At 35.1% G+C, this 144,179-nt stretch overlaps 3 protein-coding genes and 1 long non-coding RNA gene across 27 annotated transcripts in view; 2 read left to right on the top strand and 2 right to left on the bottom strand.

The window, feature by feature from the left end:
* The window catches only part of pomgnt1 (protein O-linked mannose N-acetylglucosaminyltransferase 1 (beta 1,2-)), a 140,908-nt gene extending 108,062 nt beyond the window's left edge, over nt 1–32,846 (bottom strand). For all 23 annotated transcript variants that reach the window (XM_087256029.1, XM_087256031.1, XM_087256016.1 and 20 more), the window contains exon 1: nt 32,762–32,846. The gene's annotated coding sequence lies outside the window, so the exon portion shown is untranslated. The remainder of the gene's footprint in view (nt 1–32,761) is intronic.
* adcyap1r1b (ADCYAP receptor type Ib) overlaps nt 1–36,695 on the top strand; it is a 54,797-nt gene extending 18,102 nt beyond the window's left edge. Inside the window, exons 2-14 of the mRNA XM_087257582.1 lie at nt 4,862–5,044; nt 13,549–13,645; nt 25,148–25,258; nt 28,180–28,280; nt 28,623–28,720; nt 30,565–30,697; nt 31,597–31,750; nt 33,074–33,134; nt 33,220–33,289; nt 33,379–33,470; nt 33,562–33,691; nt 33,939–33,980; nt 35,687–36,695. Coding sequence (XP_087113708.1) covers nt 4,985–5,044; nt 13,549–13,645; nt 25,148–25,258; nt 28,180–28,280; nt 28,623–28,720; nt 30,565–30,697; nt 31,597–31,750; nt 33,074–33,134; nt 33,220–33,289; nt 33,379–33,470; nt 33,562–33,691; nt 33,939–33,980; nt 35,687–35,875 — 1,338 coding nt within the window. The 5' untranslated portion in view covers nt 4,862–4,984 and the 3' untranslated portion in view covers nt 35,876–36,695. The remainder of the gene's footprint in view (nt 1–4,861; nt 5,045–13,548; nt 13,646–25,147; nt 25,259–28,179; nt 28,281–28,622; nt 28,721–30,564; nt 30,698–31,596; nt 31,751–33,073; nt 33,135–33,219; nt 33,290–33,378; nt 33,471–33,561; nt 33,692–33,938; nt 33,981–35,686) is intronic.
* A 3,747-nt stretch (nt 36,696–40,442) lies between these two features.
* Nucleotides 40,443–120,135, bottom strand: ghrhrb (growth hormone releasing hormone receptor b). 2 transcript variants are annotated; one of them, XM_087257580.1, is made up of 13 exons: nt 119,800–120,135; nt 100,248–100,356; nt 77,763–77,867; nt 61,175–61,275; nt 54,792–54,889; nt 54,552–54,684; nt 49,411–49,564; nt 47,733–47,793; nt 47,504–47,573; nt 46,901–46,992; nt 46,464–46,593; nt 43,139–43,180; nt 40,443–43,051 (listed from the first exon to the last, which is right to left on the bottom strand). In XM_087257580.1, the coding sequence occupies exons 1-13, from the start codon at nt 119,881–119,883 to the stop codon at nt 42,869–42,871; spliced, it is 1,362 nt and encodes a 453-aa protein (XP_087113706.1). In that variant the 5' UTR covers nt 119,884–120,135; the 3' UTR covers nt 40,443–42,868. The 2 variants fall into 2 exon arrangements, with proteins under 2 accessions (XP_087113706.1, XP_087113707.1); XM_087257581.1 differs by having other exon boundaries at nt 40,984–43,051; nt 77,763–77,912; nt 100,219–100,356.
* Nucleotides 120,136–136,572: 16,437 nt separating this feature from the next.
* Nucleotides 136,573–142,908, top strand: LOC147843553 (uncharacterized). The gene is made up of 2 exons (XR_015493858.1): nt 136,573–138,181; nt 138,572–142,908. It is a non-coding gene; the product is annotated as an uncharacterized LOC147843553 (long non-coding RNA).
* The last annotated feature ends 1,271 nt before the right edge of the window (nt 142,909–144,179 follow it).

The raw sequence follows: 144,179 nt of genomic DNA, 5'->3' as shown, positions 1-144,179 counted from the left end.
TTTCTCCTTTCTGATTGGTTAACACAGACTCATTCTAAGGCTTTAATAAATGATACTGCCAAACCACCAGGAGACACCCTTGCTCTTAAATGTGAAACGTTAAACGTATGACATTTTTAAATAAATATAAATATGCCAAAATTTGCTTTCATTTCATAACAGGTGTCTTTGCCCTTCCTATGCAATTCTCAAAACAGTCAGTTCATGTAGCGGTGCGTGACTGTCAAATGCGCTCCCAAGTGATAAATGGATGCTGTTTCCCAAGCGGATTCTGTACACGATTTGAAACATACACTCTAGGTTTTTGGGTGCGTGTTTGAACATGATAATAATAATAATAATAATAATAATAATAATAATAATAATAATAATAATAATCTAAACATGTCAGTCTTGGTGGGTTTTCTTTTCAACGCAACAAATTTTGTCTTCCATGAGCATAAAAACTTAGAAAAGCAATGCAATGCTTTCATTATAGATCTGTGCATTTTTAAAGTTACACCTCTGTTATTTATTGTAATCAAACAAAAATCTAATTGAGATATTCATTTGCTGCTCTTTAATCAGAATGATTAAGTTATACAGTGATGAAAAGGTTAATGAAATTTGATCATTTGATTCAATTTCTTTATAATAGCTATTCATTTTAATAAGCTAAACTCTTTGCATTTATTCTATCCTTAGTAAATAATAATAAGGGGTGAGTGGGGGTATGGGGTTATCCCTTGTTTTCACATCCCAATGTTGGCAGGCATGCTTTAAGCAGACTATGAATAACCACGAAAACTTATTGACATTAATATTGCTGTATTGTAGAAAACACAACGAGGAAACAATATGGGGTACAGGTCTGCAGTCGCGGGGCCCGACCAGATTTCTTGCAGCGCAAGAATAATTTTTTATATAAAACGAGGTAGTGGTCGGTAACTCTAGTGTAATTTGAACGGAAGCGATCAGTCTAACAACCTAGCGATTCTGAGAGATAGAAAGAGAAAGCGCAAGAGAGAGTACGCGCATCCGCCATGGAGATGTATTTTGCTTGTTATAGGCTGTCTGGACTGTTTTTTTGACTGTTTTTTGGGAGACATATCTAATCACTATACATTTTATATTTTTCCTTAGCCCGACATGTACCTGCTATGTGTATAGAAATTCTGATTATATGATATATGAAACACAATCAGTTGTTGGCAAATATATCAGGTGGATATGTCTGAAAATCTGACTTTGAACGAGTCAGTGCCTCACCAGCCACAAACCTCACCGCACGTCCCTGTTTAAGGCAGCATTTGTGTCTTATCACAGAGGGGCAAATAAAACTAACATTTCACCTTCAATCCTTGAACAACCTACACTTTTATCTGTTACCCAATTTAAACGTGAGATTTTGGAAACCAGACCTAAATTTATTGGGAATGGTCGGGTCAGGTCGGGTAGAAAATGGGGTGGGTTGGACAGCGGGTGAACAAATGAATATGCAGTGGGAGCAGAATAAAACCTGGAGGTCATTTCAAAAGCACTTTGACCACAGATTTGTTTGTAAAACTAATGTCACATTAAAATCCCAAGAGTAGCATCACTTCCACAATGAATATAAAATAAAGCAGAAAGCCAAACAGATATCTAACTCAGTTTTCATCATGGATTATTCTTATGCCACGTTATTATGTGAAGTGATTTATTCGAATACAAGTTCACCAAACCGGAAGTGCAACCAATAGTCTGAAACGTAGTAATCCCGCATAGTAAAAGGTGCCTAAATGTCACTGTTTTGAGCAAGAGTGCGTGTTTGTTTTCATGAACATCCTTGTCTAGCATGTCTCGGTGTGATCTGGAGGCATCGCTCAGGGACTTCTCAGCCAGTCAGCTTCATTATACCCACTAATTACAGCAAGAGCGCTTTCCAGAGCAGCTGTTCCACTCGTTCCTCCCTCCAGCCCTTCGTTCTGCTACGTTTCCATCCATCCATCACACTTATGTGCTCTTTATCTCTTTCATTCTCCCATCTGAGTGAACCAAAGTCCCCCCTACAGCTCCTTTCTCCCCCTGCCTTCATGAGATTGGTGCTTGTGCTGAACAGAATTGAATCAGCAATTATCCCTGAGCAATACCTCGTCAGTTGCGTCATAAGGCTATGCTTTATGATACAGGCCTTTTGGATAAACAGCTTAACAACAGTAATAGGCCATATCTTCTCTGCTAAACACGTGTACACTGTGTGTGGTCAGTGTTCTTGGTCATATTGCGCCGTGTAATATTATGTGCTGAAACCTAATCTAATGTCATGAGGAAATGTTGTTTATAGAGATTTTATTTTTTAATTTGCATTATATGATTAATTGAATAAGCTTATTTTAAGAAAGGTCCATCACTAGCATCATAGATGTGAAATCATTGAATTTGCCTCCAGAATGTCAAAGTATCAAACTGTTTACTATTAATAATATTTTAGTTTTTGTCTGTTTCAAATTAAATGTACAAACGTAGCTGTATATGTATAATTTGTGGTAATGCATGTTATAAAGTAGTTATAAACAAATGTATAGCCATTATTGGCAATTAAATGACATTTATGTAAAATAAACACTTACTAACACTTATAATACTTTATAAAAGCATATTTATGTACAAACATGTAAGCTGTATTATACTATGTTTGATGCTTAAAAAATTTGGCTCGAATGGTTTGACCCACCTGTACAAAGGGGGTATTGTGTCCTTTTATTTTTTTATTTTATTTTTTTTTAACAAAAACAATTACACTGTATATCTGTCATTGATTGTTATTTTGTTTATTTATTTAACATCTTTTTGATAAAAAAAAATGTTAGAATAGTATCTGTGTATTTTACAATGCATAAAAGGCAAGGTAATACATGAGCAGTATCATACTCATAGCAGTACGATATGGCTGTTTATCGGCACTGGTGGGAGCCGTGCGTTGTTTTGTTTCAGTGACAATGTACAGCCATATCGCACTGCTATGAGTGTGATATTGCGTTTATACAACAGTTTGATGGAATAATTGTGTGTATAAATACGAAATTCAAAAACAGAGGGTGTTAAAATCATTTTGTATGAGGAACTACTTTTTTTTTATCATTCATTTACATCTGCTGCTGACGTCAAAACAGCAGAAGCCGTTGCTACTTCACCAACATCACTTTAGAACTAGAATTTGAATGATTCTCTAGCGTAATGTCTAAAAGTGATGATAAAATGGGTGACTTTGCTCATATTTTAAGATTATAAGGCTGAACGGCATGAAATGCCATCAGTCTACTGACAATAATTAACCCTGAAAAAGTCAAAGCAGCGCCAACAGTACCAGATTACTATTGTGTATGCGATAAGGAAAAACGCTAAACATATGCAGGAATTTCTTCTTTTTTTCTTTTTACTGGACTAGTCTGCAAACTAATAACTAGTAATGAAAACAGGAGACTCAATGAGAGGTGTCTGCAGACTTGGTGCAGTGCAATCTGAGCTGCATCCAATGCTTTTTAATATGCTCACCTAGCCCCACCCCTATCCCTACCCGTCACAGTGAGGTCATTCACTCCATTGAATGCATTGTGTCTGACATTGCATCGCTGAGTGATGCAATCTCAGCTTGCATCATAAAGGCTGACCAAAAAGGCCAACCAAAAAGTAACTTTTTTACAAAGAGTGGCCAACACAATATACATACATTCCTAATATGTGAGTCCTATGTCACACTCAATACACTACACTTACTATGGTATAAATACAGCACTGCAACATAAAAAAGAGAGAGATCAACTCATAAGGTCACTCACCAATTTTATAGTGTTTTAATTAGCTGTAGTTTGAAAATACACCAGTCTTTTCTCCTCTAAGGGATTATTATGTAGTCTCTGTCGCAAACCTGTGGATGGACAACGTCAAACATCTTTGCTCTGCTCAAAGACAGGCTAATGACCACTGACATGCTGTATCTCAGAAATTATAAATATTTAAAATAGACACTATCCTTATAAATAAACTGCATAGATACAATCTAAACAACTACATCCTCGACTAAAAAGCCTCACAAGTACATTATGCTGTCCAACAGCCGCTGTCAAACTGTAGTGAGTTTATTGATCTGCTGTCTCTCGATGTTGGGGAGTAAAATAGAAGGGCGAGGAGGCTGTACGAGTGCTGCTATTGCATAATATTGCACGGCTATCAGTCAATCAGTTCCAGACAAAACTGTTGTATGAATATCTACAGTATATACTGTCTAAGGAAGGTATCTGCTGTTTTATAAAAGACTTGTATTTGTTTTATAATGAACTTATGTGACCTTTTGAAATTCTGTGCTAGACATACAGTTAATGTGAAAAACTTAAATTGAATAAACTAAACTGGCCATAGTGTATGTGTGTGTTGAGTGTGTATGGATGTTTCTCAGTACTGGGTTGCAGCTGGAAGGGCATCTGCTGTGTAAAACATATGCTGGATAAGTTGGCGGTTCATTCCGCTGTGGCAACCCCTGATGAATAAAAGGAGAAAGCCGAGGGAAAGTAATGAATGAATACTAGCAATCAATTTATAATTGTAGGTCATTAAACATCCATTTAAAGCTCTTCTTATTTTTTAACTTGACAGCATTACTTCACTTGTGTATTCTGTGTTTTTTCAGCAGATTAGTTAAAGTTTGTTTGAGGCTCTGAGCTCAATTTCACTAATGAGAAAACCGCAAAAGTAAACTGTTATCTATTGGTCTCACTGGGTTGCAAATATATGACTTTTGTGGTTTGGCATTGACACAATTGAATGCCCCATTAACTCAACTAGATTGCACAGCAGCTAAAATCTCAATTCTCATCTTAAACTATATTTTTATTATTTTCAGATCCGATAAGAATCCGAAGAACTGCAGCAGTTTTCCAGTGTACCTGTTTACCATCCTGCAGTTTGTTGTTCCTCTCTGCTGCTGCTCATCGGTGGATATAATCGCTTCAGTGCTCCAGACAAAATGGCTTCCACAGTGAGAAAATGTCAGCACCTGTTTTTAGCACTCATCCTTCTTCCTATGGTAAGCATTTTTTAAAATCATTTATAAACAATGCAGATCAATTGAATTAATGAGCCTGAAGTACCACTAGTTTAAACATGATGGACTTGAAAAGCACAATACATCCCCTAATAAATGGAGACAGGTTAGCCAATATAATGGTTCAGAGAAAACTACTGGGAACAGTGGAATAAAAGGCTTGAAGGAGAGCAAGATCACATAGTGGAGGAAACGAGAGAGTGAGCGTGAGAGAAATTTACTGCAAGGTGGGGTCTGGGGAGAAAAAAGACCCCCTCACAGGCTTTTTTTCATCTTCTTCCTCTAGCTATTGCTTTCCATTAATAAACCACATACAATCTGTCAAATGTAGCGACATTTATTGTTTCCTAGATGACTGCTGGTTTCATACACATGGTGTCCTCTTGTAGCTGAGGGGAGAAGTGCCATCTTTGTTTACATGAAGAACCCTTCTCTCTTTAGTCTACTGTTTGTGGCCCCCAGCTGAGGAGAAACAAATGTCCAAGAGCAATTTACGTCACATACACACTGGCACTTAGAAGGTTCCTGGCATCCAATGATCACTGGCAACAGACAGGCCAAATGTAAACTGCCCAAGGGCCAACACATTTATGGTACAGTGAGTACTTCAAGGCACAAAGGCCATGCTGTTTTATTTCACTTTATGTTAACACTAAAAGCTGGCAGTGACGTTGCAATGGAACATTTACAAAAGGTTATAGTCCTGTTCTGTTTCAGTTAGCAGTTTTAATTATGACTATCAGAGCAGTAGATCTACGACTCTTTTGGTCATTTAAAAGTCTTAAAACTTTATACATGATTGCTCAGTTGTTAACACTGTCACCTCACAGCAAGAAGGTCGCTGGTTCGAATCCCAGCCCAGTCGGTTGGCATTTCTGTGTGGAATTGTTCTCCCTGTGTTTGCATGGGTTTCCTCTGGGTGCTCCAGTTTCCCCCACAGTCCATAGATATGTGGTATAGGTGAATTGCATGGCTGTTTCCCAGTACTGGGTTGCAGCTGGAAGAACATATGCAGGAATAGTTTGTGGTTCATTCCGCTGTGGCGACCCCTGATAAATAAAGGACTAGGCAAAAGGAAAATGAATGAATAAATGATCAAAGCCATTTGAATCCATTTATGGAATGAATCAATGGTAATGTTGGTGCCGTGACCCGTATGTGAATGAGCTGTAGGGGCTTTGATAAAAGCCAAATTTATTAACCATACCACAAGGGGCACGTTAGAAAGTGTATCTTTGTTAGCTTGCACACCTTACACAATTTGAATCCTACTCAGAACAGGGATAGTAGAACCTGAGGGGTTATACTGATGCGGTAGTCCCATGTACTTGATCAGAGTGAGATTTGGATAAGCTAGATAAAGCCAGTGTGCAAGTAAACATCACTAGGTGGTGCAGTAGTGCTTGATTATTGACTGCATCCTTGTCAGTGTGTCCACCTCCCATTAATCCAGCTAAGAGCAAGGCTAGTAGAATACCTGGTCACATTGGTGCTGTGATCCAATGAGAGGGGTCTGGATGCAGACCTGGTGCAGTGCAATCTGAGCTGCATTCAATGCTTTTTTATGGGCTCACCAAACCCCACCTCTAACCCTACCCATCACAGTTACGTATAGCTCCATTTGAGGGCATTGTGTCTGACATTGCATTACTGAGTGATGCAATCTCAGCCTGCATCATAAAGGCTGTATCCAAATACTATTGGATCCAGGGGCAATCTGTATTCATTACTCAAGAACTCATTACCTTCATCTCAAGAAGAACAGTAACTGATCCCAGAGACATCATCCTTGTTAGAACCCCACACAATGCAGTAGAACTGAAAGGGGTTATATTGGTGGCAGTGACGCATAGGGGGTAAGTGTAATGAAGACCAGGTATTAGGAGATTTTTCAAGAGGTTGAACATTCTAGATTGATGCTAGAGATCACATGATTGTCAACATGAACAATTCCCATGCTGGAAATGAAGTTTAAATCCCACTTAGAGAGGGGCTAGAATGACTAAGAGTAAGAGTCATACTAGTGACTGACGCAAGAGGTTGCTGTTTTTGAGTTTTTTTTTTTTTTTTTAACCCACCTGCCTACCAAATTGCAGTTCAAATATTAAAGAAAGATTTAGAAGAATTGGTGTTTGATGCTATTTTATTAAATCAAACCATCATTTGTTGCCAAGACTGTTTCTTTCTTTTATTTTGTTTCTGCTGATCTCTTGTTGCTACCCTGCAGTATACCTGTGCTCCACATTTTGAGAACCACTGCATTAGATGATGACCAATGTTACCTCTGTTGACAAAACAAAACTTTTTAACCGTTAATTACAAATGAGATACAAGATTAAATTAGATGTAATGAAACAACAATTGAGTTGTTCAGTAAGCACAATATGGATCTCCAACACATTAAAATGCAATATAATAGCCTAGATTTTGCAATTTATTCCTGCCTTTGATCTGAGCTCATTTTATAATTTATATGCACAGTAAAAGGAATCAAAATAAATTTGGGGGGAAATAAAATTAATTGGGAGTTGTTTTCATATGATGTGTTATAAATTTACACATTACCTTAACATGTAAATGTTAATTAAGTTACTAAAAACCTACTGTAAAATACTGTTCTCTTCAATAATTTGGATCTAAAGTGATTTTCTTCAGAAGTGATTAATATTATTTTTTTCCTTTGAACTTAGAAGATTCTGTCATGTTAATGTGGAATTATTTAATCTTTTGTGCTGTATATGGTTTAGGTTTGATTCTCTTGTTTATGGTAATACTTGTGGTAATCTAAGATTAAATGAAAAGAGTTTCCCTACAGAAATCATCTAATCCCAACTGCGGAGTTCATTTCCCCCCTTCCATTTTCAGTTGATCTGGGAATTACAGACGTGAAATTGTATTGGATTACTGATACCCAAAGGGAAAAAAAGAAAACTTAGATTGAGCATCTTCTTCTTTCATATTTCTATCTGTTTCCAGCATGAAATGACATGTAAAATATCTATTTATTAATCTAAATATGCAGAAATAACTAAAAACAACTGATTATATATATATATATATATATATATATATATATATATATATATATATATATATATATATATATATATATATATATACATAATTTTTTTATTTTTTGGCATCTACCTGATTGCAAATTCCATTTTACATTCCCAAGATTTAAGACAAAGAGAAATTGATTAATTATAATTTTTCTAAAAACCAAGCACAGAATGGTTTAAATACATTATAATTAAATAGGGATTTTTTTCCCCCAGGGCTCAAGAAAGATGAAATGGGCAAAGAGAAATACAAAAAAAAGAGAGAAAGAAAACAAAAAACAAAATTGACAGCAATAGAGCAGGGAAAAAAAAGGAAATGAACTAGTTTTTATGGATTTGCTTGTTTGTGTGGATTTTTGTCTTGCTGTCATGATGTAGGAGTGAATTGCGTAGTCTCTTTATGATGGAAATCAGCTCTGTGATGAAGCCAGGGTGAGAGGAGAGCATACACAGCCCTCATGAATATTAACGCGGGTGCTCATGTTTATTAAATTTTGCTCATGTTTTCAACTCAGCGCACAAGGAGCACAGTGCTTTGAGACCAGTTATGACACTAACCACGATCTCAGGGGTCTCAAATCAGCAGTATTAAGGAAGGTTTCAACACTCATTAGTTTGATTATATGCCATAACTCGATTTCATATTCTGTTAAATCCTCTGTGCATTGTTGGCATTTCTGTTGATGAAAGGTTTTTCATTTATTATCTTATTTTGAAGGCTGCGATCATGAGGATTTTTGGCTGGTTTGGTTAAGAAAATATAAATAAATTTGAAATAATACATTCTAAAAAGGTTTATGAATGCATTATGATTTTTTAAATATTATGTTTACACCATTTTTAGATTTTATTGAAAATGATACTTAGGTTATTTCTCATCATGCAACCAAATGGTTCTCAGGGAAGTGTTAATATTTTATGTAGGACGGTCAAAAATACACTCAAAAAATGTTTATGCTGCTTGCTCAAATTACCCAAATAAAATGAGCTGAAACAACACAATTCTTGAGTATTTTTGTGGACAACTTTTCCCTGTTTTTACTTGTATGTTTTAGTTTTAAAATGGCGTTTTAGACTGAAAACGATCTGCGTCTACAGTATTCACCCAGCGTTTCTAAACAGCTCTCTGTCTGCACCACACCACTGAAAACGCATCACGTGACCACACACACTCATTCTGCAGCATATCTACCCAGATGAGAGTGTGCTTATCAGACTGTTCATCAAGGACCTACCACTGGATCTAATCTCACTATATTTGTTAAATGTGATATTTATTTCATCTTGTTGTCTATATCTAATGACATATTCCCCGACTTTGGTCTTTTGAATCTATTACTGTTCTCAGGTATTGTGTTTTGGCTGAGCGCAAAGATAAGTTAATTTTTAATGTAACCAAGTACATTCTGTGTATTGACTGATTGCTTGCCTTCATTTCCTATAATGTATAAATTTTACGTTATGCTTTTATAATGGCCATTATTGATTATTAAAATTGACATTCAGCAAAAGAGAGGGTGTGTTTCGTTTTTTCAATGAAAATAAAAGGAGGCAGGAATGTTATAGGCTCCGTTTTGTTGTAAATATGCTATAGTGAAGATGGCCATCATATAAATATGTAGCTACACAATGCCCCAACATGTTTGCTGTCTGTTAAGTTGCTAATATCAAAATGAAAATAGCAGTTCCTTAAAGCATGCTTTCATTTTATTGTTAAGGTAGCCAGGATAATGTGAATTATAAAGTACACTGTTCCTTTGAAGATTTACCCAATGTGTCCTCTGGAGTCTGAACTTACAGGGAAAGGATGCGAGACTAAACTGTGTGTAGGCTACTTAATATTGAGGAAAAAGCCCCATGTCTGCAGGCCTGCCTCTGTTTTCAGATGTATCCGTTTAAGCCCATCCACACTGAGACAGAGCAGCAGCATTTTAGAATGAAAACGGCCTCTCCAGTATTTTCAAAACACTCCGTTTTTCGTGCTCGAAAACTCCAGCATAGTGTGGACGGATGGCGTAACCGCAGCAAAATGTATGCGTTTTAAAACTAAAATGTATTAGTGTAAACAGGGCCTTAGTTGTTTTGTGTTCAATCAACTTAAAATTGTAAAACACAATAAGTTAACTTAATTGATTTGCAATGAGATGACATGAAGGGATTGTCTTGAACTTAACATTTTTTACAGTGTACAGTATAAATGTTTATTAATTGATACATTGTCTACACTGTCAACACAACGCAGCAAACAGGAAATGTTCATTTTAATAGAGATGTCATTAGATTTAACATGAATAACATAAAACCATAGGCATTGTGAAATCAAAATGCCTTTTGATTATTGTGTAATGCTGAATGCCAGTAATCACTTGTTCATGAAAAAATCCATGTCAATAAATACCATATATTCCGAATTTGAATGTTGTGTTTAAATAAACATGATTCATTATTTCAAAAATAATAATAATAAATCAGATCGATTTCCCCTCGCATTATTTTATACAACCATCAACATTATCTCAAAGCTTTCTTAAAGGTTGTCAAACATTAGCTCTAAAGCATAAACATTTCTCAACGTGGTTTATTATTCCTTAACAACGACTGCACACGAACAACTCAAACCAAGTTGTCAACAACAAACCAGCCTCTGCTCAAATCCATCAACAAAGTTTGGATACGTGTGTGTCAAGATGTGATCTAACAGACAATAACATTCATTTATTTTATTTTCAGTCCCTTTATCCATCAAGGGTCACCACAGCGGAATGAACCACCAACTTATCCACAAACCCATCACTGGGAAACACCCATACACTCTTATTCACACAGATACAATACAGCCAATTTAGCTCTCCCAATTCACCTATAGCGCATGTCATTGGACTTGTGGGGAAAACCGGAGCACTTGGAGGAAACCCATGCAAACCCATGGAAAACAAGCACTCTTCACACAGAAATTCCAATTGACCCAGCTAAGGTTCACACCGGCAACCTGCTTGCTGTGAGGTGACAGCGATACCCACTGCACCACCGCGCCACCCCAGATAATAATAGTATAGACGAAAATCATCTGTATTTGTTGCAACTGTTCACCTGAGAACACTGGCTTTCGAGTAAAGGAAGGAATGTAGAACATTACTCAGTTTTGTTTTTCCTAAAGATAGCTGTAAGATGAATGTCCTGGAAACGAATGAAGAAGGAAAGAGTGATTTCTTAAGGCATACACTGAGTGGGAGAGATAAGACGGTGCACACATTTGGATTGGCTCGGAATGTCATTTGACCCTGGGCTGAAGATGTTTAATGATCCTGTGTGCGGAGCGTGGGGGTGCATAATTTTGTCCTAATTCGAACACTGTCTTAAGTTAAAGATGTGCAATATTTGCTAGAAGTGTGCAGCTGTTTATATTACACTTTTTTTGTGTATGCAATAATAAAGAATGTGGAAGATGCTAATGTAGAAACTGCTTATTTTACAGCCCAGTGTCAATGGAAAATGTACATTTTTGCGAAATATAAAATAAGTTGCTTCAGGTAATTTTCATTGCATGTTTCTGATTATGGAGCCAGATCAGTGTCAAAAATATAGTAATATATTTACTAAATAAAATTCATACACAATTCACATTTACAAAATTTCAATCACGAATTCAAAACACAATTAGTTAATACACAAATCCAATTCGTAATCCAGTTCTCAGTCGTGGAGTTAAAATAAAGAGTGGGGGGGTTGATGAAAAACAGATGAAAGTGAAGAGGGCGGATGTTCTGATGGGCTCCTAAAAGTATCTCTTGGGGCCCCAAAAGAGTGTGAACCATTAGAAAATAAAATACTGAACTATTTTAATATTATTTATTCATTTTCCTTCAACCCTTATTCATCAAGGGGTCCCACAGTGTAATGAACCACCAACTATCTCAGCATATGTCTGGATAGATAGATAGATAGATAGATAGATAGATAGATAGATAGATAGATAGATAGATAGATAGATAGATAGATAGATAGATAGATAGATAGATAGATAGATAGATAGATAGATAGATAGATAGATAGATAGATAGATAGATAGATAGGTAAGTAGAACTAAAGTAGACTTGAATTGAAATGCATATACATTTCTATAATTTTAATATATTTTATTAACAAAAACACCCAAAAACTCGATACTCTGCCTGTGACTGTGAAAAAATAAAAAAAATAAAATAAAAACAATCATTTTATGAGTCACAGTTCTCTCATGATATAATGGAGGTGAATTTTGTTGAAATGCCTCTATACATGGCTGACAAGTCTGATTTTTATCCAGAGCAACAAGTCAATGATGAGCTCATCAAACTACAATCCCACACTGTCAGAATCCTTAGGCTTTGTCTGATCATTTGACAAGGAAAAATGAACAACTGTCAGGTGAAATTACCATTTAAATGTGGATTTAATGGCTTTTGAATAACACCGCAACTCTTTAGGATGTCAAAGTTTCACATCATCCCCTGTACAATTTAGTCTATAATATATTTGTAAAATGCCTAAACTCTGGCCACATATAAACACAGCAGCTTCCTAATATGGTTTTCTTACCAGTTTTGAGCACTTTGCCCTAATAAAAGGAGTTAGTTAAAGTTTACCTCAGTTACTGAGTTAGTTTTTGAATCACATACTAAATTGATAAAAGCAACTAATTTACCTATTGTGTTTATAATGAGATGGACATTAATATGAACTATTACAATAAAACAATGTACACTATTTCATACTAATATATATTATTGCAGTGGTTGAAACACTTATTCAGCGATTGCTGTCAAACTGTCATTAAAGACCACATACTTTCCATCTATGTCCTAACTCAGGACAAGTGTTGCATGTCATGAGTTACAATAGAACTACTTACTCTATGTAAATTACTGGTCACAATTTACAATAAGGTTTCATTAGTTAATGCATGAACTAACAATGAGCAACTGTATTTTCATTAACTAATGTTAACTAGCATGAAAAGATACAGCAATAAATATTGGTCATGGTTGTTCATGTTAGTAAATCCATTATCAAACATTAAATAATAAAACCTTATTTTAAAGTGTTAATTAACTATCCACGGAAATTATTTTTGTTTTTAATTAATTTAATAAGAGTTACAAACAATAAACTAAAAAATGTAAATTTAATCACTATTTATGAGTTAAGATATTTTGAAAAATGTTAGAATTGTGTAACTGGCTAGAAACCATTGACTTGCAGTACATAGTAGGAAAAACAAAAACTATGGAAGTCAATGGCTACAGGTTTTAAAATTTTTTTTATTATTATTATTTTCCTTCATAAATATGATTGCACATGCTTCAAAAAAAGAATGAAATCAGTTGTATTTAATATATGATTACTTGTTGTGTCTTTAACATTTTACTCTACATTTCGTTTTAGATCTACTGCATGCATCCAGACTGTGTCATTCAGTTAGAGAAGGAGAAGTGTATTGAAAGGATGTTCCTGGATGATCCCAACAGTGAACCGGAATTAGGTAAGAAATCCATATTTATGTATGAGATTTTTTTTTTCCGGCAATGGAATACGATATTAAAAAGGTAATCACAACTTTAGAATCTTACAGTTAAATTGGTTTTGCACTCACAATTGTAATTTAATAAGTCACCAGACGTCTCAGAATTGCAACTAGACTCAAAAAAAATGTAATGAGTTTTTTTTTTCCTTTATTTAGAGTCTATCCTGTAAAAAATGCTGGGTTCCACACAATTAATTTTTTGTTGCATGCCAGGGTGGGTAATTTGGATGAACCACCCCCCACAAATGCCATGATGCGCATAAATTTAGAAAATGCGCATAACTGAGTAGGATAAACATATTATTTGATAAAACAAAATTGTGCATAAACTATGGAAATAGTTTTACCGCACAAATTGCAGTATGCACATTAAAAAAAGTCATGTGATTTTGTGATAAGAGATCATGTGATGATGAAAATGTGTGTAAATGGACAAACCAGCAGGTTGAGCACACTGTAAACCATCTGAACTGTTGTTTTGGTCATTCTAAAACACCTTACCATTAAAGTATTAGTGTTATTATACTATTAAAGACCACCAGAATCATGAGTGTCTGTGCTCAGCGTATAGGGCCCTTCAAACGCCACTGCACGTTCAATACGCTCAGTGGCATGTGCCAGTGGCATCTGTACGTCAGATGTCGTGTCACTTCATGTTAAAACTGCTGCTGGACGATTGCCTTTTGAGGCGCAAGTCATTTATTAGATGAAGAAAAGATTTACACTTCTCCTACCACAGTAAATTCAGTTTTTCTTGTTAATATTTGGCGCCTGTTAATCAAGAAGTGGCGATTTTGTTCCTTTTGACTCGTTGGATGGAAACACTGCTTTATTCGCACGTCTTTTATGCGATAATACAATTTTACGCATAAAGTTCATTCGCTTTTATGGAAACATAGCTATTGTCACAAAGTATTGAATATGTTCAAAAAGACTGCCAAACAGGGTAATGCTAACAGTACTTACTTCCTAACAGATGAGAATCTGTTGCTACCATGAGGAGTCTAGACTAACTGGCCACATTAGCAGGGATGTCTTGTATATTGGGCAGTATTAATTTGTCCCGTTCACAATTTTTGCCAAATAAATGTCCAATGGAAGCTTTATTACCAAGCGGAGTCCTCAGCCGTCAACTGTCACTTTACAGCAAAAGGTGCTAATCCCGTCAAATCTGTTTTTTTTTTTCAGGCTGTTTACACCTAGACACTTTACTTTTTTTATTCCGATCGAATATAAGTCCGATAGCTCAGACAACTTCAGAAGGTGGCCTGGGACACATTCTAGACGAAACTGGACGGTTCTAATTATTTGTTGAAAAAAACTATGACCTAAAGAAAATCTGACCAGCGATCTGTAGGTGCGCTTTTACAGCCAAGCACACCTAAAGTACGAAATTATATTAAAACACAGTTTGTATAAGCATACAACACATGCCAGTTTTGCAAATGCATTTTTGCATGCCATATTAAAGTATAAGAAAATGTTTTAAAAATAATCTCTGTTTAAATATAAATCACCTATTGAATATTCAAGCATGTGGTGCTGTGATGAATAAACACTAATACAATCTGTATATTTTGAAAAAGCATTGTAAAGTTAAAATGATTGTTATCAATATTGTGCGTATTGATTATCACAACATATTGCATTATTGAATTCCACCTTATGTCCCAATAAAAATGAAAAAATCACATATAGTGTGTGTTTGTACTAAAAACATATGCACATAATCTTAGTAAGCAACTTGACAAAATAGTCATAATTTTGGTACTGCAAAAAGCATACACATGATTTCAGTAGACAAGCTAATCCAGTACAAAATATTTCATAAAATGTCACCAAAATGCTGTATTTAAACTTCGTAATCAAATACAAAATGTGGGGAATTTTTTTTTTTTTTTTTTTACAAGTTTAAGCAGACTGAACAAAAAACAATTAGGTTGTCCCCCAAAAAACTCAGGAATTGAGTTGATTCAGCTCATTTTAAATCAGTAGTTCGAACAAACAGCAGACATCATTTGAGTGAAAAATGTGATAAAAAATGTTAGAATCAGAATTACTCTTATTCTTTTTTTGGAAATACGTGTGTGAACGTGTGTGTGTGCATTTACTATAGTATATTTTAGATAGAAACGTCTTCCAATCACTATACAGATAAAAGGTTATCTTTTTTTATTCCATTAATGTAAAAACATCTTCCTATAGTACTAATAATAGCTGCAATTTTAGTGCCTCACATATTTCACATATCTGTTTTGCTACGCAGTGCAAAAGCTATTAGTGCTTAGCTGTAAATCAAAAATCATCAGCTAAATATAGCAGACTTGCAGTTGTTAATAGACATAATAAGAAACATTTAAATTAAGTTTTAATATGAGCTTCAGTTTAGATTATGAATTTCACCAGTGATCTAAAATAAGTAACAGAATTAAACCTAATGCTGTCAGACTAAGCTGGGAAATTTAAGACACTGTGACAGTTTTCAGGAAGTGTGGGGAAGATCATAAGCTCAGAACTGACTCTGATACCCCTCCAGTGATGTCTGCATGTGGCATTGATCATAATTCTTTGGACAGTCACAATCACAGTCAGTAATGAAATGCTGACGTTTTGATTTGACAAGGAGCTGTCCTTACCAAATGGACTCATGCATTAACATGAAGCTACAGCTGCCTGCCGTTTTAGGCTTAAGCTGAAACTTAAGAGAATAGAGGGCTGAGATGTAAATAAATGCAGAAAGCATATACTGTAACACACAGACCGAGGCTAAGGGGGAAAAAAAAGCCTAGCTGGTTCAAAGTAAAAAAAATTGTGTTAAAAAGCATGTTTTATTTTGTTAGTTCATGTATGTATATTGCAATGGTTCATAAATTACATGGTCGGTAAGAGTCACTAAAATGTTAATACTTTATTATATTTGAAAATAACATACCACTTACTCTAAATCTAACCATAAGCTAAAATAACATTACAGAGGTCACTTCTGGATCAAAGTAAGGGCTCTGGAATATCTGTTATTATATCATAGGCTAATTTTGGACACTTGCTGTTGTTTGCAACCTGTCAGTGTTTACAGTATTAACACCATTGTTTCCTAGTTCTCATGTTAATCCTGTGTAAAATCCTGTTGAAAAGGAGATCTATCAGAACAAAACACTGTAAGAATAAAAAGACTGTAACAGTCCTTGTGGTATCATTAATATACATACCCCAGGCAGCAGTTGATTGGCCACAATGTTTCCTAGTGAGATTACACATAATGCAAGATTTACAGATTCTAAATTTATTCGATGTCACCAAAATAAGCATAAGGTCTGTTTTAAGGATCACTGTTTCATAGTTATCACTAACATTATGCATTCATTCATTTCAAAACACTACTAGTTCAGAAAATCTTCAGAAAATCATGAAAACTTCTAATATTTTAAAGTGTTAAACATTAGTCTATTACTCCTTGGATTTACTAGATTATGAACTTGTTTGGTATTTTTTAGTAGAATTGTGTATATTCCATATAAAGTATAAGATGAACAGTCAGTTCTTGTCATGTGACTCGCGAACACCACGTCTACATCATTCAAAATATGCGAGCAAGAAAATAAATAACAAACTTGCCCTTGTAAAAGACGCAATGTGAACATTCCTTAGTTAATAGCCTCAGACATAGTTAATCCAGTGTGCATGCATATTAGACTCGTAAAACATTCTTGGAACTTTAAACTAGCGCACAGTTGGCATAACTTTGTTTAGTTGCAGCAGTTTTGTTCAGTGCAGAAATGCGGTGTTGAGAAGTCTTTATGATTAATTAACCGTGACAAATGAAAGTGAAATTAGTTAATCGTTGCATCCCTAGTCTATTTAAATGTATATTTTGTTATTTGAACATGTATGATGTAACATTTGTCATATGTTAGTAATGAAGCAACAAACACATTGGTAAGCTTGTAATGAGGCAAGAAATACATGTACACTACTTAATGTTTTTAATGCATGTTTATGCATTTTGTCATATTACCCAGCTCTTGATATGATTTTTCTTGAATTAGAGGATGCCAAAAACTTCAAAAACTCATCTGTTTATGCAGAGGTTGATATTAATTCCGGCCTGTGTTTTCATATACGATAAAACCACAAAATACAAGTCTAAACACATTTCTATTGGCCCCTTTTATTGAGTATAATTATAGTTTAGCCTACATCCACAAAACAACTCAAGAACAAACTAGTTTACTCCAATGGCATGAAGATTGCCCACTAACTCCATCTATCCAAATTAAACTTCTCAACCACTTCAGTTGAAAAGATTGTCATTAAATAGGGAATCTACACAATTTACTAACATATTTTGTGACAGCTGACATATGTCATTTAAAAAGGATTCTACTCAATTTGCTGAAAGAGTTTGTGACAGCACTCTAGCATGTGCATGACCTCTAAAAACGGAATCAAATCTCAAACCAAATCAGTGGATTCTGAATTATCTGAACACTTGTGAATGGCCACTGTGATCAGATATGTCTGTGATTGGCTACTTTGCTCAACACTGAAAGAAAAATTTACATCATCATCCGTGCAAACACAAATATGAACTGGGTCATTTGACACTTTTGTTCTTTTTAATAAGCTATTATTATGTCATAGTTTCAAATTTCATCTCTAAATATGAGCCAATATTGATATACTGTAAGCAGGGCAGCTGCCGGCTAAAAGGCCATTAATACTTAATGTTACTATTTTACAACCAAAAATATGTTTTCCAGATTCATGAACATAATTTAGCTGAGAGTTATGCACGCGATTCATCTTGTACTTTTTTCCTCTTCTCGGCTCCAGACTGCTGTTGCCTTTTCCTGGGCATAGAGCTGCAACTTGCATCAAATATAAGTGGATAAGTAGACCGGGCTGCCCCACGTGCACACGGCTATGCGCGTACACGGAAAAAAATTACGTCACATGTTTGTTTTTGCGTCCATCATAAAATGTTTTTTTAATGTATTTAACAACATATTATTAATTAAGATTTTATTTACACTCATTTTATGTTATTATTAGTAAATAAATATCAATATTTTTTTTGAGCAACCGAGATGGTGCCTCCCTCCGGAGTTGAGGCTCTATGCAGCCTGCGTACTCTGCGCATAGGGAGCGGCGGTACTGACTGTAAGGTGTGTGTGAGTAATATAGTGAGCTAACAACACATGCACATGGTTTTTAAATCGTTTTTTGGAGTTAATTAATGTCACAAATACCTGTAACTGACTATTACACACCTTAGTAAATCACATTGCATGATTTATTTAAATTATCTTGTCCTAAAGTTGTTGTTTTTTTCTCTTTTTTTTCTGAATGAAGTCATGGTCATATACAAAAAACCCTGTCTACACTTTTTTTGGAGCAATTATTTTAGTGTGTGTTTGGTAAATCCTGACAGTAGTTTAACAATATAAGAAAATAAATAATAAATAAACAATTCGTGTGTTATGAATGTGACCTTTGAAATAAAATCTCAAAACATAAACATAAATCATAACATAAAACATAAAATCTAAAAAAAATGCATATGTAAGTATGTTAACATTATATTGAAACATCTGTTTATATTTTCCAAAACAATTAACCACAGAGTTATAGGAGCAGACAAATTTCTATCTGTAAACATATTTTAGATTTTAACTGAGAAAATAGATATGTGTTATGGATGTGACCAAAAAAGTTAGCGGGTTTACAGTATACAACATACTTTGTAAAACTGCACAACACAAAAGAAATATTGCTCAACAAAAGGATAAGAGTTGGCTCATTTTAGAACAAAAACGATTGATTTTATTTTATTTGACATTTTTTGCATTTATGAGGAAAAGCCCTGTTATGGATGTGACAGATCGGCACTTTTGTGTCTGAAAACATTAACAGAGAAATTTTTGAATATTTTTAAAGCACTGTAAAATTCTTGCTCACACAAAAAATGTGATATTTTGGCAAAAACTTTTGAATGAAATTTATCAAATCTGCATAAAAATGAGTCATCATTAATAGATAATGAAAACTGAAAATATATTTATGCATGTGTCGTTCTAGGAATTTAGAACAAATGCTGGTAAAGACATGTTTTGGGTTGAAATGATTGAATATGTTCTACAGTATATCTTGGTTGCAGTAGCTTATTTACATTATTTATTTAGTTTCATCTTTACCCCATTATGCTGGCTCATTTCTTCATTTACTTTTGCTATTTTTAGCTGCTGAAAATGAGCACTGATTGGATCACTGGCTCTTTGAACCATTTATTTATTTCTTAAGTCATCATACTTCAGAAGTCAGGTCTCCTAGTGCTCCCAGAAGTTCTCCTTCAATTAGGAATGCCTGTGATGTGCCGCATTTCAGGCAGATTCTGGAGAACAAAGACAAACAGCGCTGTCTTTTATCTAATCACGCATCTGTGTCCAATTTACACAAGTAATTAAAGCTGGCCCCAGGAGAGGAATCATAATCTGTCATTTTGCGTGAGCGTTCCAATGTATTCCAGGAAGAAAAATGTCCTCCTTGCAAACACCAGGAAAATAAAAAAAGCAATTAGACCAAAATCTATCTTGCTTTTCATATTGTTTTTGGTCTGAGCTATAGCAGAGCAAATAGTGAAAATAGCAGACAAAAAAATTTGTTATGGTATTGTAATCAGGGACAACAATTTTAAACAATTTTCCATCAATTTCCTTTAGCAGTATTTGGTACTGCTGCAGAGAAAATGACAGACAATGATGAATGTATGACAGTTTTCTGTCTATAAGAGCTTCTAATGTCAGCTCTTGAGTGATCCACGTCAGTTTGTTTTAAACAGTTAGACGATACTTTTGGGAGCCATTAAATATTCATCTGAAACAAACTGTGGACACAATTGAGAATTGGGCTGATGCCTTATTTAAATTTTTAAATAAGTTAATTCTCTTAACTTTTATTTATTCAAAAACAGACCTATAAATAATTGATGAAAAAAGCCATAAATATTAATAATAAAATATATTTACTACATAATTTTTTTTTGATTTATTAAAATAATCATTTATATTAGTAATTTAAATGAAATGTTATGGTCTAAAGTTTGATTTAAATTATCTAAATTAACAATAAAAAGTAATTATTTAATAATCTGAATGTCAGCATTTAGTTTTTTTTTATTAATTGCCAAAATATATTTTTTAGAAACAAACCTATAAATCACTGATGAAAGAGGCCAAAGACATTAATAATAGCATAAATAAAATATATTTATTTAATAAAAAAAAAGAAATGTTATGGTCTTGTTGTTTAAAATGTCTTCAACCCATTAGCTGAATTATCTACACTAACAATAAAAATTACTCCTAAAGCTTACCTTAATATCAACATTTACTAGTATTTCTATTAATTCATGAATTTTTATAATTTTTTTTTATAAACAGACCGATAAGATCACAGATAAATTAAATCACAAATAACATAAATTAAATACATTTATTAGATAAAAAAATGAAATGTTATGGTCTTGATGTCTAAAATTTCTTTAATTCATTAACTAACAATAAAAAGTACTTCTATTTAGTACTTTTTCTAGTACTTATTCTAGTACTTACTTATTCTAGTACTACTTTTTAGAAACAGACCTATAAATAACAGATGAAAGAAGCCAAAGACATTAATAATACAACTAATAAAATATATTTTTAAAATAAAAAATGATTTGTTATGGTCTTTTGGTCTAAAATTTGTTTAATTCATTAGCTGAACTATCTAACAATGAAAAAAGTGCTTCTAAAGCATTAAATAATCCTAATGCCAACATTTACCAGTATTTTATTAATTCCCCAAACATTTTTAATAAATAATTAATTTTAATAAAATATCTGTATTAAATAAAAAATGGGTTTATTAAAATAATTAATAATTCAATTAAAGTTTTTTTTTATTAAATATTTTGGTGTTGTTGTCTAAAATTTGTTTCATTCATTAGCTAAATTAAACGTCAATATTTACCAGTACATTATTAAAATGGAAAGTTGTCGGCAGTTGTTTTAAAGATCTCATGCAAAACCTGAACTACATTTAACATTTGTATTTTTATTAAATGGCTTCAACAAAGAATGAATGAATGAAAGAATGAATGCTCTACAAATGTTTATTGCACATTTTTAGTTAAAGAATTAAATAATATTATCATCATGAATTCATAATTGTATACATTTACATACATATGCAGATTAGTTCATTTTTTAAATGCCTTTGACAATAGGGAGTTGAAATCCACATGCTCAAAAAGGTTAAGCATTCAGTTAAAGGATGCTAAAGGCTCTGGAATAAACCGTTTCGTCTTAAACACTGTAGAATGTTTATTTTATTGGAGTACCAAAAAATATGAGTAAACCAGATTGGAATAAACTGAACATTTCCTTTAAAGTGTTCTAGCTGTTGTTGTGTGCCTTTGTTACAGACTGTTATAATTCAAGAGACAAGATGTTTGAGTGTTAGGCTTGCGATGGCGTGTATTTAAAACACCCGCTTGGCCTTTTGTTGTTATAAATGTTTGACATTTACGCCGACCACCAAGAAGCAAATGTCAGCCTAACGCTGTTTGAATTTATGTATGTAATTTAGAGTGCACACTTTGGCAGTTTATTAGGCTGCAGTGAAGACTGTTGCATGTGAGCTGTACTAATAAGAATGCAAATGGAATGGAAACAGAAAATCTTTAATATTGTAAATAACCGTAAAGTTGCTGTAAAACACACTGTTAGCTCTTCTATTTTTCCTAACAAGAATATTTGGGTAATATTTCTGAGCTATTTGAAAATGTTCTAATATTTGCACCAGAGGAAAAACACAGCTGACAGATGCTGTCCTGCACATGTAGATCAACACACACACACACAAAACACTTACACTTTTCCTCTTTACGATTTCTCTTTGCATCTTTAATCCTTGATGGAGATGATAAGATGCTTTAGTATCACATGGTTGGTTCACTATGAAAGTCTCTTTTACCCGTCAACAGATCACTAAAGGAAAATTTTGAGATGCCAAAATAAAAATAGATTAAGGAATAAACAGATAAGCTGTTCTGTCTGCTGATTTACATGTACTCAGACACACAATAGAAGAAACACAGAGCGATGCTGACAGCATGCGATTATATGTAGTGAAGGGCAAAGAGAGACACAGAATAACAAAAATAGCAAAGATCTACAAGGGTAGACATTCTAATTTTAAATTATTTAAACATTTTGAGTCAAAACAGCTAGTGAAAAGCCTCTTTTGGCATTAGAATCTACTACATGATTTACTGAAATATTAGTCTTTGTGTTAGTAAAATACTTTAGTGCAATATTAGTCAGTGAAACATTAGTGCTAAAAAGATGAGATTGCAAATGTAATGGTTTCTGCATGATTCACTAAAACAAATGAAAGACGTTTCAATACTATTATCAATTAAATTTTAGACTTATAGGAAAAAAAACTTTTTTCTAATGCCCAGTGGGAATTTTTTTTTACTTCCCTCATTAAAATTTAATCACATATTTCCCAAACACATAAACAAATTTTAGTGTAAGAAAGATAATTAAACAAAATTGATAAGTTAAATATTTAAAGTTAAATATTTTCTTTTTTATTTTTATTTTGTTGGTTGTATCAATTGAGTAGCTTTACATAGACAAAGCGTTTGCAAAAACCATCATTAGTAAACTAAGGTCACAAGTTCTGTCGTTACAAACATAGTTCATTGATTTGGCATTTCCCAAATCCATCGTTCCAACAAACATTCGCAAACGACATTGCAAAATTGTACTTTTGCAACTACACCTCTATAGCTGTAGAAGCATAGTTCCTGGTTGTGTTATATTCCCAGTTATCCCTCCAATGTTCTATTCATTTAGAACATTATAACATTTAAACTTGGAATGATTTAAAAAATCATTAAAGTAATCTCGGCGATGCAGTGGTGCAGTAGGTAGTGCAGTAGGAAGTTTGTGTGTGGAGTTTCTATGTTCTCCCTGCGTTCGCGTGGGTTTCCTCCTGTGCTCCGGTTTCCCCCACAGTCCAAAGACATGCGGTACAGGTGAATTGGGTAGAATAAAATTGTCTGTATTGTATGAGTGTAAATTAGTGTATATAGATGTTTCCCAGAGATGGGGTGCAGTTGGAAGGGCATCTGCTGCGTAAAAACATATGCTGGATAAGTTGGCGGTTCATTCCACTTTGGCGACCCCAGATTAATAAGGGGACTAAGCAGAGAAGAAATTGAATGAATGAATGAATGAATGAATGAATTAAAGTCATCTCTCTTCGATGTAATTTGCTTTTAAAGTATTTCTACAGTTCAGGTTTAGTGATTTTCATATTGACAATTGCGTTCCATTCATAATGCACTTTGAAAACATTTATGCAATTTTGCACACAAACATAGCTCATGACAAAAGCTATAAGTAATATATTATTTAAAAGTGGAATTTAGGCTATGTTAAGTCTCCAAAGCTTGTATATCATACGTTAATGCTTTTAATTTATATTAAGAAATGTATCTGTACTGTATATGACATGGGCCTGTTGGTTAGAACATTTCTGCACTGGTTCGGATGTGTCAAAGTTGTAAATGTAGACTTAAAAAAAAGAATTTAAAAAAGCAATATACTTAATAATAATTAGAATAATAATTCAACAGAGGTTGCGATATCTGCTACCAGATCTATTTTCAGTTGTCTGACACCAACATGCATATATACTAAAGTAATTTATAATAAATACTATAGTGTCTTTTAACTATGCTCACACTGGCACCTCCAATAGCTGGCACTGGCACCTCTCAGCTAAAAAGTTAAAAGTAAATGTTAGGAATTGTTTTTTTTTTATGTATGGGTGATATATATTGCATCACCAAAAATGACTGCGGTCATGTTCATGTGTTGCGCAATATATCGATATATTGATTGTTGTGACGTCCGAGTTTGGATGTCTATTAGATGTTTTTTAATCACACAAAAATGATTTCTGTGATGTAGCCCCTTTCATTTGCATTAAATTTTGAGAAAACACAAAACTGAACATTTAGCCTAATTAACCTCAAATGTGGCATTTAACATATTATGCATGCTAAAATGCTGTGCCATTGTTTTGACTGAATTCCTACAATCTGTTTCCTTGTAAGAGCAGATGGAAGCCTATTTTTGTCACTTAACACTTGCACTGATTTTCACTGAATCATAAGAATGGCTGTCAAGTAGCACGCCTAAATATATCTTAAACTAGGCTGTTCTATTCTCAGGTGCCGTAAATACCCCAATAAAAACTGGTTCACAGGCAGAGCAACCACAAACCATATCCAGCAGTTCCGTTTTTTGTAATTATCATAGTTTAATTATAATTATGTATTAATTATTTTAATTATTACTTAGAATAATTCAAGATATTCTGTCTTTTTGTTCAATTCTCTAGTCTGTCGATGGATGTGGGACAACCTTACCTGCTGGCAGCCTGCAAGACTGGGTCAAGTGGTCTGGATGCCCTGTCCTGAACTATTTGAAGTCATGAATGATGAAAATAACGGTGAGTGGATGAATGATACCACAGATTGTACAACTTATTGTAGAGAGGTGTGTTATTAATCAGGCTGCTTTGATGCCTGTTGGATAATTAAATAAACATAAAGTCATACAACAAAGCATTCATCTAGAGCAGGGGTGTCAAACTCAATTCCTGGAGGGCCGAAGCCCTGCACAGTTTAGTTCCAACCCTGCTCCAACACACTTACACTTAGGACTCAATTAGTTTGATCAGGTGTGCTTAATTAGGGTTGGAACTAAACTGTGCAGAGCTGCGGCCCTTTTGGAACTGAGTTTGACACCTGTGATCTAGAGCAAGGGTTTCAATAGTCTCCTATATAATGTTATCAGACTATTAGAATTATATTCTCCAAATTTTACCCATATCCTACAGAAAATAAAAGAAGTATTTTATAGTTACATAAAAAACAACATGCAAATAAAAAGCCATCAGCTTTCTTTTTCTTTTCCAATTCCATCACGACCCTTAAGGTTATTACGTCAAATTAACAGTACAGCAATAGTGATAGTTGCAGCAGATTGATTTTACAGCACAATGCTAAACTTTGACACCTTTATGGCACTCACATACATTAAAAACAAAGGCCACAACTTAACATGGTGGATGATCTCCAAGTGGCGGTCTCCAAAATTAAGCCAAGCGTAGTCTTGTGCTGTAAATATTGTGCCCACCATTCTCATTCAGTCAGGTTAATATTAAACAAATGATTTCTGACTATAAAAAGTATAGCTTTGTTAGACTGCTGCACTTTTTTGTGTTGTCAAAATGCTCGTATTTATATAGTTTCTACTGGTGTGTGTGTGTGTGTGTGTGTTTGCACCATTGTGTGCAATCTTTGTATGTTAACCACCTCAGAGGATAGTGAGGGATGCAAGTCACTGGGATTGTTATTTTGGGGTCGTTGATCTAGAGACCAAAACAACATAAAGAAAACAACCAAAATACATTAGCAAACCCTCAGTAGTGCACTATAGATTAGAATACTTTAGAAACTGCATATTGAAATTTTCTGAGAAAGTTTATAAAGCATCTACTCTATAGCGTTGTGATGGTGAGTTTTGGATGGACAAACAATGCATATACTATATACTTTTTAATGTCATTACAAGCTTTCATATATTCTTTCATCTGCTGAAAACTAAAGTTGTTTTGAAGAATTTTAAGAAATGTACAGTTTACGTTGATAAAAAAAAATTCAGTGTAGTTTTTGTCTGTAAACCTGAAATCAGTGGGAACTATCAGACTGTCAGTCTAAATTCTATTATTTGTGTATCTGTTTTGGAATTCGATGCACATTTTAAGGAAAAATCACTAGCCCTGTGAAATGTAAAAAATAATAATAATAATATTCAAGTGCTGTTTAATGGAGAATTTTTAAAATAATAGTTTTAAAAACTAATTTCTAACAACGTATTTATTTTGTCCTTGCCATGATGACAGTACATATATTTGAGTTATTCCGCAAAATATTAGTATTTAGCTCAATTCAATGGCTTAACTAGGTTAATTAGTTTAACTAAATTCTATTTATTAGGCAAGTTATAGAAAAAATTTGTTTGTTTCTGTAGCTAATTAAAAAAAAAAATGAGGGGTCTGATACATTGACATTTTTTGACTGCTTTTATTCAAGCCAGCAACGGAAATTAGACTTCCTCCAGATGAAAGATACTGTAAAAAATCCCTTGCTCTGTTAAACCTCACTTGGGAAATGTCTGAAAATTGCCAAAAACAACAACAGCAACAGGGTTTGCAATACAGATGTTATCTTACATCATTATAATGTGTTGCTGTTTCACTGGATTATCATGTCTTATGAGGCAGCAGCAGTAGGCTACTGTTGGCATCTGTATTCTGTGCTGCTGTCTCCACAGGTCTCTATATTCAATGAGGTGTGTAGACCAGACTGACTGGCAGTATATTGTCATTTTCCACTTGACTTCCACTTCACAGCCTTGTCTCTTTATTGAATTTCAGTGTGTTTCCTACAAATAATGTTTGAAGTTTACTATGCAAAATCAGAGTAGCTGAAACGGAAATAGATTTCCAGAAACTCTAAACTGCATAAGGATTTTAAAACACATGAATTCAAATCAAATTGTATTAGTATACATTATATTTTATCATTCTTTTTTGTCATTCACACTTCAGTTCCAATCAGATGTGCACAAAAAAAAAAAAAACAGATTTCAATGAAAAGTCTCAACAAGGTTTCACTTGTTTAATTTCTGTAAGAATGTCTCTAGCTAATGGCCCTACAAAACCAAATGACATTTCTGTGGGGAGTTTTGCTTGTTCTCCCCGTGCTCGCGTGGGTTTTCCTTAGGTTCTTCAGTTTTCTCCCACAATCCAAAAAACACACACCCTAAGTAAATTGAACACACAAAATTGATTCCATAGTCAAGCTCTTAGTAAGTACACCTCTCTTCATACATCCATATCTGTCATTTAGCTATAAATAAGGGGGGGGGGGGGGGGTTAGTTCATCAAGATCTACCTGAGCTCAAACTCCCCTCTCGCTCTGGAAACGGGAGGGAGCCCAGGGCTCCAGGATCTCATAAGCTCAGGGCTCTCTCAGGACAGCATGTCAGACAAGTTTTATTATCAATCAGCACCCGCAGGAAATCCACACCAACACGGGGAGAACATGCAAACTCCACACTGAAATGCCAACTGATCCAGGACTCAAACCAGCAACCCTCTTGCTGTGAGGCAAACGTGCTAACCACTGAGCCACCGTGTTGCCCATATTTCATTTCAGCTTTACTTAAATTACTGTAATAGCTTTAGTTTTAGTAAACAACATTTTCTGATCATGTTTATTTAAGTTATTGTACAGTAGTTTGGTCTTCTGTTACCTCTTTTCGAAATGACTTCACAATATCAACTGTGTGGTTATTTAACAGAGTTTGGAAAGGTGAGTCGTAACTGCACTGAATATGGCTGGTCGGAGATGGTCCCACACTACGTTGATGTTTGCCCTTTCAATGAAAATGGAACAAATCCAGTAAGTTCTCTTCACTTTTTTTTTTTTTTTTGCTTTATACTACTCCTAACTCCTTCTCTAAAAAACTATTGTGATATTACATTGTATTAAAGTACATTTAGTATTTCAATTCCTCTTTATTTCTATACTAGTGCTCTTACAATTTAGATTGTGCCAAAGCAGTTTAACATAGAAGTTGTAGTAAATTGAAACAGTGTCAGTTCGGTTTGCAGAGTTGAAGTTCAGTTCAGTGGATTTTAATTTTCACTGCTGAAAGTCCAAACAGTATATAGATATAGACTTATTATTTACTGTTATATGTTTGAATTATGTTTAATCTTCATTTGTTCTGTGTGTGTGCAGGATATGTACTATGTGTCAGTAAAGGCTCTGTATACTGTGGGCTACAGCACCTCTCTGGTATCTCTCACCACTGCCATGGTCATCCTCTGCAAGTTCAGGTCAGAGTTCAACCTGGCTTAAGCTTGTTGCTCACAAAGAGGACATAACAGTTCACTGCATTCTATTTATATAAGCCCAAAGTATCATATCAATTTTTACAAGGGCACTTTAATGCAGAGTCGTTTAAAGTAAATTCCATCTAATAGCATGCACAAAAACTTGAGAGTCATCTTTGTCCACCATCTACGCTTTTTTCTGTAAAATTATAACCTGGTTGTAGACAAATAAAGTAGTTACATACACACAAATTAGTACAAAAGCTGTTTAAAGTTTATGTATGAGCTGGGCCGCGTACATTTTAAGCCAGGGATCTCAAACTCAGTTTGGCGCAGGGCCATATCAGGGACTGACAATTCATAGGAGGGCTATTTTAACATATATTTCCAATGTTTAAATCGGGCCCAGAAATAATATGCTTATGCCTTACTCTTAAAATAGAAACCTAAAGTAACCCGTACATATAGTACAGTACTTAAATGTCCAGCAGGTGAGGGTTCAAAGCCACAAGTGGCTGCTATATGTTACTGCACAACAATGATAGTGATTCAAAAACATATTCATACATTTTGGTCAGGCTGAATCTCATTATATTTTGACGTCAGTTGTGTGTCAGAGGAAGGAAGGCAGCGGGCTGGCAGTTTGAGACCCCTGTTCTAAGCGTTTTTAGAAATATCGGACTGTGCGCATACAGTATGTATTCTTGTGATGAATTTTCCACCACCCTAGTGTACGAAACTACACTAAACCTACAAAATTAAGGGGTTAATCTTCAGATGATACTTGAGGTCCAAGGTCAACTTTTAGTAATATTATGACAACATGAAAGCAATTGGGAACAACAGCAACTCAGCCATGAAGTGGTTCAGCTCATGCTGAGATACACAGTGCACAGAAGTCAAGAAGAATCATTAGCTTCAGACTACCTGAAGAACAGTACACAGAGAGCTTTAAGGAATGAGTTTTCATGGCCGAGCAGCTGCATCCAAGCCTTACATCTCCATGTGCAAACCACCACTGGACATTAGAGCAGTGGAGAGGTGCACTGTGGAGTGACAAATTACACTTTGAATGAGTCTGAGGTTGAGGAAAGTGAGTGGCCTGCACAGAGTCCTGACCTCAGCCCAAAAGAACACCTTTGGGATCAATTAGAGGAAAGCCTGCAAGACTGGACTGCTTTTTCAACATCGTTGCCTGACCTCACAAATATGCTTCCAGAATTCCTATAAACACACTCCAAAACCTTGCAGAAAGGCTAGAAGAGTTGAAACCTTTATAGCAACAAAGTAACTCCTTATTAAAACCTAGATTAATATTAAGACGTCTTGTGCATGTGAAGACAGATGTCCCAAAACTATAAGCAATATAATGCGTTGCATAATAAACAAAGACCCTTTAGCTAATCAGAATCTAATTAGTATTTTTTTTTTTTAAATACCAAACTAATATACTAACATTTACAAACATGTTGCATTTGGAGTTAGTGCATGTTTATCAATGAAAGCAATAATGTTTGGTTCAGCAATCTTTTGTTTGTCATTTATAATATTACAACTTCAGTTTCTGCTCATCCTATAAAAATGTATCACATTTTTTTTTCTTCACATAAATATAAAGCAGCACTGTTTAAGCATAAACATCAATATTCCTGATGGCTGAAAAATACGGACACATTTAAAACTGTAATAAATTCATCAAATAAATGTGACCTCTGCGAACGTAACACGTTTGTTTTAAAACAAAAAAACCTTTTCATCCTCAAACTTTCACATGACACGGTACACATATGATGTGTTTTTGTTCTATTTCATCTAATATTTCTTTATTGCGATTGGCTTTCCCTCAGGAAGCTACACTGCACCCGGAATTTCATTCATATGAACCTGTTTGTGTCCTTCATCCTGAGGGCCATCTCGGTTTTCATTAAAGATGGCATTTTATATGCAGAGGAGGACAGCAACCATTGCTTTATACACACTGTGAGTCTCTCAGTCTCTTTTCCCTTCAAATAGCACACAAATAGCCGGGCAGTCATGGTGATGGGCCCATTAACATCCCGGGTTGCCCATGTCATTTCTTTGTGGAAGGAATTAGTCTCAGAATGACACGTTTGTGTTGCTGTTATGTGCTTTAATTTGCTTCGGATAATGAGGTCTCCGTAGTCACCTCACAGTCGCTTTTTGCTTGGCCAACTAGCTAAATGCGCTCTGAATGTTTCCCTGTGCAGCAAGTTGTTGGAAATAAGTTGATTTTAAAGGAATAGTTCAACTGAAAACTAAAATTGTAACATTTACTTTATGCTTGTGACATTCCAAATCTATCGTAGATGACATTGAGAGTTTATGCAGATCCCAGCAGGCACACAACATCATAAGACATTTTAATATTAGGTTAGGTTTAGGTTGTGACATCAGGTAACCAAAATTCACTTTCTAGTCAGCGTCTATAGACAATGTTATTTTGATGTCCAATAACGACGTTGTTTGAGTATTGGGTTGATTTTAGGTTGGAAAATGTTGTAAAGCCAACATCTTAAACCAATGTCATATTGATGTCAAATACTGACGTTTATTTGTCAGGAATGGCAACCAAAATCCAACTTCTGATAGACATCAAAGTGATAAAGTCTACACAATGTCAAACTGTAACATCATTATATGTTGATATTTGGTTGATTGTAAGTTGGGCATTGGACACATTGGGTTCTGACGTCAACCCGATTTTCATTTCCAAATAAAATGCAGTTCCATGACGTTGGGTTACAACATCAATCTGACCATGTTGACATCCTGTGCCTGCTGGGATTTAAATTATGATTAAATTCATCAGTATCAAACATGTAAAAATGCTATATTGATGCTGTGTTTTCTTTCTGCAGGTGGAGTGTAAAGCGGTGATGGTATTTTTTCACTATTGTGTTCTGTCAAATTACTTCTGGCTGTTCATCGAGGGCTTGTATCTCTTTACTTTGCTCGTTGAGACGTTCTTTCCAGAGAAAAGATACTTCTACTGGTATACCATTATTGGATGGGGTAAGACCTAAAATTACACCTGCACATCCTGGGCCTGAAATGAATACTTGTCAAGTTCCAAATTTTTGAATTTATGATTTTAGCAATGTCTGAGAATGCAACAGAGTTTTGTGTAAGGTGAACACATTATTAGGAACTATTGCTTTCTGTGTACAGAACTGTAACATTATGCACTATATTTTGCACAACAATGTAGTCATTATTTAATACAAATATATCTGAATCTTTAAAATATGGCAACTTCACGCATGATGCCTGTACTTTGCAATTAAAAATTAACCATTATGTCAAGAGAGCAACAAAAAGGCAATCAGAAAACTTTTCTTTGAAGAAATATCAAAATTTGATTTCGGTAGATGTCCCAATTCTACCTGAAGTTCTGAAAGTCTCACAAATTTAACGTCTCTCTTAAGTCAAATAAATCCCTAGAATCGAGCAAGTACAGTAAGAGAGGAGTCTTTTCAGTGCAATTTGGTGTGCTAAAAGTGGCAATAGCTTGGAAACCAACCAGTTAATGCAACTTACATACAAACAAGCGATTGAAAATGGAATAGGAGTACAACTGCCAATTTTGGGGCTAATGTGATTTAAATTAACAACACTTTTTATGTAGATTACTTCACAGTCATCCAAAAAGTTTATTTTAAACGTTATATATTTTTAAACTCTAGCCTACGTTAAATGAACTGTGAGTATACAGTCATTTAAACCCCCTTTGTGTTTTTATAGGCTACTTCTGGAAATGGCTCTTTGCCACAATATCCCTTAACAAACTTATTATTAGTTTGAATTAGGTTAATTTTTAAACCTTTACTTTCTAAAAATATAATAGTGAAAGTGTAAAATAAAAATATCACCCACGTACACACAGTATACTGTTCAGATGTATGTGAAAAGCATGGCTGAAGCTTTGGGAAACAAAACAATACGTTGTTCAGGTCTGATTATAAAGTAGGTACAAGCAAACAGCCCTTCACTTCAATGAAATATGAATACTAAGTATGTTATTACCTTGAAGCCGATAACGACATTTCGTGATTAGTGAAGGCAACAGCGTTCATGCTTAAGTCCACATTCAGTTCTCCTTTAATCAATCAGTATTAATGGCGTTCGTGTAAGTAATAAGTAGATTGTTTGCGACCTCTGCTGGTCAAAACAATTACTACTACCTTGCAGGCTGCAGTAATTCTTGTTTCTGCAGGGAATTTCTGCGGGATGATTTGTATTTACTTACATTCCTGATCTAAAACGTCAGGTTCCAAAAATCATATTGAAATCTGCAGTATATTTTGAAATTGATGTTGTTTGACCCTATTTTTTCAGGTACTCCAACAATATGTGTGACTATCTGGGCTGTTTTAAGAGCTCATTTTGATAACATTGGGTAAGACCAAATATTAATGTAGACTATCTTTAATTATTGTTATTTTTAATTTAATAAAATGAATAAATGTGTGGATTTGCTGCAGTTGCTGGGATATTAATGACAATGCTACCATCTGGTGGGTGATAAAGGGCCCTGTTCTTGCCTCTATTATGGTAAATATGTCATCTCGAAAGAATTTATTTGTTGCATCGATTAATTCAGAAGCAAATATTGACAACATCTCTTGTCTTTTTCATCACAGATCAACTTTATACTGTTCATTGGCATCATTATAATCTTGGTGCAGAAGCTGCAGTCTCCAGACATCGGAGGGAACGAGTCCAGCATTTATCTGTCAGTCATATACATTTTCATTTGATATATGTAGGATTGACAGTATTATGTTGATGTGGGGAGTGTGATCGGTGTGTTGTTTGATTGACAGGCGTCTGGCTCGCTCCACTCTGCTCCTCATTCCCCTGTTTGGCATCCACTACACTGTCTTTGCTTTTACTCCAGAAGATGTTAGTAAGAGAGAAAGGCTGGTGTTTGAGCTCGGTCTTGGGTCTTTTCAGGTATAAGAACTCAGTTGTAGTACTATTTCGAGGCATTTTTAAAATTTCTTTTTTTATTACATGTAGGCTATATTCTGCATAACATGTTTATAGTGTTTTAGTAAATATGGAGCCTATGTGAGCTGAAAGCTTATATATTTTTTTGGCTTTTGTTTTTCTATGCAGATATTATTCAGCTATTAAACAATATTACAATAGATGCTGCTTTTTTTACCGTTTTGAAAACCATTTTCATTTATCTTTTCAGGGTTTTGTTGTAGCTGTCCTTTACTGCTTCCTTAATGGAGAGGTAAGTCATTTACAGGTGATTTAAAAAATAAATAAATAAATAAATAAATAAATAAATAAATAAATAAATAATAAAAAAGGTTTAGGTTAAAGTGTTGTAATGTGACAAAAAAGTGAGACAGAAATGTTAATAATTTTAACAACTAACAGAAATACTTTTGAATAATTCAGTTAAATAAAATCATCAAGGAAATGTCTACATTTGTTTTTATTATTTTTAAATTACATGATATTTTATCTTTTTAAAATTACCTTGTAATTTTTTTTACTTTATTATTAAGACTTTCTGTGAGACTCTAAACACTTTCTTCTTTTAATAAAAATAAATATTAGTTTATTATAATTTCATCAATTTATCGATGATCAATTTTATAATAATTCCTCCAATAAAGTGGATTTAAAAGAAAAAAAATAAGATGAAATGAAGAGTTCATCTTGTGTTCTATTTCTGTCAGGAGGCATTTAAAATAAGATATTTAAAATTACATTTATTTGATTCTAAAATTACTATTTTGTTATTGTTGTTTTAATTATGTTAAAATTATTATTTTTATAAATTCTAATAAGAAAAAAGTTTGTGGACCGTTTGTGTAAGGAAATTAATAAATGAAAGAAAGAATTTTATTTGATTTTTTTTATATTCACAACATTTTAAATCAAATTTTTAAAATAAAATCTAATATGAAAATTTTAACCTGCATTCTTTTTAAAGAATGAATCCCTCAATTAATTTTTTTCCTACTAAATGAAATACATTTTTAATGAGATTTAATTTGTCAACATTTCTATAAAAAATCATTTTAACTTGGATTTTGTTTACAGATGTGTCTATATGCCATTTTATTATAAATTCTTTTAAAAAAATTAATAAAAAAACTCCAACTTGCATTCTATTTTATGAAGAGAAAAAGGTCTCTGGAGGCTATTTCTCCTTTCATTAAAAGAATATTAGTATAATATAATTTAATCGACTAATTGATCGATCAATTTTATAATAATTCCTCAAATTAAGTGGAATTAAAAGATGAAATAAGATGAGATGAAGAGTTTGTCTTGTGTTCTTTTTGGAGGTATTTAAAATTAAATATTTAAAATAACATTCATTTTATTCTAAAATTACTATTTTGTTATTGTTGTTTAAATTATGTTTCAAACAAATTATTATTTTTATAAAGTATAATAAAGAAAAAAAGTTAAATTGTGTACCTTATGCTTAAGGAAATGAATAAATTAAAGAATGTTTTTATATGAATTATGTCCATTTTTATATTTTTACTCGTATTTAAATAATATTTTATTAGATAAAACCTAATAAGAAAAATCTAACATGCATTCTTTTAAAAGAATGAATTCCCCTAATTTAAATTTCTTCTTATAAATTAATACATTTTAATGATAGTATTTGTCCATCAAGAAATCATTTTAACTTGCATTTTGTTTACAGATGTCTCTAGATGTCATTTTATTATAAATTATTTAAAAGAACCAAAATAAATAAATGAACCTCCAACTTGCATTCTATTTTATGAAAAGAAAAATGTCTCTGGAGGCTCATTCTCACACTGCTCATTAAACCAGCCTTCCATATAAATTATTAACCAAACCTATTTAAAATTCAGGCCTCTCCATAACCAGCATGTAAAAACATCTGCAGCTCGCCTGTAAGATCCAATAACAGCTTAACAACCCTGTGAATTTCCCCCAAAGGTGCAGTCCGAAATCAAGCGAAAGTGGCGCAGCTGGACGGTGAACCGCTACTTTGCGGTGGACATGAAGCACAGACACCCTTCTCTGGCCAGCAGTGGAGTCAACGGGGGAACACAGCTCTCCATCCTCAGCAAAAGCAGCTCGCAAATCCGCATGTCCAGCCTTCAAGCCGAAACACCGGCCACGTGAACGCTCAGACCCACAAACTGAAGGCCAAACACCTCAGAGCGACATCCCATAATCTACAGTGCGTCAACAACATACAAATCCTGTTTCATCTTCGTTTGAGGTCCGTATCATGTCGGCTGAAGTTGTAATATCTGGCAACTGTCAGCTGTATTATCTGGCAATCGCCAATAGATGGCAGGATTTCGCTGTGAGAAATCAGAGGAGGTCGCAAATGGTGTTGTATTTTGAAATGAACCGAAAGGAATTACTTACGAAGGAAACAAAAAATCCGAATCTGTAACTGTGAGGTGTTTAGGATGCAGTTTTTGTACATATAAAAGTCTGTCACGTTTTATTTTTTCTGTCTGTGAAGAATTGTGAAGATTTCGCATTAGTTCGTTGTCAAACAGAAGCGGTTGGTCTGAATGAAGACAGCATCAAGTGGAAAGAGTCATTTTTGAAAGGAGAAGAAATAACATTTTTGGCCCACAGGAGCTTAATGAACTGGTTTCCTGTTCCTAAGATGAATTTAATATTGAATGAATGTTAATGTTAATGTTAAATGTTATGAATGTAAATAGTTTATTATGTTGTAAATGTATATTGAAGAGAATGCAGAGAAAGGACAATGAAGATGTTTAGTAAATGTTGAAGTCCTGGGACTTAGGCCTATAGTATTTCCCGAACTGGCATTTGAAACCTCTTTAAAAGAATAACTTTTTTTTACTGAGTGAATTCCTCTTCTATTTCTTTTGGTTACATATTATATTTTTAAATAGCCGTTGGTACAGAAAATGTCAATTAGAATATAACAAAGCAGTAAACACGTGCCACATACCACAATGTTTGGCATATTTACTATATATATATATATATATATATATATATATATATATATATATATATATATATATATATATATATATATAAATATATAAATATATATATATATATATATATATATATATATATAAATCTCAATGTCGTATCAGTGAATTTATAGCAGTGAATTATTTATTTACCTTTCTTTACACCACTTTTTGAAAGCTCATAATTATTCATGATGTTTGACATCTTGCCCATTTTGTAACTTAATGTCGTAAAACCGTACAAATAGAGCACTTTTAAAATTCCAAAGATACATTTTTTGGATATTTGACCCCGAGACGTCATCTGCCGTACTCGTTTGCAATTTTTGCAACTGATGTCATTCCATAGCTATATGAAAATCTTTTTTTAAGTGCCTTTTTTGCACAACAGAGACAATTATTTGGGTTTTCAAAGATGAACTGCGATGCTTAACACATTACTGCATTTGTCTGTGAAAGTGCTTTTTTAACAATTGAAGTGAACCAAGAAGCCTTCAGAGAAATCAAAATAGTTTTGTTCTGTCAACAGGCCTTCAGTTTTCTGTTAGTAAAGCTAAAGTTCAAAACATGTCATGCATAATTTGGTATGAAAAAATATATGGGGAAAAATAGAAAATTTGAGAAAAAAAAAACAACAACACATTTTTTCATGATTCGTTAACATTTTTCTCCCCAGTTTAATATTGTTTACATACTGTATTCTCCCTTTGTTAAGCATAGCTATTTGTATTAAACAAATGCCTTGGTTTTCAAACGATAACTGCAAAAAGAAAATGCACACAAGGTCAGAGCTAATGTTTTATATGATTGTTATTTATTTATATGTAAAATGATGCTGTATATAGATTCTTGAACATTTGAAGTGGGAAGTTTAGTGTTCATTTACTTTCAATAAGCAAGAAGGTAAATCCTGTAATTATGATCATTTATTGTAATTGATGTATTATATATTTTCCAAGAAAACACGCTTTTTAAAAAAATTAAAATTAAAATTAAACATAATTTTAATGGCGAAAATTTTTGCAGCAACATACTAAACAATACACACAGTATAAGGACTAGGTGATATTTTATTATTTAAAAAAAAACTACAAAAGTATTTTAACTTTTACCACAGGACAAAATAAACAATTTTGAATATTCTTAATAAACTCTCAAAAAGGTCAGTTAGATTTTTTCCATTTATTAAAAGGACCAATTTGGGTTCCCTTCAGTTTTTTTTTTTTTTACAGAATATTTCGATAATACATTTTTTTTTTTCTAGCTATAAATGATGTTTCTTGCAAACAAAAGGTTATTTACATAGGTTCTTCATGAAAAAGTCAATGTCAATAATTAAAAAACAAGTGTATTTAGTAAAGTCTCTCATTAAATGACATAATCAGTGTGATTTATCATTACATTGAGTAAGCAATCTTTAGCAATACATTGTAGACACTTTAGAGCTAAATAAATAACAATAAATTATCTATGTTTATGTGTATAAATGTTAAAGTAACACAAACACTTGTGGCCATTTAACAGATTTTACACTGGGCTTTATTTAAAATACAAATTTCTATCATAATTGTTAACTAAAGAGCTAATGTTTAAACATAGTTTTTCCAACATCATTGTCTATTCATCTTAAACAATGCATGTTTTCCTGTGATTTAGTGGATGCTAAAACATACAAAGAAAGTGAGTGACTTCTTATTAATGTGCAGCAATATTGTTGTTCAAGAGAAAAGGGAAAAAAATAGGGCCAACAAGCATGTGCACTTTCTCGAAAACACATCACAACTATTTTTACTATATTCTGTTAATTATTACAGTACTTTTTGTATAGATTTAGTACATTTGAAACACCTCTCTGATACCTCTCATTGAAAGGAGTTGGATGGCAGCACATATTTGTACATACAACCACTCAAAACTAGAAAACCTGCACCTTTTATACCTCTTACAACATTCGACAGACACTATAGTGATGCTTTAGCACTTGTGCCTGCAATTTCCATTCCAATTTCCCAGTTATGATTACATATATGGCTTAGAATATACATAAAAAATGGGCTGATGATGAAATGAAGTGAGCTGTCAACGTGACACGGGTATGGAGATGACAATATGTGTTCTTTTTATATTTTATTACAGAGCAGAAATGACATATGTTTAGTTTTTTTTTTTTTTGTAAATTGAATTGTTTGAAAATGTATAACTAGTATTGTAGAACAAGATAGGGATTTTGATGTGTATATATAGCTAAATATAGAGCTAACATTGTGATGTGGATGGAGATGCAAAACACTTAATGTCACTTCATGCACACTACATGTCTTATTTTAAGCTCCAGCATACAGTATCAGAGAATACGTCTAGTATTTAGAATGTTAATATTACCGTGATTTGGGAGACTTGTAAATGACAGTAGATTTCTTTGAATGTTCTAGATGATGTTAACTACAGCTGAACTTGCTTTAGTGGAAAGTTGCTAGCTTTTTATGTATTTTTTTTTCTTTGGTATATTTTATGTAACTGATTGTAATGTACTGTACAAACTGTCCTTTTTTTCTGTTTTGATGTGTGTATGCTATATGACAGACTTCTGATTTGAAAACATCATTAAATTTTGGGGCTTTTTTTTTTGGAAAAAGAATTTGTACTTGAAATTTTCTATTTAGCAATCTTGCTCGAAAGATACCAAAAATATATAATTTACACCTGCAAAAAATGTCTTGTTGTCGATCCCGGTTGTAAGAGCAAAAAATAATAACTTCTAGTTGATTATTTGGAAAAGTGGCAGAAGGCAGATTTTTCCTAATGATCTGTTGAATTGCATACCAATCATCACAAATACAGCAGAAGACCTACTGGAACCCACATGAACCCAAGATTCTCATAGAAATCAGTCAAGTTTGGTGAGGGGAAAATCATGGTTTGGGGTTACATTCGGTATGGGGGCCTGCAAGAGATCTGTAGAGTGGACGGCAACATCAACAGCCTGAGGTATCAAGACATTTGTGCTGCCCATTACATTACAAACCACAGGAGAGGGCAAATTCTTCAGCAGAATTTGGATAGACGACAAGACTTTGTCAGGTAGTAAAAGGGGTAGATAAAATTGTAGGGAAAAAAATTATTAATATGATATATATAATCTGAATAAAAATTTCTAAAATTATCGGAGAAATAATATTCTTTCGTCATTTAGAGTAATAGATTTTTTATGTAAAAATAAAATGACAAACTTACTCTAACAAAACAAAAACAAATAAATCCTCATGTTAATTTTCATTGTATTTAATTGATAAAAAATTAAATCTTGCTGACAAACTGGTAAAACCTAATAGTTTCAGTGGCAAAATATAAAGTTTTAAAATGACAACTTAATTAAATAGTATTCATGGGCTGCACCATGATTCTATAAATCAGTGTTTCTCAACCACATTCCTGGAGGAGCACCAACACTGCATGTTTTAGATATCTGTCAAACCCATTACAGGTCTTTCAGTTTCTGCTAATGAGTTGTTGATCAGAATCAGGTGTGTTTGGTTACAAGTAAGACAAGTAAAATGTGGAGACAAGTAAAATGTGCAAAGCTGGTGGTCCTCCAGGAACATGGTTGAGAAATACTGCTACAAATAACGTGGTCTTTCAATAAGCAATCAAATTAGTTTTGTCTTCATCCAAAACTACATTCATATATACAATATTAATACAATAATAATGTCATAAAGCACAAAATAAAGGTTTTTACTCCACACGTTTAACAAAACCACACATCTGATAACTCAATACGTTAAGGCAGGTTGGTGAATGTAACAACAACGCACACAGTTAGGACAATGAGAATCTAGAATCTAGCACAAGCAAATAAGACAATACACAACACAATATTGAAAACAATCAGGGAATAAATAAATCATATACCATAACCAGATTGTCAGAAAGTTACAGATGTTCCTTTGACAGTGGAAACTGACATAAAAGCATACCGAACTGTAGCGTACCGTACCAAAACAGGCCCTAATTCCGTTTTCACATCATGTTTGGATGATTTGAATTCTTAGTCCCACATAGTCTAGACAGCATATAGTATAATAATAATAATAATAATAATAATAATAATAATATAGTGAAATAATAATAGCTTAGGAACAAATACATTTGTTTAAAAATTATTATTAATTAAAATAAATATTCATATTAATTAAACTCCATATACATTATCAAAACACCAAATAACAGAGCGGAAAACATTAGACATCAGGTCAAATCTACCACAAGCAGCAAGTATATTTACAAATACAATTAGCAACAATAAAACATGTTGAAAGCAGAAAACATTTCTACCAACAAGGAACTTTACAGTGTAGTGCTCCAGATGTGTGCACTGCAAAGCATTCCTAAATAGGGCATTTTCAAAACACTATTATTCATTATTATTATACCACCCAATTGTGTTAATAACTGTCACATATTACAGTATGTCAAATATTCGATGAGTTCTGCAAATTCATGTGTCTCAAAACATTTTCCTTTGCAATAAATATAATAAAATTTCATTTAATTATGATGAATAAAATATCTTGAAAATAACCGCTTTTTAAGAAACAAATGAATGCTTTGTGTGTCCTGTAGAAAAGTAATATTTCTTTGTACATACAGGGCTAGTGCACTGTGCAATATGGTGCCTTGAAACACATTTATAAATATATGAAGATGCTTTAATGAATAGGAAAATACCTTTAATTGTTAGCTATTATTTGTGGAAATCCAAAAATGAGGTCTCAGTTTACTGTAAGGCAGTTTGTTGTTTAACATCAAGGCAATTTCAACTAAAAGTCAAATGACAAATGAAGGAGTGATGAATATGACTTACAGAGCAACACGTCTTATAAAGTTCAGTTGTGATCATCATTTTCTACACCAAGTAATTAAGCTGCATATAATGCAAGTAGATCACGAGAATCACAAAACTGCATAATAAAAAAAAGTTCTGTAAATAGTGTCAATAATCTTTAATAAATAATATGATTTGTGCTTTTGCATTGTGAATAAGTTACAGTGCTCATATTTCAGTGATGCGTAGAAAAGAAAAGAAATGTCTTTGGATGTTTCAGTCTATATATATAAGATCTTCAATGCATGACTTTTGCATAAATAATAATATTTTTTTTCTGTATTTTCTTGCTTACAGAAGAGTTCTTTAAATTTGGTCCATGTGATTTTAGGCTTCATCTACACCATAGGTGTCCAAAGTCGGTCCTGGAGGGCCGGTGTCCTGCTGACTTTAGCTCCAACTTGCTTCAACACACCTGCCTGAAAGTTTCTAGTATACCTAGTAAGAGCTTGATTAGCTGATTCAGGTGTGTTTGATTAGGGTTGGAGTAAAATTCTCCAGAACACTGGCCCTACAGGACAGAGTGTGAAAACCTCTGATCTACACCAATCCAGATACATCTGAAAAAAAAAACTACGTTTTAAGAAGCTCTCTGTAAAGTTACAAACACACAGTGAAAAGTCCTACATGATGGTAATGGTTCGATTAAGGTGTTTACAAGTCTGTTCTGCACTTTAGTAATGCGATTAAAATCGACATACTCCACATGTCCTAATTCCATTTCTGTTTAGTTCGATTAGGTGTCGTATTTCATACAAATGTAAAACATAAGTTGTGTCAAATATTTAGTCTAATATTTAAATGTGCTTGTCACTCCTGAAAATGTGTTAATAGAGTGTACAAGGCCTATATTTTATTAAGTAAATTCCCACTATGTCCTATTCACTTCGACTTTGTGTTGCTATAGATAAATGTTGCTTTGTACAATGATCAGATTATAAGCATTCAATAGTGATAGAACATTTTAAAATTAGTATTAAGTTCGACCTGAATGAAGGTGCCATAAGATAGCACAAGAACTTTTATGTCTGCTTTCACTAAGATTTTTTAACATATCATTTATAGTAATTTCTGTGATTTCTGATGTTTTAATGTGGATGAGAAATATTTGGAAAGCAATCGACAACACTTGCAGACGGAGAGCATTTTAAAACAAACAAAATCAAAAGATGTAGTCTGAAAGTCTCTTAGTCTACTATGTTTCAGAAAGAAGAAATATCAAAAAGTAAACAAGACATGAGATGAATGTAAAGCCTGGTTTCAGACGGTGGACACACTGTTGTTGGACTCGGTTAAGGGCAGCTCCTTAGGGCTGGATTTCTCTAAAACGGAGATTTGTGTGACTGTACTGCTCTCTGTAAAGAGGGTTCGTCTTCTCTTACTGTATCTCAAATAACTTTGTGTTTGCCACTTCCACAGTCTCTTCTTCAGCTCTGCTTGTACCTGAAACAAACAAATTCACATGCATTTGGGAAACAGGATGGGAAACAGGATAGATTTTCACACAGAAAAAAAAAATGTGTGACTTACTTCGCCATTAAGAAAACAGTATAACAGAGCCACAACAAAACCCTAAAACACAAAGAAGTATAATACAAAGTCAGTGAGGCTGCAGTAACAATCACAGTACAGGAAAAGCTTAATTAACTGCAGTAACTAGCCAATATTTTTCATGTTATTTGCTACTTTATTTTATTATATTATATTATATTATATTATATTATATTATATTATATTATATTATATTATATTATATTATATTATATTATATTATATTATAAAGAAGTAAAAGACAAATGGTTCTAAATGTGGCTATGAACCACAAAATCAGTGTTATGTTGAACAGGTTAAGAAAAATTGGGACTTGTGGAGTTGCACATCGATGGATTTACTCCTCAGTGTTTAGACTTTCAGCAGTGAAATTTAAACCACACTGAACTAAACTAAACTGAACTTCAACTCTGAAAACTGAACAGACACAGGTTCAATTTACTAGAACTTCTATGTTTAGCTGCTTTGACACAATCTACATTGTAAAAGCACTATAGAAACAAACATAAATTAATTAGAATTATTGGCAATAGCCAAAAAAAAACTTTGTATGGGTCAAAATTATCTTTTTAATGCCAAATGCCAAACATCCTTACACTATTTAATAAAGATCATGTTACATGAAGGTATTTTGTAACATTCCTACTGCAAATATGTCAAAACTAGTTTTAGATTAGTATGCATATGACATTCATTGTACTTTAAAGACAATTTTATCAATATACTAATACTCAACTAGTTGTATTTCGACCAAATATTGTTCTATCTAACAAAGTATACATCAATCTAAAAAAAAATCAATAAAAAAAATGATTCTACTCTCAGGTGATCTAAAAATCTCTATTGGTTTTGTGGTCTATGGTCACAAAACATTTTTTTTTTTTTTTACAAATGAGTAAATGTAAGGCATATGATAAGTTAAGTGTGTGCACACGATTTCTTATAGAAGCTGTTAACATATTTTAGGTTAATTAATAGTTCTTTTGTGAACGAAGATCTGGAGCAAGTGAAATAATATGTCAAAATTGAAACAATGGCTGTTAAATGTTTTAAAGGTTCAAGAAACCCTCAAGTACATTTTTTGAGATTTTAACAGATTTGTGTGTGTTGAGCATCAGTTAAGACAATTTTAACACCTGTCAGCTTTAATTGAAAACGGGATAATTTTGAGCTTTTGTCAGCTAATTTTGGACCGAATGGGAGCGAAATTGGTGACGTAGTTTGAATGTGCTAGTGGAGTGATGATATGTCAGTTTCTCATTATTATTCATAGCAAAGTTTTCTTATCCTATGAGAGGACCCTGCTTATTAATTATTCATGAGAGCACGTGCTTTCTGAAGGCAAGGCAGACCTGCCAAGCTGTAAGACCTAATGACTGGATGAGACCACGTCCGTGCATAGCAAGCAGAATTTAGCCGTTCATGAAGGGGTGTATGTGTTGGTTTCCATGATCCACGGGGTTTGTCGCATGTTTTTTCGTGCAATGCTGTCAGGGCTGATACAGCAAAGTTGTTGGTTTGCAGCAAGCATTTTTGTCAAGAGATTTGTACGAGAATTGGGGAACGATGGACTTTGTCTTTATCAGTTGAGTTTGTTACAAATCAGACACATTGCCTATCCATGCTGCTGTGTTCACCATATGTTTAAAATCCTCCAGATTACTGACAGGGCTAATGGTTGGAATAGACAGGGAAAGAGAGCAATACCTGCTGCACTGCTATCCACTGTGTCTGCATTCAAACGCAGGGATTCAGGAGGAGAGAAGTCCTCCTCATTTATAGTGTTAACACGATTATCTTTATAATGATATAACAAATTATAGTTATGTGTATATGAAGTTATGAATAACATATGTAGCAGGCCATTAAATTACTGGTTATTTCTTTGCATTTTAACTTTGTGAACTATAAAATCATAGGTCTCACAGTTTGTGTCTCATTTTGTGAGCCTACTGACAACAACTGTTCACTCCCCTTTTTTCCTCCCTGCCCTGCCGGCCACGCCCACTCCTCCCTCTGCTTGCAGTGCTCCATGCCCATTATGAAGCATTTTTTAAAAAATTTTGAGGTAGACTTGAGTCGAAAGATGGGGGTTTCATGGCCCTTTAAGTTATGATTTGATTATGGTAAGCAAAGTGTAATAAGTATGTAGTTAATTATAGAAATGTGTTATGACAATACTAAGTGAACATGTGCTAAGCAATTCAGCCTTTAAGTTATATTATATTACAGTATAATTCAACATTTGCTTGTCCAATAGTACATAAATATAATATAACCGCAAAATGAAGAATAAAAAAATGTCCTGCTCAAGCTCATCTATACTTTATAAAGGTAGTGAATCGCAACCTGCATTAAGCTGGTTTCATGATAGGGTTTATTTAAAGACAAATCTAAATTCAATGTATTATTTAAAGAAAATCCTGACCTTGACCTGCTGTCTTTGAGCACAACTGCACTTTTATGAAACTTTATTGGAATGCAGTTAAATTCACTTTGACACTGGAAAAGAATACATATTCACCAGATGAACAAAACAGTGCTTAGAAATATACCGAGAAATATCCAGAGCTGAACATCTCTCAGATCAAGATCAAGATCAAAGTTACAATAACAGTTAACAGATGAACACAATACATTCTTGTTGCACCAAACACAAAATATATTAATCTCAGAGAAGACAGTCCATGGATTGTATTTTGTTTTAGATATTCATTATGGATTTCCTAAAACTTCTTACCTGCCCAATTATGGGTGATTATAAAATATGTACACACAGTAAACTGAATAATGAGTTTTATTTGTTTTGTTGTTTTTTTAAACTAAACTCTATAACACCCCCAGAACACTTCAAATATCCACATGGGACCATTCTATAACACACTTTACCCAAGATTGTGTGGAAACATGTCGTCTTAAACCACTTAAGTTTTAAAAAATGTGAAACTAAACAGCCCTAGTTGAATTAACAGAGAACTTCAGGTTCAGATTTTTAATTCAAGCATGGCTTTTCGTTTCTCTAATACAATGGCTTTCCACGTAATTATCTTGTCAAGTCAACTAGATTGGGTTAGAAAGGTGAAACCTTTTTAACAAGCATGTTTCTCATTTTGCTGTCAAAAGAGAAAGAAAAAACAAAAATACAAGTGCTATTTGAATATCATGTAATATATTATACTGTTAAGCAAACAATTTTACAAATGGTGAGCATCAGAAATCAGTGAATTTAAATGGTGCATAGTTCAGAATGAAACATTTTATAAAAGGTTTTGACTTTGTCTTTCATTAGCATGGCTGTACACACCTGAAAGGGTCCCAAGCCGAGCTCAAGGAAGTGGCGAGCATTTTCTCCTGTGTTCTCTGGGAGGAAGGCAAACACCATGTAGTGCATTCCAAACAGAGGGATCAGGAAAAGAGTAGACTTGGCCAGTCTCCTACAGGCACACATAACATTCGGCATTAACAAAGTCCTTTAAGGTGTATTCTATCTTTGGCATTAATAACAAACATCACTTATTTGTGGAGAAAGTAATAAGCAAGTACTGTAAACGATAGTAGACTTAAAAACATGGTAACATTTAAAATCTTTTTTACTCATTAATGAAGTTAATAATCAGATTTAGTATCATTTTGTTCTGATACTACAGGTCTAAACGCACCCATAATGCAAAAAGATTCTGAAAATATAATGAAGATTAAATAGCTTCAGTTTGCTTCATGATTGCATATATCAGGCCTTACATGAAGTGGTTGGTATCACCGCCACCCATTCCAGGAGACTTCAGCTTCTGTACGAGAATCCGGATCACATTTATGAAGATTAAGAAATTGATCTAGACAAAAAAGAAAAAAAAAATTAAATAAAAACTAATTTAGTATGATCACTAACTATGTTAACTCATGTTCTGACATTTTATTTTTGCAGAAGTTATTTGAAACCATATATTTTAGTAAAATTCTATTGCAGTTAGTGTTTTCCACCAAAATCAACAGTTTTACTGTAGCCTATACTGTACAGACAGAACTGTTTTTTGGCATAAGCAAACTGGGCAGTTGCCTCCCAGCAAACTAGGTAGACAGCAAACACAATTTATCAAAAGCAATTTTTGAAGGGGACACAAATTCATGCATCGCATTGTGCTACCAACAGTATAAATAAATTGCTCTAAGGTTGGGGTTATAGTTTTGGTTAGGTTTGGGTGATATTTTGGCCTCACATTACATATCGATGCTGCTAACATGATCTGATGGGTAGCATAAAATTAAGCAACTCGGGTGGGGGTAAACAATAGTAATCTCACCTTGGATGCCAAAAAATCTAGAAATGACCCTGTAAACACATACCAGAAGAGACACAGTGATTGGTCCTTTGATGATCCACCAAAAGTAAGCAACATCTGTGTCATCCCAACACCTGTAACATTCACATTAACTAATTACTTAAAAAAATCAGGTGTGTATACAAAATGTATACAAAATATACATAAGTGTGTATTTCAATATACAACACCATAAATCAAATATCAGTATCACAGTTCATAGACACAAGTATCTGTGATTCGTCTGAACTTACCCATTGTTATCAAAAAAATTCCTTGCTAGAACCCAGATAGTCAATATTAGTGTGGGTAGACCTGCAGGTTAGAGACAGCAGAACTGATTCTGAATAAACAAATAGCATGTTGTAAAATGATTAAACATACTGAAACATTAAGTTAGGTTTCATGTCATCTGTAAGAGCAACCATCATTTTAATAACAATAGTTAAAAAAATAGTTTAATTTTCAGTTTCACCTTGTGCCTACAGGTGTCACCAATGGAACACAATTCAGAAAGCCACACTACAATTAGCAAGTTAAACAACTATATGCTACACTTAGAATGAATTGAGATAACCAATCAAGTACTAATACAGTACATAGCCAATCATGAATGTACATAGTTATAGTATCTACAAATATTTAGTGTACAGTACACTGTCGGTCAAAAGTTTGGGATTGGTAGGAATTTTTTTATGTTTTAAAATAAGCTTATCCTGCTCACCAAGGCTGCACTTATTTATTCAAAAATACAGTAAAAATTGTAAAGTTGTGAAAAGTTATTGAACTATAAAATAACTTTTCAAAAGTAGTTTATAATTTAATTTAATAATTTCTTCCAATGATTTTATAGATTTTTAAGCTTCATTAATGCAGTCTTCAGAGTTACCATCCTTCAGAAATCTTTTAAAAATAATTTTTAATATTATTATTATTGGTAGTATTAAAAGCAATACTGACTGAAGTAATAATTTCATTTGAAACGACTTACAATAAGAATGCAGCTTTTTAAAATTGTAATAAATATTTAAAAATAACAATTTTTCTTACATTTAATAAATGTCGCCTTGAACAGAATAATATTCTTGTAAAAAATTTAAATAAAATTTAAAACTGACCCAGAAACTTTTGACCGGTAGTGTATATACAATATAATATAATATATTAAAATATAATAAATAATATTGAATATTTATTAACATTCTCCTACTATATTTATTTGACTAAAATATCAGTAAAACAGTAATGTTTTGAAATATTATTATAATTTAAAATGATTGTTTTATATTTATGTTTTAAAATGTCTTCTGGATTTAATTTGGCTCTGTTTTGTTTCTTCATGCCTTAACAGTTGAACTGGAGAGTTAGAGATCTCTGATCAGACATCTTGTGCATACACAATTTTAACTGATATTACAATAAATACAAAACATAATATAACAAAACATAATTATGTACAGGATTAACTTTTATTAAACCCCTTAATAATATTTTTAATGATGATTTAAAACAATTTTTTGTAGTTGCTGTAAAAATTAAAGGCCTCAAAATTTGTCACAGAACTGTATGCATGCAGCAAAACATTTATTGTTAAAAATATATATTTTTATATGGTTAAGAAATTGATAAGAACAGTTTCTTTCTAAATCAGCATATTAAAATGACTTCCGAAGGATCATGTAACATTGAAAACCGCGGTAGGCCTAATTCTGTTTTTGGAATTAAATTTGAAAACAAATAGTTTTTATTTTTTAAATAATCCTTTTTGGAATCACATCTCACAAATTACTGTCTTATTTGTATTGCTTTAGTGTACATAACATCTAATTGAAACTGTTATAAATGTTAATAAAAATTTTACTTAACCTCTAAATAAGAAATACTTAACCATTGTATATTATATAACAATAAGTTTTCAAGCACTGAACTTACCCCAGCCAATAAGTATATACCACCAGAAATACTTCTTCTGTGAGACAAAAGTCAGTGCTAGAAGAGTCTGCAGATACATCCCCTCAACCAGCAGCCAGAAGTAGTTCGCCAGAATACTGAACTGAAAGAAAGCCACTGCTGCCTTGCAAGAAGTCTGAAAAAGAGGAAGACATTCAGAATTTTCTATTAGTCAGAACAGATTCCTCAATGCTACAATTTTAGGGTTGAGAAATTGTGTAGGGCTGATAAGAAATAGCACAAAAAGACCTCACAAAGCAGGGGGAAGAACAGTGTGTAAGAAGTGTTTTTTATACTTCAAAGAAGGTGATTGTGAGCTGAAGCGGAGGCAAATCTTGAAAAGTATGCCTTTAAGGCACCAGTGAATCAGCTGATACTAACAGGGTGGAAAAATGGGTGCAGAAATGAGAAGCTAATGCTGACAGAAAATGGATTCTTGGGTTATGCTCAAAAATTGCCAATGGTAAACAGCTAATCCCCGTGTTCATTTGCTGATGTTACACTATACAATACACTGTAAATCCCTAAACCCCAGGTTAATATTTGCAATGTCACTGTCACTGACAGGATGAATCCAGCAGGCGACCTATATAAATAACAGCTCTAGCATTGTGTGCATCCTCTTTTGACATATTTCTGCCTGAACTAACAAGTTGATCCTGAACAGACTTTTCAGTCTATAAAATCAGTTTCTTTTCTTTCTTCTTTAATCAAAATGTCACCATTTGACATTTATACCTTTGAGAAATACAATTTTTATTTAACCTATTTGTGTCATCAACCTGTTTGTGTTCTTGTCCATAACATAAAAATACATGGTTTGCGATTGCAGCTAGGTTTGCATCCAGCAGTAAGATGTAGTTAACACTGCACAGTATTGCCATTTCATTAACCTGGTTGGAAAGCAATGCTAACCCTATTTCTAAATGAACTGTTTCACATGTTAGTTTTAAATTTAAAAGTCTAGTAGGCCCTCTTGCAGTTTAGTAGGAGATGGCATTTATAAAAAATGCTGACGTCAAATAGTAGATTTTTTTTTGGGGGGGGGGGTTGTTTTATTAACTATCTTTCTTCAAAAGATTATATTATGACATGTGTAAGTAAATATATTTATTATTTAGCTTGATAATGATCGTGTTTAATTTAGTTACTGTATACTATAGGTGAATTTTAGCATAAGCTGCAATTTGGAGATTAAGAGCTGTTGGATTCTGTAAATTTATCAACCTCCTAAATGACATGCATGTCTGATGAACTGGGAGAAGAGCAGAATAAACTGTTACCAACAAAATAGGGCTTGTGAGCATTTACAATATGGCTCCAGCACTGCCATCCAGTATTTTATAACTTTTTCAGCCAATACAGCAGTTCATTTTCCTGAATTAACTTTTAAAAAACTACAGGCTAGGTATGAAGCATTGAAGCATTGACAAATTGAGTGAAATTAAAAGTGGCCTTTACAACTACAATAAACATTTTGAAAACATTATTTTAAAATAAATGTCCAGTTTTCCCATCTGGGATTGTTTAGAGCCCTTCTGAGCTGCTCTTCAACCATTATTGTACCTGCTAATGTCCACTATATCCTGGACTGTTTTCCTCAAAACATGAATTTCTCTTCAGCTGAAATAAGAAAGACATGAACATCATGGATGACTTGGGATGAGTAAATTATCTTTACATTCTATTACTCTCAAGTGAACTAATTCTTTAAGCACAGTGTGAAGTCATCAAATTAAGCTTACACTGATCATTATTGCCACTTCCACAGACATCAGTGTGTACTTTACAGACTTTAAATGCTTTTTCTTGAAAAGCTGTGATTAAGCGCAAATTAGAAACATGTGTTCACTGACCATGAGGGCTTTCTTTTGATGGTTCTTTTTAGAATTCATATTCTCTATATATGTTTTTATTTAGTTTTAAAACTGGCACCTATTCACCTGGGACTTAATTGTCACATGTGAGCACAACTATTCTCTCATTAGTTAAAGTGCACATGTTTCTAGTCTTGAAAGAGGGCGCCTAGCTTTGAACATGACCCGAACTAGAGACCCTTTTCCTTTCAGTATGGGATAAAGAAAAGATGAAGAGTGAGAAGTTTAGGGTAGAGAAGGGATACAAAAATTGTACCCATTTACAGTGGGTAAAAAAATATTGAATGCATCATCATTTGTAAAAATTTGTCACTTGCTATTTCTAAAGGTGCTGCAGATTTAAAATTTTCACCAGATGGCAAAAAACAAATCTGATTAGATTAAACAATAAGATACCTGTAATAAAATGAAATGACACAAGGAAAAGGTATTGAACACATAAAGGGAGGTTTAAAAGGGCATGGAAAGCCCAGACAGCAACTTAAATTGCTCAGCAACCTTGCTCCTTATCAGTGTAAATTACTATTAGCTAATTCAGTCTTAACACCTACATTAGCAGTCTGATGAATGAAGAATGGACATTTCAACAAGACAATGATACCAACACACAGCCAGGAAATGTGGTTTGAGAAAAATAAAATAAAGCTGCTAGAATGGTCCAGCCAATTACCTGACCTGAATCCAATAGAAAATAAGCACAAAATATTTGAGTTGATAGAAGACACGGACATAACTGTCAAGAAGTGAAAACTCTTGAAGCTGTCATTAACAAAAAAGTATTTTAAGCAAATTATTAAATACATTTCAGTAGATCAGTAATTCTTTTCTTTTATTAAACACAAATACATTTCCGGGAAAAAAAAAACTCTTTTTTTTTTGTGTATGTTTGGAATTGAGTTTTTCTTCAAAATCTGGTCCAATTTCGTGTCAGCAGCTTTAGACATATAATTACCCGGAATAAAAAATTGTGACTTGTTTGATACCTATAATAGCTACTGTAAACCTGAATGAACCAAACAAAGTAAGAAAATCATAAAGGTTTCTAAAAACAACAGCAAAAAAAAAAAAAAAAGCCACACTGCAAAAAAATGTTATGGCTTAGATTTTTTTTGTCCTGTTTCTAGTCCAAACATTCTTAAATAAAGAAGCATTTTAAGAAATAATATGTCAAAATGAAGTAAGTTTTCCCTTAAAACAAGAAAAATAATCTGCCAGCGGGGTAAGAAAAATAATCTTATGTCAGAAAGAAAAACAAGATTATTTTGGTTACCCCATTGGCAGAATAGTTAGTTTGTTTTAAGGGAAAACTAAATTCATTTTGGCATATTATTTCTTAAAACAAGACTATATGTTTTGCTTGTCTAAGAAATGCTTCTTGTTTTAAGAACTTTTAGATATTTGGACTAGAAACAAGACGAAAACTCTAAGGAAGACAAGCATTTTTGCAGTGCAGGTATGGAGAAAACCTAGTATTGGTAAAGGATTAATATACTGTTAGGTTAAGGTTTACAGAATTAGTACTTTCTGTCAGGCAGACACTAAAGTAACCTAGTTTGTCAGAACCCACACCTGCTGCGTCCCAATTTGCATACTATCCATCCTAAATAGTATTTAAAAATAGAATTAGCATGTCCTAAATTGTAGTATGTTGAATACAGTATGCCAAATGTTTTACTATTTCTGGTAAAAATGTTAAGTGTAGAAGGGTCCATACTCTAAGCACTAATATGCCCAGAGTACATTGCGCTTTGGATGTGAATTCAATTAGAACTACAAACACAGGTAAATAGTGTAAATAAACTACAAACATGGATGCGCAAGACCAACCGTCAAGTAGAGAAGCTTCGGTAAAGATGTATGTATGACTGCTAATTAATATCTAGCCAACCGGAACATATTTAAATCGCGTTTTCTGTGTTATATTTCATCTGCAACAGCAATACTGAACTTATATAAAGACGTGTTTGGACATTAACGTCTGAATGCAAAATTATCCATAGACCTGAGAAGATTTCTCTGCATGAAAGACTCGCGAATGGCAATTCTGTTAATGAGGAAGTAGTATGTCCAAAAGCTTGCATACTCTTCTGTTGTACACTCAAAACTATATATTTTTCCTTCACAAAAAAGTACATACTTTTAGGGCGTAGGATAAACATACAAATTGGGACGCAGCAACCCTTTTCCCAATCACCCGATTTCTAATGATCATCACCTGCACACAGAGACACACTAGAAATAACGAGCTGTTTAACGTCTGAAAATGAATAGAGGTGAATGAGACCTGAAGTCTTAAGTCAAAAAGATTCAAATGGCCGTGCTCGCTCGTACGCAAAGATTCCGGATTCCTGCACTCTGCCTGTTCCAACGCCTCTGTGTTGTCTACATCTTCTTGGATTCCCTCTACGTGTGTTGTGTATGTCTGCAACAGATTCCTCTACTTCTTTCATGCTCAACCCTTTCAGTTAAGACCACTAATATTGTTATTCACCCTTACTCTTGTGTCAAATCTGCTGTGTGTCATGACACTTTCAAAGTACCTTTTAGTCAGTATATACAGTTGAAGTCAGAAATATATGCCCTTCATTGATTATTTTTTCTTCTGGAGAAAGTCTTATTTGTCTTATTCCGGCTATAATAAAAGCAGTTAATTTTTTACTAATATTTTAAGGTCAAAATTAATAGCCCCTTTAAGCAATTTTTTTTTCAATAGTACAAAACAAACCATCGTTGTACAATACCTTACCAAGTAACCCTAACCTGCCTAGTTAACCTAATTAACCTAGTTAAGCCTTTAAATGTCACTTTAAGATGTATATAAGTGTCCTGAAAAATATCTCGTAAAATATTATTCACTGTCATCATAGTAAAGATAAATAAGTTATTAGAAATAAGTTATTAAAACTATTATGTTTAGAAATGTGTTGGAAAAAAATTATCTCTGTTAAACAGATATTGGGGGAAGAATAAACAGGGGGCTAATAATTCTGACTTCAACTGTTTATAGAGAACCATCAAAATAAAGTTTTAACAGATTTTAAGCAGAGAGTTTACCGAAACTCTAATAAGCATTAACTGGCTGGGCAAAGCTATAAATAGTCAACAGAATGTCTAAAGGGAACATCAAAATAAAGTGTTATCAACATGAGCTTTGACATGTTTAATTTGCATTTGCCAATTCATTGGAAAGACATCTATGAAAAAAACTAATTCTCCTTGAGTGTGTGACAGCTGGTGGTTTCTCACTGTTGACATGAAGCAGTGATCCAGATTCTCATCAGCAAAGAGAACTGCATCTTTGATGAAGATTGCGCTGGCTCGCAGGATGAAGGATGCAAACAGATTGATGTGGATATAGTTTCTGGTGCAGTGGAACTTCCTGTTTTTGAATGAAATAAAACAGATTGCCAAATTAAACAACAGCTTTTTCACACTGATTAATCCTTTTCAAATAGCTGCTGAGCTTAGTGAGGAGTTTTGCATTACCTGAAGACTGTAAACACAAAGATGGCAGTGATGAGGGAAATCAGAGAGGTGGCGTAGCCTGCAGTGTACACTTGTCTGAAAGTGGCATAATATGTGGTCTGGAACAAATCCAAAAAGAATAAGAAAAATATGTGAAGTTATTTCAATCATTCCTCCAATTTCAACGAATGCATTTTTTGTAACATTTTCTGGTTATTCTTGAGACAAGCAGAACATATTGTGGATAAATCCATTTGAACATGAATGGTTTCACTGAAATTAATGTAGGAATCTGTTTTTGTGAACAATTTACATAGATATTCTGCTCAGAACTGGTTCACGACATTTGTTATGTAACACATGCATTTCAAATGAATCTCCGGGCTAATGTTTGGCTTAATCGGCTCAGGTTTAATCAAGCACATCACTTTTTCCAGCTTGACAAGTCCTACCTAACAAGAGCAGGAAGAGACAAAGTTGAACAAATGTCAGCATTAACATTCAGAATGCAGTCATTTTACAATCATTAAGCTGCAGCACACATAAAAAGGAGTGTATATTATATTATTTAAAATATAAGCTTTTATCTGCTAGACTACTGGGTTTGCTTCTTAATGATAATAGTTCTAAACCAGTAGATTTCATGAAAAAGTCTCACTGCTTGAGGTCAAAAATATTATAGATGTTATAATCGAGGTTGTAGTCAACCATTGATAGTGTGCAGAAAAATAAATTAAGAATGTATTATATAATAGTTACATTATTCTTCATTCAAGTGCAGCAAATAAGAAATATTAAAACCCCTATATGGATATTTTTGCAATATTCAAAAATTATTGCAACAAGTTCATGGAAAAATGGAAATATTTGAGATTTGGCCAAAGTTACAAAAAATCTATGTTCCTCTCAAGGTTCTTAAGAGCAAAGTTTCATCCATAATCCTTAAATGAAAGACGTTTGGGATGACTGGAACCCTTCCCAGAGCTGGCAGTCTGGCTAAACTGAGCTATTAGGGTAGAAGAGCCTTGGCGAGAAAGGTAAAGAAGAACCCATAGAAAACTGTGGCTGAGCTCCAGAGATGCAGTTGGGAGACGGGAGAAAGTTATAGAAAGTCAACTTTTTGGCCTTAATTCTAAGTGGTACTGTATATGTGTGAAGAAAACCAGGCATTGTTCATCACCTGTTTAATACAGTCCCATTAGTGAAGCATGGTGGTGGCAGCATCATGCTGTAGAGGTGTTTTTCAGCTGCATGTATAGCAGAGGCCAGCTAGTAAGTGCTGTGCAGGAAAACCTCACTCCTCTGACCTCTAAAGGTGCTCTAGCGACAGAAGCTAGAGGCCATGGTCTTTAGCCTCCTTGGTAGAGCACCCGACTCTCATGTGAAAGGTCACCAGTTCGATACCAGCTCAGAGCGGGTTGGGTGGCGTAGGACCGGCGGGGTTACACAGGACGACTGGTTTCAATTGAGGGAAAGATGAATGTGACCAAGTACAAGTATATCCTGGATGAAAACCTTCTCCAAAGTGCTCAGGACCTCAGACTGGTCCAGGGGCTTTCCTTTCACCAGACAGTGACCCTAAGCACACAGCTAAAATACAGAAGGAGTGGCTTCACAACAACTCCATGACTGTTCTTGAATGGTCTAGCTAGAGCCCTGATTAAACCCAATTTACATGATGGCTAAAATGGCTATACACCAACGTTTACCATCCAACCTGACAGAACTAGAGAGGATCTATATGGCAGAGGATACCCACATCCAGGTGTGAAAAACTTGTTGCATCTTTCCCAAAAAGACTCATGGCTGTATTGGACCAAAAGGGTGGTTCTACCAAATACTAAGCAAAGGGTCTGAATTCCTAGAACCTTGTGATATTCAGTTTTTCTTTTTTTAAAAATCTGCAAAATTGTGAACAATTCAGATTGTTTCTGTCAATATGGGGTGCTGTGTGTACATTAAAGAGGAAAAAAATATGAACTTAAATAATTTTAGCAAATGGCTGCAATATAACAAAGAGTAAAAAATTGTAGGGTGTCTGAATAATTTCTGAATATGTTCTGTACCCACTATATGAATAAATGTAATGCTCAATCAGAGGGCTCATTTTTACTCTTTCACCCCAGCTAGTAAACCACACATATAGAAGACTGTGGGATAATGAAATGTAAACATTATTGAAACATCTCTTAATGCGTTTCTCTGCATGCTGTATTTTTCAGTCATTAGCCAATATAAAAGCAGGTCATCTTATTCTAGCACTTCAGCATATGCAGCTAATTATACTTCAGGTGGACCTTTAACCCCATGCAAGCACAAGTGAACCCCATTATAAAAATAGAGTTCATGTGGTAGATATTAATTGCATCCTTCTGAAGGGAGTATTATGTTCTTGTCTTCAACTACAGTTGGTTTGTTAACATTAAGAACACTCTCATCTGCTAACCTTGAACTACTTGCTTTGTTTTGGGGTTTGTTACCTTGTATTTTTTTAAATTATGGGGACCAAATAAATTGTTTTGGTCCCCATGAGGAAAACATCTCTTAAAATACACAGAATGAAGTATTTTGAAAATGTAAAAAAGCAGATTGTTTACTCTGGGGGTTGAGTTTAGGGGAGAATTTGGGGCAGGGGAAGAGATTATACAGTCTGTACAGTATACAAATCATTAAGTCTATGGGAAGTTTCTGTAAAGATACCAGGTAGCAAAGAATTCTGGCCACGATTTAGCATAAATCTGGCATAGCAGATGATCATCTGGCACTGGCATCCAGCATGTGGGCCAAACATGGCCCTGGTTTCACAGAGGTGGCCCCATCTTTAATGCGGCACACAATACTTGGGCAAGATGAAAAATGTAGTATTAGGCCCAGATGTGATTAATTTATATGTGGGCCATATAAGTTTGGCCTATCTTGACCCACATTTAAAATGCGTTTTTATTATTTTAAAGTAAAGAAAAAAAATTCTACCAATCAGGTCGCTTCGAGAAAAAGCAAGCCGATAGCACGCCTAAAGCACAATGATTCATGGGTTTATCAATTTCACTGCAGTCGTGACACACCAACATATCTGGCCCAGTTCAGGCTCAGTTATGGGTTATTAACTTGGCTAAGACTTGGCCCAGATATGGTCCATGTTTGGCACCTTGTCTGCAAGCCAGACTTATTCCAGTCATTTGCCATAATTCACTGCAGCATGTGGGCCAAGCAAAAGCTGATTGTGTGGGCCAGAGCTGGGCCAGAGATATTTAGCTATGTGGGTTAGCTGTACCAGTGTGTGTTAAACAGAATCATATTATCTGTGAATTGTTGTTCAGAGTATTGTCTCTTTGCTATTTAACATTTAACCATGGTCTTCTGTCACAAAAAGAAAGAGATAATATAAGAAAATGACAGACAGATTATAGAATGTTTACACTAAAAGCAGTTTTTGTTGGTAAAATGTTTACAGTTTGCTCAAATCAACATGACAAAAGCAAAATGGCCTTTCAAGTTTGTAATCCTTTTAAAAGGCAAGAGACCTGTTCATAGAAAGAGCAAGCTAAGTGCTGAAGAGATCAACAAATGGGCAGCCCATACAGATGCACTGTATGTGTGCCACAAGTGAGCAGTGATTTCAATCCATTTTTTTGTATGGGAACTGTGTAAAGGATTGCATTGCAGAACTTAGGCCTGACAGCAGAGTAAATGAAACTGTGACAGTGCAAAGTCCCTTAGGGCAGCATTTAAATAGATGAGTAATGCTCAGCTTTTTATGCAAATAGAGTGAAAAGCTCAGAGTGGTGGTAGTATTAGGGAGAAGGGAGTAAGTCAGGGTTTCAGTGTGCATCCATAAAAATAGGTCTTCAATATAAATATATTTTCGACAATTTTTGACTTTTGCATTAGACCCAACTGCCTTGAAACTTGACATGATTTGTTGATTGAACATCTCTGATGCAAATTTTCTGTTTTAACAGATTTCAACAAGGTGCTCTGTTGGATTAAAAACCTAGTGACTGTGGAAGCTAGTAAAGTAGTGAACTCCTTGTCTTAATTTTGTTAAGCTTATACATATTGAGATCTCAATTTCTGTTAAGCAAAAATATGTAGCATGGGTGTGCTTTTCTGTTGCTGTTGCTTATCTGCTTCAGGGTACAGCATTCAGAAAAGCTCTTCTTTAGACCTCACTTGTAAAGCCTGCAACACTTCAAGCTGATATCAAAGAACTAGTGGCAACAAATCCAGCAGTGTCACTGTGTCTGGTCTGGAACAACACCCAAACAGACAATTGACAATAAAGCATACAATATTAACTTACTATAAAAATATCCCCAGAGTAAGGGGCAACTTGAGAAACTTTCAAAAGTTGTCCACTGAGGTCTGAAAACCATACATTAACTTCCAAAGACATCCGAAAGTCATCCACTGACATCCAATAGAAGTCCACTGACATAAAAAAAAAAGTTCACCGACATTTAAAAAATGTCCACTGACATCCAAAAGGCAACCACTGACATCCAAAAGATGTCCACTGAAGTCAAAAGCAGTCCACTGATGTCCAAAATATGTTTGAATGAAGTCCACTATTGGTCAAAACTGAGGGCTGAAAAATGTCCACTAATGTCTGAAAGCAGTCCACTTATGTCTAAAAGACGTCCACTAACATCCAAAAGACTTCCACTGATGTCTAAAAGCTGTCTGCAAGTGGTCCACTGATGTCCGAAAGACATCCAAAAGCAGACCACTGACATCTGAAAGACCTCCAAAAGCGGTCCACTAACATTTAAAAGATGTCCACTGATGTCCGAAAGTATCTCATGTGGTCTTATGACATTTGTAAGACATCCGAAGACGTCCAACAGATGTACGAAAGGCTTCCACTGACATCTGAAGGTAGTCCATTGATGTCTGGAATTTATCTGAAATATGTCCAAGTGGTCTATTGATATCTGAAATGCATGCAAAATATATTCAGAAGTGTTGCACTCACACCCAAAAGACATCCACTGATTTCCAAAAAATCAGGAAGAAGTTTAGGTCACCTAAAGTTTGAAAGTGGTCCCAACTCATCTGATATTGAGACATCGAACATGTTTTCCACTGATGACAGAAAGAGGTTCACTGGCATCCAAATAAACTCTCAATACTTGCTAACCTGATATTTATATATAGTGCACCTGTGTGAGAGGATATATCTTTCCGTACCTATAGGAGGTAGTATCTGTATTGCCATTCCACAAAGGAAAACCATAACTGGTGCTGCACACATACAAACCACTAAACAAAGCAGCATTTTCTTATTTTCATACTTCGTAAATCCCATATATTTTGCAAAATATTTAAGAAATCACACAAAATGACAGCCATATTCTTTGTGTTATTGCTTGACTTGTGTTAGTTGCTCAGTTTAGTCACTTTAGTTTTTGTTTTGTTGATTTGGTCAACTGCAAGCTGAATTAGGCAAATTCACTTCGATGTGAACCCGATGAGAGGCAACGTGTGGAACACACCAAACAAACAAATCTGACAGATGCTCACCAATGGCCTGGCGCTGCCCAGTGATCAACTGTTGGCTTGATGTATCCAGGCCTTAACAAGTGTTTAATTGAGTTACTGCCTTTTTCTTAGCTCAAAACCTTCTGGTCATTCTCTGGGATCAAGATGGCATTTTCACCCATTAAACTCCCACACATTGTACAACTCTTTTGTAAACCAAACTCTGTAAATATTGATATGGTTGTTTGTCAAAATCCAAGTACATCAAGAGCTTATAAAACACTCAGACTTAATGTCTCCTAAATCACCTTTGTTTCCTTTCTGATGCAGTCAGTCTGAACTTCAGCAGATCATTTTGGTCAGCAAGTTGTCATTGTGTGACATTTTGCCATGTAGCCTCACAAACATTAATAAACCATTGTAGATAACATAGTAACACTTTAATATAGTAACCTATGCAACCGTTAAATAGTTACTTGTTAGCTTGTAAATTGGCTTCTTATTACATAGAAAGCATTAAATAATGCCTCATTCTGCAAGACTATATTCTATCCTAAATCCCACAACAGGATATTCAATCAATAGACTCTGACCCTAGATCACAGTTCACGTGGAAATGGCTTGACCACGCAGACTGACAGTTCATAAATTGACTACTTGCCAAGAAAAGTGCTAAACATCCACTCAATACTCCATACTTGTTCTTTACAAGTTAACTATAACTTTTGAAGATTACTGTATTCTTTCCTACCACAAAAATGTATTACCACCTCCCAAAAAAACAATTTACCAAGTACAGAGTAAATACGTAGGCAAGGATCTCTACATTGAAAAATAAAATTGTGAAAAACAATTTCCACTCTAATATTGTTTGTAAATTTGACTATTACACACATGGAGAGTGGCAAATATCAGTGTTATACCTCAGTTTCCGATTCCACATCCTCTACAATCTCGCAAGCATTCTCATATGATGGGTAGACTTCAGTCCAACCATCCTTGGTGCAGTTCCTAAATATGAAACCTGTTTAAAAAAAAACATTGAACAATGATCAACTTACAAAATTGTATGGGCCAGTGTTTCTCAATCATGTTCCTGGCATACACTGCATGTTTTGGCATACCAACCCTCCCGTTTTTCCCAGGATTCTCCTGTATTTTACAGTTCTATCCAGCTATCATCCCGTGAAGGTATTTTCCCATATTTTCAATCTTTCTATGAAGGCGGCAATAATATACACAACCCATACTGCCAAACCACCAGGGGTTGCCCCCCGCAACCCCTCGTAAAGATCTCGATCATGGTAGGTTTTTCCAAACACAACTATTTTTGACCTAAATGAACACAAAAAGTTAGCTTAGCAATCAAATGCTTTCATTATAATGTTAGATGTGTGCATTTTTAAAGTGACAAAACTGTTTTTAATGTAATCAAACAAAATTTTTTCTGATGATTTTTCTGATTTGATTAAAAAACTTTCATCAAAATGTATAAGTTATACAGTAAAGAAAATATTAATGAAATATGATAACTTGATTCTATTTATTTATTTATTTATTTATTTATATAGATATAAATTTTAATAATTCAACTGTTACTAAATTTATTTGGTGATAATTTATACTACGTATTTGTTCCTTTGGAAATAATAATAATTATAATAAAACATATTACTGACATTTTAGTTTATTTACAACAAAACAGCTCCACATGAACTTATTTAGTAATCTGGGGCTATTATTTCTATTTTTAATTTTTTTGCAGTGGGGCGGGGGGTGTTACGTTGGGCATATACCTCATTGTTTTATATCCCAATGTTGACAGGTACTGTATGTTTTGGATGTCTCATTTGTCTGTCACACACATTCCAGGTCTTTCAATCGCTGCTAATGAGCTGAAGACCTGAATCAGTTTGGTTAAGGTGACATGGAAAACGTGCAGAGCTGGCTCCAAAATGGTTGAGAAACACTGCTAAAGGCCACATTTTAGTGCATCATTTGGCAAAAAGAAACTTATTAAACACCAGACACCAACATCTGCTTATTACAGTGCCTGACACACCATGCTCATCTCTGTGGAATTAGTCACAAAACAAGACAGATGTTACATTTGTCCTAGATTTAATGGACATTGAGAACAGTTCTAGGAAGTTACTGTACAATAACACAAAACCCTGAAATCTCATAAACTTAAAATACAGTAATTCAAAGTTAATTCCCCTCAATAGCATGTGACAGGAAAGGGGTTATTTTTTTATTATTGTTTATATCTTTTGTTAGATTTCATGTTAGATATGTGGCTAGAGAGCTCAGATGGAGCTATCAAAGCCATCTCGTTTTTATCAGCATGGCATGGGCTTAATGTACTGTATGTCACACAGCATAATGGCAAAATTGCCTCCCAGTCTATAGAGACAGAGAAAAATAATAGAGAGCTACTGAAAGTGTGTGAAATTGCAATACAAACCAGCCATATAGCTGTGATATTTCCAAAGCTATATGGCAGAAATTAAACGAAATGTTTTTTTTTTTTTTGTTTTTTTTTAATAAACACAATAGGCTTTCAAAGAAGAACAAGTGACACAATAAGACCAAATGAGAAAGCGGTGATTCAGACAGACTGTAAAGTTGACGCATTTAGTGTAGGGCAATTTTGTTGCAGGTTGCATTAACAAGTCTTTATGAGTAATTATTGATAATTCACTGAACTAATTTGTTCAAAACAATGATTCATCAGCCGCTTTCTCTTTTTTTTCAGAAAATCATTAACTTACCCAATTAATTAATTATTTGATTCTATTTATAGAATACACTACACAGTATCTAATGTAAGGATAGTTAAGGCCCAATCCCAATTCAACTCCAATTCAACAACATTCTGACACTCGATGACACTCAAATACCTTGTCAGAAAAGTCTAGTGGCTGGGAATAAGCTTTTTACAGTGTCTACTATATTGTTAATGTTGTTTTTATTTGTTTACATAGATGAATATGGCCACTGTGTAAATGCACAGTTACGATCTTATTGCTATATTAGATCATTATGATAGCATATTATATGCCTTTAGTGATTTCCTAAAGATAAATACCAAAAAATAATGCAACTGGATTAGCTGCATCTGTCGCCATCGTCTGATCTGATGCGGTATGAGATCGCATTGACATGATGTCGTGTGCAGGTGCTGTAGTGGTGTCCCACTTCTTAAGCCTGATTTATACTTACGCCTGGTGCCACATCGTGGACCTAGAGGAGTGGACAAGGCTTTCATACTTGACACATTCACCCTTGTGATATTTTTTAGAACAGTAGGGGGCTTAAACTTACTGTAAAATCAGACAAATAAACAGAGAAGTAGGAAGTTTTCAGAACTACGTCATATCATTAATATCGTTCAAGGTTTTTAAAAATTTTTTTTTTGAAATTATTTGAATAATTATAAAAAAATCTTTATAACTATTCAAGATTTCTTTATTCAAACTCTGATGCATCACTTGCTTTTGTTCAGTTCTACCTATAAAATTTTATTAAAAATATTAATGACAACAGAACATGGGTTACTCTATAAATATATGTTTTATTATGGCAAGAACAAAATAAAAAAAGTATGCTTACTAAAAATATAAAAACTAAAGACTTTTTTTTTTTATTTAACCCACTAAACAATTCACACATTAGTGTCTGGCTACTTTGTCCTCGACTGATATGCCAAAAAGGCAATAATAGTCCGACATTCCTGACCATTATCACCAATAAAAGCCTAGAAAAACAGAGCACTAGTGTATTGTAAACTGATTGGTTCAAATATTCCAGCCTGATCTCACGAGAAAATGTAAGTATTTTACGTTTTGCCAGTTTAGTGGCTAATTTGTACGAATTCGTACGATTTCAGTTGTACGAAATGATACAATTTTAAAAAGGAGGCGTGGCACCTAACCCTAACCCTAACCCCAACCGTCATTGGGGGATAAGCAAATCGCACTAAATTGTACGAATTATATCGTACGAATTCATATGAATTAGCCACTAAATAAAAAGGTTACGAATTGCCGTGTGATCGTGTTGAATATTCCTTTCGCTCGACTCTCAAAAAAATGTCGGCTTCGCCAGCTGAACCATGTCATGCGCACCCAAAGCGAACCTCTGCAAACACATCGATGATGTCACATTCGCGGCGCACTCAAGTGAACTAGCGGATGCGTCTAGAATAAACCAGGCTTTAGTGGTAAATTTTGAAGCCCTACCCCTTTACACTTTGTTTCCATCTTGTGGCTCTATATTCATGTTTGGTATCATTTTAAATGTCTCTGTGTGATTGGTAAAGTGTTCTCAATCGCACTGTAATATTTCACAATATCACTTCTATATGCTGATTTGGGTTTCATCTTTGATAAGATCTTTGCCAGACACTTAAGGAAAATGGTCTTCACATCAACTCATGACCAGACAAGGGTCTTTGTGATGCTTTTATTGTCTTGAATTTATGATCATTTGTTGGGATTTGAGTATTTAAAGGAAAGGTGCAAAAGTGTCGGTGGGATCCTGTAGCCAGGATTCTCCATTGCATTGTGTAAGTCTCTGAGCTCTGCATCAAGAATTATATGCTGCAATGTACTTCTACACGGTGCGGTATTAATCTCTAACTCTTGAATATCTTTGTGTAACTGATGTTTTACATTTCCTAATTGGCTTATTTTGTTTAATTATGTGAATTGACATGGAAAATCTTTGTGAAATAAATGTAAAACTCTTTTTTACATCTCCCGAAATCATTGTAAATCTAGTAAATTGTTTAGGTTTAGGTTTCCACACCATTTGACCAGGATTGCTCATACAATCAGGCTTAATGAAGTGAGCATAGACACAGCTTTAAAGACTGACAATCACTGATTAAGTATGATATAATCTAGTAGCTAAATCAAATTTTCTTCATGTATGAGCAAGCATGGGGCGACTTAATATTATTTAAAAGAAATTAGTTTACAGTTATATCCTCTATCTAAGAACCAGAATTGGCTAGGCTGTGTCCGTGAGCACATGTAACTGGACAGCATACTGATTTCGGGTAAATGATGAACTATTAAGATTAGATTAGATTAGATTAGATTAGATTCAACTTTCTTGTCATTACACATGTACAAGTACAAAGCAATGAAATGCAGTTTAGGTCTAACCAGCAGTGCAATAGCGGCAAGTGCAGGATACAGGTATAAGACATATTTAACTGAAAATGAGGAATTATTAGGTTAATCGATCTAAATTAGACCATATCACAACCTATAAGGTGATCAGCTTCAATAAGATGAGTCTTAATGTAAATTATTCTAAATCAGAATCAGATAAAAGTAAGGGTCAAAATTAGATTCATGAAATAAAAGTTTAGGATTTTTAGTAATCTGTTTTCAGCTGCCTGAGAGAAGGTTTACATGCATTTAACCTCCAACCAATCTGTTAGTTCTGTTCTGTCATAGAACTAATAAATGGACCCTTACAATAAAATATCAAAAAATCAAATAACTATAAAATAACTAGCTTGTGATGGTCAGTTCACAGGCATTTGCTCCATTATTTAATGTCCCTTTGGTTCAAACTCTGAGCCACTGACTTCAATAGTACAAAATTATTATCAAAAGTAATATTGTTCAAAATATCTTACATTTGGTTAATTGGAACAAAGAAAAGCTAACAGGTTTGAAACCACATGAATGTGTGTAAATAAAGATACAGTGAACTATCTCTTTAAAACCCTTGTGATTACTCACAACAACCTCTGTGTTCAAAAGCCCACTCAAACTGTAAAATACAGCCAGTATAAGAAGTAGATCATGTGCACCAATGACAAATTCTCTCTTCTTCTATTATTATTCTCCATGGGAAAGCATCCATTTGAGCATTGCTGTGAATGAATTGCTTTCTCTTTGACTACAACTTAAAAACTTTGGACTTTTATTATTACTCCCCATTGTTCACAATATTAAAACATGACTTGAAGTAATGAGGCCAGTTGCCTCCAAAAGACACACACTGTTAAAACTTGTTGAACTAGATAAATCTTATTTCAGAAGGTCTGCATGAACAAATAGGTTTTGTCATTGTTTAATTTGTCGACATGTCCATTCATCCATGATTCATTATGTGAACACAGAGTACAATTACAGAGGGGTTAGTGAACGAGATTAGGTGATATAGGGTTGGTCGCATGATCAGTACACTTCAGCCCCCATGAACTGATAACTGATACATGTACAGTTAAACATAATTCACTGAACATGACATGAAAAAATAAGTATGAAGTATGGATTCTGTAAGTATATAGTGTTGTAAATTATTATTATTAATTTATATATAGTGTTGTAATTTATTATCATTTATGTGTTACGTTTGCTAGGATAAGATGGAGTAATGCCCAGATAAATGCATTGCATACAATATTGATTTTCTGTTGCCTACTAGCCTAAATCAAACTTCACTTTCGTAAAAAAGAAAGAAGTAGAGAGCAAACATAATTGAAACTTCTTTTCTTTTTTTTTTTTTGCTCCTTAATTGTGAAAGTGTTTGTCTAAAAATGATGGTATTCACTGAAAATGCTGGTAGGTATTTTAATTTATATTTGGTCAATGCTTGACAAATGTATTGCTTTTTAAGGCCAGAATATACTAATAAGAAAGAAATATTTTTTTATGGTGAACCTATAGTTTAAATACAAAATGCTGTTAGAAATTATGTATTTTACTTATATTTTGTTATATGATAAAGCATTATGAGCCATGAACCAAAACAATCAGTCACAAGGTGAAGAAAAGAAACATCCGGAAATTGAATAACAAAGAATATATAAAGAGAGAAACAGAATGCGGCGACTCTGTGGCGCAGTAGGTAGTACTGTCGCCTCACAGGAGGAAGGTCACTAGGTCAGTTGGCGTTTCTGTGTGGAGTTTGGATGTTCTTCCCACGTTCACATGGGTTTCCTTTAAATGCTCCGGTTTCCCCCACAATCCAAAAACATGTGTTACAGGTGAATTAAGTTGGCTAAATTGTCTGTAGTGTATGAGTGTGATTGAGTGTGTATCAATGTTTCCCAGACATGGGTTGCAGCTGTGTAATACAAATGCTGGATAAGTTAATGGTTCATTCCGCTGTGGCAACCCCAGATTAATAAAGGGACTAAGCCAAAAAGAAAATGAATGAATGAATAAGAAACAGAATGCTTTATTTCTCTGAATTTCCAGGATATAAAATAGTAGGTAGGGGTTTGTGTGAAATGTTAATATTAGTTTTACTGCAAAAGTCTGCGTAAAAACTTGATGGATAAGTTGCCGTTCATTCCAGATTACTAAAGGGACTAAGCGGACAAGAAAATGAATGATGATGATAAATGATATATATATATATACGCATGTGATTGTAAATCAGGGTTATTTTATCAGATAATGATTCCTTAACTCTTTTAAAGTTTGGTACTGTCTCAAAACAGAAAATAACATATCTGAAACTAGGGCTGGGCGATATGGAAAAAAAAAAGTCTAGATTTTTTATAAAGTTTGACCGATTCACGATTTAGATTTTTTTTTATTGTGTAACTAGTGAATTTAAAACTTTACAACAACATGACTGAAGTATTATTCTCTTTATAAGTCATTTGAAAACCATCTGGTTAAGTATAACTACTCTAGCCTATATAATACTGAATATAATGCAAGCAGGAATCTGATAATGACAAACGTCTCATTTTATCAGCAGAAAAAAATGGTCTAATAATGTCGTCAGTGACATATTGCAAGCATAAGTCTCAAAAATAATAATTCAACATCAGAATTATAATTAGTTGTATTCTGATGTCATCGATGTCAGACCAATTTAAAGTCTGTTCAAGTCCACCATTCACAAAATTTTGCATTTTAACCATCAGTAGACCTAAACATAATATTATTATAGTGTTTTTACCATATGCTTGAGAAATAACAATAATAATAGCCCACTCATATTAACCTTTATTTTACATCAACAGAATCGTGAGAAAATTGTGATCTTTATTTTAAGTAAAAAAAAAAAAAAAAAAAAAACATGATTAAAATGCTAAATTTTGTGAATGGGGATTTGAACAGACTTTAAATAGGTCTGACATTGATGATATCAGAATACAACTGTTTATAATTCTGATGTTAAATTATTATGTTTGAGACTTATGCTTGCAATCTGTCCTTGACAACAATGTTAGACCATTTTTTTCTGCTGGTTAAATGAGACATTTCTCATTATCAAATTCCTGCTTGCATTATATTCAACATTATACAGGCTTGAGTAGTTATACTGACACTGGTAAACATTTATTCTCATGCACAACACTTTGTGTTTGCTAAGAAAGAAAAACATTAAATGCTTGTCGTAATCAGAACTCTAAAATGTGATATGATTATTTAAATGATGTGTGCGGTTTTGGTTTTCTATTCACTGCAAAGTGCTGTTCGTACTTTCCGCGCGGCTTCCAAAACGATATGCTGTGCAACAAACTGAATGTTATTCATAACTTTATCACTTGTTACTCACAGCCTATGCAGGTTCTGTTCACTGTAATAGACTTCATTCACAGACACAAGCCCACCCTCTCTGTTGTAACAGCTCATGGTCAGCTCACATCATGTGTGATTTCGCGGTCGCGAATACATCAATTACATGAACACAGAAATGACATTTTTGGGTAAATTATACCTTATAAATACAGTATGTGACTTTCAACACCATTTCAACACCATTGGTTTGTACGTTGCAGAACATTATATGTAAAATAATGTTAAGACTTGTTTTACAACTTTGCTTCTCTCCTCAATTTGAAAATATGATTGACAGAATCGTAGAAATGCTGGATTAAGATTGCAAACGTTTTTCGATTAATTGTGCAGCTCTAGTACAATGACAAAAAAAGATGCTTCAATCTCGGTTTGTGGACCTAAATCAGGTTTATTTTGTACATAACATAATGGATGCACATATAGCAGTGGATATTAATGTGAATCCTTACATTTGCTGTGTGAAATCAGTGTAAAGTTAAAAGCAAAAAGGCTTGAATTAACTCCACAACAAACATATCAAATAACAGCTGGGGACGTTCTTAGTGTGGTAAGGGAGATCTTCTTCATTCTTGTCTGTCACTGTGCTGTTTATCTAAGTGAAGGCTATGGCTCTGACATGCACGTGGGAATGGTGGGTGAGGAGAACCAGCTTTAAAGGTGCCCTTTAAATTCAAAGAAACTTAAAATTCATAAATACTGGCCTTTCGAGAGTATAAGGATCGTCTTTTGTTTTTAAAGTTAATTGAATTAATATGAACAGTATAGAACAGTGATAAAATCTTGTTCTTATAAATGGCCAATCAATCGATGCATCTCTAATAACAGTTCTTCCAAAGCATTTACACACAAGTTACACATATTGGCACTGAAAAAAAAAAAAAAAACATTTTTAAAATCATGGAGCCTGCAAAGCAGCTCTGAGGCTGTTGAGAAATCAATGGAAAGGTTGTGGAGGCTAAGAAAAAGCAAAACACTCATGACACAATCGCTATCTGCATCATGATATTCCTGCATCCCCCCACACACCTCTGTGAATACTTAAGTACACACAATAGACCTGCAGATATCTACATAGCTGTGTTCCAAATCTTGCTGAAAATGTGCCAAGGAAATAATACAAATATTAAAAATCAAAGAGGGTTAAAGGAGGCATTATGGCACTGGCTGATAGCGCTGGTTGTTCTATCTCTTCAATCCCCCTAGGCCAACGCTTGACATCTGTAGCAGAGAAAGCAGCAGCGGTCAAGTCCTCACTGCTCCGTCTTCCCCCACTGTGGCTTCAGGGAGAGACAGAGACTTACAGCGTATGAACTACACGTTATGGTAATGCTAGAAACAGCAAGTGAAAAGAACTCCCATTGGCAAACTATAGCACTAAACCACCCACTTAGCAGGCTTTCAGAATGGCCGAGATAAGTGTAGGTGAGGAGACAGAAGGTTATAGGTTAGCTGTAATGTCAAGTTTTACACATTTAACTATCAGGCTAAATGAAGTACACTATGAAAATGAACAAGAGTGTATTTTTAGGTATTTATATAATTCCTTAAGAAACATTTTGCTCAAGAATTTCTTCTTGCAAACTTTATGTTTTAATAAAAAAAATGTACAATACTAAGCAATCATGTTTGAATATATCAAACATTTTATCTATTCATTTATGGTTTGTTACTTTGTTTAGACATTTTTGGGGGCACTGAAACTGTGATGTTGTTACTATGTTACCAATTAACCATGTACATTGGTAAACTGGTAGCCATTGGCATTCATAGTGGAGAAAAAAAAAAGTCCATAAATAATCTTTTAAAATCAGTGGAGGCGCAATATATGATAGAATTGGGATATCTGAAGAGAACTGTCTTGATTTCTTTCAGGTTTACATTTTTGTCACATTGATGACTTACTACTAGCTAAATAAAGTTTAAAAATATATACAGTACAGTAGTCCTTATAAAAAGGTAATTACAACATTGTTTGTGCGTATGTACTGGTTTTGGTGGTTTACAGATTATTGTATAATGCCATGGGTAAGACATAATACTCTATTATGGTGGTTTATGAGGACATGCCTGAAGTCTTTGTAACTCAAAATGCTTCAAATTAAATTCTTTTGACATTCAAAGGTGTAGAGGTAGGGCCATATAATAGGTGTTTTTACTGTATAGAATATGTTACATCTATGGAAATCTTACATCTTTGTAAGCCACCAATACCAACATGTGTGTGTATGTGTGTGTGTGCGCACATGTTGATGTCCATTGAGCTAATTGTAAAAAATAATACAATAGTTATGTTGCTTGTAATAGTGAATTACAGAATGCAATTGTGGAAAGCTTTAATACATATAACCAATTCAAGCAAAATAAAACTGGCTGAATTTGAAGACAGTAGAACAAAACACAAAAAAACAAACAAAAATCTCCAAATAAACTTGACTGAATTAAAAAATGTGTTACACCAGTTTGTTCCTCGTGTTTGCTATAAGTACTTTGAGAGAATGCAACAAAACACTTAATCAATTAAAATGGTTACATTTATCATTGTCAAGCATTTACTATTGTGTAACATTTTTTCAAAACCACAAAAAAGTACAGTGGTATTCTCTGGCTCCTGGATAAATCAACCAAAAATTATGTGTTTTTCATTCCATTTATTTAATAGATTTGGCATTAACTTGTGGGTAGTGAATACCTGCATTTGCGCACATGACGGTAGACACCATGTGCAAGTTAAAGCAAAATTCACATTTTAACTATCGGCCCTCAACAACATTTTCAGCCCATCATCTTTCATAGGCTTACAATCACTCTCATTCGTTGGTGATTATTGTTTCGCTTGCAAAGAGCAGCGAAAATAAATAATGCAATAGTGAACTACCTAAATACTATGTGCATTTTCAAAATAGCAAAACCGCAAGTAAATCTGATAATGAGTCTGATCAAAAGAGATCTCGAGATGATGGAACTGCGTCTCTGGATCAGGGTAACAGGAGACAGAAGCAAACCAAGTCAAGTCAGCCAGAAAAACATAATAGAAGAGTTACTGTAACTGTGGGCTCTTCTTGAAGATTAGAGAGAGCGAGTTAATTATATATAAGTATATATTATTTATATCTAATATATATACTAATAATTCTGACTACAACAGTGTATATACACACACACACACACACACACACACACACACTTAAAGTCAAGAATTATTATCACCCCTGTTGTTTATTTTTTTCCCCAATTTCTGTTTAACGGAGGTTTTTTCAACACATTTCTAAACATCATAGTTTTAATAACTTCTCTAATAACTGTTTTATTTTATCTTGGCCATGATGACACGAGTACATAATATTTTACTAGATATTTTACGACACTTCTATAAAGCTTAGAGTGACATTTAAAAGCTTTTATTTAATTCAATTAGGGTAACTAGGCAGGTTAGGGTAATTAGGAAAATTATTGTATAATGATGATTTGTTCTGTACTATCGGGAAAAAATTAGCTGAAAAGGGCTGGTGATTTTGACTTTAAAATAGCCTTAAAAAAATAATAAAAACTGCTTTTATTTTAGTCTAAATAAAACAAATGAGAATTTTTCCAGAAGAAACATTTCCTTGCTCTATTAAACATTATTTGGGAAGTATTTAAAAAAGAAAAAAATTAAAAGGGGGCTAATAATTCTGACGTCAACCATATATATATATATATATCTATATATATATATATATATATATATATATATATATATATATATATATATATAATTTTCTTTTTACTTGGAAGCGAACTGAATAGTGATGTTTCATAAGATTTATGTTTGTAGCTGTTTGTTTGTTCTTATTTATGAGTGACCATGAGAGACATTATATGGCACAAAATAATAAAAGACCCTTCAGAAATTTGATGACGTCATGTTCCAGGAAATTTGAAATAGTGTGGTGGACGTCAATCTCAATAGCTTATTTTTCTGGTTTAGTTCTGGAACTTACAAATTAAGTTTCAAAACCTTACAAATTAAGCACTGCATATTACTGCAAAAAAAGACTTATTCAATAACTTTACATTCCTTTTGGTTGCTTTACTAATATAGTTGTGTATGTTTGACAATGTACTGTAAAAAAAGGTAAATCAATTCTTTGAATTACAAAGAACCAGTTCTTATAAAAAGATTCTGATTTCCACATGTGCCCCAGGATGTAGTTTAAAGTAATCATATTTTTAATATTGCTGAGTTTCTTTGCACAGACCAATCTTTTGCTTCATAAAACATATCATATCGTCAGGAGCCATGGGCATTATTTTGTGTTTCCTCATATGCTACTTTTTTTCACCCATAGTGACGAGATGGGAAAATTCTCTCACAAGACTCTAGGAACTGTACAGTATAAATATACTGTTACCAATTTCCTGAAGACAACACTTAAAGTCCATCATGAGTCCAATATGCTTGCTCACATTGCACAAATAACTTTAATAGCTACTCAACCTGTGAAAACAAATACACTCAGTTGTCCCGTGGCAACTATTAACAGAGTTTATGATATCTGGGTATTTAAAGCTGTAGCTAGGAATTTACAGAGCACTCATGATGTCTCTCTGTGTGTGTTTGCCTTGTCACATTATTGCTCTTGGTTGGAGTGTCAAGAAAGTCTGTTTGCTGCATGTGCTTGAGTGCACACAAGAGACCAACCAAAGAATATGATCTGGCAACAGAATATGCTGTAGAGGATAAATGGGAAACACTGTACAATAACAGTACATAAGCAATGATGTTCTAATAAGTAGTGTAAACTAAATGTTACTTTTTAACTAGTGATGAACTATGAACTACACTGTTTCAACTTACTATGACATTTTATGTGAAGCTGCTTTGATGCAATCTATATTGTAAAAGCGCTATACAAATAAAGGTGAATTAAATTAAATTAATGAGGAATTAACCCTTGCACTAATCAAGAACTAACGACAACATAAATGAAATGAGTTAATGTGTAAATGATGGCTTAATTACTATATAATCTTAATTACTTGTATATGTTTGTTAATTATGGCATTGATTAACACGTTACATGTTCTACTAAATGTAACCAACATGACCTGTTCATGTATCTTTATGTCATCACTTTACTTGTAGGCGAACATTGTCATGGTCTCATATTAACTACTCATGATTTCTGTGTTTAAACTGTCAATTTTGATGTAGATGTTTGTTTTGATGTGATGCTTCTATTGTTTTAATGTAAACATGCACTAGACCAAAGGTGCTCAAACTTTTTCTTATAAAAGGCCGAAATGTTAATTTTACCGTTTTATATTCAACCTATTATAGTAAAAACAAACAATCCCATTTATAACACAATGGAGCTCAATACTGAATACACTAGTCGAGCTGCTCCTACATTTGTCTTAATTTGCTCACAATGTCTTGTGCATTGTCCTCTACCTGTCAAGTGTTTACATTTTAAATGTCTGATTTATATGAAACATTTCATTGTAGTTGGCTTTTTTAAGCTCCTCAATTAAACAAAAAAATAAATGAAGAGGTCAGATGCAAAAGCCGCTAAACGCCACTTCTGCCAAAAATGAGAATGACATTGAGTGCATGCTTTAGCCACGTAGTACACCACCAGCAAATAAATTAGCTTCTAATCATCCAAATCCAAGCGTCAGCACATTCAGAAATAACAGTTTGCTAACAAAAGCCACTAAACACCACTTGCTTTTAAAAGCAAAAACCGCTATATCCTGAGAACCAATCAGAATGCGCAAATCAAATCATATGTTTTCAGTTTAGCAGTGTGCTGATACGCCGGCTTTAAGAGGAGACATATTCTGCTTTCGGCGAGGCAGTGGCGCCGTAGGTAATGCTGTCGCCTCACAGCAAGAAGGTCGCTGGGTTGCTGGTTCGAACCTCGGCTCAGTTGGCGTTTCTGTGTGGAGTTTGCATGTTCTCCCTGCCTTCACGTGGGTTTCCTCCGGGTGCTCCGGATTCCCCATCAGTCCAAAGACATGCGGTACAGGTGAATTGGGTAGGCTAAATAGTAGTATGTGTATGAGTGTGTATGAGTGTGTGTGTGGATCTTTTCCAGAGATGGGTTGCAGCTGGAAGGGCATCCGCTGCGTAAACACTTGCTGGATAAGTTGGTGGTTCATTCCACTGTGACAACCCCGGATTAATAAAGGGACTAAGCCGAAAAGAAAATGAATGAATGAATGAATGAATGAATGAATATTCCGCTTTCGATTTCAATTGTAAAAGATGGGGTTTGATGAACTGAATGAGCCTGTCCGACTGTCAGTGAATGGCAAATGAAACGGCCCTTTCCTTAAAACTCTGTGCATTATAAGAAAAAGAAACAAAATATACAGTCGGAAGTGTAGCATGCATTTATAGCAAGCTCAGATGCTGTTCTTTTATCCTACTTGACCAAGACTTCAAGTATGGTAAGAATAAATAAATGACAGCTTCTAAAATTGTCTGAGAGGCATCCCCTTTTTGCCCAGTAGACCCACCTTGTGTTTTATTTGCTAATTTAAGCTATTTTTTAAAAGATAATGTAAAAAACAACATTATTTGTATTACTTCAAAATACCTGTACATCTGATAATCTTTTAATATTAATGGACGATGCACAGATATTGATGTTTCACAATGTTTTTACACTACATTATTTGAATCTAACAAGCTTAGTTTACAATGTTACTTTAAATTAAATCTACTTACATTAAATGTAAATCTCAAATATCAGAAATGACAACAGATTGATAAGATTTAATGGCAGTTTAAATGTTATTTATTAATGCATTTACTTGACAGATTTCATTCATTCATTTTCCTTCTGCTTTGTCCCTGGTTTATCACAGCGGAATAAACCGCCACTTTATACATTTTACATTTCAGGTGGTTTGTGTAGAGTGTTTTATGTTTGGTAAATTGATTTCTATGTGCATCTTTAGTGATTTTCAACTAATTACACTGTATTGTTCCAATAGGTGTGTTTAGAGGGTTTTGCATAAAAAAGCACAAGCTGGTTTTGACACCAAAGAAAATCTACCTTGTTAAAAAAACAAACAATTGTCTAAAGTGATATTTTTGGAAAAAAAACAGGGTATTTTATTTACTAGCTAATAACCTTATCATTACACATAAAATGAAACTTCTTAACCTAATCAGAGGAGCCTGTTAGAAAATGCTCATTTACAAGAAAAGAGATCTGATGGATTTAGAGGGGTTTCCATCTGAACTCTTCGAATGTAAAACAAGAGTTCATGATGAGTTAATAATAGTGTGCCCCTCCAAGTAAAGTGATGACTTAAAGAAAGATTAACAGTTTATTTTGGTTACATTTAGCTAAAGCGTTAAATAATACATTAACAAACATGTACTAACAAGCACAATGACTCATGTTGTAAAAAGTTAATTCATAATCTGAGCATGCCTTAACTCATTATTAGTTTATAATGTAGTAATTTTAATTTACATATTAGCACAACATTCGTTCCATTTAATCTGTTATTGTAACATTAAACAATAAAGATGCATTTCTAGGTCAAAGGTCATTGTTTTCTTCCTTTCTTACTTTGCAAAAGTTTCTTTGTGGCATAAATTCTTTTGTATATTCCTCAAGTCCTCAGCATAAAAAAATCCATTCACTTCCTAAGAGTTCAGTCTTTAAAGCACCCTGATGTCTCCAATCATACCTAATCTGCAAATGTTATTAAAGACGCAATAGTGGATCTTTAGAAATCTTTAATGCAGAGGACAAAAGCAAATGGCTGTGTATTTACTTGTGCAATAAATTACAGCAGTCACTGTCTATAGCGTGTGTCTTTACACATTGTATTCCTCATGCTGTGAGGAATTAATGTCCCCAAAAGTATAGCAATACCAGTATCTTTTGACAGCGTCTTGTATGATGCCGTCTGTATGACAATGTTCTAATGCAGTGCTTCCCAAAGGCGGGGGTCGCAAGACAATCAGGGGAAGTCACTTCGTAATTTTCAAAAATAAAAATATTTTTTATTAAACTAACAATCACCACATTTTATCCATAACCTACAGAAGAAAAATAGTTTTTGCAACCTCTTGGGTGATTACGTTATATTAAAGACACAGCACATACAGTTAAAGTCAGAATTATTAGTCCCCCTGAATTATTAGCCCCCCTGTTTATTTTTCCACAATTTCAGTAAAAATAAAACAAATAAGACTTTCTCCAGAAGAAAAAATATTATCAGACATACTGTGACATTTGTTTTTGCTCTGGTAAACATCATTTGGAAAATATTTAAAAAATTAAATTAAATTCAAAGGGGGGCTAATAATTCTGACTTCAACTGTATATTTTATGGAACCAGGTTAAACTTTCTGACAGCTTTACGCCTGTCACATACATTAAAAATAAATACAGGCCACAACTGAACATAGAGGATAATCTCAGAGAGGCGTGCTTTAAAATTAAATGATAAATAAACTTGGGCCTATTGGTACAGTATGTGTGTGCCGTTGTGTACAAGATTTATATATTTATAACCATCTTAGGGCATATTGGTGGTCACAAGTCACTGGCATTGTTATTTTGAAGGTCGCAGGCTAAAACATTTGGGAACCCTCCTGTCCTAATGTGGGTTTTGTGACAATGAAAATTTGCCACAGGTTTCCTGTGAGAGTTGGGTTTAGGGGTAGGTGTGGGGTAAGGCCATATAATAAGCAGATTTTACTGTACAAAACGCATTACACTAATGGAGACTCCCTGTAAACCACCAATACCAACGTGTGTGTGTGTGAATTCAAAATAATGTTACACCAGTTTATTCTTCAATTCCGATTTAAAGTAGCTTGAGATCATCCATCAACACACCCAATCAACATCCTAAAGTTGTGCTTCTGTTGATATTTGAAAACAGACAATTAGTAATAAAAAATCTAAATACGATAGCAGTATCTTACCATGATTCACAAATAGCTGAGATACTTCAGAGCAGGAGATGTTGACCACCTGTCCAACTTCTGCCCCAGACCAGCACCAAAATTCATCCCACTCAGTGGGACACCCTGAGACACAAAAATACACAGAACTCATAAACACATTACATTTTTCTTTCTTTCTTTCTTTCTTTCTTTCTTTTTTTCTTTCTTTCTTTCTTTCTTTCTTTATTTCTTTCTTTATAAAAGGACTGATTGACTGAACAGAAGACAAAAAAAGGAGACGATGGACATTAGGATGGAAAGAGAGATTGAGGAAAGGCACAGACATAGGGCATAGGGCATAGATGCTCACAGAATTGCTAAAAAGTTTCAGATAAGCTAGGCATCTCCACTGTTCACAACTGAGCATCTGCCTGAGGAATATAACAGAACTGTGAAAACCGAAGCTGAATGAATGAGGAAGGCTTTGAGCATAATGAGAGCCACAGGGATCATATTTGGTCATGACTACAAAAATATGACTGCCATGTCTATGCCAAGGATTTCATTTCCACCGCTTGCAGGTCTATATCCTCAGACGTTTTGTTATTAATGTTTTATTATATATTGTTATTACTGTTATTACCTCTTAGTGCTTTGCAATGATGCTAGAATGATAGAAGGAGACTTTTTAGACATTATTAGAGTCATTTCAACAAAAGAACATTTTTTCTTAGAACTGCATAAACCTTTTTTTTTACTACCAAGACACATCTGTGGTTTGTCTTAAAGTTCAAACTAAAACAAGTAAAGGACATTACAAAACTGCTTTGCAAATTAGCATAAGGATGTTGACATTTAATTGTCATTGCTAATTTAATCAGCAAAAAATATCAGTGGTCATTAAAGGCAAATCATCATTAGAGTCTTAAGTATTGAGGTGTGAAAAACCAAGTTAAGTTTAAATTAAGTTTACTTAAAATTAAACTAAATTAGGCTGCAATTTTATGGTACACCAAGCAGAACATGTGGTTTCATTTGAAAATGAATGAACATGTCACAAGGCAAAATTAAAAAGTGTCATAAGTGACAGTATACAAAGCACCATATTTTCACATGCTATTTTATTAGGCAGTACAAATGAAGAATAATGTTGAGCAGATGGCCAGCAGATTATGAGTTAGTAAAAGTTTCCTTCTGCATAGTCTGCAAATTTGTCATTATGTGGACAATATCCTAAGCACATTTGAGAAGAAAATAACACTCATTATGATCATTTTATCAAATTACCATAAATCACATCTATCATTTTACAATATGGCGATTATTTCAAGTAAAAAAAACATTTTCTCTTGAGTAAGTTGGTCGTTTGAGAAGCATATTCACTTTATATCAAGTCAGTGGCTTATATGCTACTGTTAGTTAATTCCCCATGCAGTATTAAGGTTAATTGGTTGTTTTTCATTAACATTTTTTTATTTATTAAAATGACAAAAAAATCATCATAACTTTAAATGGCATCCCTTGTACACATTGAAAGAACAGATCATTTAATTAACGTACTCAAGTTTTTTGAAAATCTGTTGCTCACTTCCAGCAGTTCCATAAGGACACATGTAGAAACAGTGGCCTTATTAATGAATCAAAAAGAGCGGAATCTAAAGTAACCTAGAAACCTGTTAACCAACAGAGTAAGAACCCTGATAGAACTAAAAGCATCTTCAGCTTAAAGGGCTGCCTCATACAGCACATCCATTAGTTCATATTCTCTATAAGCTCATTTGTCTCTTACAATGACTTACCTGTTGAACACATTCTTACTTTATGCACATCACCCATTGATTATACCAAATATATCAGACTAAAGAAAAGCATTAGGTGTAAAGCAGCAGAGAAAGCAAAGTATAGTATAATTTCTATTTATGGGTAAACTATCATACTAAAAGGAAGATTGTAAAGGGAAAATATATGCATATGAAATAATATGCTTAAAATAATAATTATATTATGCTTATTTTTAGACGGATGGATGCGAGAAGAAACTCGTGTCTCTTCAGAATGTTACAGCTCAAAATACCCTATAGGCTATGTGTTATATCCTGTAAATACCCTTTCTTGAGTGAATGCAAAAAAACATGTTTTGTTCATGTGTCTCTTTAGGATGCAAATAAGCTACTCTTCACCCCATTTCCAGAAGAAAGCAAAGGCTTTACACACCATATCTCAGATAATCTCAAAACAAAATGCCTTCTGGGTTTTATCATGTCTATCTTACGCACTAGGTTTAATATCCGCCTTCAACTGAAAGACTTGTCAGTTTAAACTCCAGAAATACACTTACCGGCCACTTTATTAGGTACACCTGTCCAACTGCTCATAAACACAAATTTCTAATCAGCCAAACACATGACAGCAACTCAATGCATTTAGACGTGGTCCAGACGATCTGCTGCAGTTCAAACCAAGCATCAGAATGGAGAAGAAAGGGGATTTATTCGACTTTGAATGTGGTATGGTTGTTGGTGCCAGATGGGCTGGTCTGAGTATTTCAGAAACAACTGATCTACTGGGATTTTCACACGCAACCATGTCTAGGGTTTACAGAGAATGGTCAGAAAAGGAGAAAATACGCAGTGAGTGGCAGTGCTGTGGGCGCAAATGCCTTGCTGATGCCAGAGATCAGAGGAGAATGGCCAGACTGGTTTGAGCTGATAGAAAGGCCACAGTAACTCAAATAATCACTCGTTACAACTGAGGTATGCAGAAAAGCATCTGCTGGTGGTGGTGTAATGGTGTGGGGGATATTTTCTTGGCAGACTTTGGGTCCATTAACACCAATTGAGCATTGTGTCAACGCCACAGGCTCGCCACGAAGGATTAAAGCAGTTCTGAAGACAAAAGGCAGTCCAACCTGGTAATAGTGAGGAGTACTTTAGTGGCCGGTGAGTGTATATACAGTATAACACGGTGGCCAGTGAGTGTATATACAGTATAACACGTGCAGAGAAAGCCAGCTGTCAAATAACATGTGTGTAGTGAGTTTTAAATTTATTTTTAGTAATTTTACAGTTCACCTTAATGTCTTACAAAGCTTAAAATGTCCAAAACCATTATATCAAAAACACACAAAGTTCATATAAACACAGTCGATAATGTCTGTGAGCATAAACTCCCGGGAAAGAAACCACATGTTCATTTTAGATCTGTGTATTAAAATGACAGCAGTATAACATACAGTACACACTGCTGTCTGTTGTTAACCCTCTGAGGGTTCAGGTGTCTTAGAGAAGTTTTGACATGCGTTTTGACATCCACACTTATACGTGTAAATTTCGTAAAAATTAAAAAATGCATATTTTGCTTTCTGTTTCAGCCTTCCATTCACACTGAGACAGAGTTTTTAGGAAATTAAAATGCATCTCTCTGAATACACTGTAAAATATGGAAGAATTTGAAAACGCTGCTGTTGCAGTGTGGACTGTGAAAACAGAAGCTTTCGAAAACATGTGACACAGACATGTGACAAATCCAGTTAACATGGTGAATGACACTGTAAAGCAGATGTTTTGGATGTTGTCTGTTTTGACATATTTATTAAAGATTTATGTCAGTTCCATGTTACATGTTGTTTCTCTTCAAGAGGACATGGAATGTTTACAGCGAGCTATTGTTCAGTGGCGGGAACAGACAACAGTTGTGTTACATGCCAACATTTTGTCACAATATTTCAAAGAGACAGAAAGTAAATAAACGGCAGGTCAACATGACACAGGTAAAAGCGTCTTATGTCTGTACACATGCGCAATACATGAACGAAAGTATTTTCAGTCACTTTAGTGTGGATTACCATTTTTTTCTGAGTGTTTTTAGAGAGAAAAAAAAATTATTTCAAATTTATCTGGATTAGTTCAGATGTAGCTTTAGACATTTACGGATTTTTTTTCAATTTCTGATAACACTGTATTCAACCCAAAGTGTGCAACAATAGGTTAAAATCAACAGGTATGTACAATTTAGTTTTTATTTGAAAAAAGTATATATGTGACTAGTCAAGTAAGAAAAAAAAAGAACCAATAAGACCAATAAACAAAGTAAATATAAGCAAATATCAGATACATTTTAGATGTTTCTTCAAATGTAGTCACTGACTTCATTTACATGGACATCGATAATTGAAATATTTACCCTAATTTGAATAAGCCAATAATATGATTAAGGTGTTTATATGAGCTGCTTTCAGAATTTTTTTTTTAATTTTTTTTTTACTTCAACTACAGCTCAGCAGTTCGTCAACAAACTTTCAGCAGCTCCCGCAACAAATTTTGAGATACTGAATGAAAGTATGAAGTAAGGACAGATAGGAAAGAAATGTTTCAATAGAATTTGATACTGCACACCGATGACTTGTGTAATGATCTCTTAAGAGTTTACTGTGCGTGCACTTGTGCCCTTGGATATTCTGCTTTCTAGGGTCCTACCATACTGGAATGACTCAGTAGGTGCAAACAATACAGTGTCCAACAGCAGTGTGTGTATGTACTAGTCTGTCATATCAAGTGGAGACAAGTCCTACATGATGGTAATAGATTAATGTGTTTACGTATCTGTCCTGCACTTCAATAATGTGACTAAAATAGAAATACACAGCATCTTAATTCAATTTGTGTTTACTACAATTATGGCTTATGTAGTCACATTAAGGTCTTTAAAAATTTCTGTTTTAAAATACTCTTAATAAGAGTATTGTCTTAATCATATTAAAATAAATAAAAAAATTGGTGTCTATGTAAACATGCTGACTGTTGTTTTTAATCATACAGCACTTTGTATTCAGACATCAATGAAACAAGCAGCTCCACATTAATCTAACTTTAATTAGCCTTTGTTGTCATTAGAGATGTGTGCTGCTCAATACCACAAGCCTTTAAATTCTGTGTTAATTCAATTAGGACATTTTAGTTTAGCCTCCTGTCAACACTTAAGTGGTTTAAGGTAAAGGGTTTCCATCACCAGTCCTGAGCCGGGCTTCTGATGTCATAGTGGGGGATAATCAAATATTTTCAGACACTGCTTTTGATTGTGGAGATTATAAAAAAAATGTATGTAGGCTTTTACTATTATAGGCTGGCTATTTATACTGTGGATTTATGTATGTATTTATTTATTTTCAGAAAAGCAATTTACTTGTTTAATAATGATTTGATCAGCTGCAGTTTGAAATTACCCAGTTTTTCTCTTAGGGCTTACTATGGAGTCTCTGTCACCATCTTCTGAATGAACATTGTCAACCGTCTTTGTTCAAAGACAGGCTAATGACTGTCGATGCACTATATTATTATTTAAAATGATATTTTATTTAAAAATAGGCACTATCCTATAAATAAAACAGCATAGTTGCAATTTAACCAACTACATTCTTGACTGACTAAAAAAGCCTCAAAAGTACATTATGTTGTCCAACAGCAGCAATATTTGTCAAACTGTGGAGAGTCCTCTGCTTGCTGCTGTATGTAGGCAGGGTAATACACAAGAGTGAAGGGTTAAGAGGCTGGACTAGTGCTGTTATTGGCAGAATATTGCATGGCTATCAACCTATTAGATTCAAAAACCAGACAGAACTATTATATAAATATATATAGCCTATAGTTACATATTTTTACAGTAACATTTTTACAGTGTTTTATCACTGAAAATATTGGAGAAGAACACAAGTAATATGGAAGACCATCACAGGGAAAAGCAGGAAATGTATAGAAAAAAAAAGTAAGAAACTCCAACACAGATATTTATGGAAGCTCAGGCTGATCCCCCCCCCCAGGAATAACACTTAGGAATAAGACTTTGAACGGCTGATGCCATCTCGTTAATTAAAGTACTATCAAAGCACCACTGGAATTTATTTTTTATGGACAGGCCATCTGACTGCCTGTTTGTGTATGACATGACAAACAGAGATTTAGCAATTATGCCTGCAAAATATGAAGTTGTTTAGATTACACTGATGTTGCGGATGATATTAGGTGCCTGTACTGTATATGTGAAGCTCAAACGGATATGAATGCATATGCTCAATGTCATTAATGCCAACTGCCTTTATTGGAACTGAATCAAACTTGCAGCCGTGTAGCAGAACTGCAAATTAGCATAATATCAAAGATAGCCCAACTTAATATAATGAAAATGCTTTAGGCTTAGAACTCAGTGACTGATAATGACATTGAGTTATAAGTAGTTCTGGAATACATTGACTGTGACTACTGTGTGAAACATGCTGGAGGCTCTGATGATGGACAGCAGGATCTTATTACAAATAGTGGTTTAACCCATAAAGCAACATCTACACAATCTTGAATCAGCTTTTATACATGTGTTGACATTTTAATGACACGTTCATTCATTCATTCATTCATTCATTCATTCATTTTCTTGTCGGCTTAGTCCCTTTATTAATCCGGGGTCACCACAGCAGAATGAACCGCCAACTTATCCAGCAAGTTTTTACGCAGCGGATGCCCTTCCAGCTGCAACCCATCTCTGGGAAACATCCACACACACATTCACACACACTGCGGACAATTTAGCCCTAGCTGTACCTACCTGTACCTCATTTCTTTGGACTGTGGGGGAAACCGGAGCACCCGGAGGAAACCCACGCGAAGGCAGGGAGAACATGCAAACTCCACACAGAAACGCCAACTGAGCCGGTTTGAACCAGCGACCCAGCGACCTTCTTGTTGTGAGGCGACAGCACTACCTACTGCGCCACTGCCTCGCCCAATGACACGTTTGTATTTTAAAAAATAATGATTTTGCAGCTAATAGCCTCATATTAGTCTGATTAAATAGACTCCCTATAAAACAATTGAAAATGATAGATGAAAACAATGCAACACAATAAATGCAAAACATTTGCAATTGGTTTTTTAAAAGTTTATAGATATTTCGTTGTTTATACCATTCTGGCCAGTTCAGTTTAATATGAAGAAATTGTGACTTTTTTCTTTACTAGATTTACCAGAATGTACTTCTCAAAGTAAGTTTATTATATAGCACATTTCATACACAATGGTAATTCAAAGTGCTTTACATAAACTAGAATTAAAGAAACAAGAAAATAAAAATTATTGAAAGAATTTAAAATAATTAACTGATAAAAGCATGAACATGTTTCTTTAAATCCTTACCGGAAACAAAGCATCTAATTCTTGCAATGTTTTGAGACTGCCAACTTATCCAGCATATGTTTTACGCAGCAGATGCCCTTTCAGATGCAACCCATAACTGGGAAACAGCCATAAACTCTTATTCATACACATACACCTCAGCCTATTTGGACAATCTTTGGACTTGTGGGGGAAACCAGAGCACCCAGAGGAAACCAACGCAAACACGGGGAGAACATGAAACTCCACACAGAAATGTGTCACCCTAAATGTATTGTAATGTAATATTTATTTTAAGCTTGTTTAATTGAATATTTATTTTCATAAAATGAAGTCCAGGTAATAAAGCACAAAAAACAAAAAAATAAATAAATAAAAGATAAAAAGGAACAATACATTTTTTTATCTTAAAATAAACGGAAAAGCAGGTTATTTATTTAAATTACAATTTTCGCATCACTGACAACAACAGAGAAAAAAACAAGTATATCCAAAACCAGACGCAAAGAATCAATAGGAAAAAAACAGGGTCAACATATAAAGACAAGATCCTACCAAACAAAAATAACTTAAAAATAAATAAATAAATAAAACTGTCAGAGGAAACTAAGAATGTACAAACTCAAAATCCAAACATAACACCTGGCACATTGCACTGGATTGACAAAATATACAACCGTCACTAAGCCACTATGCTTATCTGATATGAAATATGTATTTCTTCCCTTTAACACAATTGAAAGCTATTTTTAAATCTTTTTTTTTCCAGGATTTACCGCAATAAAATCTTTTAAATCTCTTCCTCTGCCTACCTTTAACAGAATTAAACCATGTTTTCGTCTGTTTTTCATGTTGTTGTTTTCAGAAATCTGTGTCATTATAAATTACTATGAATTTAGAAATAAGCAGGTTACTAGTGAGGTATTATAAGTAAGATGTTATCAGCATGCCATAATCTTACACAAAGGGCCCTTTCACACATTTGGCACATTGAGGTGTGGTGTAAGTGGGGTTTTGCTATTTTCCACTAGACACACTTTCAATTTTCACATCCAGCACCAGCTTATTTAAATAGCAAATGCACTTACACCCATTTGTGTGCCCACGGGCATGCTGGTCTGAGGTGTGTTCAGGCACATTGTTGGCATGCTGCTGTTTTGAGGAAACTGAAAATGATTGTTGCATTGACCAACAAAAACCTGGACTAACGTTAATTGCACATTATTTAAAAAAATAATAATAATAATCAAAGTGTGCATTAGTAATATGTGCTTGTAGGTGGGTGCTTAATATTCAACACAGGTTCATTGTGAAAACGTGCCTCTGTATACATTTCTGGAGAGCGCAAAATATGCAGCCAGAATATGCATTTTATCTTTAAAATAAACACTAAGGGGTCATATGATGCTGCAGATGGCTTCTGTTTCTTTTTGAGCCTGCCAGCTGACCGCTTATCTCAGTGTGGACGGCTTATTCGCTGTTACCAGTTTGCCGGTATATAGGACAGTCGGTCAGTTAGTCAGTTGACAGCAACCTCTGGTGGATTTACACAAGAACAGCAGGCACGAATGGTACTTGCGAGAAAAATTTGAGATCTGAAAAAGCATACACAGTGGCCTCTGGTGGATTTGTGAAAACAAAAACTGCAAATGTCCAGAAATGTATATAGGGGTACGTATCAATAATGAGCCTGGGTTGACAATATTCCTACACTCAACAGAAATGTGCAGCAGCAGACAAACATGCAAAATACTAACAACACAGGCAATACAACGATTAATTATAGAAAATAAAAAGTTTGTGTTTACATAATAGACAGAATGTGTGTGAACTGTGCATGGTACACCTATTAATATGATGTGATACATTCATTCATTCATTTATTTTCTATTCAGCTTAGTCCCTTTATTAATCTGGGGTCGCCACAGTGGAACAAACCCGCTAACTTATCCAGCATATGTTTTACGCAGCGGATGCCCTTTCAGGTGCAACCTATCACTGAGAAACACCCATACACACTCATACACTACAGACAATTTTAGCTTACCCAATTCACCTGTACCGCATATCTTTGGACTTGTGGGGGAAACCGGAGCACCTGGAGAAAACCCACGCGAGCACGGGGAGAACATGCAAACTCCACACAGAAACGCCAACTGACATAGCCGAGGCTCGAACCAGCGACATTCTAGCTGTGAGGTGATCATGCTACCCACTGCGCTACCGCGTGGCCTGATGTGATACAAACAGAAATAAATAAATAAAATGTGTAAAAACCCTGAACCACAAAACTTAGATTGCAGAGCTAGCTTATTTTCGGAGCAATAACTGAAAATACATTGTGTAGGTCAAAATGATCGATTTTCTCTTTTATGCCAAAATGACTGGTAATTAAATAAATGTTCCATGAAGATTTTTATTACATTTCATACTTTAAAATCAGTTTGTCATTAGTTATGTGAAATGCTAAGCACTTTAGGCTAATTTTCTCAGCATTTTTTAAAAACCCTCAGATTCCAAAGTTTCAAATATTTATTTGAAAAATATATTTGTATCCTAATAATGTATTTCTTGAGCTTATTTAGTTGTATAAATCTCAAAATTTCAAAAAATGTTACATGTATAACTTTTTTGGTTTTTGGTCCACTGTCACTTTTTTTTCATTTTATGTATGTTTGTATTTATAATAATATTACAAATATACACAATACAAGACACACGTATAATTACAAGCTTTTGTTTTGGATGTGAGTAACCACACTTAATAGTTTTACTGCACTAATAAAAAAAAAAAATGTTGCACAGGCTTGTCATATATGATCTGCTCACATGCTTTAATCATGCATATGAACAGATGTGAAATAAATAAAGGTATGATTGAAATAGCAAATTAACCATGGTGCATTTGCAACTGCACTTTAAAGGGAATGGGAACATTTGCACATTACACCCAAAGCACCCCATTACTCATTAAGAGAACAGAGACAGCAATTTTGGACGAGATTGTTAAAATAGAATCCCAAACCTCTTCAAAGCAATATGTAAAAAACAACAACAAAACATTTGTTTCTGCTTGTTGCAGAAATATATTGCAGTTACACTTTTATTGTCATGATCGTCTTGAAATTGAAACAAACATATGCACCCACAGAAACTAAAATCAAAAAATATCCTCATGTGTGTTGAACAGCTTGACAATGATATTAGCAATAAGCATGCATTTGTAGTCACAGGTGCAAAATTCTAATAAGAACAAGAAATCAAAGAGAAGCATGAGATATCTGGGGAAATGTAAAATAGTCACATCACTGAACCCATGGCAGAAGCACAACTTTTGATATTTGATAACATACGAAAAACCCGCTATATATTCACTATACAGATGAGTAGGTGTCTTCTTGTGACAAACAAGCAAACAAAAAGAAGAAGCGAAAACTGCATTGTGTGTAATGTGGCGTGTAAAAACCAAGGGCAAGACGTAAAAGCCATCCGATCTAATTGTGAATTCAGTGACAGGCTCTTCTATCATTTCCTACAGATCTTGATAACATGCTATAAATAATCAAATTGTGGCCAGTGATGATTTTAAAACATCTGTTATAACTGCTTTATCTGTCCACAAAATGGAGGACACATCTGATATATGATAACCACAGATATTACAGTTTTACAGTTACCTGAACTGCTTTAAATGCTTGTCTTCTAAAATTTTACTAATCACAATATTTTCAAATACAGTATTTTCATTTTTTATTTTATGTCCATAAATAGTTCATAAATAATTTAAAAACCAAGCCAAAATGAAACATATTAATCTTAACATTGTCAAACATCTTAAATTTGTTCAAAAAAAAAAAAACTATACATCATAAATATATGGAATAATATATACAAAGATATAAGAAGATTCTGAGTTAGATTTGGCCAGTATGTACACAACATAACATAACTTTTTCTTCTTATTATTATTTTATTTTTTTGCAAAACACTATATCCACCTTAGATTATATTCTACTACAGTAAAACCTTTAAGAAAAGCTAGTGAATCAATGTTTTGTTTGATAAACGAGATTAAGTTAGTTATAAACGACTTGTAGCTTGTTACAGAAAGAGTCAAGTCTCTTTTTAACCGCTGCTGAAAACCAAACCTGTGTGATTAGAGTGGGCGTAGCCGCGGTGTCACAGTTCTCTGTTGCACAGAGTGCGCGACACAAGCTCATCTCACCTCGTCATATTTAATGAATTATTTCACTGTAATAATAATATCAATAGCTTATTTATTGGTTGTTGTGAAATAGAAAAAACGTTTATTTTTCACCATAACAACCTGTGCCCTTTATGTTTCCTTATAGTAAATCAACAAAAACAAGAATTAACGTGAGGTTTTAGGGTATAAAAAATAGGTGCAACCGCATAAATAATTCTTCAGATAGGTTACTCAGCTATATGTAAGAAATTATTTTAAAAATAAACTTACAAAGGACACGAGTAGCCTTACAGACAGGTATCTTGTGATGGGGAGGAGCGCAGGAAAAAAGGCGCTCTCTGGCCTTCCTCTTAATTGACAACAGCAAAGACTCGTTCCCTGCTGCATTTGTGTATTGTTGACAGACGTATTTTATTCTGGTCCACTTTTGTAGCGTTTTTGTACATTTTTGTGAAGTTGAAGGCTTCATCTTCTATCGCTAAATCATATATATACCTGTATAAGTGTGTGTATATATATATATATATGTATGTGTGTGTGTGTGTGTGTGTGTGTGTGTGTGTGTGTGTGTGTGTGTGTGTGTGTGTGTGTGTGTGTGTATATATATATATATATATATATATATTTTATTTATTTATTTTTTTAGCTAAATTTTTATTATTGAGACTTTCAATTTTAAAGGGGTCATAAACTGCTTTTTAGATTTATTTTAGGTCTAATCACCTAAAAACTGGTTTAAGTAAAACATGTTTAAAAAGTAAGTGAATTTCAAATGATTTGTAATGCAATACCAGTCAAAGCAATAGAGCACAAATTATAAAAATTTACATATTTATATCTTATATTAAGGTCCAAAATAATTAGAAAGGCATTTTTTTTTTTTTGTTTATTCTTTTGGAAAATCCAGTGTCAAACAGGAGTTCTCATTAACATGCTATATAATGTCATTATAAATAAAGTTAATCTAGTCTTTCCTTATGCTGGGATCAGAAAGAAGGTAATGCAGTGTTTTTCCACAAATTGTACTGCACCTGTTTCCTGTACAGAACTCATGTTTTGGTTTCTGCAAAAACTCTCATTTGCCTCTCGTTATTTATCTACTATGATTTGGTGGTAATGTAAAAATGGGGATCATCCGCAAAGGTGTTTTAAACACATTATAATCCACAAGTAGTTGGATTGGCTTCAGTGTAAGCTGTTGTAAGATTAACAAGCACGTTTTGAGTTCTGAAACTTACAGAATGTTTTATTTTTCAATGACCAAAGATCAAAATATCAGTTCATGTCTATGACATAATGCAGTCAACAGAGATTCAACTTAAGCTGACTGATAAAAATAGGCCCTGTTTATACCTGATATTAAGATGTATTTTGGCTGATAGGATCATAATTGGACAGGGGAGACACTTTGCCATTTTTATCAGGCATTTAACGCTTTCCTTGACTTTGTTTTAAACATGCCAGCTACCACAAGCACTTTTGATGATTTTCACCTAAATATGAAAGCCCTGAGAATATTTTCTGCTAAGGAAGTATAAGTATATATGTGTTCTTATTAATAAAGAATCCTCTACATAAAAAAGCCATTTATTTGACACACTTTATCAACACTTAATAGCCAGTGTTGGGTTAGATACTTTAAAAAGTAATAGATTACCAATTACTGACCACTACTGGAAAATTGTAATCTGATTACATTACAAATTACTTAATGTAAAAAGTAATCATTATTATTTTAAATAATAACTTTAAATTAATTTAAAAGTTACTTTTAAAACATATAAAATATACCTACACATTAAACTGTCCATTAGCTCTTTCAGTAATTTAATATTCACTGAAAAATATTACAATGGGTTGATCACAGCAGCTTGGTATATTCAGAAGACAAAGAGTTCTCTCAAATATTTATATTCTCTCATCATTTACTTGTTTCAATCCTGTTTGTCTTTTTTTTTTTACACAAAGGAAGACATTTAGAAGAAAACTGGATACCTGTAACCATTGACATCCATAGTATGAAAAAAGCATTGCAGTGTTTGGGTGTTCTGTGTTTGTCTGAGGTATTTAGTCTACTGAAATGTGCATATTTCAAAACATGAAGCCGATCAGTCAGTTCTGACTTTTGACAAGTATTGTCATAGAATGCTTTCTATTCAAGTGCTTAAACAAGTTGCTGGTCCAACAACTTTAAAAGTGCATGCTTATTAACTGTCGTTGCAGCAAAAAAAACATGATTTAAAAGAAGCAATTCCTTTTCAAAAACTATATTTGTAACGCAAGTAACATAATTACAATGACTTTAGTAACTGTAATCAAATTACTTAAATTTAAAATGTAATTCTTTACATTACTGCGTTCCTCAAAAATGTAATTAGATTACAGTAACAGGTTACTGTGGAAGGTGTTACACAACACTGTTGATAGCCTTTGTATTTATAGGCTACATTATGCATTGAGTAATAAAAATAAAAATATATTGTTTCATATTACCAAGGTTCCAAATACAGAATCTTTTCTTTAAATTGTATATAAGCCTATACATGTATTTGTCAATTTTTTAACAAATATTTAATAATTTCTAAAATATTTATAGTAAACTTAAAAAAGTGGGGGGCTCAGAGTGCATACAAATACATATGGAAGACAGAAAAAACATTTAAATTGGAAAATTAAACAAAATTATATCATCCAATATTTTGAGTGTTTAAACTGTATAAAACAAAAATGTGCATTTACATAAGTGGTTTCTAGTTTACAGCAACGATAAACGCAATAATAGTACTGTATTGTTTGACAACAAAAATAAGCAGCAACGGACGTCCTAGCTATTCACATTGGAAATAAGCTTTTATGCCTAGATGTTTTAGTGCATAGAGATTTGTAGCGTCTGCCTGAAGAAACATTTTGTGGCCTGGGTGAGAGGGGTCCTGAGTGATGTTACCTGCCCGTTTCCTCATTCTAAAGATTTAAGTCCTGAAGGTCGGGCAGGTGCACACCAATTATCCTCTTAGCTGTCCTAACAGTGTATTGCAGCCTTCTTATTTTTTATGAATTGCATTATGGTACGTTAATCTCTGCCCTGCACTTTGGATGTAGAAAATTTGCCTGCAGAATAACTAAGTGACTTTTATATCATTATATAATTTCAATTTGACAGTGGACACACTAAATACAAACAGTTCTGTCCAAACAGCTTACAAAAGTTGATTTTCATCATTGATACCCTTTAGTTTTATTAGATTTTCCCCCAATTTCTGTTTAATGCAAAGATTTTTTTCAAAACATTTCTCGACCTAATAGTTTATTCTGTAGACAATAAAAAACAATGTTTTTTAAGGGGCTAATAATATTGACCATGAAATATAATTTTAAATGTAAAAGCAGTTTTTCATTCTAGCCGAAGTAAAACAAATAAGTCTTTCTCCGGAATGAAAAAAAAATATTACAGGAAATACTGTAAACAAATGTCTTGCTCTGTTAAACATCATTTGGGAAATATTTGAAGAAAAAAAATCCACTAACTTTGACTGTATATAAAAAATTAAGTACTTACAGAAAAAGTACTGGCTGTTAGCTATGTAACAATGTAATGTAATGCAACAACACAACAATTAAGGATCAAAAATGTATCATGCAAAAAACTTGTGCAACACATCCACAGTTCTGCAGGCTGAAATTGCATAGTATATATGTATCCCATATCCTTGCATACAGTAATTTCATGCAAGAGAAAATGTCAACCCACACCTGATTGACCGACTCTTAAGAAGTGGTCAGTGGGATCCGCTCTGCCTCTTTGCTTTCCAACCGAGTGTCAAGCCCAGGCTGCTCTGTAATACATCAAACGAGGGCCGTGGCGCCTGCCCTCCTCCCCTCTATACGCTCACTGTTAATTAAAGTCTATGTGGAGCAGCAAGCAACAGCGCGATGTGGACTCTTATTCAACTCAAGGGCAGCACTTACACCTGAACTGCTTCGTTGTAAAAAGCTCTCGGTATGTCTGAACCCCAGTTCTCGAACACACTAAAGCCATTCTGTCATATTGGCCCAGCGAGGTCTAACACCTGGTAAAAGCTGTCCATTAGCTTTCTGGCTCAATTTAGCAGCCAGTTTGCTTTGAGCCAATAAATGAGGCATAAATGATTAATTACTCTGGAGCCACACTAAATTGCATCTTCACAAAGCTAATTGGCTGATGGCACCACAAGAATGCTATCTGGCGGTCCAGCAGTTCACAATAAACAGTCTACTTTGCAGTTTAAAGAGCACAATTAATTGGATATTTAAAATAAATAAACACAATAAACGAACAAATAAATAAATAAATCAAAAAAAAAAAAATAATAATAATATATATATATATATATATATATATATATATATATATATATATAAATATATATATATATATATATATATATATATATATATATATATATATATATATATAAATATATATATATATATATATATATATATATATATATACTGTATATATATATATATATATATATATATATATATATATATATATATATATATATATATATACTGTATATATATATATATATATATATATATATATATATATATATATATATATATATATATATATATATATATATATATATATATATATATATATATATATATATATATATATATATATATATATATATATATATATATATATATATAGCTTTGGTTCTGTGAACAACTGATGACATTTCCTATGAATATTGCTTAAAAATCCTTCAACTACAATAGGTAAAAATAACAAAACAAGACATTCCAGATACTTTTAATAACCCGCAACTAACAAAATAAATTTTTAAAAGGCCTCTATATAATCATTTGTTTTTTTAAGTTTCCTTTACAGAATAAGACAAATATCAACATTTTACTCAAACACACCTAAAGCCAGAGCAACTAAAATTTCTTGTATTTCTGTATATTCACATTAATTATAACAGTACTATTACTAATAAGTATTATATAATATTATTAATTAATATTAATTCTCTAAATGGCACTTAAAATGAATAAATTATATATTAATATTTCCATTTTGAAGCTCTTTAAAACAAATTGGGTATAAAATATTATTTAAAAGTACTAATATATATTATAACTATGTAAATATTATATGTATATACACTCACCACCACTTTATTTGGTACACTGCTCCTTAATGCAAATTTGTGATCAGTCAATCACATGGCAGCAACTCAATGCATTTAATCATGTAGACATGATCAAGACAATCTGCTGCAGTTTAAACCAAGCATCAGAATGGGGAAGAAAGGTGACTTAAGTGACTTTGAACATGACATGGTGGTTGGTGCCAGACAAGCTGGTCTAAGTATTTTAGAAACTGCTGATCTACTGGGATTTTCATGCACAACCATCTCTAGGGTTTAGAGAGAATGGTCTGAAAGAGAAAATATCCAGTGAGAGGCAGTTCTGTGGGCACAAATGCCTTGTTGATGCCAGAGTTCAGAGGAGAATGGCCAGACTTGTCTGAGCTGATAGAAAGGCAACAGTACCCCAAATAATCACTCAATACAACTGAAGTATGTAGAAGAGCATCTCTGAATGAACAACAGATCCAACCTTGAGGCGGATGGGCTACAGCAGCAGAAGACCACACCAGGAGCCACTCCGGTCCGCTCAGAACAGGAAACTGAAGCTACAGTTCACACAGGCTCATCAAAATTGGACAGTAGAAAATTGGAAAAAGTTAACTTATCTGATGAGTCTTGATTTTTTTGCTGCAAAATGTGGTTGGTGGGGTCAAATTAGGTATCAACAACATAAAAGCATAAATCCATCCTGCCTTATATCAACAGTTCAGGCTGGTGGTGTAATGGTGTGGGGGATATTTTCTTGGCACTTTGGGCCCATTAGTACCAATTAAGCATTGTGTCAACACCACAGCCTACCTGAGTATTGTTGCTGACCATGTTCATCCCATTATGACCACAGTGTACCCATCTTCTGATGGCAACTTCCAGCAGGATAACGTACCATGTCATAAAGCGTGAATCATCTTAGATTTTTGAAGGAGTTTTGATCATGGCAATGAGTTAACTGTACTCAAATGGCCTCCACAGTTACCCGATCTCAGTCCAATAAAGCACATTTGGGATGTGGTGCAATGGGAGATTTGCATCATGCGTGCGTGATGCTATCATGTAAATATAGACTAAAATCTCTGAAAAATATTTCCAGTACCTTGCTGAATCTATGCCACAAATAATTAAGGCAGTTCTGAAGGTAAAAGGGGGTTTTACCTAATAAAGCTAATAAAGTGGCCAGTGAGTTTACATATTATATGTATGTATGTAAACATTTAAACCATTAAACCGTTTTCCAGAGATGGGTTGCGGCTGGAAGGGCATCCGCTACATAAAAACTTGCTGGAAAAGTTGGCGGTTCATTCTGCTGTGGTGACCCCAGATTAATAAAGGGACTAAGCCAAAAAGAAAATGAATGAATGAATGAATGAATAAACCATTCAATCATAATACACACATTTTAGAAAGACTTTTACATTCTAGGATTGTAAATAGCAACATTTTAAAATGATAGTTCCCCCCAAAAATGAAAAATACTTTTCGCATTTATTGTTCCACATGTATTGTTGTTAGTTTCTTTCTTCTGTTGAACACAAAATGATACTGTATATTGACGATTGCTGGTTGCTGGCAGCCATCAACTTCCAAAGACGGGAGAAAATATTGCGAAAGGCAATGGATAACAGCATTTCAAAATTTCACCTTTTTTTGTGTTCAAGAAGGCTTCTTTTGCCACTGAAGGCTGATTACTGTAAATGATGGGAGGATTTATATTTTTGAGTGAACTATCCATTTAAAATGTATTAATGTATCAATGTATCATATAATTTATATTTTACAAGCTCGCTCATTTCAGTGTATAGAAAGCTTACTTATCTTTGGAAACATGTAAACATTTCCATTCCAATTTTTTAGATGAATACCACCAATTAAATTGTCTCATCAGCATTTGTCATGCCCTCAGAGGCTGCTTCTGTACACTTTTAAATGCAGTTACGAAACACAGCCTGAATCATGTCTTACTCCATTGAACAGTCTCTTGAGAAATTGGAAGATGCACAATTACATTTTTTTTTTATTATTTTGTTGAAAAAAAAAATAATAATAAAAAAATCACACATCATTTTATAAACAGATGTGGTCGTGAATATTACTTGAATGCCAATTCCTATGAAGGTGCATTGGGTTTTAATCCAGAAAGCCTTGTATGAGGATAAGATGTACTAAAAATGGCTTGCATGTCAACACTGACAAATGATAATGCAGGTCTCCTTGAAGTCTACACAATTACTTCAAGCATTCAGATACAGCATCCAGCTAATAAAATAATTAATATTGGTTTAACACAATAAGTTACTGTCATTTTCAGTCCACTCCACTGTTTGGAGGCACTCAGTTGGAAAGAGAATCATTTGCACATCAAAAGATATTGGGTATGATTGTGTATATTTAATTAAAAAAAATTTATTTAAACAGCAATGAATATTCAAGATATCGACCTCAGACTAAATATATGTTATATTGTTTCTTAGGGCACTAACATACACCCAGCACAATAAGGTGCAAGACATGTTTGTGCGATTTGTTGATATTTTCAGACCAATGCAACAGTAATTTTCACGTTTTGCACAATGTTGTTTAAATAGCAAATCCATTTGCACAACTTTGTGGACTCATGGGCTGGTCTAAAAAGGAGGTATGTTAAGGTGCATTGTTGGCGCGTTGCTATTTTGAAGAACAGAAATAGAATGCACCATTGACCATCTAAACGCAGATCTAAAGTCCAGCACTGAGAGCATTAGTTATGCGCCTTTGTGGGTTCAAATGTAGACACATTGTTTAATACGCACAAAATGTACAGCAATACACAAATATCTTACAAAAAAATTTAAATTAAAGGTTAAAAATATGTTACAAAATATATTCATTCATTCATTTTCTTTTCGGCTTAGTCCCTTTATTAATCATGGGTCGCCACAGCGGAATAAACCGCCACCTTATCCAGCATATATTTTATTCTTTGTGCTTAACAAACAAAATTAAATATGTAGGCAAATATGTCTTCAGTGGAGTGCGTACAACTCCGTTTCCTTATCCACCAAAGGGATAAAGAGTTAAAGTAAAGAGGTCGAATGGAGGAGGCTCATTCTTTATCGTCAAGCTGCAGATGGTCTGCTTAACTGTTTTCACACAAGTCAAGCATTCAGTTCGTCCATTCAGTCTTTCTACTTACAAAGTGCGCATGTAAATATGTAATGTAATGTGCGCATGAAATGTGCCATGGCACGACTCAACTGACTCTTAAAGGGAATGTTAGATGAGACTCTGGTTGGTTTAATGCACGTTATACTCAAAACACACTCTTAACACAATAAGAGAATAAGCACAACCCTGTTAGACCATTCACAGCGGCACAGAGTATATTTTTGGGTCCTTAAAATAGCAAAAGTGGATTCAGACAAGCCCTTAATGCTTTTGTACCATGCACTTTAGACTTTGCGCCTAGAGTAAAATAGAGCCTTTAGAGTTCCCAAGAGATCATTTGGGTGTCCAAACTAATTTCACAAGATTAGTAAGGGTGGTACAGAGGTCACTATGGAGGATACTAAAAAAAACTGAAAAACAAAACAAAAAAACTATTGGAATCAATTTTATTTAACAAAGAAAGACAAATTCATAAGGTTTTTTTATTTGTACGTTATCAGATATACTGAAACCTGGAAGGTTTGTTTTCTATTAAATAAGCAATATTTCTGCAAGAATACACTAGGATGAACCTAAATAAAACTTAAAAAAGGAAAGCTATATTCTTCTAAAAAACGATATGTTAAAATGACAACATAAATGTGTATGTTTGCCCATTCAAAGTGTCCTACAAAGCTAACTCAGCTTTTAAGGAAAAAACTAAAAAACTAAATGCCTCTGAAAAGCAGTAAACCTCTAGAAATATGTGCGATGCATCTTAAAACTGTAGTGAACAGAATCGTGGTTAAAATATTATTCATTATCCTTTGATCACTGCCAAAAGAAAATGCAATTAAATGAGTAGTATTGATCTTTTTAGATGATCCTCACCCCTCAACATTAGGCAGAATTGAACAGTTCTGCCTTTAATCTACTAAAACTCTTCATTTGATTGCATCCTATAACTACCTTGTCTAGCCATATATTTATACCTATACATATGTGTGTGGATATACAGATTTTCTGTATTCTGTTGAACACAAAAGAAGTTATTTTGAAGATAGTTCTGTAACCGTTGACTTCCATGGTAGGAAAAATAGATAGTATGGGAAGTAACAGGTCTCCAGCTTTGTTCAAAATATTTTCTTTTGTCTTTTACAGAAGACAGAAAATCATAATGGGCTGAAAAAAAGTGAAAGGTGAATAAATATTACAGAATTGTAATATTTGGGTGAATTATCCCTTTAATCTTTAGAAAAGGCAGAACGGTAGCTTATTACAGGTGCTCCAGTTTCCCCCACAGTCCAAAGACATGTGCTGTAGGTGAATTGAAAAAACTAAATTGGCCGTAGTGTATTAGAGCTTGTCAAGTCGTCAAGTTCCTCTCATCATGACCAAAATATAACAGGTATACCGCAAGTATCAATGCCAGCAAAATACATGCATGTGCAGTGAAAATATATGGTCATGTATCATGCATTTTAGTTTGTATAAAGATTACACAGACTTTTTCTGAAGCGCAATAAAAATGCAAGTGTAAACAAGGAGTTTTTTCAGTCTAAAATGTTGGTAAACTACGATATCACATTTTAAACTTTAGTTCATGTGTAATTTAGCGGTGTGAACATAATATCTCTGAATGTAAAAAGTTCAAAGTTTACATAGACTTTTACATAGTTAGCTTAACAAAACCTACAGCGAATGAAGTTTGGGGACTACAAAAAATATATCCAGGTTAGTGAGATCACAAACGCTTCAGGTTATGCGTATTTACCCTGCGCAGGGGCGTGGCTAGAGGCCAAATGCTGCTATTTCCAAAGAGTGTGTTCTGTTTCTGTATTTGGGATTGCAAAAGACATAAAATAAAGAGAGAAGTGCTTACAATTTAATCTTAATTATGCTCCAAAAAAAAAATAAATAAATAAATTATATATATATATATATATATATATATATATATATATATATATATATATATATATATATATATATATGTATAGCATTTGACAAAGAACAGCTTCCAGAATCTCTCCCAGTTCAGTCTATTGTTAACGGTATGTTGCAACAAGGACGTAAACATGGATGTAAACACAGGGAAATGCTGTTTGGCACTGTTAACAATTTAGCTACAAATTTATATTCATCAGTCAAACCCCTGTAAACAGCCACAATCTTCAGCAGTGATACAGTGTCTCTCTATACGGGTGCTTTCCCTACGTTCTACATTTCAAATACAAACTCATAAGAGATATGTGAACGTTTCATATTACTTACACATGCTTATTCTGAGGATGTAAAAGACACTTGTCTGATTTTATTTTAGAGAGCAGGTGTAAGCTGTGTCCTCTGTGTCATATTCAATCTGATTTAGGCTCAAACTGATACGCCTAAGAGCTACTCTGACAAACAGTATTTACACAGCAGAGGCAACGTGCGTGCTTGTGGAGGTATGACGCTTTTTCTGGTGACATGGAGCCAATCCGTGAATCACAGCACATTATGTCAGCTGACCAATCAGAGGTTTTGAGGGTGGGTTTTTGGAGGAACTAGTAAATATGACAGTCATTTTCATGCTAGCTAAGTAGTGCATAATCAAAGTAAGATATGAAAATACAACTTGATTTTTTTTTTACAAATGAAGCATGCACACACATTGCTTTGCAGCTTAAAAACACAGCCAAGCCTTAAAAATACACTCTGGCTCACCACTTAAAAACAAATAACCTTCTACTGTAAACACAGCGTCATTGTTTGTTCAGCAAACTTCATGCAACAAGCCACAGGGGTGTTTAAAAAGGTTGTTATTTTTGTAATCCCACTGTGTGACACTAGGACATAAAGAGGTGTAAAGTAGTAAGGAATACTGTAACATGGTACAGATGGCTCAGCTCACCAGTGACGTTGTTTCTGTTCTGGGACTCTTGTCTTTGTGTTGCATTGCATTGCTCTTGAGCCTTCATATGCGCAGCCACCAGAGCACACGCAGGATGAATCGTTTCCACCTGTGAATGATGATAAGAAAAAAAAAGTGTGAAATTACAAAATGCAGCACTTATCAAGAAAGCGCATAAACATGCTGAGCCCATTAGAGAAGCTCAGTGAAAGAGCAATTTCACAATTTCAGTCACCTGCCGTTAAGTCAAACAGACAATCAAATCAGGGAGAAAATAAAAACACTTACAAGCATTTCAAATACTATTTGCCAACAGCTTGAACATTCATTTAACTCCATTTGTGTTCCACGGCAGCTAGATAACATGGATTTTATAACAGTTATTTTGCTGTTAACAGTTCCGAAATGAATCCTACATCCACAAAAGGGATCTAAATCTTTATCAGACTGAGACTTGCAAGCATCTCGTCAATAAGCCCCAGCCACACTCCAAAATTAGTCTGCAAAATCTCATTATCTCTGAAGCAGCCATTGAACCCATTTGAGCCTCTTGCCATCATTTTCTACAAATAAATGCATTACGAAGACAACAGAGAGAAAAATAAGGAGACAATGAACATATAGCCAAATGTGTTGGGACGCTGTCTAATCCACAACATAAAAGAAAAAAGTTGCTTTGGTTTTACCTCTTTAGCTGCACAAAAAAGGACCTGTAATGGCCACCCACTTATTCCAGAGAGGAATGAGAGAGAGAGTCAGAGGTGGGTGAATGCTAATGATCCGATTAAGCCCGAGGTTATGATGGAACGAGCTGTGGAAACAAATTCAGAAGTTCCTGAAACAGGCCTACGTATCTCCAAAGGAAAACAGAGCTGGTGAATCATAACAATACCAGAAAAAGGGAGTTGTATTTATTCTAGAGGGAAGCTTCAGGCATCCATGTGTCATATCAGTGATGTGTAAATCAAATCCGTAGAATGACGTGAGCATGGAAATAAAGCTAAACATTCCAAGCAACGTTGAAAATTAGTCAGTGGGTGCTTGACGTGTGTTTATGTCCCTTTCACTTCAAGCAAACAGGTATGCGTGTTTTCAGGCCCCAAGTTGCTGCAGCGAGTGAGTGAATTTGTTTGTGGCTGTTTGTATTTAGAAAACTCTGCGTGTTTGCTCGTCTGTTTGCCTGCGAGTGCTTGTTAGTGCTTGTGTTTTCTCAAAATTCTAAACCAGAACAGATGGTTGCGCTGTTGGTTTTGGTGACCTCTGTCGCCTGCTGGCAGGTGAGATAAGAGAGGAGGGGAAGCGGATGAGTTAGAGAAGTTTTCTCAGGGTGACATACAGTACAGTGCATTTGTACAATAAAAGAAAAGACTCTCTCACAAACATGCCTTGCAGTTCTTTAAAAGAGCCGGATTCTTAAGGATGGAAAACTGCTTTCAAATATATATATACAGCTTTAAATGCACATCTTATGAAAAAGCTAAATAATTACATTTTATTATACAGCTTCTTGGGTTAGTGTGTCATTTTGTTTCTTTAGATATTAGCTTTTATTCAATACCATAGCTGTTTGTGCAAATTATTTGCAAAGCTTCAAATGTCAAACAGAGCTATTGGCTGTAAATAGAAAGAAGCGATTCAAAACATTTGTAAAAATATATATATTTGCTTCAACCAGAGTGACATAAGTGCATCTGGAAAGTATTCATAGTGCTTCACTTTTCCCACATTTTTATGTTACAGCCTTATTCCAAAATTGATTAGATGCATTTATTTCCTCAAAATTCTACACTCAATACCCCATAATGACAATGTGAAATTTTTTGAAACTGCTGCAAATTTATTAAAAATAAAAAAAAACTGAAAAAATGCATGTACATAAGTATTCACAGCCTTTGCTAAATCCTTTGTTGATGCACCTTTGGCAGCAATTAAAGCCTCGAGTCTTTTTGAATATGATGCCACAAGCTTTGCACACCTGTCTTTGGGAATTTTTGCCCATTCCAAGATCTATCAGGTTGGATGGGAAGCGACGATGTACAGCCATTATCAGATCTCTCCAGAGATGTATAATAGGATTTAGGTCTGGGCCCTGGCTGGGCCACTCAAGGATATTCACTGAGTTGTTGTGAAGCCACATCATTGATATTTTGGTGGTGTGCCTCATGTCATTGTCCTGCTGGAAGATGAACCGTCGCCCCAGTCTGAGGTCAAGAGCACTCTGAAGCAGGTTTTCATTCAGGATGTCTCTGTACATTGCTGTATTCATCTTTCCCTCTATTCTGACTAGTCTTCCAGTTCCTGCTGCTGAAAAACATCCCCACCGCATCATGCTGCCACCACCATGCTTCGCTGTAGGGACGGTATTAGCTTGGTGATTAACAGTGTCTGGTTTTCTCCAAACAAAACACCTGGCATTTACTCAAAAGAGTTCAATTTTAGTCTCATCAGAGATGAGAATTTGGTTTCTTATAGTCTGAGAGTCCTTCATATGCTTTTTAGCAAATTCCAAACAGGGAGTGGTTTCCATCTGGTCACTCTACCATACAGGCCTGATTGGTGAATTGTTGCACAGATGACTGTCCTTCTTTAAGGTTCTCCTCTCTCCACAGAAGAATGCTGGAGCTCAGACAGAGAGACTATCGGGTTATTGATCACCTCCCTGACTAAGGTCCTTCTCCCTGATCACTCAGCTTTAATGGCCGGCCAGCTCTAGGAAGAGTTCTGGTGGTTCAAAACATCTTTCCCTTATGCATGATGAAAGCTACTGTGCTTAATGGAACTTTCGGAGAAGAAGACATTTTTCTGTAACCTTCCCTGTCCTTGTGCCTCAAGACAATCCTGTCTCGGAGGTCTGCAGACAATTCCTTTGTCTTCATGCTTGGTTTGTGCTTTGACATGCACTGTCAACCCTGGGACCTTATATAGACAGGTGTATGCCTTTTCGAATCATGTCCAATCACCTGAATTTACCACAGGTGAACTCCAATTAAGCTGAAACATCTCAAGAATGATCACTAGATACAGAATGTACCTGAACTCGATTTAGAGCTTCACGGCAAAGGCTGTGAATACTTATCCACAGGTATTATTAGTTTTTTTTTTTTTTTATAATAAATTTACAACAATTTCAAAAAAAATCTTTTTTTCACATTCCCATTGTGGGGTATTTGTGTGTAGAATGTTGATGAAATAAATGAATTTTATTCATTTTGGAATAAGGCAAACTTGCACCACATTTTTGGGTAAGTAATGGTACCTTTACTTGAGTCTGATTATTCAGTACTCTTTCCTTCGCTGCCAAGTTTAAAATAAACAGCAATTTCGCCCTACTACCTTATCTTCATTTTTGAAAGAATCTTCCACCCCATCTCCTACTTTTCCTCCTTTTAGCAGGGGGAGCTCTTGAAACCTACCTGATCTCGAACTCACTTATATGCTCATTGACCAGGCGCAAGTCTGGGCTCAATGCTCTTTCCTGGGACAGCATGCCAAACCTGCTAATACTGTCAAGCAATATCTAAGTGTGAAAGACATTTAAAGAAAATTTAAATACATTTTTTTTTTAAATCACATTTAGTCACAACATGCCTGAGGTTCAATTAAATTTGATGTAATTTGCACTTAACCGGCACTAAACAAGTTTTGAGAGTAAATGAGTATGCCTGATTTCGTTAATTTTGAGTTCCCCTTCGGGGGGAACTTCAGCACTATAAGTGGATTTGATTGTAAAATCCACGCATTGGGAGGTTCGGTTCAGAAGCTACTCGTCTGAAAGAGTATTGAACGGGCCAATTAAGAATGAATTGGCAGCGCAAGCCTGCGCAGGTGAGCGGCATAAGCAATCAACTGAGTATATAAGCTCACCTGGCGCCAGCAGACGCTATCCTTTTCGCTTCAGAGACTTTCTGATCGAGTCGATGAGGGTTCCTCCTGCTGTGACCAGCGATTCTGAGCGAACGAGAGCATTCTCCCGGTCCAGAGTGTGTACACGCAGTGGCAGACGGTCGAGCTGGGTTTCTCCCTTGCCTGGCGTTCTTTGGGTCCGGTCCTCCAGAGCGGTGCGTATAAAGTTGCAAACTTCACAGAAAGAGCAACACAGTCGTGCAGCACGTCCTTATCAGGACGGCGCTCCGACTGTGCGTTTCTGGATGCGGTGGTTTCCTGTCCTCGGATGATGGGCGCGGGCACTGCGTTGCATGTCTGGGGGTCCAGCATGTTAATGCGCTGCTCGCGGGCAGTTCATGTCGTCATTGCGATGCCATGACTGTTGCGCAAGATCGCGGTTAGCCTTTGCAAAAGGGTGAACCACCCCAGTTGTCCCCTGCTCTGCAGCGGGCACTCGGGCAGATCTGAGGGTTTCAGCGAGAGATAATCCGTCGCCCACGGGCCCGTGGACCTCCCGCTCCTCTAAGCGCTCTATCCAAGCTTCGGGCGGGGGAAGCGATCCGTCTAACAGATGGTAGCCCTTACGCCCGATGACACCGGAGACCAGATGTCCACCGCGGCATCGGAGGGTGGGCTTTCATTGTCCGATGATGATCCAGACCCGCTCGCCCCCTTCGGGCTGGTGAGCGCTGTCACTACGGATCCTGAAACGGACATGTTAGCCGTGCTTTCCCGGGCTGCTTCGGCCGTGGGTTGGAGATGGTTTATCCCCCAGCTCCGCGGCCGGACCGACTAGAGGGGCGTTCCCTTCTTCCCGGAGGTGCACAGTAGGCTCACGCGGTCTTGTAAAGCACTTTTTTCTGCTCGTGCTGCGTGTTCCTCCACCCTAACCACTCTTGACGGTGAAACAGCCAGGGGGTATGTGGCGATTCCTCAGGTTGAGTGCGCGATGGCGGTAAATCCGCGCGGCGCCTCTTCTTGGCGGGGTCCGCCTCATCTCCCATCCAAAGCCTGTAAGTTATCTACCTCCCTCGGAGCTAGAGCTTACATAGCTGCGGGCCAGGCTGCTTCCGCCTTGCATGCGATAGCCACCTACCAGCGCTACCAAGCGCAGGCGCTGGCCGAGCTGCACGAGGGTGGGTCCAACCCAGGCTTACGAGCTTCGCACCGCCGCCGACTTAGCTCTTCGGACTACTGAGTCCGCTGCGTGTGCGTTGGGGAGGACGATGTCCACATTAGTGGTCCAGGAGCGCCACCCCTGGCTGATATGCGCAAAGTCGACAAAGTCCGCTTTCTTGACTTTCCCATATCCCCAGCCAGGTTCGGCGACACTGTCTGTGAATTCACCCAGGAATTCAAGGCGGTGAGAGAGCAGTTGGTGGGTGATGTCTTATCGGCGGTCCGTAGCCCGCTCCGCCCGCCGTGCCATTCATACCTGCTCCTCGCCGAAGGCGCCCGCCTACGAGAGCTGCTCCGCCCCCGCACACGCCTCCGGCGAAGCGAGCGCGTCGGGCACCTCGGAAGCAGGCAGCCCCCCTGCCCAGAACGCCGCTAAGTCCGGCAACGGACCGCGAAGCGCCCCTGGGACAGGCCATCTGGAGAAGAGGGAACTTGCTCTTTCCCCGCTGGAGGGCGGGGCCCCATTTCCAACGGCACTTTTTACTGCCATGAAAACATTATGAAAGGGCACTTTTCACTTCCCCAGATGTGACAGCCCGAAATCTGCCAGTCTGGGACGCTATGCTTTCTAGCTTGCAGATTCGGTGCGTTTCGCCAGTGGCTCACGAGCGCTGGGAGGACGGTCTCCTTTCTCCCACCCCTCGAGCCTCCCCTCCGGAGCTCGGGTTGGAGTGAGAGCAAATATCTCACCTCCAGCTTTTCCGTGGGACCCGCGAGCTTCCCGGATCAGCACACCCACTCCGCGCTGCCCCACTGCTGGTACGTCAGCGATTGTAGCGATGAGTCCATTAGCGAGAGCTCTGCCTGCCTGGTTAGCGCGGGCCAGCTCTTCGCGGTGGCTCATACGCACAATCAGACTCGGCTATGCGATTCAGTCCACGAAACGGCCCCCCAAGTCACGGGTGTGTATTCACCAGGGTCAGCCCCCTGTCCGCCCCTGTCTTGCGAGAGGAGATTGCTGTCCTCCTGGCGAAGGATGCAATCGAGCCGCTCCCTCCAGCCGAGATGGAGAGCGGGTTTTACAGCCCACGCTTCATCGTGCCCAAAAAGAGCGGTGGGTCACGGCCAATCCTAGATCTGCGCGTTTTGAACCGCTGTCTGCACAAGCTGCCGTTCAGAATGCTCACGCAGAAGCGCATCCTCCGGTGCGTTCGTCCTCTGGGTTGGTCTGCAGCATTAGACCTGATGGACGCGTATTTCCATGTCTCCACTCTTCCTCGCCACCGACAGTTTCTGCGATTTGCGTTTGAAGGTCGAGCTTGGCAATACAAAGCCCTCCCCTTCGGGCTCTCTCTGTCTCCGCGGGTCCTCACCAAGCCCGCGGAGGGTGCCTCAGCGCCCCTTCGGCTCGCGGGCATCTGCATACTCAATTTCTTTACGACTGGCTGATTTTGCCCTCTCTCGGAGCAGTTGATTATGCACAGAGACAAAGTGCTCTGGCACTTCCACCTGTGGGGGTTTCAGGTCAACCGAGAAAAGAGCAAACTCGCCCCCGTGCAGAGGATCTCTTCTCTCGGGCTGGAGCTGGACTCGGTCACCATGGCAGCGCGCCTCTCCGGAGAGCGCGCTCAGCTGATGCTGTACTGTCTGAGAGAGCTCGACAGTAAAATAGTGGTCCCACTGAAACTATTTCAGAGGCTCCTGGGGCATATGGCATCCGCAGCCGCTTCATGCCGCTCGGATTATTCTATATGAGACCACTTCAGCACTGGCTTCACGATCGAGTCCCCAGACGCGCATGGCACGCGCGCGCACACCGAGTCTCTGTTACTGCGCTGTGTCGCCGCGCCCTCAGCCCTTGGAGCGACCCCTCGTTCCTACAGGCCTGGGTGTCTCTAGAACAGGCGTCCAGTCTTGTTGTCGTTTCAGCAGACACTTCCAACACGGGCTGGGGGGCTGTGCGTTGCGGGCATGCGGCTGCGGACCTGTGGAAAGGTACCCAGTTGCATTGGCATATCGCCTGGAGCTGTTGGCAGTGTTCCTCGCTCTCCACCGTTTTTTTCCGGTGCTGGAGCGGCAACACGTGCTGGTCAGGACGGACAGTACGGCGGCGGTGGCGTATATCAGCCGTATAGGGGGTATGCGCTCTCGCCGCATGTCTCAGCTCGCCCGCCGTCTGCTCCTCTGGAGTCATCCACGGCTGAAATCGCTGCACGCCATTCATATTCAGGCAAGCTCAACCGTGCAGCCGATGCGCTCTCACGGCAGCCTTGCGTCCTGGAGAATGGAGACTCCACCCCGAGTCTGTTCAGCTGATATGGGCGCGATTCGGGGAAGCCCAGATCGATCTGTTGCTTCCCCCGAGATCGCTCATTGCCAGTTGTTCTTTCCCTGACCGAGTGCTCTCGGCACGGATGCACTGGCTTACAGCTGGCCTCTGGGCACGCGCAAATACGCGTTTCCCCCAGTGAGCCTGCTCGCGCAGTTACTGTGCAAGGTCAGGGAGGACGAGAAACAGGTTGCTGGTTGCGCCCCTCTGGCTCAACCGGACCTGGATGTCAGAGCTCTCCCTCGCGATAGCCCTCCCCTGGCAGTCCCTTCGAGAGAGCACCTACTCTCTCAGGGACAGGGCACCACCTGGCACCCTCGCCGATCTTTGAAGAGATTTTTAGACGCGAGGAAGACTTAGGTAACCTCCGATTGCGGTGGCTAATACCGTCACTCGGGCTAGAGCCCCCTCCCCGAGCGCGCCTATGCCCTGACGTGGAGTCTATTCACTGAATGGTGTGTCTCTCGCTGAGAAGACCCCCGTAATTTGCCAGATCAGCGTTGTGCTTTCTTTACGCCGAGAGAAGTTGGAGAGCAGGCTGTCGCCCTCCACACTCAAGGTTACGTGGCTGCCATCTCCGCTCTCATAACGCGGTGGCTGGCAGCACCGTGGGAACGCATAACCTCATCATCCGGTTCCTCAGGGGCGTTAAGCGAATTAATCCACCCCGCCCCCTCTCATGCCCTCTTAGGATCTCGCCCTCGCTACACAAGCCGCGTCAGATCCCTTCGATCCTCGACTCAGTATCTTTCTGTCCCTGAAGACAGCTCTGCTGGTCGCGTTGATCTCGATTAGAGGGTCGGGGACCCGGAGGCATTTTTCGGTCAGTGACTCGTGCCTGTAATTGGGCTGGCTTCTCTCACGTCCTGAGACCCCGCCCGCGATATGTGCCCAAGGTTCCTACCACTCCGTTTTAATACGAGGTAGTGAGCCTGCAAGCGCTGCCCTCGGAGGAGGCAGACCCAGCCCTTCTTTATTGTCCAGTTCGCGTTTTGCATATTATCCGGACCGCACTCAGAGTTTAGATCATCTGAGCAGCTCTTCGTCTGTTATAGCGGTCGGCAGCAGGGAAGTGCCGTACCGAAATAAGTTCCCACTAGATTGTGGATGCCTTTCTTTCACTATCAGAGCCGAGATGAGCCGCGTCCCCCGAGAGCGCGTGCGCACTCCACTCGGAGCTTCGCTTCCTCTCGAGCGCGCGCACGCGGCGCCCCTCTAACAGACATCTGTAGAGCTGCGGGCTGGGTGACACCCAACACATTTGCAAGGTTTTACAATCTGCGAGTGGAGCCGGTTTCCTCAAGGGTATTAGGTAACCCTTGGTGATTGAGGAAACAATTCGGTAGGGTGTTGAAACACGCTTGCTGCGCCATTTTCCCTAACACGGAGATACGTGCGCCTTTTTATCTGTCAGTAAAGTTCCCCGTCAGGTGAGCCCTGCAGATTCCTCCGTGGCCCCCAGCACTGACTCAGCGGAGGAGTCACTTGCTGGCCCACTACGTTGTAGGTCTGCCCGCTGGTCAGCCCGCGTTTTGGGTAAAGGTGCCTGCTATGCGTGGTCCCCACTAGGCGATCCCATATGCTTATTCAGCCACGGTTAAGTCCCCCCCCCCTGGGCGGACCCGTGTCTTCCCTCCCCGCTAACCACTCTTTTGCTATGCGTACTCCCCCTTTTTAGGGCTAGTCCATATGTAAATTCTGCCATCTATCCCCCCTTGGGTAACGGATGGCCTCCGCAGCGTCCTCCCTATCGGGATTGCACGCTTCCCAACGTACTGTCGTTTTTCCTAGAATTATCTAGATGCTCACGACTTCCCAAAAAATATATATAAATCCGTAAAACTTCTGTTGAAGTAGGATAAATTAGGGCCAGGGACACGTTGGAGGACCACGCCCCCCATGATGTGGGTGCGTCACGCTTGCTTGACTATCTCCTCATCGGGGGTGTTGGTAAGGTGCAGTCATTATGGCGCTTTCAATGGGCTCCCAATGCGTGGATTTTACAATCAAATCCACTTATAGTGCTGAAGTTCCCCCCGAAGGGGAACGTTCGAGGTTACTAAAGTAACCCTTCGTTCCCCGAGGAGGGGAACGGAAGCACTATACTCCGTCGGCATAATGACTGTCCCTTAGCTGTTGAAAGTCTCTTCAGCTTAAAAAGGATAGCGTCTGCTGGCGCCAGGTGAGCTTATATACTCAGTTGATTGCTTATGCCGCTCACCTGCGCAGGCTTGCGCTGCCAATTCATTCTTAATTGGCCCGTTCAATACTCTTTCAGACGAGTAGCTTCTGAACCGAACCTCCCAATGCGTGGATTTTACAATCAAATCCACTTATAGTGCTTCCGTTCCCCTCCTCGGGGAACGAAGGGTTACTTTAGTAACCTCGAACGTTCTTTTGTGTTCTGTGGAAGACAGACAACATGGTTTCTGCCAACATGAGGGTGAGTAAATGATAAACCCTAAAAGTTTATTCTTGGCTAATGATAAACCAAAAGAAAGTTTATCCGCATGCAAGTAAAACAATTACACTGAAATTAGTTTACTGCGGCACCAGAATAACCTTTTTAGCACGTCAAATATATTAAGTAATAATATGTATTTTGAATGATTGTTTTTGTTTTTTGACATTTAGATTCTTTAAGATATAAAATAGCAGAAAATAAATATGTTTGCTAAATAGGGGCAGTGTTGTTTAAGATCATTGATATGCTATAATAGATTTTTTTTTAACTTTGTTTGAATGGGTACGCTAAAATTGACCGCAGTGTATGTGTGTGAACGAGTGTGTATGGATGTTTCTCAGAGATGGGTTGCAGCTGGAAGGGCATCCACTGCGTTAAACATATGCTGGATAAGTTGGCGGTTCATTCCGCTGTGGCGACCTCAAATTAACAAAGGGACTAGGCCAAAAGGAAACTGAATGAATGAATTATTGAATGAACTTTGTTTGAAGTTAAAAGTCTTCACCTTGGTTGTGTTGACATTTTTATTCTTAATTTAATGTCTTAAATATCTTGAGAATGTTGAAAATGTTTCCATTAAGATATAAAAATGATTTTTTTTAGTTTACTGTAAATGTTAGCTTTAAGAAACAATAACAAAGGAAAAAAAAATATTGATTAATCTCTTTTTATGTGGCAAAATCAGTACCGTTTCTCAGAAGCTGTAAATCAATATTTCTCCAGTGTTCGTTCTGTATTCTGAATGCATGGGTCTTAATGTATCCATATGTACCCGAAACAAAAATAGTTTATATATAGGTCTGTGGCTGAAATTAATCAATAACAGAACCAAATGAAAATTACAGCCTGCGACTAAAAACTGAATTGAATCAGAAGATCTGAAAGAACACCCAGCCCTAATAATAAGCCATCTAAGGGCAAAAGATGTAGGTTTCTTGCATTGAAATCACAGTAAATTGGCACAACTGTTTAGTGCAGTCCTGAAAGTGAAAAGAATTTAAAAACGACACACCATTGCAAACTTTCCTAAGCATTTTCCTTTACATCGCATCTGTCAAATAGGTCTTGACTCTGCATTTCCCTGTGTGACCTAGTTTTCCTGTTCTGTTTCCTTCTTTTATTATAGTACTTCATGAGTTTCACCTGTCCGTGATTTTGGTTCTTATCTATCAGTCTGTCTATTTAAGCCCTGGTGTTTCCTCAGTGTTTTGTCTGGTGTTTGTTCTTCGTACGTGGATTACTCAAGTTTTAAAAATATATAAAAAAAATTGATACAATTTGCACTTTGAAATAAAAGTATAAGACTGGGGTGGTTTCTCTTAAGGGGCTCAAAGAGAACATTTATTAATATGGACTTTTTTCGTGGATCGATAGATCAGTCCTTCAAGACACACACAGCGATTTCAGATCAGTTCATTTAGACATTTTAATCTGATTAACTTGTTTGAAGAACCAAATTAGCCAGAGATCAGTTATCAAGATCAAAAGAGTTAGCATCTGTCAAATCATTTTAGATCATTTCAGCGAGGTATGAAGAAATCCTCGAAATCATGATAAATGCAACGATTGGCTGATGGCACAGCTGCGTAATGGCATCATCTGATTAATATTCAATTATCCATGTGGGCAAAATTCTATAAAATTTGCAGTAAATGATTTGTTAAATATGATATGCAATGACTTTACACCTTTATTTTGGGCTGCAGGCTTCACAATTTCATGTGTCGAGAATTTTTAGCAAGTTGTTTAGTTTTACATTTAGAGCGAATTTTCTTTATTATAGTAGTCTAGGCCTATTTTAGTTTCTTAATCGGCATAAAGAATTTACATTAATTTTGCATCAAAAAAGCATTGTGATATCGGAAAAGGTGTCTGCAAATTTTGTGAAGCATCAAATCACCGGCATATTAGCTGTCAAAAAATTTAAATAACTGCATAAATTATTATTCCTTATAAAACCAACCAACCAAACAAACAAACAAACAAAAAAACTGTCAAATAACGTGCATGTCTATTATCTAACAGAAACTGTACTAAAGCTGGATAAATACCTTAAAGTAGTAGGCATTTGTATCTAAAAAGCCCATATTAATAAATGTTCACTTTGATCCCTTTGGGGCGTATTACCCCGTTTTTGTACTTTTATTTCGAAGTGCAGAATGTTTTATTTATTTATATACATATTTTTTATTATTTAAATAAAAATAAATATGATCAATTATTTAATATATATATATATATATATATATATATATATATATATATATATATATGCTATAAACTTTTTTTCAATCTGTAGGTTACAACTGAAATAAAATAAAAAATTAATTATCAGCATTCGGTACATACTTTCAGCATTACCTTTGCTTGAAAAGACTCGACCTAATCCTGTTTATATAAAAATGAGCCTGCTCCTGAACAGGTTTGAGCTACCAGACCAGTTGCTATGGTAACAACTCTCTTATCAGTTTTGAAGAGCGAAGCAATCCTGGATCATGTCAAATCGCCAACAACTAAATCCAGCTAAATGAGTCATCCACATACGAAGAACAGACCCCTTGTATTGATTGTCTTTGTGTTCTATCACAGTCAGCTGTGGCTGACATGTACTTTTTTTTTTGTAATTAAAAGTGTGACTATATTTCCTTCTGTTTATTCTTGTAATTTCTGAAATTCATGGCAGAATCCTCATCATCTTTTTTTTTAAGAAATGTCATTCAGTGTAGTATTTAATTATATAGAGGCACAGTTTAAAAAATAATCATTTCATTACATATTGAAAGACTATTTAACAGTCACATTGGAGCCCTAATATCAACTGCATATTTAAATCTTTATACTTTTGCCAGTAATCTTTAAACCAATAGTTTTTATTAATTTGTCAGCAAGAGGAATTTTATACAATTAACAATATAATAAAATGGGCATGAATACTTACTATCTTCTGTTTATATAAATGTAATATGTACATGTCAGAATAAATGAGTGTCATTTTACATAAGTGTCTTATACCGAATGATGATGGAACATTATTACATAGTATTCCATTTCATTTTCAATACAGTTATTTGAAACGTTAATGTAGGCTCTTGGATTTAAAATGCTTTCTGTGGAAAAATCGCGTTAGTGAATTTAATTTGATAAAGACAAAAAAGGACGTCATTAAAATATTATCACCTATAAAAGACACCAGAATTGGGTGGAGAAAGCGAGCAAGAAAAAAAGCTGAACATTTTACATTTTGAATGCATAATATAACATTTCCTTCAAAGCCTTTGTTCAAGCCAAGTTCAAGGCTCATCTTGGACTAACAAAAAGATGTGTAAAGGAAAAATAACTAATGAAAGAACTCTATATGCCACTCCAGCAGATTTCATTTCAGTCTAACAACTTGCAAAACTGCAGTGCTGAGGAGGGAGACAAACAAACAAAAATGTATCCCACCAGCACTGGTGACACACGTGGGCAATAAAGTGCTTGTTTTCAATTAAACAAACTAGGACTTCTGACTGCACCCGTGTGGCACAAAAGGTCCCCAAAAGGTCAAATCTCCAATCTCACCAAAGCCAATTACAGCACATCTGCTGATAAATGGTGTTCAGGGCCGCTTCCATATGTCTACAAACAAATTTGCACTAATAAAATGCCCCAGAAAATGCAGCATCACTGTAGTAAACCTCCCTTTATGGCTGTATATCTAAATATCTCAGACATTTAAAAGGATCGTTCAGCCAAAAATGAACATTTGCTCATCTTCAAATGGTTACAAATCTTTATGAGATTCTTTATTCTGTTAAACAGTATAAAATTATAGATTTTTAAGAAAGCTGAAAGCCTGTAATTGTTGACTTTGATACAAATATCTATGGTTCCAAGTTTTCTTTAGCAAATATCCTCTTTTGTGTTTAACAAAAGAAACTCAACAGGTTTGGAACAAGTGAAGGTTGATTAAATGATGATAGAATTCTCATGCTTTAGGTGAACTATCCATTTAAGCAAACAGACACCTGTTGTCTTCGATGGCTCTAACCTCTGCACTAAAATGCAAGGGTTACCTAAAATCTGATAATAGGATAAATAAAACAGAAAAACAACTCTCCGATAAGGATCCAGTTATCAGTCAGATAGCATCCAGTCAGTGCCTCTGAGGAAGAGGCTCATGAACACATGGAATCATTATTATAGGAAATGAACCTCCACTCAGGAAACGAAAGCCATATTATTAGAGGGAGGACCAAACAACAACTACAATTAATTACGACATTGATTTGTGCCCTTCTTTGCAGCCTGTGCTCCTCAAGACACTAGAAGGATGATCAACCCGTGCATCAACTGTTTGGTAAATCTGGTAATAGTTCATTTCTAAAAGGAAACACAATGTTTTGTTTCAGCATTAAAATTGTAATATGCAAATCTGCAATAGCCACATCGCAGGCTCTGCAATGTTGAATTGGGATAGTAATAACTAAAAATCACATTTTAGAACATGATTTGTAAAGTCATCACAAAGTTTAACCAAAACAGAGTGAAATTTTTTTATTTGGATGTGTTTTTAAACCAAGAAATTCTAATGTTTATAAACTTTACAAAGACTTTTTGTAATAATTAACAATTAAAATTGTATTAATTACTTATACAATGAAGACTATACATTCACCGGCCATTTAATTAGGTACACCTTACTTGTACCAGGATGGACCCCCTTTTGACTTCAGAACTGCCTTAATCCTTCGTGGCGATTCAGCAAGGTACTGGAAATAATCCTCAGAGATTTTGATTCAAATTGACATGATAGCATCATGCTGTTGCTGCTGATTTGTTGGCTGCACATCCATGATGAGAACCTCCCGCTCAACCACATCCCAAAAGTGCTCTATTAGATTGAGATCTGGTGTCTGTGTAGGCCATTTGAGTACAGTGAACTCATTGTCATGTTCAAGAAACCAGTCTGAGATGATTCACGCTTTATGATATGGCGCGTTATTCTGCTGGAAGTAGCCATCAGAAGATGGGTAAACTGTGGTCATAAAGGAAATGGACATGTTTAGCAACAATACTCAGGTAGGCTGTGGCGTTGACACAATTTTCACTTGGTACTAATGAGCCCAAACTGTGCTATGAAAATATTCCCACACCATTACACCACCACCACCAGCCTGAACCATTGATGCAAAGCAGGATGGATCCATGCTTTCATGTTGTTGACACCAAATTCTGCCTCTACCATCTGAATGTCGTAGCAGAAACCCAGACTCATCAGACCAGGCAACGTTTTTACAATCTTCGATTGTTCATTTTTGGTGAGCCTGTGTGAATTGTAGCCTCAGTTTCCTGTTCTTAGCTGATAGGAGTGGCACCCAGTGTGGTCTTCTGCTGCAGCCCATCCGCCTTAAGGTTTGATGTGTTGTGCGTTCAGAGATGCTCTTCTGCATACCTCAGTTGTAGCGAGTGGTTATTTGAGATACTGTTGACTTTCTATCAGCTGAAACCAGTCTGACCATTCTCCTCTGACCTCTGGCATCAACAAGGCATTTGCGTCCACAGAACTACCTCTCACTGAATATTTTTTAATTTTTCGTATCATTCTCTGTAAACCCTAGATATGGTTGTGCTTGAAAATCCCAGTAGATCAATAGTTTCTAAAATACTCAGACCAGCCCATCTGGTTCTTTCAACCATGCCATGCTCAAAGTCACTTAAATCACTTTTCTTCCCCATTCTGATGCTCGGTTTGAACTGCAGCAGATCGTCTTGATCATGTCTACATGCCTAAATGCATGAAATTGCTGCCATATGATTGGCTGATTAGAAATTTGCTTTAACGAGCAGTTGGACAAATGAACCTAATAAAGTGGCCAGTAAGTGTAGAGTGTTTTTTTAGGTGTCTAATATTGAATTTCTGTTCTTCAATGCTGTCAAAACACTTCAAAAGTACCTTTTGTTCCTAACAAGTCCTTAAAAGTACATATTAATAAACTAAAAAGTTCAAATGTGTACCTCATAGTACCTTAAAGGTACAAAAATGAATTTTAAAAGGTACAAAGGTGTACCCTAAAGGTAATGTGCAGCTGTAAACTACTAAAGTGTACCTTTTGAAAAGTTAACCCTCCAGGGATAGCTTTTGTACCTTTATTTCTGAGAGCATTTTGTATTCATCTATGCTTACAAAACGTTTATTATGTTTTATACACATTCACTCCCCTACAAAATAATCCCAATCAATGTAAAATGATAAATTGATATAACAGTATATAAAATTGTAGAAAAACTAAATATGGCAATGTCAGTTTTTTCCAATATTGTGGAGCCCTACTGCAATGTTCATGACTTGGGTGTTCATAACAGTGCAAAATGATTGGAGACTTAATTGCTTTCTCCTATTAGTTTTCATTTTTGCTTGGCAATATGGCCTACTACATGCTGAAATACTGATTGAAAGTTCTTTGATAATTTATTTAAAATAGAAATAGATTTACAATGTTTTAAAGTTTGTGCGCATAATCGTGCATGCACATTGACGTTTAGCCTTAAACTGTTTTTGCACGGATACACGTTAATATCCACTGCTGTATGGACATCTATTATGTTAATATACAAAATAAACCTGATTTAAGTCAACAAACCAGGATTGAAGCATTTTTTTATAATTATACTGACACTATGTGTCTCTGGAGATGAATTATGTAGTGATTTTACTGTCATTCATTGTTTCGTTTTCTTTTCACCTTAGTCCTTTTATTAATCAGAGGTCACCACAGCGGAATGAACCGCCAACTTATCCAGCATATGTTTTACGCCCCAGATGCCTATCCAGCTGCAACCCATCATTGAGAAACACCCATATACACTCATTGACACACATACTGCAACTACACACGACACACATGACTACACACTACGGACAGTTTAGCTCACCCAATTCACCTATACCACATGTTTTTGGACTTCTGGGGGAAACTGGAGCACCCGAAAGAAACCCACGAGAACACGGGGAGAACATGCAAACTCCACTCAGAAACGCCAACTGACCCAGCGATTTTTACAATTAAAAAAGAGACTTATTGTCTTTATATCACTTTAATATAACAGTTGACACACTATACCTAGACATAGTTCTGTCCTAACAGCTTACAAAAGTTGATTTTCGTCATAGGTGCCCGTTAACAAAAAATACATTTCAGTAATAATTAAATATCAACAGCAACTGTAATATATCTGGCTTTTCTCACTGTTGATTTTAATGCATTGACTATTATTAATTTATTATTGTTAAATTATTCGTTGTAAAGAGTCCAATTTGAGCATTATAATCCTTTTGGATTTTGATTTGGTTGGAACATTTGCTTACTCTGAACACGTACATACAATAAAACAATACACTCAGTATTTTTTGGTTATCATACCAGAAAAGTAATATGTATTGCAGCTCAGCTCAATTTCATTATAAAAGCTATTAATTGCAACAACAAAAATTATATACCATCATAAGCCTACAAGTGACAATAAGTCACTTAAATAGCATGCTTAATTTTCATGACAGCAACCTAATTTAGCCTCTTGAGTTGAAATGTGTCAGTGATCCTGTACTGGAAATGGTCATCAAAACATCATTAAAAGGAGGCCAGGATCTCAGGTCAGCACGGCTAATCAAATCAACTTCTGTGACAAAGCAGCGCATTAAATATAGCACTGAATCGATCCATAGGGAATGTAGTGGCAATCAAACGGCATGGATTATACTTCAACATCTGCATGTTTAGCTCAGTATTATGCCTTTTAAAAGAAATGCACCAGTTGTATATATCTATTCATTCTCCCTCAAAGACATCTCACCTAAATCTGTAGCCACCGGTATTTTATAGATGTATTTAACTGTGACTGAATATGCCACACGTTGTCTAATTCAGTGGTGTGGTGCATTGACTTTTAAAATAAACATGCAAATCTCTCTCAAAGTGAGACCTGAACCTGAATCTTGAGGCCAATGTTATTACACTTTGATGTCAGGGCCATTATGAAACACTTTTAACTTGTATGACACATCATTGAAACAGCATACACTATACTTTGTCTACATCAATGGTGCAGCATGGTGCCTTCTAAAATAAACATGCAAATACCTCTTAAGGAAATCTCGCCTGAAAGTGGAGGCAATTGTAAGTATTTGCCAATGAATACTTTAGAAAGTAGGCATGTTACTGTAGTCTGAAATGTTATTCCATAACCTAAACTGTTTTTTATAGTTATGCATGAATGATTTATGATCTATTATTAATTATGAATATTTGCACTCACAAAAGGTGACTAAACAGTGAAAAACATGACTTACTTTGAACCTACAAGAGAGGATGATTGAGTCAATGGACATGTTACGCGACTAGCCTAACAAGATCCAACTTCAGCAGCATAATAAAACACTTTTAACATTTGTGATTTCATTTCTGACATTTGGAATGATGTTTTGTCTGTTGTAGAGTACACGACAAAAACTGTCCCTGCTGTCCAGTCAGTGTATGATCAAATTGTAATGACTTTTGATTTCAAAAGAAGAGGTGTCCCCTTTTGGTAGCTGCATCAAAACAAATGTACAAAAGTGAAAGTGTCTATTATAATGTTTCAAATAACCTTTGTGAGAAGAATATGAAAATGTAAAATGTTTCATCAGTCAGCATTCAACATGACATGCATGTGATCCACACACAGTACATACATATGTACATATGTATGTATATATATATATATATATATATATATATATATATATATATATATATATATATATATATATATATATATATATATATATACAACAAAAATCTTTCTTTTAAATTCTTTCTTTTTTTAAAGCTTTACAATATTATATTTGAGCATATACATTAGATTGGTCAGTACTGAAGCCAAATCTGGAGCTTCTCTAACAAAATAAGTAACAATAATGGTCGAAATATTAGTACACCCAAATGTATATGTTATAGAAAAATAATAAATACAAATTTTAAAAAGAGGAGAAAAAAAGAAAAATGTAGTTGAAAATTTGTAGGTTGTAATTGTTTTATTTTTTTATTTTTACAATATTTTGCTTTAATTTAATTGTATTATATTTCAATTTCTAAATATGTTTGTTGACTAAAATATTATTTCATAAAAAATTTATCAGCTTAATAAATCTGTTTTGTTTAAATGCACCAAAATACATTTGCTCTATTCACTGAGAAATGGATAAAAATATACATTTTCAAAATGGGCTGTACTTAATGCTGAGCACTGTATCATCGTGCTACATTTTATTATACGTATATAGTTTAATATCATATGATACTATTACAATAATATATAATAGTATCATATGAATCATATGAATTCAATTCTCTTGCTGAGTGCTGACAAACAGGCAAAACCTAGCAAGAGTTTTCAAGAATATTGGCAAAGAATAGAAAATAATTAAAACACTTTTACTTCAATAATATTATTATTTGTGTAGAAGAATTAAACTGCATTAAATTACTTTTAGTGTGTGTCATTTGTGAATAAAAAACATACTTAAAGTCGTTAATATTGGTTTAGAAAATATATAAATTCGTTTAAAAATTAAAGCGGAAACTGATATACGGAAAATATTAAATAACTATATAACTTTGATTGTTTTGCTGCTTGAAACAACCCTTTTGTATTTAGCTCACACATATAACACACAATAACAACATATTGCAAGATTTCATATAAATATATAAAACAGTATCACGTAGACAACTTACTGCTTTCCAGGTGCTCTTGTGAATTCCCAAGCTTAATAAAACGGTGACCAGTCTCACAGTTGACCAAGTTCTGAAGAAAATCATAATTTAGTCTCCGGTATAATAGGACGGAATGAAGTTTGTTAGTGTCTAACCAAATAACGCGGGAGTCTGTTAGATCTCTGGATGTTTTCCAGAAGTCTCGACGTCTCCAACCATACTGCGCGCAGCCGTTCAGCGCAAATGCTCAGTGCTACATAATGTCTTATGAACCTCGTAAAATCTGTAACTGAATCAAGTGTCTCTTGCTCATAACAGACCGTAAACTACCCGTCGCTGCGAGTTCCGAGCCGCACTGGGAGGAAGAGTGGCGCGCGCGTGGAGAAATGAAGGCACAGCGCGCCTCCCCTTCACGCAGAAGCTCATTAAACTGCCAGTGACTTCACTTATTAAATAGATTTAGATTTCCAGTCATTGAGCTGCATCATCTTTTCAACCGTCTGACGAAAAAACAAACAAAGGGCTTTTACCTGAAAGCCAGTCATAAATGTATCGAGGGAAAAGGACATCACGTGCAGACCACCTTTCAGGTCAGTTTTAATTAGTACTACAGGTGTCAGGTGACCAAGAATTCATGAAATTAATCTTTAAAATTGAATCTCTTGCGTTTTGTTGGTGATAATGTTGGTTGTATTAATTCAAACAGCTTCAACGTGTGGGAAAAGGAATATTTCAAATGTGACCCTCACTTATTTTCAAATAATTTAAAGTATTTTATTGACAAATAAACACAATAAGAAGGTTGCTCCTTCGAGCCCCAGCTGGGTCAGTTGGCATTTCTGTGTGGAGTTTGCATGTTCTCCTCATGTTTGCGTGGGTTTCCTCTGGATGCTCCAGTTTCCCCCACAAGTCCAAAGACATGTACTATAGGTGAGTTGGGTAAGCTAAATTGTTGCAATGTATGTGTGTATGTACTGGTCCTCCAAGTTGGGGGTTGAGCGTTGGGTTAATGGTCCACCTCGTAAAAATTGCATATTACGAAACACCAACGTAGTGCGGCTAAATATCAACTTCAATATAAATGACTCTGGGAGTAAGTAAGTAAGTATAGGCTGCGAAATATCTCAAATTATTTAGTGTATTGGGCGGTTAGCAATGTCACCTCACAGCAAGAAGGTCGTTGGTTTGAGTCCTGGCTCGGTGAGTTGGCATTTCTGCGTGGAGTTTGCATGTTTGTGTGGGTTTCTTGTTTCTCCGGTATCCCCCACAGTCCAAACACAAGTAAATTGAATAAACTAAATTGGCTGTAGTGTATGTGTGTGAATAAGTGTGTATGGATGTTTTCCTATACTGGGTTGCAGCTGGAAGAACATCCGCTGTGTAAAACTTATGCTGGAAAAGTTTGCGGTTCATTCCACTGTGTCGATTCCTGGTGAATAAAGGCACTAAGCCGAAGGAAAATGAATGAATGAATTTAATGACAAATAATAGTTCATCAGGCAATCAGAATCAAGCATTCAACAGCCCTGTATTCCTTAATCTTTGGGATGAGTAAGCAATAACTGACAATGGCCCATTGTAAAATAATGTGACTGTACTATGGTTTCATACCTAAAGACATTGTTCAGATGTTATATTTCAAGACACTTCTCAAGTTTTCAGGTTCAGTTTCTTATTCACCTCACAAAAACGCTTCAGTTTTTTTTCAGTTTTGATTTAATTGAAATATTATGATATGGAAGTCTACTGGAAGTTCTGGAACTTCTCGTTTCAAACCAAAAAAAGATTTAGTAAACATCCAAAATAATGCAGTCTGCTGTATGTGTATAGCCTTTTTATAATGGTATTGGTTGGGAACTCTTGAGGAACTTATAAAATGTGTAAAGGAAGAAAACAGCACACGCAATTCTTTCATCACACACAAATGAAGATCTGCTGCAAGAAGGCACGTTTCTGACATTTATGTGGTACTTTAATGGGCAACATAATGATTGTGAGAAAGAAAAATAGATATACTAGAGGATTCTGTTCATTTTACGGTCACGTCTTGTGACATAATGTGCTTGTTTAGTTTAGATGTTTTGATCCATGTTACATTCTTATGCTGAGCACACAGCAGAAGATAATCCAGCTAATTTTAAGTCGATTTCTCTATGTTGTGGCAGTTTGACAGCAACAACTTTTATTCCCTTTCACACTTATGATATTTCTATTATAAACAAATAAAGGATATTATTTTCCTGCAGTTCTTTGTACAATAACAAATAAATAACACAAAACTATTTGATGACTGTAATTTGTGATCAAATACGTTTATCTCACCTGTCTGTCTCCATTTGGATAACTTTTTTGGCATGGTCAGTTTGCTTGGTAACACGCTTTTTAATGTGTTGTACTTGTGATGCAGAGCTCTTGGGCTTGAGTCCGGTAAAGCACGACCCCTCACAAGATGAAAAAGCAATGTAAAATCAAGGTAAAACTATGTGGTTATAATTCAATTTTTTTCTTCAACGCTATTGGTTGGGTTTAGGGAAGGGTTTAGGTCAGTGGTTCTATGGGTGATCCATACAACATGCCCCCTCTTTTCATGGGCATGTACAAGAAGGACGTCTGAAACATTAAAAATAGTACTCTAACATATTTCAGATTCGCAACAATGTAGACAGCGCCTTCTAGTGGATTTTTTTTCTGAAACATACAACAAAATCAACTCTCATTCTGAAAACAAGGCTCATTCTGAATACATATCTCTATATAAATTTCTGGAGAGCGTCAAATATGTCCCAGGAGGGTTTTTTGTTTTGTTTTTGTTTTCGTGAATCCACCAGAGGCCACTGTGTGTGCTTTTTGAGATCTTAATTATTTTCTTGCTAATGCCATTTGCGCCTACTCTTTTTATGTAAATCCAGCAGAGGCCACTGTAGAATAACTGACTGACTGACTAATCGACTGACCCACCCTTCTTCTTTCCAACCAATAGTGTTTTCAAAAGCACTGGTTAACCCGCCCACCCACTCACATATTTTTGTCATGATGCCAGATGGTCAGTATCAATTAATATAATTTTTGCTTTCTATTTTTGAGAAACTTTCTATATATGTATATATCTATAGATATTTATAATTAAATCAGCCTAAAACACTTAGTTATATACAGCAATATCATACTTTTGTTATTTCTATAAAGCTATTTTAGATTATTATGGGATCTCCTTTAAGCAGTGTACTTTCACAAGTAGCTGCTCTAAGAAATGCACAAACAAAACAAAAGTTTTTAATGATTCATGAACACTCATAGCTCTTAAGAAATCTTAACAGCAACATGTGGCACAACACACCATGAACGACAGATAACCAGCCAAAACAAAGCCAACAAGGAAAGTATACTAGAAGGATGATTGACAGTAAAAGAACACAGGGTTAATTAAATGAGTAGTCGTAGTAACAAATTAGTGGAGGGAAACAGAACAAAAGAAACTAGGTCGAATTGAATGAGACAGGATAAAAATAACAAAAGTTCATCATTGTGACATAGCATAAAGAAAATAGTAAGACATTTATTTGACTTGAATTTCTGACTTTATATTTTTAGCATGAATAGTTAACATTCCCCACTTTGCTAAGGTGACATGATGGCATAGTGAGTAGCACGATTGTCTCACAGCAAGAAGGTTGCTGGTTCGAGCCTCGGCTGGGTCTGTTGGCATTTCTGTGTGTGGTTTGCATGCTCTCATCGTGTTCGTGTTAAAGTCTTACCTAAAAATAAATAAATTTAGAAAGTTGGAGACTTCCTGCACTCAATTAAGTAAAGGCATGGCTTTAATTATGTGGAGGAGAAAGTTAGGCTTTTAGACTCCATTGTTAAAGTTTGAAACTAGATGGTTAAATTAATAATACAAACTGATTTATTTTCTTAATGCAACACTATAGATAGAGTTTTTAAAAAAGCATTAAGCGGATAACATGTTGGCTAATATTTAGTGCAGCACAACACTAGATGTTTGTAAAGCAGAGTACAAGCAGAGTACATTTGGCGGTCAGGAAGAAGAAATGTTTTGCTGTGAGACCTGTATGAATCCTAAAAAGAAATCTATTCTGTTCATGGATCTGTTATTACAGTGCAGACACCAGGCATCAGATGTACCGCAGAACCAAAGCTTATATAAAAAAAAACACTGCCTCTTTGTATATCTGCTGAATTTTAGAAAACTGCCCACTGACATTCCCCGGGTCAAAAGATCGAAAGCTTTTTGTGCATTCAAGCTTTTGCACTGCAGGGTCTGGATCAAGCTCAAATTCATGACTGAGCCAATGAGAGCACACTTCTGTTACAAAAGCTGTGGTGATGTGTAACGTGAGGTGAAACAAGAAAGATGAAAGAGTCCTTCACCTCATCTCAGTAATTGGTCAGTTAATTATATAATATCACATTGTCATAAATCATGCATGCCTCTCACAGATTTATTCCTAATGATGGTCCCTATTGTTTTTATATTTCATCAGCACCCAAATGATACTTCTTTTCAGTTAGTTCTATTCAGTGTCCTCAATTGAGCCTTCAATTGAATGATCTGAGCTATTGTCTGTTTAATTAGCCGCCGTGCTTATTTAGAAGTAAATTTACGGTCACAATTGAACATCTGTGTTGCTTGGGTTGTCCCTAAGGAAAATAACAATTTGCATATGCATTTGATGTTTCTTTTTCCCCAGTTAAAGAAAATGTTTTCTTAGCTGAACGGCAGACCCCTTATTGCTTTGCAGCTGCCTTGTCATGCTGAGGGAAAGAAATGGAAATAGAATTGGTTTTAAGGACAGATTGTCATAAACATTCATTTCCATGACAGCTGTCCTGAAAAGAAACCTGATTTAAACATACTGACCAATAAGACTGGGTGGTAAACAATTCTGTTCTGTGCCTTCTGATACATTTTACAATTCTGCAACTGATGGACAGATCCAATTTTAAGATTTTTTAATGAAAAAATGAAAGCATAATAATACTTGTCTGCTTTTCTCTTACTGCTCGCTAAATTGCAACAAGAGAAACACTCTTTCTCATTCATCAAATGATTCCACAAAAGCTCAAAACAGTATTCTGACTGATTTTTAAAAATGCAGAGCAGTAAAGAAACTTGCTTTTATTTTTTTTGGATCTTAGATTTGTTCTAATGTATTATACACTACTACAGACAAAGAAAAGAGACTTTTGGATCAACAGCCTTTTAATTTATACATTTTGACATTTACATTAAAAATTAAGAAAGCCTTTTTGTTCAGAAATAATTTTGACAATTCTTTAGAAAGTAGCAGAATGACGGCAATTGTCTTTTCCCTTTAAAATGTACTTATAATCTTTAACAACAAGAACGCACTTTTTAAGCCATTCCATTAATGTGTTTCTTCATTCTTTTTGGAACTAATTGTGCAATGTAGAAACAATTTAAGAGTAAAAGTTGTTCATTTAACTTTTTTCATGATGATTGGCTTTTTCCAACATTCTTTAGAGTTTCAAGATTGGGTTCAAAGAAAGTTCACCATTATATATATATATATATATATATATACTGTATATTATGGATGGGCATGGATAATTTTTTTTTTATTCTAGATTAAGATGTTCAACTGTTTATTCAGTTAAACATGATTTTTGAGCTGTAGGCCTACATAAGTTCAAAACAGTGATTTTTGATGACCTTAATCTGATTAAAGTCACAACTGAATTAAACAGAAATTGAATTAGGACGTAGAGTACTTATTGAAGTAAACAACGAAATTAAACTACCATCATGTAGGACTTTTCGCCATATTTTCCGACAAGGTCCACACACGCATCTGTCAGTAAAGGACCGCACACACACACAAACACACACACACACACACATTTGCATCTTTGCATTTGAAGTGCGTTATTGAATTTCATAACACTCTCACCAGTCCTTACTCCTTATTTGTGTCTAATACCCAAGTTTGTTATGGCGGCATGAATGAAATGTTCGTGAATTAAAGTGAAACTGCTGAACTACAGTTAAAGTCAGGCATCCTGCTGATTTGATTCAGAAGCGCACTTTTTTTGTCAGATGGCTCACCGGTCAGGTATACATCCATGCTAAAATATCAAGGAGAAAGTCACCATAGCTTGCAGAGAATAGTCCCAGCTCGGAAACCAACTTTAAGAATAGATTAACAGTGATATTTTTTATTGTGTGATAAGAATCTTACGTTAACGCAGCACATTAATGCCAATAATCAATCAATCAATCAATCAATCAGTAAAGTGAGAGGTATTTGTTGCTTGTGCCAATGTTTGGTTTTGTTCCAGAAACTGTATAAACAGATCCCAAATTTTATGGTTCTCCTTTAGTTTTCCCTTTATACTGTCGGTAGTTCTTTCCAGTACAATGCAATGTGTCAAACTTTTTGACCAGTAGTCAGTGTATGGACTTTCTATATTCTTCCAACAGAGTGCTATCAAATGTATACCTATAACAAGACACATCAATCATTTTAGTTTGATAACATGGTAATGACGAACTTACAGGAAATAAACCCAAAACAGATATTTCAGGGGTAAATAAAATTGATTTTGAAATGATTGAGAAAATAAGTTCACCATTCTTAAGTGAATTATTCCTTTAAATAACAAAACATAATACACTAAAGTTGAACAAAGGTAACATTTAATTAACATAAATTACATTCAAAAAGAGTGAATTCCACTTGCTTTAATTATAGTCTAGCAGTCTATAATTCATTATAAATATACAGTATTTCTTTTCTTTTTTTGGATCCTTTTCTTAATCTGGAGCCAAACTACAGTTTAAGCTGTACAGTATATGCTTTAATTATATTGCTGGATAGATAGACACTAAAATGGTTTACATGAAGGGCAAGTTCAGCCTAAGTTCACCCTCTGGCTAGATGTAGTTGCTTTTTTCTTCAGAAGAAGATCACAGATTATTAGCTAAACTAGTTTTTTAGTTTTCTTAAAATGTGAAGTTCTCAAGTAAAAAAAAAAAGACAAAACAAAATCAGTACATTACCTGTTGATACAATAAAGGCTTAGAAGCTGAAATGATTGGTCTGTTCAGTTTATTTATTGATTATCTTTAATCAGCAGCCTCTGTAAACAGCTCTGAGCCCTTTAATGACAGTGCAAAATAACACTTGACCTGATGATGTTTGTTTACAATGTACAGGACATGTATATTGTTTGACAAAATTATACTTGTGCTTATTATTAATGTTATGAACCTATATGAAAAATAAGATTATGCTTGCATTCTTAATGGGGCAGAAAACAGTGGGATCATTATCTGCTTCATTTCATAAGACCTTAATCTATCCTCGGGAGCCACACATATTACTTTTTTCTTGCCATTTTGACTGTCAAATTGCAGTTATATCATCAGCATTTTCTGAATCATTTAAGACTAGAGTTACAGCTAAAAATCCTCTTTATCGTTGTATTAGAAAATAGTATTTCAGTATTTTTCTAGTATTAGTATTTATTTTCTACATCTTGCCAGAGAGAAAATTACCAGCACATTTTTTTATTACTGTGTGGGTTAAAATAAAATTTATGTTATTAATCATTACCATTTTTTTTACCTTCATTCATCTTTAGAACAGAAATGATGATATTTTGGAAGAAGAGAGTTCTTTCATTACAGACGAAAATGGTCCTGAAACATCTAGAAAAGTAACCTAATTTTTTTTTAGAACATTCCATGACATTTCAGTGGTTCAACTTTATTTGTACAAAGCTTCAAGAACATGATTATGCTGAACTTTTGTGTGAATTAACTCTTTAGAATCAGAACCAGAAAGAACCATATTATGGATTTATTACATTACCAAAAAAAATATTTATTACAAAATAAAATTCATACACAATTTAACTTTAATTCTATGAAGCTTAAAGAACAAGATTGTGCTGAACATTTGAGTGAATTAACTCTTTAGAATCACAAAGAACCATATTATGGAGCCAGATTAGTCTTACAAATAATATACATGTATTTACAAAATAAAATTCACACACTATTCAACTTTAATCTATGAAGCTTCAAGAACATGATTGTGCTGAACTTTTGTGTGAATTAACTCTTTGGAATCAGAAAGAACCATATTATGTGGTCAGATCAGTCTCAAAAATAATATATTTAAGAAATAAAATTCATACACAATTCAACTTTAATTGTCTGAAGCTTCAAGAACATGATTGTGCTGAATTTTTGAGTGAATGAACTCTTTAGAATCAGAAAGAACCTTACTATGGAGTTAGATCAGTTTCAAAAATGAATATATTTAAAAAATAATATCCATACACAATTTAACTTTAATTGTATGAAGCTTTAAGAACATGATTGTGCTGAACGTTTGTGAAAAACTCTCCAGAATCAGAAAGAACCATATTATAGTCAGATCAGTCTCAAAAATAATATATTTACAAAATAAAATTCATACACCATTCACATTTATAAAATTTAAATCGTAAATGCAATTTACGCAATTTAATACACAAATCTAATTGGTAAATTAAAAAGAATTCATAAATACAAAAATTCAAATCGTAAACTCAAAACACAATTCATAAATACACAAAAAACTGTTTTTAAATAAGTACGCAAATCCAATTAATAAATTCAAAACACAATTTGTAAATTCAAAATAAAATTTATAAATGCGCACATCCAATTAATCGGGGAAAATATTTATAATCTTGTAAATTCCCAAATCATGTTTTGAATTTACGAATTAAATTTGTGTATTCATGAATTGTGTTTTGAATTATGAATTGGATTTTAAGTATGTGATTTGTGTTTGCATGTATGAGTTTGATTTTTCCATATGTTAGTTTTGAGACTGATCTGGCTTCATTCTTTATTGCCAAGTGTCACACAGAATTTGTCTCAGTAATAGGACCTTCCAGAACAGACAGTACAAAAAGTACAAACATAGTGCAGACATAAATACAAAAATAAGAACATTAATAAAAAACAATAGCATTTTAAAAAGATAGAAAAAATAAGTGCAAAGTGCATAGGTGGTCATTTAAAGGTGATCCAGGTGGAAAATGGCCTGGGTAAAAAAATCTTTAAGGCTGTGTTTAACTGTCCCACTAAGAGTGATAACTACTGTAAAAGGATAGCTATATTAGTTTCCCCACCAACATATAATAGCATTCAGTTGATCAAAAATGCACACTGCTGTTCTGTCATCTGTCACATTAAATTCTAGCTGCTTTTTAAGCTGGTTGGATCCTGATTAGCTGTCATTGGCTTTTTCCTTTATCAGGTGAAGAGAAGTCATCCACAACAAGTTTATACATGAAAGTTTTCTGTTTTTTTATTATTGTTATTATTAATATATATTATTGTTGTGATTATTATTACAACTTTTAAGTAGCTTTTAAAATTTAATATACATTTAATTTTGCACAATAGGCTTGCAGTACTCTTGTATATATGGTATGAGAAACAATGAATATTTTACATGTGGTATGGTGGACCAGGCACAGATGTTGTTTACTGTACAAGATGACAAACATCTCAGAGTTGATAATCAAATTAATTAAAATTTCAGATAGGCAGGTCAGCCAAGGTTTCGAATGGATCCTTCACTTGGAATATTGCACAAAAATATGAGGATATAAAAATATGACATTATTTGTTGCCCTCAAGTCATCCTCAGTGTATCTGACTTTTTCTTTGTCAGAATAAACACAGTCAGAGTACTGTAGTCTGTACTTTTACATTTTATCCTTGCTCTACTATACTGCATAATGGTGTTGGAGAGTGTCTTTTATTTTGATTCTTTAAATGGATTTATGCATTGTAAAACCAACCCATAAGACACCAGGGGGTAATTGCATGTCTTTTGAATTGGAACAATGTGTTTTTGTAACAAAAATATTTCTGTTTTAACCAATAAACTCCAATTACTAAGTTTCGACAGTAAAAGAATGCTTGACTACAACTTATCACACATGACATATCACATGACATAGAGACATTTATACAACAGTTCTGTCTGGTTCTCAAATCTGATTAACTGATAGCTGTGCTTTATTCTGCTACAACAGCGCTCATACAGCCTCCTCACCCTTCTGTATTACTGTGGCCACATAGGGTGACAGCAAATCATTACAGTTTGACAAAATTGCAGCTGTTAGACAACATAATGTACATTTAAAGCTTTTTTGGGGCAAAAATGAGTTGTTTAGATTGCAACTATGCAGCGCCATCCACAAGATGGTGACAGAGACTGCATAATAATCCATTAGAGGAGGAAAATTCCTACGTATTTTTTAACTACAGCTGATCAAACTATTGTAAAAACTGGTAAGTGACTTTGTAAGTCGATCTCTCTCTTTTGTATGTTGAAGTGCAGTATTTATAGTAATTGTAGTGTGTTGAGTGTGAGATGGGACTCACATAATAGGAATGTATGTATTTTTTGTTGGGCACTCTTTGTATAACTCTGAGTTACTCTTTGGTTGACCATCCGTTTGTTTCCGATGAGTCTCCTATTTTCATTATTGCAGACTAGTCCAGTAGAAAGAAAGAAAGAAAGAAAGAAAGAAAGAAAGAAAGAAAGAAAGAAAGAAAGAAAGAAAGAAAGAAAGAAAGAAAGAAAGAAAGAAGAAATGCCCGCATGTGTTTAGCATTTTTCCTTATCTCAAACACAACAGCAATCTGGTAGTGATTGCACTGCTTTTTTCGGGGTTAATTATCATGATATCCAGATTGCAGCAGAGAAATATTGGGAGATATCTCTGAAGACTGATGCCATTTCATGCTGTTTATTTTTATTATCTTAAAATGTCAGCAAAATCACCTGTTTTGTTATCACTTTAGATATTATGCTAGAGAATCATTCAAATACTAGCTCAAAAGTGACGTTGAGGAAGTAGGAACAGCTTCTGCTGTCCTGGCATCAGCTGCAGATGTGAATGATAGCGAAAGAAATAAGTTTCTCATACAAAAGGATTCTTCGGCTGTACATCCTCACAGGTGGGACACTAAGACATGAGGCTGCATGCCTCCAACCAGAGTTAATATACACAGTGGTGTAGCGGATGGACCAGGGGGCCCTGCGTCAACCGACCCCCAATGATTTTAATGAAACAATAATTTCAGCAAAAACAGTTACATACGGTTATTAATCTGCGGACACTGTATGCTTAGAATGAAATGTAAAAGTTCAGTGCAGTTCACTGTCAAAATTCAGTTATTTTGCTTGTTGATGATTACCCAGACCTTGTTCAGTTCCGTCTACTTTCCTGGTCTTTGGCTAGGCAGAACCTCGGTTTTTAGCACTACAAAGTTTTGAATCTTGTAATCATGGAACATTATTTCTTGCACATGACAACACTAAACAAAATTGTTAGCATCCAAAGACTTGTAGGCCTTTAACTTTCCTCTTGTAAAATCACTTTGAGTTTCAATGAAGTTGTATATTTCGGACCACTGCATGCTTGGCCATTTCGTCTTACCCAATATGCAGTGGGAGGGTGCTATCACAAATGGATCTGTCAGACGAACGGCACTCACTTTAACATTATTTTTGCCAAATTACTGTGCTTATCACTGGGTGACAAGCTGTTATAATATGATGAAAGCATAATATAAATAATACATATATAATGTGTAATTAATATTACTTATCTCTAATACCACCATAAATTGGTACCGCATCAAATGTCATTGCCTATCTGTAAATGCTAGCACTCACGTTTTTTTCTGCAACCTCATTGCATGTGCATTCTGTATGTTTACAAACTGGTAATTCGTCTATTCTTCCTTCTAAAAAAATATCTATTAAGCAGACAAGGACAAATATAATTTAAATGGGCTTTAAAAAAGTATAAAATGTTTTGTAAAAAAATAGAATATAATAATTCAGAATAATAAAATAACGTATGGATTCTGTTTAATGATTTATTAAATGTATTATCAAAAACAAAGAAATGAAATGAACGCATAATACCTTGTCAGAGATGCATAAAATTGCAGTGGCTCAGATATTTTAAGTCAAAGATATGAAAATGTTAGCGGTATGGTAATCATACACATTCAAACTGTGATATCGGTATACCGTGACAACCCTAGAAGCAATCCAATTGAATCCTTTGTTGACCGATTAATATACTAGCACTGAACTCCTTGACCTGTTCTCATCATTGTCAATTGAAACTTATTTTCAGAACAAGAAAATATATTGAATGTGCCACCTATAAAAAAAGGCCAGACCTCCTCAAATCTTTCACGTTGTTAACAGTTCAAACATGCTCTGAGTGCTATTAGCATAAAATCAGCACTTTTCTGTTAGAAAGTGTCAGCATTTATTGGGATGTGTGCAACAAACCGATGCATGTGCTCCTTTTATCAGTCTCTTGACTTTCATCTCCCTTCATCTGTAGAGTTATTCTTTATGCACATTAATGGAGGATGTGTTTGATGTCCGTTAGGTATCGCAGCTTATGATCAGCAAACTGAGTGACCTTTGCTGTGTTCAGAGAGAATGTTATACAGGTTTTCACTGCATTAAAAAAAACACTGCATGGAAATGTCATGGAACAATAAAGAATCAAATCATTCACTCATAATTATATAGAATGGGCAAACTATATCTGCTGCATGTTTGCTGTAAACGTTGAGACGTACACTTAAAAACTATTTTTGCTGCTTGGTTAAATGACTTGTTTAAATTATGTTCATATATTATGTTCAATCCACTTAAAATTGTTGAGAGTAACTTAATAGATTTGTGTTGGGACAACATGATTGGTGTAACGACCGAGGGGAAGTGACAGATACAACTGAGGTAAGATCCAATATGCAGGTTTATTCAGCATCAGGCAAGCAGTGGTCAAATCAGGTACAAACAGGTATGTGCAGGCAAATCCAAAATCTTAGTCGTATTAACGGGCAACAGGTCAAAAGGCTGGCGGCTAAACAGGAGAACAGGGAATACAAGGCTAAGATCTAACACGGAGAAAACAAGACAGGGAAACGCGTTGTAATGTCACAATAAAGCAAACAAGACTCGGCAAACTGGATGGGTGCAAGACTGGCTTATGAATGGTGTGTATTCATTTTCTGACAGGGTTCAGCTGGTGAGTGTAATCAAGCTAGATGAGTGAGCAGGCGTGAGTGTCTGGGAGAAGTGCATGTATGCATATGTAGTCCAGAAGAAGGCGGAAGTGAAATCCTATTGTTCATGTGAGAACCAGCGATCTCTTGAGAGCGATCGCTGGTTATGTGACAATTGGAGTGTGTGGAACCCTGCATTTTTATATAGAGGATACACTGTAAGAATTGCTGGGTTCCACACACTCAATTTGTGTTAAGAAAACATGAAGAAAAAAAGTTAACTCATTAGTTTTTACCAAATAAGTGGATTGTAAATTGGATTGGATGATGTTTTAAGTGGATTGAACAAAAAACAATTAAGTTGCCCGAAAGTAACCTCAAGAATTGTGGTTTCAGCTCATTTTAAATAGATAGTTTAAACAAACATCAAATGTTATTTTTTGCATGTAGTTAAATATTTACATCTAGTAATGCTGTTAAAATCACCCTTTACCTATGATATTAAGGAAGAGTGTGAGCTTATTGAAACAGAATGATAAATCTGTGGGCTTATTTACTATTACATTTCTGTCTCAAAGTGCTTTTGCTATTACATTTTATGAATCAAGGAACTACAATTTCAACTAAACAAATACTGATAGTGTTTGGCTAAAGGAAAAGGCAGCATGTTAAATTGCCTGAAGAAGTAAACTAGTAGTAAAAGCTATTTGTGTGCAAACTACTCCCTTTTAAAAACATTTTTGAAAAAAATATTTTCACCCCTATATGCATCATTCAATTTCTGATTCCTGTAAGTAATGACTAGGGATGTCCTGGTCAGATTTTTCATTTGAGAGTCAGTTAATTTTGAGTTTCTGCCGATACCGAAACTCTATCTGATACTTTTATAATACATTAAAAAGAATAAAGAGTGAAAAAACAGATCCAGGATGTTCCTTTTTTCATTTTACTCACCTTAATTCAACATTCAACAACTCTGTTAATAAATAGAGCACTTTTGTGAGGTAGCTTGGACAAGCAAGTAATAAATAACATCAGTTCTTGAATTTTGGATAAAAGTAGCAGTGTTTGCACAGCCAGTACTGTGCTTTTAGGAACTGCACTCCTACCTCAATAGAACAAACAGTTAAAACATTTTCTTTAATAATATATTCAGATATTTTTTGTATTGTTTGTAATAAACATTGAAGAAAAAAAATACCATTTTAACTTTTATACACTGTAAAGAAAAAACAAAACAAAACAAGGATGACACACAGTTGAAGTCAGAATTATTAGACCCCCTCTGAATTTGTTTTAATTTTTTTAATATTTCCCAAAATTATGTTTAACAGAGCAAGGAATTTTTCACAGGATGTCTGATAATGTTTTTTCTTCTGGGAAAAGTCTTATTTGTTTTATTTCGGCAAGAATAAAAGCAGTTTTCAATTTATTATGAACCATTTTAGGGTCAACATTTTTTAGCCCCTTCAAGCTTTATTTTTGATAGTCTACAGAACAAACCATCTTTATACAATAACTTGCCTAATTACCCTAACCTGCCTAATCAACCCAATTAACCCAGTTAAGCCTTTAAATGTCATATTTAACTGTATAAATAAAATATCTAGTAAAATATTATTTACTGTCATCATGGCAAAGATAAAATAAATCAGTTATTAGAAATGAGTTATTAAAACTGTTATGTTTAAAAATGTGTTGAATAAATCTCTCAATTGAAAATTGGGGAAAAAATAAACAGGGGGGCTAATAATTCAAGGGGTCTAATAATTCTGACTGTACAACTGTACTTACAATTTTAAGGCAACAAACATCAGGACAATTTTGATTTGACTCAACTTTCAACCAAGCTACTTTGCTTCACTCGATTTAGGTTGAGTAAACTCAAAAATATCCTGAAGTTTGTTGCCTTCAAATTTTAAGTTGAGTCAGCTAATTTTTACAGTGTAGTGTGATTTTTTTGAATAGATACATTGAGGTCAATACTAGGGATGTCCAGGTCCATTTAGGTGATCGGAAATGGGCCCGATCACATGGTTTCAGACTTGATCGGAATCGGACGTTACCTCCCGATCAGGACTCTAATATATACAGTTGAAGTCAGAATTATTAGCCCCCCTGAATTATTGCCACCCTGTTTAATTTTTTCCCCAATTTCTGTTTAATGGAGAGCAGATTTCTGAAAATAATATTTTTATTAACTCATTTCTAATAATTGATTTATTATATCTTTGCCATGATGACAGTAAATAATATTTAACTGGATATTTTTCAAGACACTTCTATACAGCTTAAAGTGACATTTAAAGGCTTAACTATAGGTCAATTAGGTTAACTAGGCAGGTTAGGGTAATTAAGCAAGTTATTGTATAATGATGGTTTGTTCTAGACTATCGAGAAAAAAATTAGTTAAAAGGGGTTAATAATTTTGTCCCAAAAGTGGTTCTTAAAAAATTAAAAACTGCTTTTGTTCTAGCCGAAATAAAACAAATGAAGCTTTCTCCAGAAGAAAAAATATTATCAGACATACTGTGAAAATGTCCTTGCTCTGTTTATCATCATTTAGGAAATATTGAAAAAAGAAAAAGAAATTCAACGGGGGGGCTAATAATTCTGACTTTAACTGTATGTATTATTTTTACCACATCTATATGCAGTGGCACAGAGTTAGAATTCTTTCTTGACTTTACACAGAAACAGAAATGCGTGTGGCTGCGGCATGACATCACTTTGTTGCAGCTTGAAGCGAAAAGCGTGAGTATGTCTGCAGTCTGGAGGTATTATAAAGTCGATGAGACTTTTTAGTGCCTTTCCAAACGTCCTTGAAAACAGAAACAGGCTCAAACCTGACAAGGTAGGATGTTAGTTTTCATTAAGAAAAACATACATTTCCTTCCGTGAAACTTATTTAGAGTTTATTGTTGACAAGAAAGAAAAAAACTAAATGTGAAAAAACATCCATGGCTTTCTTTGCATATTCTTTTCTAGCAAAATTCTGTTTTTATTATTTATGCTCAAAACATGACTGAACCATTTAGTATTATTGTATAGTATAATGTACAGAAATTATATTTATATTTGCATTATATCATTTAGGAACACATCTTACTGTGTGCAAGTGATTACGAGAAAGAAGAAGCAGAAGAAAAAACATCAAATGAACAAAATAGATCCTGGGCTAAATCCAAGTTAGTTAATTTATATTTGTAAATGAATAAACCATTCCAGGTTTTTAATTTGCAATTAATTCTGTAATTAAGCTTTTCATTTGTGTTTGGTCAGGATTAAAGCTGAACTCACTCACACTTTAGAGCAGAAGATTCCAGAAGACATAAAATACATTTTTCCATAAATAGAAATCATTATAAAAAGAGTTATTTGTGCATTATCATAAACAGGTTATAGATCTGTTTTATTGATATATGTCATTTGAAATTCAAGAGACTCAGAATACATTGTGGGTACATGTAAATCTCAGAGTATATGCATATTTAAAATGACCAAAACCTTGAGAATATAACATTATTATTATACAATTTATATTTGTATATTTTCTGACAACATATACGTTTGTTTTAAACAAAATAACAAGCATGTAGTCAATTTTATTTCTTTTTTAAGTTTTAACAGAAAAACCTAAAGTAGATCATTTAAGATCCAAAATGAACCGTTAAGACATTTATGGTAAGAACCACAAAATGTGTTTAACGCATGTATTTTAAAATAGATCATTCCCAGTATTTGTAATCACCAATCTGTTTCACGCAAGCCATAAACAAATTATGCGCAAATTATATGTTCGCTGCAATTCCATATTGTTTAACATGAGACAGGTGTTCATATCACACGTCATATATGTGTTTCTTTTTTCACCACATCTACCCATGACATTAAGCAGCACATACTCACTGTCGCAATGAAAGACCTTCATTTGACATACAAGTATAATGGAGTCACTGCCCTGTCAATTCCAAGGTGATCTCCTCAACGGTGGCATTGGAAGGGCCACTACCTCCTATTACAGTTCACTAATTTGATTCTAGTCCACAGACCCATACTGATGCGCACACACATTTCTGATGGAGAACTTAAAGAACAGTCAAAACCAGTGTGTAAAGCAAAGGGTTCAAAAGGCCTTATTATTGTATTAAGACATGTATTCAACACCAATCTAGCCAAATAATGTTTATAAGAAGCCATTTACAAGATAAAATCTAATTGAATTGTTTAATTATTAGATGCACGCATGAAAGGACATCAGTGACGTCTCATGCATGAAGTGGTGTCATGGTTACACAAGGTAATTATCCATGAATTATATGTTCCTGTGGAGTTTGCAGAGAAGTTTGTGTACACAAGATGGGTGCCTACAAAAGCAAAGTGAACTCTTCGATGATGAATGAAAAACCTCAAATGTCAAGCTTCGGTGGGAGAAAAAATACAAATAGCAGCTGAAGAAGCAATTACTGTCCCTTTGGTAAGTATGTGTAGGTGTGAATCAGTTATGAATCATTCTGCTGTCAACCTATTAGTCTTACAGTGCATATAAATGTCTTTAAAATGCTTTCTTGGCCTTAATAGTCCAATTAATATTTAACTAAGCAACATTTTTACAATCTATAATATATTACCCAACCTGTAGTGCATCTGTTTATTCAGTAACCTAGTGATGATAAATAACTGTGCTGATTGAAATGTATGGAATGCATTTACCTTTACTTTGCTCAGTTCTTTTTTGTACCATCTATCAAGATTATGTATTGTATGTATTCAGTAGAAGATGCAATGCACTAGAATAAACTGCAATAAAATCTGTGATCTGTGATAAAATGCAAAAGTGAACTGGAGGAAGAATTAAAGGTAGCTGAGAATGTGCTACGCTTGCATCTTTTTGCTCTGCCAATTGAAATTTTCTTACGGTGTGTTCACACTTTGCAGGTTTGATTTGATTTATTCAACCTAAGGCCATCCAAGATATTTAAATGAATCTGTGGTCTTGGTGATTTGCAAGTCATTGGTGACTATAGAGAATCCAAACAGTTTTATGAAGCAAAACAGTAGGTCTGTGCAAGAAGCTGAACAGTATTTACAGCTTTATTACTTGTAATCCATAACCTCATGCAAATTGGGAAGCCTGACTTTTTTATTCACCATGCTTCTTTCAGATTGTTTGTTTCTAATGTTAAAGAAAATATGATAAAACATCATAACAACAAATGTTTTTTTTATGCTACTTTAAATTAATAACTATTTTATTAACAGTTATTTATTAAGTAGAATTAAAAAACATTTGTGGTCATGAAACTTGTCACAGAAACTTGCGTTCTGTGAATGAACGTCGCCTCGTGGTTATTTCCCAAAGAGGGAAGAAAACACTTTCCCGAACGCTCATGCTCAATCTGCCCAGTTGGTGGAATGAACTCCCTAACCTCATCAGAACGGCAGAGTCACTCACTGTCTTTAAAAAGAGACTGAAAACTCAACTATTTAGTCTCCATTTTCCTTACTAATATGCAATTCCCTCTCTGACTCCTCCACCAACTACAAAAAAAGATAAATAAATAAAAATTACTAATGTTTTGCTTCTTACACTGTCTTTACAAACCTGAAACTTGCCTACAGCACTTATTCATTGTTGCTCTTATAGTTGTGTAAATTGCTTCCTTGTCCTAATTTGTAAGTTGCTTTGAATAAAAGTGTCTGCTAAATGACTAAATGTAAATGATAACTAGACTGCACAGTGGCGCATTGGGTAGCGATGTCACCTCACAGGTTTCCTCTGGGTGCTCCGGTTTCTCCCACAAGTCCAAAGACATGTGCTATAGGTGAATTGGTAAGCTACATTGTCTGTAGTGTATGTGTGTATGTGGGGGTTGATCACTGGGCTCACGATCCACCTCAAAAATTACGAAACACCATCATTATGCAGCTAAATATCAACTTTGATATAAATGGCCCTTGAAGTAAGTAAGTTAATATATAACTCTTTGTATTAGGTTATACAAAGTTTAACTTAAAATCAGTTTGATCAGTTTGACTGATGACCAGAAAGCTCAGATGATCAGAAATGTTTAATTTATTAAACAAAAAATAAGCAGCAATAATTATTACAGTGTGTTTAAATCACATCTTATGTGATGTGAAATATATTTATTTTAAAGGGGTGGTCCCCTCTGATATCATATTTAAAATTTATTTGATGTGTAATGTAGATGTGTGAACGTAAACAACATCTCTTTGCAAAGTTCAATGCAAAGGAAGACATTGACTTTTACAGATTTAGCTTAGCAAAGCCTACAGCGAACAAAGTTTGGGGACTACAAAAAAATACATCCGAGTTTATGAAGTCATAAAATCCTTCAGGTTATAAGCAATCACCCTGCGTACTGAAGGTGCGTGGCCAGAAATGCTGTAATGTTATAACAGAGAAAAATAAAATGAGGACCAAACGCTGCTGTTTTCACAGAGCTTGTTCTGTTTCTGTTTGTGGGCTTCCAAAGGACACGACACAAAGAGGGAAGTGCTTACAATTTAATTAGAATTATGTTTCAGAGATTAGTTAAAAAAACTAGAGACATCCAAATCATTTCCGGAGGAGACAGAGATGGTTTACAGAAGGTTGCAAGAGATGTGTGGGAGGGGTGGGGTGGTGGTGCGTGACGTGACGTATCTGGAGAGCAGGGGGTTGCACAATGTATCTGAATGGCAGGAGGTGCACGACGTATCTGAGCACCATGGGGGCAGTATATTTGAAGAGCGGGGAGGGATATTGTAGAGAGGGGTGCACAAAGTATTTCAGTACACGGCAGGAGACCAATTTCTGGGAGATTATCATTTGTTTTCAGGCATCCGGGGGTCTCCCGCATTTGCATAGAGACTTCCGGTAAACTTTGGTGTTTAGCTCTAGAATTTGACAAAGGACAGCTTCCAGAATATTTCCCAGTCCAGTGCTGGATTTGCCTAAAACTCCTCAAAGAAGAAGCAGCTCCAACCATAATAGCAGAAGTTTTGGCTTATGAGTCACAACCTGAAAGTATTTTTCTTTGTTCAAATTGATCTATTACATGCATCATTTCTAGCATTAATAGTATGTTGTAGCAGAGACATAAACAAGGATGTAAACAACGGGAAATGCTGCTGGGCACCGTTGACAGTTTAGCTACAAATTCATATTTATCCATCAAACCCCTGCAAACACCCACAATCTTTACCAGCACTGCTTTGAGCTGAGTAGCAGTGTGTAATTAAAGTAAGATTAAAAAAATAATGTGATTTCTTTACAAATGAAGCATGAGCATATATTGCTTTGCACCCCATAAACACAACCAAGCCTAAAAAATACACTCTGGACCACCACTTTAAAGATTCAAATAATAAAATAAAACACCTATTTTGTAGATGTCTAAAATTTGACTGAACAGTCATCGACAACACCATCCTATGAATAATTTCTATGTTGTTATCACCCCAATTTGAAATAAAAAATGATAAAAACAATACATACAGTGGAATACTTGCGACCTATTGAAAAAAATAACCTGCTATGTATTCTGTAGTGTGGCAGTGATTAAAAAGATCTTTTATAAGATCAACACCTGCATGTGCAGATTGTAAACAACTTATGCTTGTCACATAAGGTTATTTTTTAAAACTAAATTGACAGATTGTGTGTGTGTGTGTGTGTGAGAGAGAGAATGTCAGGAGTGCATGTGCAGTATGTGTCTGTATGAAAGGAATCAAGTCATTGAACCGTGAAAGGAGGTAGTGGCCCTTCTAATGTCACCCTCTTTGAGGTTAACACATAAGTGACCATTTTTTGTCCCATTTGAAACCTTCCGTTTCTTTCTGGAGTAGAGGAAAGTATTGTTGCAGGTCATGTGTGTGATCTTCTTTCTGATAGTTTATATGAACAGCGGTTTCAATCCCATCATAAAAGCGAAACTGCGCTTGTTGAGATCTCTATTAACTTATTGTCATATGTTTGTTCTTCTTAAACTGATACAGTATTTAATAATATTCTAGACAGATTATAGGACTTATTGGAGCTCCCTTGAAGTTACTTGAGAGGTTTTAATCAATTACATTTCATGTTACTACCATTACGTCACCTTGGAATTATAAGGTTTGAATTATAAGGAATTATAAGGTTTCAGAATCTGCGTTCTGAATGATTTTGTGTTCCATAGCAAACAGTATGTGTGTATAATTAGTTTTTTTTTTTTTAAAGGTTTTAAAATGTAAACAACTTATATAAAAAAAACATCTCATAATTTAAATATGTTGTCATTTAATAAGAATATGTCAATAACTCAGTTTTGACAAAAATGTCAGATAGAACCTTATAATTTTAAGATGATGATTACCACTTGAGACCACTTTCATTCATTATGCATATTCTAGACATTAAATAGTATTTATACATAGTATTATACACGGTATTTTTTGACATTTGGGATTGAATTTCATTATTTTGACAGCCAATTACTCTCAATCTGTCCTCATACCCGGGAGGGCTCTGGATACAGAACAGATGCAATCTGAGCTGCATGCAATGCTATTAATGTGCACACCTAACCAGCGGCGGACTAAGTTATTTGTGGGTTCTAAGCAACTCCAGGTATGGGGCCCTAGCATTGAAACTTAAAACCCTCTCTTTCTCTATAGATATTTGTTATCTGTCTAGATTTATTCATTCATTCATTTTCTTTTCAGTTTAGTCCACTTATCAATCTGGGGTTCCCACAGAGGAATGAACCGCCAACTTATCCAGCATATGTTTTACGCAACCAGCTGCAACCCATCTCTGGGATACATCCATTCACACTCACACACTACGGACAATTTAGCCTACACAATTCACCTGCACCCCATGTCTTTGGACTGTGGGCGAAACCGGAGCACAACTGACCCTGCTGAGTCTCAAACCAGCGACCTTCATGCTGTGAGGCAACAGCATTACCTACTGCGCCACCGCAATGCCTCTGTCTAGATTCAGTCTTTTATTATTATTTTAAGTGAAAATTAATGTAAAATTAAATACAATATATTCACAACTAAAAAGCAAGCTCACAAACTTTGTACAGTTAATCAGGCATACTTGTGATTTTTGATTAGATTTTAATATTTGCATGTGCATTACGAAAGGAACATTCCACTAATCATGGGGCATTATGTTAGTCTGTTTTTATTATTCCCAAGGCTTTCATGAATCTGGACCAAGCGGCGTCTTGAGCAGTTGCTGTGGTGGTCATGGAGGAGTGGAGAGCGTAAGACTGATTCCTGTGAGACCCTAGCGACAGACGAGTCTTCACATTGATCCTGAAGGGCAAGCCTGTACACCAGCCGATGACCTCTCCCACCTGCAGCTTCTCCATGATGGGCGTCCAGCAATCCCCAGCCTCCGGTGCCTAGACTGCAGTGCCCAACTGAGCCTGGTTTCTCTCAAGGTCTTTTTCCTTCACTTTCATCAATTGGTGAAGTTTATTCCTTGCAGCTGTCGCCACTGGCTTGCATGATGGTTGGGGACTTTTAGAGCTACGCATCAATGGATTTGCACTTTACGCCCCATTCACATGGGGCTTCAGCGTCAACAATTGACAGAGGGTGTGTCTGAAGTTGGGGCTGACGCGATCGTCATAGCAGCGTCAGCCAATAAAATTAGTCAGCAGTAGGCCACTGTCTGAGCTGGTGTATTTGCATACAGCAATCTGATTGGCCGACGCTTCCGTCGTCGCTTGAAAAGTTGAGCAAGTGCTAACTTCTGCAGCGAGCAACACCTCTGAAGTGGTGCCGACGGATCCACAATGCAATTTTGTCAATGCCTTACATCACCCATTGAAAGTGAATGGGAAGCGTTGAAGCTGACGCCCCGTGTGAATGAGGCGTTAGAGTTTGGACTTTCAGCAGTGGAAATTAAACCACACTAAACTGAACTGATACAGTTTCAATTTACTAATCTTCTACTGTATGTTAAGCTCCTTTGACACAATCTACATTGTAAAATCGCTATAGAAATAAAGATAAATCTAATTGAATTTATTGGGGCCCCCTGGTTTAGAAAAGAAGTAATAACAGATTTTAGTAATAGTAACAGTAATAGACAGATTTTACAACATTTGATAGAAAAACACACCTACCACTAGCTCCATTGAGTGCATTTTGTCTGCCATTAGTCTGAGATATGCAGTCTCAGCTTATATATGCAAGGCCGAATCCAGATTCTATTGTCCAATCCTATTTCTATTTTTCCTACTGATTGCTTATTGAGACTTAATTTACAAAAATTCCCTCAAACTTCACAGTCACACAGTCATAAACCAGAAAATTCTTGTATAGACCATTTCAATGTGGTCATGTCATTGGCCCATGAACATTTCCTGCTTGTTAACAAACTATTCATAACTGCAACAAAGGCAATTCAAACAAAACTTAATGTCAAAACAGCTGTCATAACATTATTTATCAATATGTGGCTCGTTTGGGATTCTCGGAAGCTATAGAAATAAAAAATGTACAACAGGAAATACGTTGGGACCATTCTTTTTGTTTACATTCCTCAAAATGGTCTATAGCAGGGATCACCAAACTTGTTCCTGGAGGTCCGGTGTCCTGCAGATTTTAGTTCCAAGTTCCAACCCTAATCAAACACACCTGAACAAGCTAATCAAGGTCTGACTAGGTATACTTGAAACACCCAGGTAGGTGTGTTGAGGCAAGTTGGAGCTAAACCCAACAGGGCACCGGACATCCACGAACGAGATTGGTGGTCTATAGGTTGAAAAATCAGTCTAGATAAATCTAATTGCTAAAATGGCAACTGGCTCTCATCTTTGGCAATATGCTTTTGAAGCTTACAGTATTTGTATCACTCTGCATATTTTAACCTGCATTATATTTATGTACAGTAGTAGCCTATTAATACTATTTGTCCAGCTATCTCAATGAAGAGCACTGCTATTCTTGCTCATGACTGTTGACATCTTGCAGGGATTATTGCAACACTCTATGCTCTCCATTGTAAGCTTCTCCACCACAAACCCCAATTAGAATAAAATCCAGCGCCACTAATTAAACCCAGAGATACTGCTGGAAAGTCTAATGACTGTGAATGTATCTTTTATGTTAGTGCTGATTATAATAGATTAAAGCGATTAACCATTTCACAAAAATCGTCTCACAAACATATTAACTTCTTCCTTTTTATTCGTCTCTTCTTCTTCTATTTCTGCCTTCCAAGAACAGATTTCAGATATTTCCTCCTCTGCGTTTGATCAAGACAAAAACAAAAAAACAAACAAACTGAATA

This window comes from Danio rerio, chromosome 6 (assembly GCF_052040795.2).
Source record: "Danio rerio strain M-AB ecotype USA chromosome 6, GRCz13ab, whole genome shotgun sequence".
Lineage (NCBI taxonomy): Eukaryota > Metazoa > Chordata > Actinopteri > Cypriniformes > Danionidae > Danio > Danio rerio.
Note: the sequence above shows the minus strand (reverse complement) of the source record. Positions and strands in the feature narration are given on the sequence as shown.

Excerpts from the sequence above, each read along its gene's own strand:
- ghrhrb (XM_087257580.1), bottom strand. The coding sequence starts at position 119,883 with ATGATTTTCTTCAGAACTTGGTCAACTGTGAGACTGGTCACCGTTTTA. Across the intron at positions 54,890-61,174 it reads ATGTGGAATCGGAAACTGAG|ACCACATATTATGCCACTTT; the intron begins GTATAACACTGA and ends GATTTGTTCCAG. Across the intron at positions 47,574-47,732 it reads AATTTTTTTGATAACAATGG|GTGTTGGGATGACACAGATG; the intron begins GTAAGTTCAGAC and ends TGAATGTTACAG.